The sequence below is a fragment of the Pleurodeles waltl genome, chromosome 7 (assembly GCF_031143425.1).
Source record: "Pleurodeles waltl isolate 20211129_DDA chromosome 7, aPleWal1.hap1.20221129, whole genome shotgun sequence".
NCBI lineage: Eukaryota > Metazoa > Chordata > Amphibia > Caudata > Salamandridae > Pleurodeles > Pleurodeles waltl.
Window position 1 is genome coordinate 135328187 of NC_090446.1, and position 144179 is coordinate 135472365.

Consider the following 144179-nt stretch of genomic DNA (forward strand, 5'->3'; position numbering starts at 1 on the left):
AGGAGCAAGGTCGAGTTATTTTTAAAATCGTTCCATTTACACAAGTAATCCCACTTCAAGTGGTTAACATCTGAAAATGCTCAAAACTTTCCTTAATAAAGAATCTGGACCAAGGAAGGAGTAAGGACATGCTATTTTTAATAATGCTCTTTGCACAAGTCACTGGCACTTTACAACCTGGTTTAAGGGGTACAAGAGGTTCAAAAGGTTAACATCTGAAAATGTACAAAACTGTTTTTAATAAAGAATCTGAGCCAATGAAGGAGCAAGGACATGCTACTTTTTCTTATGCTCTTTTGCACATGTCATTGGCACTTTACAACACGGTTTAAAGGGGTACGTACACATTGCACTAGCTAATCGCACTCTGCGTGAATTCCTTGGTTCATGCTATAAAGATAAAACTGTACAGCACATGGAAAGCGGCAAAGGAGTAAACGGGGTCTAAGGGCATTTACATTTCTATATACAAGTTGTCTGAACGGGGGAACTTTTAAACTACCGATTTTATTGCCACAAAAAATGTTTTCTGTTTTCTATTACCATCGTCGAGCAGTGTATTAGGAAGTGTGTGTAATTGTGTTTATTAACTATGAAAATAAACTTGACTATGACTATGCATGCTGAACAACGGCCACACTGGTTTAGAACATAGCTAAAACACAATCTCATTGACGAGACCTATTGGCTTTGCCAATGCTTGTTTAAACCAGTTATTTAAGGGACGATTGTTGTAAAAAGTGATGTGTGAATAGTTTGAAATAAGGGTGTATATTTTAGGAACGTTTGCTAAACCTGTAACGTTCGAAAACAATTCGATACTCGTTATTTGGGCAGATGGTAAGAAGTAGTGATTACATAAAAAAAACTGTCAATCCATTTCTCAAGCCAATGTCAAGCTCGGACGCTTGTAACCCAATCAGGAACGCTCCCTGAAGTTCATTGGAACGCAGTCTACACAACACCCATCTTCTAAGAACTTTCCCTGAAAGAAACAGAAGAGGGGCGAAAATGACATCAACTTGCCTGTCCTCTTGGACAAATGGCGGTGACCATTTTGAAGTAGAGGTATTCACATCATTAACACTGTAGACGACTGCCTGCCCATAAAACACAGTGTTAAAGATTAGTTTTTGTAAAGAAATCAACAATCCATAAAAAAAATATACAGGATTCATCGAGTGCCTTTCTTTTCCTTAATTGGACACTTCTATTTGAAAAGGCCGCCGTGTAGCTTACATCGAAATAAAACGGGTATCTCAACGGTACGTAAAATAAAAATGCATTCTCTTAATTCCGCAGACTTTGGTTTGTGCTCAACCGGTAAACATTAACATCGCTTCAAGATGGCCGGTTTATTTACTGAGTCAAGAACTGTGTATTCGTCCTTCTTTTGTGTCTTTGCTTTTAAGTTTACTTTTCGATCTGTTATTATTCCCCAACATCGGCGTTCGAAGTGCGGGAACGTGGCGATTGCGCGGTTACGTCATTCCCAGGATGCCTCGCGATATGGCTCACTCTTCCCAGCCGCCGGGGGCAATGGAGCCGCCTGGGGCCTAAAATTCGCGGGAAGCTTCGGCAGAGGTAAGGATATCGGGAGTTGCGAGCAGTAGCACTGCCTACATATAGAGGAGCCAGGTCAGGACTCTACTATACGGTCCTCCAGTTAAAGGATAGGAATTGACACTGCCCCCTCCCTTCAGGAGCCAGAGGGAGCCCCGCCCTCAACTCCGCAAACAAGTTTCCAACAGACCACACACACTGTAAAATAAAACCCAACTTGTAGATGTTAACTTTATCTGTCACCCAGCACACCTTTTTCGGAACGGATAATTTCTTGCAAATTGGGAAGCTAGACTCTCCTCAGTCGCTACAGAAACAGATCGCTCTACTCACTGAAGTGTGCTAGCCTACGTTAGAAACTAGTGTTTCAATAACATCCGTGTACATAAGGGGAACAGCTCACTTAGATCCGAAGACCCTTGTGATAACGTTTCCAGCGCAGACGAGACCCCACAGTAGAGACTTGCCCCTTCCGCATGAGAGACTCCTCAGGCAAAATGTTGAGAATTCCCACCAGGTGCAGCAACCCTTTTTGCAAAGAGGAGAAAGATTACCGTACCGAGGATGGGTAGCCAAACGAACATTGGCACAGATAATAAGTCTGGCCTTAGCAATCCAGTGCAGTAGATATATTTTTTTCTTTTTTATTGCAAACATATGTAACAAAAACCAATAAAAAAAAGTCTAAATGTAGTGGCTATATGTTTGCATTAAAACCTACAAAAAACGAATGATTTTGAAATCCTTTTTAGTTTGAATGTTTACCACTTGAAAAAGAGTTTATTGACGCAAAAAATATGCAACGTTGCCTTTGCTATACTGTTACCTGAAAGCATAAACTACACGTACAATGATAAACAATAATAAAAAAGGATAAAGAGTGGGAAGAAAAGTATTGACAAAGTAACGTATTTGTCCACCAGCCTTCGTACCTAAGAGCTTTTATAATCATACAAATGTTCACAGGTGCTCACTCAAAATGCCTTCACTCCCACTGCTTGGGAGTCAGTGGCTGATGTGGTTGGCCCACGTTGTAGGCCATGGTGGCCGTAAGCAAAATCAGAATGATAGTTGAAAAGTACAAGGGATGAAGAGGGCTCATCCAACGGGACCTGGAGGCTGGTGAGCCAGCCATAGCTGTTCTAGGTAGGACGACCCACCAAAGACACCACAGGGGCTATTCATTCTACTCCCCACCACATGTGACATTCTCCAAGATAGACTACATGTTAATACACCCAGAGCAGGTGGCACAATTTGGGGATATACAATACCTAGATCGTATCCTATCGGACCATTCCCCACTTGCTATGGAATTGCAGGGCCACGCCTACGTAATCCAAACACTGCTATGGGGCTTCCAATCCCGGGCATGACCAATTAGGCCTATCGGGAAGATATCTGAGAGGGAATACTTTCGCTTTAACACTGGTACAGTTCAATCCGCTGGCACACTCTGGGAGTCCTTTTAAGGTGACTATTAGGGGGAAGTATATGGCAGCGATGTATGGAGCGTGACAGTCTCTTGACTGGTAAAATATATAGGCAGGAACCACACACAGACGTCTGGGAAGTGGGACACAAACTCAGGTCTGAACGAGAGAAGGCCCACGACACTAGGGAAACATGATTATCGCACATACCTGGAAAGACCAAATGAACAAAGTGACACCGCTGGTCGGTTGCTGGCATGGCTTGTCATTTCTGAATTAAATGAAGATCCTTAAAGTATTTGTGCAAGTAGAAAACAATTGGTGTCGTTCTTTGACTATACAGTTTTATTAGGAATGTGTTGACCATTTTGCTGACAAAAAAGGTGACAGTGCTTCATCCAAGATGATTAAGAGAGAATTCTTTTAATTCTATGATTTTGGATTCTTTTGAAGTTTGATTGGTGTCTTCTATTTCTGCTGATGCCAGTGGATACAGAATATAACATTTCTTAACTTTTGAAGTCCGTCAATTGCGTCAGAGAACTTGGATATGTAAAGTTTATGAAACACAAGTTCATCTCTGAATTGTATTGCTTTCTTTTAAATTGCATCCTTACATATGTGGGAACTGAATCATTGATAAACTTATCATTTAGCATGGACATATTACCTATAGTGAAGACAGACGTTTGCTGAAGACTAGTGTGGTAATCTGTACTGTATCCTTAAACAGAATGGACTGCAGTTCAATTTGAAAACCAGCATTGGCAAGGTCAGTAGGTTTCAGGGTTGGCGGCAAGCTACATCAGGGAGGTGCAGGGGAGGAGGGAGGGAGAATCACCACAGACAGTGGGGAGAGAGACCGTACAGTGCCATGCGGTCTAAAAGAGCACATGGCAAAAGTTATAAAGTACCTGGAGGAGTGCACAGCCATTGGCATGACCAATAAGAAGCAAGGAATCGAGATTGATCAACGGTACTAAATGGGCGGGTTCTAAGTCTGTCTTGAGATTTTTTTTGTTTTTTTTGACCAATTCAACAGACAGCGCCTGTGTGTTGTCTCAGGCAAAACCTAACTGCCTCATACAGTTGTATATAAAGAAATGGGAGGTGGTGGTTTTATTGAAAAAGAAAATAAAACGCCCGTGTAGACATATATTTTGTTCAGCATGCCCACAGAAGGGGCAGTCTAGTAAGGCTTGATTGCCCCTATTGCAGGCATGCTCATGGAATATTTTATCTGCTTTGGTGATGCATACCCAGTGAAGTGCTCACTTTTTACGAGTAGCTAGACAATTGAAGGCTCTGAATCTGAAACTCCACATTTGTTTAAATATATATATATTATACATTTCTCTGCTACTTGATTTTGGTAAGTGACAGCTAGTTAATTTTAAATTCCTTGTCTGGAGGGCATTATCCCGTCACAACTAACAACGCCTTTTCTGAAATTGATTTGAAATAAAACTGTTTAAAAGTAGATTATGCTCCCCGGACCGCAGCCTTAACAGTGTCTTTTCAGCCTTGGCGTTTGTGGTCTTTGAATGGAATGAGCACCATATCTGTCAATATTAATACTAAACACTTTCATAATTCATCACATCCTGCTGACTGAACCTTGAAAAAAACAAAGATTAAATGTTTTCCTGAAAATATTAACTGTCTATCTCCCCCCCTCGGTATAACATTTTTTTTGTACATTGTTAATTACTCTTCTAGCACTTAACCACTCACGAGAAGCTTCCCTGCGAGGGTAGGATACACTTAAAAAACAGTTGTCCCTCTTTAACACAGTACAGCATTTTAAGTAAGCCACAAGGAGCTCCAGGCCGTTGATGTGGAACTATAATTCTTTATTTGACCATTTCTCTTAAGAGCAATGCGTTTGAATACAAAAGATCCATGCAAAAATAGTATATTTTCAACTGTGATGAGTCTGCAAAATTAGCAACTTAGAAGAATATTCTGGATAGAAAACGCAAAAAATCCTACAATTCTTGCAGAGTATCAGAGGATGCTCTGTTTTGCTTTCACATATTCAACAATGCCTTTTTTGTTATTTTTGATCTTAGACAGAGGTAGCTAAAGTATAACCTTTAAAGATTGTACTGAACCACATGTGATCTACTTGTCTTTTCAGGGTGAGTTATGATTTCAGAGCATTTGTTATGGGACCTGAGTGAGATTGACTGTGAATGCTTACTGAATCCACAATACTTATGGGTCTAAAAATAAGTGTCTTATTGGCCAGATAGATTGAGTTGCATCTCATCGCTCTATGGTACTGTAGTAATAGACTTATGTATTTTGATGAAGTACAGGTGGCAGAGAGAAAACCAAATGGCGCTGACCCTTTAGTTGGATATGGCTGGCGATATGTCCCCTATCACAGTCTTCTTTCTTAAAAGTGCTTTTTGATGGACCTTTGTCCTGTATCCAGTAAGGTGTAAGTGCTCTTAAACGTTCCCAGTTCTTTGACATAAGGGTCTCCAAAAAATGACCTTCTGCCTCATCTCAGTGGAAGGCAAGTCACCTAGTTTACAATACATACATATTAGTATTGTCCAACTCCTCCGTTATAGTTTATTAGCATTGCATAGGAGTTGCATTGTCCTCCACACCCTTTTCTCTTTGGTTGTTACATTGTTAATAATCCTTGTGATGTCTCTAATCCCAGCAGTTAATCCTGATGGGTTGGTCCGAAACTGTCAACCCCCATCTTTAAAACAGTGTGCATAGTTATCCATGTTATTTATTTATAGGGAATGATGTTTGGAGTTTAAAATAGCAGCCACTCGACCTTCCAGAAATTTCTGCAGTACTATACCCGAAGACCATAAAACATCTGTTGTCTATGGCCTTGCAAGGACATTAGTGCACTTGTCTTCTACGTCGGGGCAATTGTACTGTCAGTGGACCTTTGATGCCACGTGTTGCCCAGGTCAAACATTGTCTCTGGAATGGGGTGAACATATTCCTCCGGTCACCAGTCAAGCCCTCTCTCCCCACCCTTTCCCCAGTGGAGACACTGAAACCATTGTCAGTATCCAATCCTGAAACACTCCCTCTCTTCTGATTTGGGTGGCCAAAAGTAGTGGTTATATTCCCAGGTTAATATCTGGCAGATTTGGTAAGACTCATTTTGCTACTGCTCATGCTACAGGTTATGAAGCTTAAGGACCCTTCTTTGACTCTTTAACAACAAATAAAAAAACTGACACTAATATGGTGTAGCAGAAAGTTGTTTAAGAACGTTATACCATCGCTTTCAAGCAGGTGTTGTTCCACATCCTTGGGAGGGACGAAACATTTTCTAGCTTTTGCGCCAAGAATTTTCAATTTTATTAAGGACACGGAGGTGAGGATTATGCTTCTCTTTCAATGCTTTGTTACAGCAGCCAATACACTTTTATTCCCAAAAACTACATTTCCCAGAAAAAAACATATTGATCACATGACTGACCATAGAGTATCTCCCCTATAAAATCTGATGACAGGAACACACGTACTCTTTCTTTGCAACTGAATACGTAACAAAGTCCCAACCTGGAACATGCAGGAATAGTCCCATCAACTGAACATCTTTAAAACACAAAGTCCAGAGCCAGACTCATCCATATTCTCTCGAAGTCCATGAACCATTGACTCAGAGTACAAGGATTTTGAGGGGGGGAAAAAACTCCCAAACAGATAACCATCAAACTTCAAGTTTGCTTCTGTTCATTTCCTAAAAATAAAAAAAACGTAAAAACTATTTCCCAAAAGAATTCACATACGTAAATGCCATAACAGGAGGGGATAAACTTAATACTTGAAATCTTCAAAGAACCTGAATTGTAATACTTAGACCTTACGATGTAAGCACACACCTCCTTTGGGTGGGATAATCCTCGCCTCCGTGTCCTTAATAGAATTGAAGATTCTTGACGTGAAAGCTAGAAAATTTTATATTCTATGTCCGGACCAGAGGCTCCGATTATGCTTGTTCAAAGCTGTGCAACCACCACTGACGCTATATCCACAATTGGTTTGTAATAAAAAGCCTTAAATGTAGATTCAGAAGACCAATCTGAAGCCTTCATGATTTATTTCAAACTAGAACCCAATGAAAAGGATTTTGAAGCCATAGTACCTCTTGCCGAATGAGCAGCAAACACCGAAACATCAATATCTGCTTCAGAAAGTAACCAACGCATCCATCTCGCCAGCGTGGCAGAGGAAACAGGTTTAAAAGGTTTTTGCAAAGCGATAAGTAATTGGCCCTGAGGTCTAACCGAAACTCGCAGGTGGCTGATTCATAAGCCTTAAAACACTGTACCACACAGAGCTTATAATCCTGTGGAAAACACGGATAAGAAAACAACTTCGTATTGGTTTTTGTTCTCCTTGACACAGAAAAAGATACTCCCTCCGGAGAAAAAGATCGACCCTTGAGATCCAAGGCTCTCATATGATACCAGTTTACATGAAATCAAACATAATAACATGGTCAACTTGGCTGACACCTGGTTGCGGGACAAATACTTATTGTCAGGCCAAGATCTCAAAAATCTAAGCACCACATTAACATCCCATAGGGAAGTATATTGTGGTTGAGGATGTCTGGCAAAACTGATGCCTGTGAGCAATTTGCACACTAAAGGATCCTCACCCACCTGCTTACCATTAAATCGTATATGACCTGCCGAAATAGCAGATCTGTAATTATTAACTGATCTATAGGCTAGCCCAGACTCTGCTAACAAAGATAAAAAATTTATTATGAAACATACATCCGCCTGAGAGAGATACAAATCCCTTTCGCTACACCAGCTAACCCGTCTCCGCCATGCCGAAGCATATTGGTTGTGCGTACTGTCGAACCAAGACTGGTCGATGAACACGGAAGCTGCTGGCGAAATGCCGGGCATTTTCCATCTACCCCCTGAAACCCTCAATGCCACTAACCACAATTGTTCTGAGAGAATCGGAGGATGAGGAAGGCCTACTGGGTCCAGCAACAGGTTCTGACTGTGATGGATAAGAAGAGGAGAATCAAATGACATCTCCAAAATCAAAGCTAACCAACGCTGAGCCCTCCATAGAGGAGTCACCAACATTAGGTCCACCTTCTGACGCCGTATTTGGGCGAGAACCCTGGGGATCATGCTGAAAGGAGGGAACGCATACCCTTGGAGGGAAGACCAATCTTGCAAGAACACATCTGTCGCTAACGCTTCCAGATCCGGACGCCAACTGAAAAATACTGGGATCTGACGATTGAGCCGGGAGTCAAACGGATGCACTGAGCATGGACCCCACAGACGATTGATTAGTGCAAAGGCCCGAGGATGTAACCTCTGATCGCTGAAATCCTGAAGATGACAAGGGTACCAGTCCACCACCGAATTCGTGGACCCTGGCAGATATTCTGCAATGAGCGCGATCTGACGCTGAAGAGCATAATGCCAAAGATCCGTGGATATCTCTGCTAACATCTGAGACCTCGTTTCCCCCTCTTCCCCCAACCTGTTGACATAACATACTGCTGAGACGTCGTCCATTCTCAACAGAATGCAACATTCGCTCTTGAGAGGGGACAGGTTCCTGATCACAAATGAACTGTCCAGCAGCTCCACGCAGTTGATATGGAATTGAAGTTCCAACTCCGACCAATGACCCCCAGTGGAGAGGGAACCGCACCTGGCACCCCAGCCCGACCTGCTGGCATCCGATTCTAGAATGACATCTGGGGCGCTGCCAAAAATCTCCCTGCCATTCCAGGCTTCCATGTGATTCAACCACGAGTTCATCTCCAACCGGGCCTCCCAAGAAAGCTGAATCTGGTCTGCATATGCTAATCCCTTTTGCAGGTGCTGTATCTTCAGGCGCTGAAGAACACTGTAATGAAGGGGACCCGGGAAAATTGCTTGGATCGAGGCGGCCAAAAGACCTACAATCCGAGCCACTGATCTCAACGATATTGTCTGGGCTTGTAAAGCAGACTTCAACTCCTTCTTGATGTTCTGAATCATTTGGTGAAGGAGAATCAATTGGGACAAGGCAGTGTCTATCTGGAACCCCAAGAATTCCATCCATTGTGAAGGGACTAGACAGGACTTCGGTTGATTGATTACAAATCCCAGACACTGCAACAGCTGAACTGTCCAGGACAGGTGCTGCGTAACCGTGAGAGGATCCTGGGCCATCAGAATAAGATCGTCGAGGTAAACAATCAACCAAACGCCTCTGTCACCAAGTACTTCCTCTACCGGCCTCATCAGTTTGGTGAAACACCACAGGGCTGACGAGAGACCGAAGGGGAGGACCCCGTACTCGTAACATTGCCCCTGCCAAAAGAACTGCAGGAAGCGCCTGTGGGGGTGAAAATAGTAATCGCCTTTTAATAGTAAATCCCTGAGAAGATGGATACCCTCTATCTAGTGTCTGTAAACTATCCAAGAGTTGACGTTCTTGAGATTTAGTACTAAGCGGGAACCTCCTCCTCGTTTGCTGACCAAGAAAATGGAACTCACGAAACCCTTGGGAGGAGGACTTGGCCGGCAGGTTGCTTCTTTCCGGAGTAGTTTGGCAATCTCCTCTGTTATGAGATTTTGATCTTGTAGGGAAAAATACAGACCATAGGGAAGAGAATCTTGAACTGGGAAACTTTAAAATTCCAGTTTATATCCTCTGTCGGATTCTAGAACCCAGGTATCCTGTGTCAGTTGTATCCAATTGCTCACAAAATACTGAATCCTTCCCACCCAATATCACTTCTGAACAAGGTAAAATGCCCACCTGAGTAACCTGACTCCTGGGAGCTTCATTGTTTGCCTCTGACATAGCCCCTGCTGAATCTCTGGCGACCTCCACGTGGACGGGAGGGATAGAAGGTTTGGTCAGCTGACTGGTCCTGCCAATTGCCGTGTGGGTGGTTGAAATTTTCTTGTGGGGAGCCCTGGTAAAATCCTCGGCCTGACGAACGGGCCCTGAATCGTCTGGCCCTTCCAAAAAGGGTATTGCGAAAGACCTTTTTTGATGACAAATGTGATCTATCTAAGGTATTATAGGTGGCTGCAAACTTTGCCAAATCCTTCACAAAGGGACCTCCAAAGAGGAGACCTTGAGCTATAGGACCACCTTTGGAGGACGCTCGCTCATTAAGTTTCGGATCAATGTGCATTCGGATAGTTCTCAGTCTATCCGTTGACATTGCCTGTTGGGTAATACCAATGTGGCAGACTGCGCGTTGCGCCCAACTGATCAAAATGTCTGGGTCGACCGCTATACCAGAATCTTTAGCCTGAAAGCCAAGTCCAAGGTTCTTGGTGGTAAGTCCTGACATATCCAGTAACTTGTCCTGGCATGATCGCCAAGCTCTGTCGAGACCCTTCTTCAGGTCCTTGGCACACTTCTTCATGAAGGTACCATAATCGGGTCCACTTCCGGAGTATTAAACTTTCCCAGCGAGATCTGGACGAGGGCATTTAGAACAAAGCCTCGCCTTGACTTCTTGTCAAAGCCCTGCCGAAGACGGGATTGGACATAATTGGCAACCTCTGGTAACGGAACCCAGTTGGTAGACCTGGGATGCACAATCTCTGTGGAATCAAAAGTGAGCACCTTAGGGGTCTGGGACCAGGATCCGATCCACCATCCTGGCGCTTCCTCTTACTAGGGCACGGAGCGTCACCTTGATTGGTGTCTGATGAATCATGAGAAGCAGAGTCTGATCCCAAAGCGTCTGGATATTTGAAAGCATTACCTGAGGTTGAAGCCTGTGGCTGTGAATGGCTATAGCTATGGTCTGCCAAGACAGAAGCTGAAAATTGTTTAAAGGCATCAGAGTGCCAATGTTTCCCCTGGGACTTCCCTTTATCCTTACCACCAGATGAGGTGGCATTTTGTGGAGCGGACTCTGAGGCAGAAAGAGGGGGAAAGCCAGCCTTGCTGGCGTGCGGAACCTTTTAAGGTGAAAAATCAGAGGGCCTAAAGCCTTAGCCAAGGCCTTATTGACTGAATATTGTACGTTAGAATCAAGCGCCTCGACTAGGCTGTCTTCAAATGAAAGACCCAGCTCTTCCTCCATTGTCCTTGTAAGGATCATATTAGCATATTAAGCCATAGTGATTTATTCAAGGTGGAGTCACTCAGCAGTTTAAGCCAAAATATATATATATATATATTTATATATATATATATATATTGCCAAAAGCTATGAACAAGGTGGAAGTGTGGCCCCTGCAGGCAAGAAATGCAGTAAAGAGTGGAGGGAGATGCCTGCCAAACACTTTCGGCAGAGCCTATGCCAATTTACTATCCTGGACACACTGATGCCCCAGGGCGCCAGGAGCCAACAAAACAGCCAAAAGGAGAGGAAAAAACAGAACTCTTGGGTAAATGGCAATAAAGAGCGATGGAGCGGTGCCTGACGCTCTCCCAAGCCTCCTCGCCGCTGTAATAATACACGTGGCCTTAACACGCATGCATGTGGCAGTTCAAAGTCCCAGGGACTAGAATGAATGGATTGCGGCCATCCAAAATCGTGGCCTCGATCGGCTCCACTCCTGTGCCACAAATGACAGGCCCGCGAGAGCCTCATGCCCTAGGGAGGCCATAGTGCTCCCAACAAATATCGTAAAAAACAAAATGAAAACAAAGTGAATAAATATAGCCACGCGCAAAAAAGCACAGCGTGCTTTAAAAAAAACACATTCACATAAGTCATGTGTTCTTAAGTGTTATGATTAATCTTAACTGGCTGCAGAGCAGCAAAGAAAGAGGACGTTTGCATGTCATCAGGTTTTATTTGTAATTGGCATCTGTATAAATAAAGCATGGAAAGAGAAGCATAATCGGAGCTTCCATCTACATCCACCACAATCGCTAGCATCAACACTAGTTAACATAGTCACCATCATTAGCGCTAGTAACATTAGCTTAATCACTTCCAGCTGTATATATTAACTACCACTACCAGAGTCCATTTGTAGATAACACTTGTGTATACACACACAAACTTCATGTGACAAAACTTGCTATACATAGACAAGAAAGAAAATAAACTAAAAACAGGACCCCTTCTAACCCTCCAGCCCCTGATACACTTGCACTACTGAAGGCCACCAGACAGCTCATAATATCCGCTGAAGCCAAGCGTTAATCAACAACATTAATTAAGCTGCTAGCCGAAACAGAATCTCCTTCAAGACAATCAAGCATTGTATACATCCTCTACAATGACCCTCCTATCACGCACTCAATTGACAGGTGCAGTTCCATTATACTATTTTTCCATTAAAAATAATGCAGTATTGGTAAGGGCACCGAATTAGAAATCTATGCACAACTCTAAGATCATAGCCACACCAATCATTTCCTGTATGACTATTTATGTTTCCGGATCTGCTGTGGCGCTAAGGCAGCTATTTTACTCATTCAAAGATGGCTGCCAGTGCATGCTCATATGCCTACAAAGGTGAACATCTTGGAATAGGTTGAACCCTTTTCCACACAAAGCAGTTGTAAGCATGACTTGCGTAGTATGCTGTGCACTACAAGCGGCTGCAAGGACCCAGTCACAATGTCACATGTTATAAAAACACTAGCCCACAGGTATTTTGACACTGAAAGGGGCTTGCCAGGGGTGCTGAGCAATTGCCCTGTACTGTATGCAGTGGTTGGTGAAAGCAAAGCTTTAATGATTGTCGAACATCCCAGTGGTTGAAGAGAGGTTTGTGAAAGCCCCTTGTATGTAAGTATATTTATATAAAATTAAAAGTCTTGGCAAACACCAGATGTAGGAAATCCACATTTTCTGCTTAGTACCCCAGATTTTCAGCATTTGCTGGACCACATATTTTTGATGGCTTTAGCTCTGCGTTTTGCCCCTCCTAACCAACCGAATTTAAATGTGGCTCGGTTGGCTTCTATCTAATTGGCACACTTGCCTATAAATCCTTAGTATGTGGAGTTGAAAGTGCATCTGAGGCCTGGAAGTCAAATGACACTAGTGGACTGCACCACATATTGTGCCGTCTACTACAGGGGCAGGATAAACATGACTTCAGGCTTACCCTGGCTAGCCTGACTGTACCCTGGGTAGCCGGACTGCTGCAGTACGACCTTTCAAATCATCACTTTTTGACAGGAGAAAATCTTCCTTTTAAATATGAATGTCACTCCTATGTAGGCTTATCAGCCCACAAGGTGGAGTACATGGTATTTAACCTCTTGACTGTTATGGCTTACCCCTTACCCTGTACTAAGTCATGTTTCTTTGTTGTTAGTGGGTAGCTTGCATTTAAACCTTCACAACTTTATTCCCACAAAAGATATCCACACCAAATTTGTGCCATTTTTTTTTTCAACATCCTGGGGAATCTAATGGTACCCAGGGATTGTAAATTCACCTGGAGGGGAACAGAGAAAATCAGCAGGATATAGCCCCTTTTTTTGTCTTCTTGGAAAAAATGGAGGTAAAAGGTGCAGTGCAAGAACATTTTTCACCCTAAAAATGACATGATTGAAAGGTGTGCTGTACTAGAATCATCATCTTCCCGGCTTTCAGAACCGTGCAGCGTTGTATCCAAAAAACGATATATCTATATCTGTATATAATTTATTTTTTATTTTTTCACCTCCGGTTTTGCCTTTTTCCAAGAGCGCATAGATTTTTTTTTCTTAATTTTTATTTTTTCACCTGCTTGCAATTTGTGGTGGAAACAGTTGTGAAACGCATAGGAGATCCCAGAAAGCCATATTTTTTTAAAAATTGAATAATCTACTCAACCTAACTGTAAGCTACTTGACCCAGAAATGGGTGTCCAATTGTGTGATCTTAGGCAATATGGTATTTTACAGTCTCCTTTTTCATCACTTTCACATAAGAGTGCACCTTCAAATACGTGAGTTCAGCATTTCTGCTGTTAGAAATAAATCTTCTTTTGTTTAATTAAACTCACTAAACGTTTGCTCCATGTATAATAAATCTAGCCCTCCTATAGGGTACACATGATCCATGCATGACTTGCCTCTTATTTACGAATAGCTTTGCCATTGGGGCAAGAGTGTTTCTCAGTTTGCTTAAAAACTCACTTTTCATAAATATATTACTAAAGCATGATGTGATAGTGCACTGTCATTTACAGACAGTAAATTTCCAAGAAATATCCATAAACCTCCCCACTAACTTGCAGCTTTACTGCTAAAACTATGTAGTGTATTAACAACAATAATCTGTCAAAATTGGGTTTCAGAAAACATTTATCATTTGAGCCTCACCAATAAAATGTTCTGACTTTTTTCATCCTATAAAATATTTTTTTCATCACACAGAAGTACAAAAAATGGTCTTTCACAGCTGCTGAAATATATTTTGAAATGTTTGTAAAGTTGACTTTGTTATATAAATGCTGCGTGTTAGGGAAAACCTGATACCAGAAGCATTTCATTTTACAGTTCGGACCCTTCACCTTCTGGAGCTCTGCAGTCACAAGGAAAAGTGTTTGTATTGCAAGAAGACAAACTGACTTTTGACCTCTGTCTCTGAACACAGAGCAAATATGCCAAGAATAAGATTTAAAGGCATCTTAATTGCAAATTCAGTTTCTGACTGAACAGCACACATTTTTTTTGTCCACTGGTCAGAGGTGTCCAGTGGAATCTAAAAATAGCTTGAACTCATATAATAAAACTTGTGTAGATTTTTTTGAGCCATGCTAGAGCCAACACCTGAGCTGCACCTTACATTGATTTTTTTTCTCCATTGTGTGACAACTATACAGCAATTCATAGTCCCTAATATAAAGAATGAAAAAAAGAGTATGAAGGAAACCCATGGATTTCTGGAATGTGCACAAGGTGTACTGAGTTTAGGAACAGTGGTTATTTGTATACCTTTGAATTTGTGGTTACCTATACTATCACGTGATTCAAAGGGTAGTTTGCAAAATTTCCTCTTTCTTGTACACTGGCTTCGATTTGGAAGCCACAAATACAGGGAAATCAGTTGGCCATAACACATGTTCTAATGTTGTGTTTGAAAGTGCCTCTAGATTAAAACCAGTACTTCCGTTTATGTGACTGGGCCAAATGCCTGTGGCACAAAAACCCCAAAACGTGACCTGTAGAACACGTTTTAGATTTTACCCAACAAAAATCATTGTTGTTGGTATATTTGTTGTTGTTTAAAAAAAAAAAAGTGTTTGGTTGTGGGTTTTGGTTCCAGTTCAGCTGACATCTAAGGAAACCCATAATCATACCAAACCCAGAGATTTCCAAAAACTAGACACCCAGAGGAATCCAGTATGGTATGACCGGCATGGCTCTCAAGTTTTTCTTACCCAAAAGCCTTTGCAGACCTCAAACTTTGGCTGAAAATACTCATTTACATCAGACGTCTGAGGGGAAATTCCTGAACCCAGCGTTATCACACATCTGCAGATATAAATGACCCCATGGAGGACTAAAAGACTGTTGTCCCCTTTTTTGGGAATGCGGGGGGCCTTGGCCTTACCCATGGCTTCAGCTGGAATCTTGTACTCTGACTCTGGGAATTGTGACATGGTAGGGGCACTGGAGCAGCACACAGTAGCAACTGCTGCGGTGGTGAGCACATGAAAATGATCTCCACATCCATAGCGCTTTGCTGGAAGCGCTGTTGACGTGGAAGTCCCGTCCATAGCATCCAGGGTAAAAGTGGTATATTTAGAAAATGAATATCACCATGTCTCTACAGCGACAAGTCTATAAAAGCTGTTTTCACTGTGGCAGGCCTAGCTGTTCTATGTTGAAAACTAGAGTACTGATTAATATACTAATATTGTATCTAGGAAATGAAATCAGCTAGAACAATAATTGATGCACTATTTTTAATAGCTATTAAAAATCCAATTCATTGGTGACATCTATTTTTAATACATATTAAGGAAAAGTTACTTTTTACCTGCCTGAGTTGTTGGGAGGCTAATGAGCATGGACTCTGCCAGCTCTCAGCTGATCGGTCTTGAATGGGTGCGAGGGGGTGTGAAATGCCTCCCAAGAGCGATTAATAGCCTTACCTGAATAGGGAGAGAGAACTTCACAGAATATGCAGGATGGGGCTGTAGACATTCAGTGACAGCACACTGACCGGTCTGGATTGATGGGCCCGTTGAACCACATGTAACACTTGGGCACTCTAGGAAAGGAGAGGGAAGGATGCCAAGACCATTCTTGTAGATCTCCTGTTTGAATGAAAAAGGACCTTTCTTTTGTCCTACAAGGCTTCTTTTTCTGGGTTTGTTTTGGCTATGGGTGCTTGCTTTAAACTGGATTTTAGTGTTGGATGTCGAAGGACACTGGTCATTTCACTGTGACACTCCCACACACCTCCAGCCCTCAGAGGCTAAGTTTATGGTGGCTGAAGACTTTTGCCGTCATGAAAACCCCCTGACACATGGTATTTTGAACCCAATTGCAGTAGGGCTCACAGGAACTCCTGAAGAAGTGCTTAGGATGAGGCTTGATACTTTTACTGTATTAGTTACTTAGTGTCCAGGGGTCACCCCACCCAGTAGCTGGTGCCATGCATTAATGCGGCACTGCCAGGCACCCCTCTTAAGAACACTTTCTGGATGTGTGGAAGATAAGAAGAGGACTGGACCGGATGCCTTTGTTATAAGAGGAGCTCTGAAGGACTCAACCGGCTCCCTCTTCAATCCAGGACAAAGAAGTGAACTACAAGCCTCAGTTGACTGCCTCTTGTGTGGCTACAGGAACACAACAATCTCAAAGGCCTTTTCTGGGAAGTACCCAGCTGAGCAATGCAACTGAGCTAGGACTAGACTCTGCTGTTGGCCTCTGCCTAACACAATGTGAGTCTCAAGTGCCTCCCCCAATGTCCCCAGGGGTGCTTTAGAATTATACTCCTGTGGTTGTTTGGGCACCGAAAGAAAGTTTGGGAACTTCTGAAGACTTTTCTTCCCTTCCGGTGGGACTCAAAACACCAAGGCCATAATTATGGTGGCGGTTGGACTGCTGCTAATGTGGCAGTCGGGCCTCCACATTACTGCTGTGGCGAACGTGCCACGGTTGGACTGCCGGCACAGCCACGTTTCCGCCATGTAAATGCTGGCGGAGATGGGGCCCCAGGGGGACCCCTGCACTGCCCATACACTTGACTTGGGCAGTGCAGGGGCCCCCATGGCCATCCCTGTTGTGCTTTTCACTGTCTGCTTTGCACTCACCTATGAATACCACTCACACATGCATACCACTCATCTTGTGCTCCACACAAAGAAACCACAATCACACTACACTCACAACAAACACATTGCTCAGTCATTGAGCTCATCCTAAACTCGCATGCCACGCACTGTACACACAAAAAAAAAAAAATGCGCACACCACAAACACATTGCACACTCTTCGCTGTCTCCCGCTCGTAGCAGACATGTTGCTCACACAACACCAAATCATAGAGCTCCTCCTAAACTCACACTGCACTCACCATACCCTCACAAAGATGATCACATGGGGTCTGATGACAGGGGCTCTATCAAGCGGGATCTAAAAGGCTGGAACAAAAATGTAAAACATTAAACCAATGGATTGACAGTAATAGGGCCTAAGGCTTCGTTTCTATAACTACTACTAACTCGAACAGCCAGGTGGACTTTAATGTGACTAGAAGAGCAGAGCGAGCGAGCATCAGTTAAACTCCGACAATGTAAATAACGTTTGATACTTTTTTTATGGCCATACTGATGTAGGAAGTGCCGGTTGACAGTCAGGCAGGATGATTGCATACCTTTTGTAAAGGATGGTAACTGTGTTAGACAATTGTCCCACTGATATGCTTGCATAGTTCCTTTATGTGCAGCCCTTTGCATCCCACTTTTTTAAGGCAATAGTAAATGTTGTTTATACTCAACTTGCAACCCACATCACGGTTAAAGCCTTCCCATAAAAAAAGTTCTGAATAATGAAATATATTAAAGAATGACGTTTATGCAGTTTGGCCATTATCTTAACTATTGCACTGCATTTATGTGAGACCCAACCACATATTTACGGATAAATGCAAAGCATGTTACAAGATGGTGGCCAACGTAATATTCATTTTCAAGCTCAAAAAAAGGCTGTGCCGTTATTTCTCACAAGTTCCTGTTCCCAAGATGGCCGTCCTGTATAAGCTGTGCTTCTAACCGCTTTGCCTCTGCTATGCAACACGTGGCCGAGCACCTGTAGGCCTGAGGCTGCTTCCAGGCAGATCACTTCAAGGAGGCGTTCCTTTCTACTCTACTCATCGTGCACTGGTGCAGTTTACCTCCCCAGCAAACTGTTGTGTTTTGTGGGACCGGCCACTCATAAGGCAAGTACGGATCCCAGGAAATTTGGGCTTGAGTCACCTTACATAGAGGCTGATGACTCATAGAAATATGTTTGTCCACAGGATTAGCTGTCATGAAATTTACAGACATCTCTGGTCACCTCCGGATCATCCTGCTGCTGCGTCATTACGCTTTGATTCAGTGGCCATCTTGGGGAACACATAGGAGTGCAATAAACACTCTTGTCAAGCAAATTCACAAATTCTGCAATTAAATACTTTGCTCACATCCAACAAGTGGTTAAAGCCAAAATCCCTTCCTCCTTTTTCTGGAGTACTCCTGAAAGGTGTGCTTTTTTATTTTTATTTTGTTTTGGTTGCTCTTGTAATACGGCGACAGCTGTGCTGTCAAGCCTGAACTAAAACCGGTAGCAAAATGTTGTACATTAGATAATTTAGATAGGGAGGCAATGTTTTAATTGCATCTGTAAGAAAGCCCACATTCAAACACATCGTTATGACCAGAAACATGTAAATCCCAAATTGTTATCCTGACCGCAGTTTTAAACAAATCAATGTGCAGGAGTGATTAGGAAGTAGCACAGACTATTTATAACCGTCTAGGACAAGTAGTTCTAAACAAAAAAAAAGCTTTAAACCAACAAATAAAATATTACTGAATCATCAAATTGTATATCTCTAAGAGCATACAGTGGCTTGATTCTAAGAAAAGGATTACTTGAGCCCCTTAACCAAAACCTGAATAGAGTTAAAATAGGACAATGTAACCATCCAGCAAATGCTGTAAGCTTGCAATGGAATACCATGAAAGCAAATGAAAACCAGTGGCTGCAAGTAACTGATTCATAGACTCCTCTCTGTACCCCTTCTACGTTTTTGAAGAATTGATACTATGGGGTCTTCCGGACAGTGATAAACATCTGTAGCCAGACCTAAACAAGCAGCCAAGGGTGCCAGTGGAAATGTCTTTGTGTCCCTATATACAAAAGGATATTTTGTGTATTTGATCCATGGTCAAGACCTTTTTTCTTGAATTTAGAGCACATACAATGCTGGGGCTGTACCATTTGTCTTGCTGCCTATTTTGAGCCTGCTCCTTGGAGAGTGCTGTATCATGTTGCACGTACAACTCACACTTGCAGACTTTTCCATCCTGGAACATCAAGAAACTGCAACAAATTCTTTAAAAGCAGCAGTGACGGGTGGCAAACATGCGCCTGCCTAAAATAGGCAAACCATGTCTGACATTTGTCCTCAGTCTTGCAATACACAGCAAGTGTGAGGGGATAAGAACAATATTTACTGGCATATTTATAGACGAGTCCGCAGAGACTGAAAACCGGGCCAGCTGTATCAGTTTCTTTTCAAGAAAGAAGAATGTAGTCCCTGAAAAATGCTAAAATGGTGACCAGTGTATTGATTGTAGTACTTAGTCCCTGCTGTTGGAGGGCTAAATGCAGCAAGAGCATGACAAATGCATGCCTTGAACAAATGGAGAGAAACAGTGAAGCCAGCAAATGGGAAGCCTATGTCTGGGCTATAAGCCCATAAAGTATATACAACATGTCTTGCAAGCACTGTCTAGCCAAGACCTAAAAATGTCCAGGCCTATTGGATTTGCCAATGCTGGTTTACTTAGATTGAGTCTAATACAATTGTCAGCCTATTTTGATGTGTACAGTATCAGATTCTTCACCAATTCTGTGTGGAGCTGCAGTGCACGTGGTGACATGTTTCTTGGGTTCTCTTTTGGTCAGTGTGGAAAAACAATAGTCTTTTAGGTTATGAGAGACCTTAAATAATCCAACAAAGTTGTTGAATTGGCAGTAAATCAAATCTCTGGAAAAGCTGTAATTTAAATTTTTCCCTCTTTTGAATAGCCAGCGGGTTTGATACAAAGTATCAAAAGGAAGCATATCACGTTCCATATTTTAAGTATGTAACTTTATTTTAAGGAGTCGGGTTGCATATGTTGTTACATTTTCAAATCTGGCTTGAACGAGTTTTAGCTGTTACCAGGAGACCTGTAATGAAAAAAAATAGCAATATAGAGAAGTGGTTTTGGCTACATTTCTTTGGTGATCCCCCAATCATTTGAATAGGGGACAGTCCCTCTATTAGGTAGGTCTATTGCTGATTAATAAATAGGCATTTGGTCACACATACCCCCATGTCAAATATAACAGGAGTAATCTTTGAGTGGTGTAATCCCTTTACAAATACTGTATGAATATGTTCTCTCTTTAACCATTTGGACAAAAAATATAGGAAAAGGTTTGACTGTGTGAACTCTGTGACAATCGTTCCACTGAAAGATCTACAGGTTCCTTATTGAAGAGCAGCTAGCAACATCTATTTTTCAAATGCATAATTTGCATTTATATTTAGTTGTGAGTCAAAGTAAATTTCCGTGTTAAAAATATGAGCAGTGGCTTTGAAATGGATTTATTAAGCGTTCTTTTGCATCTGTTGGAGTTCTGAATTTCTGATCCTTACAACCTCCCTAAGTAAACTTTTCTGCCTTGGTATCCAGAAGGTCAAGTGATAAAGGGGTGTATTTGATGGTTAAATAGTAAGGTGTCACCAAAGGTAAAATACACTGTCGCAATTGGAGCCAAGTAACCCCGATTGCTTCATGGTTCTTTCTCTTCTCCCACTACCACCCCAAAACAAACCAAAAAACGTAACTCATGGCCACATGGGCTGCACTGAATGTGTATTGTATTTGACCTCTGCCCAAAAACAAATAAGCCAGCTACTTTTCATCTCCTCCAGCAACACCTGCTGTCGAAGCCCATTCTTCAATCACTGCAATGCTAGTTGGTGTTGAAACACAGTGATGTGGAGGGTTACTGGTGCTTAGTACATGTTGCAGCAAACAAATACCCAAGTCATTGTTGTGTGCCCCCTGCTTCTCCCCTAGCTGGGATGGTTTTGTGTTGCTTTGGCTGTTTCCAGGCTTTCCCTAGGGCTTTCTCCTTCACCATCCCAGTGGAGAAATACTGCAGTGATTTATATGTATTCCATGCTGGTTAATGACTGCAGCACATCCACAAGTGCATGATTTTTAAGTATACACACTGTATAAGTGATTCTGCCTATCAGCCTCTCAAGTTCACTGTACTGCACATGTTTCCTCTGGGTGAAGGACAGTTTGCTGCGCGTAAGCACTTTATTGGCACATACACAGAGCATGTGGGGGATTGCTTCAGCATTAGTGCACTGGGACTGGCATCAGTCAGGAAGAGCCGATGCTAAAAACTTCTTTGGTGCTGTTCATGTGAGGCCAGAGGCAGCATCAGGGCAGATGGTTGAGAGTCTGAGATGAAAGTGGGGTGGGAAATAGGACTGAGGCACTAGCCTCTGGTTTAACTGGTGCTTGGTGACTCCAATAAATGCACCTTACTCTGCCTATGATGTGGTGATCCGTGAGCCATGCAGGAAGTTCAGAGGTGGGGATTGTCTGCTGGTGGCACCTTGACGATGCTTATCAAAAATAAACAAACAGCCTGGGTCACTAATATCCATAGCTTGCCCACTCGTATCCCATCCCAATAGTTTGGGTAACCTTGTTAGGGAAAGCAGACTAAAAAAGGTGCAGAGGAACAGGAAGAAAACTGCTTCTGATAGTTTCAACATTTACAGAGCAAGATTTTGGATTGGTAAATGCACAGTGTACAGTATAGTCTAAACTGACTTAAGAGGCTAGCACTACTGATTTAAATGGTTGAGTGTAATGGGCTGTACTGGGAATAACAGTTTTGCCTGGTTAAGGGAATAAATTAGGTTTTAAGAAAACTTACTTACTTGCTCCTTCATTACATTGTCTGTAAAATAGTTGTGCTCCAATTTGAAGTAGATGTTTTTGTTATGTTGTGTAGGTTTTGTAGAGTGCATAATTACCAATAATGGTGTTCTGGTTTTAAGTATAGTGAGGAGAATGTGCTGTGTAGAGCAGGGTGATTATCTTGGAGGGTACAGTCAGTTTTTCAGGAGTTTACAAAAAATTGGAGAAGCTGGCTTTGAGTGCACGAATGAAGAGGAAAATTGTTCAAAAGTTTGGCTGCAGATACTGAGAAGGGCCAGCCTCTCAATCTTGTATGGTAGATCCTAGGTATGATCTGCTGTCTGGCCATTGATAAGCTAAGAGTTTAAGAGCGATCGTGTGATACAAACCTATAGAAAGATAGGTGGGACTCTGACCGTGGATATCCTTGAAGACTGAGAATAGTTATAAACATAAATCACATCTTGAAGGACAAGCCAGTGCAAAGAGTTCAAAGTCATTGTTGCTGATGAAAGCTTAGGAAGGAATAGAGCAAGTCTGGCATCTGACACCGACAAAGAGTGAGTTGCAGTAGCCCAGTCTACTGAGTAAGATCGATTGAACTACCACTGAGTAACAAAAGAGATGGGGGAGAATTTTTCCCAGCATTCTGAGCAATAAGAAGGTGGAGCACAATTGTTTTCATCCAGGTAGTTTTAAAGAGTACAGTATGTAGGAAGATATTAGTCATCCCCTATGGTGAAATCAATCAGATATTTAAGCTGTTGTTATTCAAGCAAGCCATGTTTCTGTTTATTAGACTGTTATGCCCTTTCATATCAGTAGAAAATAAAACGATATCTTGCCAAAATTACGATATGCTGAGTCGTATGTTCTTTTGTTTGGCCCGAGTTGGCTCACTCATAGAAAACCATAATGAGCCTGATACATGAGGGAGCAAACCTTTGCCCATATCAATACCATGTAGTTGCTATTTTATGTAGGATGTTTACTTTGTCATATAGTATGACAGTGATAGTGTGACTTGACTTCTCTCAAACCTACTTCTTGTTGTGCAGAGGTGTACCAACTAATCCTATCCGTGTAGGGTACTAAGTGTTGCTCTTGCCATAGTATTTGGTCCAGCTTGCGAGTTTCCAAGGACCCCTCACATGATATGGGTTGCGGACCATGGCTCTATGTTGATCTGTATTTCATCATTATTTCTGTTTATTTTCTAGTGCTTATTTGCCACCGGACAGTGATATGCTTCTTGGCATAGCGTTTTTTTTTCCAGTAGTGTATTCATGTTGGTTTTTGTTTTGAGACTGCTGTAAAAATAAAGGCGTCCTTGTTCGTGCTTCGTGTCTCAGTGCTTCTTTAAATAGTCTTTGGTAGTGAGGAGGTTTATGGCAGCTTATGTGCTTCGGTTCTGTCCTAGGTTTGTAACTATTTATTTTTCGTTTTGGATTTGTTGGAGGTTTAGATTTTTTCCCCAAAAAAAGTTTAGAATTGAAAAGGTATGCTTCAAATAAAAAAAATAAAAAAAAATGTGGCCAAGAAGGAGGGAGACAGCCAATAAATAGGGACCAGATGCAGGATATTACTTCCAGTGCTTCATTTCAAGCACATGAGACGAATTGTTCATGCACTGCTCCCAAGTGCTGAGTATTTTGGGGGGGGTGAGGGAGTGCGGTGTTGAGAGTGGGATGGGAAGAGACTGCCTTATCAATAGGGAAACTAAATCGTACCATGATGGTAAAGGAGAGGACCTATTACACACACGTCGAGGTAAGACATAGGAGGCAAGATGAGCTGAAGTAGTGAAAGGTAATCAAGTGCCCAAAGGGGTGAAGAGGATGAAAAGTTGTGTGACGAAGACTGTTAAAGGCTATGGACAGTCACTCACCTCTTGAACCCCACTGATGAACGCTAAAGTGTTTTAAAAAGAATCAAAATAAAGCAAGTTACACAGGAATTTGAGAATAATGCAAGCACCCATAATTACAACATTAATATGTAATTGGGGAAGAACAGCTTAATGTTGCTGAGTCCCTGTTTGCTTTCATACAGAAGCATGTGTGTTATATTGTTTTGTAGGTGGAAATGTTCATTGGGGTTGTTCCTGGCACACAGATTCTTGGAGAGCTTATTAATTAAGGCCTGCAACAGCATTCTGAGTTTGTCAAGTAGATTACAGTATGAGTTACAACCTGCACAAATCAGCAACAGAATACTGCTTTAATGCAGTATTATGTAAGCTGCTTGTCATTGTATTATGGTTACTTCGAAAGAAAAAAAAACTATTGTCTCTATTAAATTAAAAGATTTGGGGACAAAACTCAACTGCAACAAACTGCATTCTGAAAGTCACTGGCTCAAACCACAGTGACATGCTTATCCATTAATCGTTCTGATGCCTCTAAAATGAGCGTTGTTGAATTGAATAAAATAAGACCTATTAGAAACCACAGGTTTGTGGCAGCTGCAAACTTAAACAAGCATTTGCAATGTAATGCATCCCACATGCGCTCAAGGTAGCGCTATTACCTTCCTAACGGGACTTTTCTTGCCACACAAACTGAAAATAAAAAGTAAAACAGTTGACATAAGCAAGCCAATTCAAAGCGCCGCTGTGAGCGCGAAGAGAGAGACAAAAAGAAGTTCGCTTGCAGTGAAAGTTATTGACAAAAATGCAATTATCCTTGTAACAGGGTTGATGGCCAAGGCGGTAACAAAACCGTCCTAAGGAGGGACAAACATAAAGCAGTTACCAACAAAAACAATGGATTTTTGAAAGGCAAGCCCATGAATGAGTGATAGTGATGGGTGTGGTTAAAAGCCCAGATACATACGAACACGTTGGAAAAGCAGCGCTCCCGCGCCGCTATGTTCAACCTAAAAACACTTTAGCTCTGCGTATTAATCATGCCATTGATGGAAAATCCCCTTTCCCATATGACAGATCAGTTGCCAGTGTGTTGTGCCTTGAGTATATTGATTCATATATTGCAGCTAATTATTTTTCAGTATCTGCCTTTGTCTTCTTAACTTGAGATTAGCAGAGTTGTACCTTGCTCTCAGAATTAGTTAGCTGTTTGGGTCTTCATGTTGCCCTTTCAAACTTGTTCCTTGCACATCTTTTGTTTTGCAGAAATAGCTATCTAAAGAACTGTCTGCAGATGCAACCTGACTAGTCGATGCTGAAGTTATGCTGAAGTTATGAGTCCGGTCGGAACATTAGGTGAAGGTAGCTAAAGATCTGCTGTATGTTGTTGCTTACACAGATAAGCCCATACTCTGCATTCCTACGTGAAGCAAACATAGTAGAGCTGATCACGATATAGACACCGTTGTCTTCACTGAGATAAGGCTAGGCCCTTTCTCTTGCATTTCTCCCCCTGCACTCCCCTCTGAGTACAGAATCAAGCTCCTCAAACCATCCAAAATAACAAGTGGTGATATTGCTCTCATCTACAGACCAACATGCCCCTTGCATGCTCAAGCAATAGCGAGTGAGCTGCTTCTTCAAGCTTGCCTTCTTTCACTCCCACAGCTGAAACCCGTAAGCCCCGTTCTGTTCCCACCTGGTCTGCAGCTCCGACACCACTTTCACCATTAAACCGGAGTACTTATACATACAACTGAGAAATTTCCTAGCTAATGTGAAGGAAAGTTTCAATTCCATTAAGGACACTGAGGCGAGGATTATACTAGTAAAGTTTGTCAGCCTCTCAACAAGGAGGTACAGGCTTGCCTGAAGGCAGAATGCCCGCACCCTAACTTGCCTGATAAAGTAGCAGCTACGCCAGATATAGATCTTTCTTCACTTTTTATTTAACAGCAAGTTCAAAGTTCATAAGAAAAACACTAGGAACTACAACTCCCTTGAGGTTGTTCCCATAGCAACCAATGTCCAATTAGCCGTCATTCCGACCAAGTGTATACATGTCTTCGTCTGCGTCATTCTTCCTCGACTTCACTGCAGAAGGGGTCCCTGAATTCTCAAGTTGCCGATGCCTCTGATCCTATGGAGAAACATCAATGATTAAATCTGTGCAAGATCATAGTCAAACACCAATCCATACCTGAAATAGCATGCTTTAAAAATGCACTGTATACGAACCATATTAGACCATGAATTAGAGAAAAACGCAGGAAGCGAAACTATCCAAAATACTCTCACGTGTAACATAAGCAGTTATATAAATATATAATACCACCTCTGCACAAGCTCTATAAGGCCTCCGGGTGGGAAACACATATCCAGTGTAGGGTGGGTTAATCCTCGCTTCCGTGTCCTTAATAGAATTGAAACTTTCCTTCACATTAGCTAGGAAATTTCTCATTCTATGTCCGGACCGGAGGCGAGGATTATGCATGTTTAAAGCTTATTTACCACCAAAGAGGCTGCTACGTGTATAGGTTTAAAATAGACCTCTAAAGGTAGACTCTGAAGACCAATCATAATGCCTAAGCATAAGCATTGATAACCTGTCACCCACCTGGATGGCTTTGGAGGCCATGGCACCCCAAGTGGAATGTGCCCCAAAAACCCATATATTGATACCTGCTTCCGCCAAGATCCAGCTGATCCACCTGGCTATCGAAGGGGAGGAAACAGCCTTAAAAGGTTTCTTCAACAAAATTAACAGTTCACGTTCTCCAGGAGGCCTAAGCCCAGCTGTCACCTCCTCGTAAACCTTTAAGCATCTTACCACACATAATTTTGGAGCATGAGGAAAAGTGGGATAGGATACCGACCAGGTATTACATTTGGTCCTCCTGGAAACAGTGAAAGTTACCCTTTCTGGGGAGAACACTATCTGAAACATCCAGGGCCCTAACATATGCCACTCTTTTGCACGATATAAGACACCATAACATAGGCAGCTTAGCTGACAGAGCTCCTTCCTTGAAAGATATTGATTATCCTGCCACGAGGATAACAGACGAAGAACAAGATTGACGTCCCATAACTCCGAATACCTGGGTTCCGGAGGTTTGGAGAGTCTGATGCCTTTTAAGAAGTTTGCATACCCAAGGGTGCTCCCAGACTGGGCGATTATATCGAGAGGGAGATGGCCCACCGAGATGGCCGATCTAAAGGAGTTTACGGTACAATAAGACAAGCCAGCTCCGCAAGAAAATTCAGGATATCCGTAATTTGGGCCCCCATGGGATCGGTATGCCTGTCCACACATCAGCGAGCCCATCTATTCCATGCGGACCATTACCACTTACCTGTCCCTGGAGCCCATCCCTGTGCAATGATTTTTCTTAGCATTCTGTGAAAGCTGGCGTCCTATGATCGCCTGAAAAATCACCTGATCCAGCTGCCAATCGCTGGAGTCCGCCAAAAATCTGGAATTTCAGTCTGCCAGAGTGTTCAGGGAACTGGGGAGATACTCCGCCGTAATGGAGATCTGATGTTGGAGGCTTCAGTGCCAAAAATCCTTCGCCAACTCCACCAGGGCTTTCGAGTGTGTGCCCTCTAAGAGATTTGTATACTGTACTACTGATACGTTGTCCATCTGAAGAAGAACGACACAGGAGACCATGTCCTGAGTCAGTGACCTGATCGCCAAGGAACCTGCAAGGAGCTCCAGTCAAATGATGTGCATATTGAGTTCCTGAGGGGTCCAACGTCCCCAGAACAAAACGTCCCCAGAACAAGACGTCCCCGCATCAGGCTCCCCATCCCTGGCGAATGGCATCCGACTCTGACATGGTCTGGAGAGGCTCTGAAAATGGCCCTGCCATTCTGTGCCTCCATGTGGTCTAGCCAACATTTTTCCTCCTGGGAAAGAGAGATGAGTTTGGAATACATTAAACCGCGTCGAAGGTGATGGGCCTTGAGGTGCTGGAGAGCCCTGTAGTGAAGGGGTCCTGGAAAAATGGCCTGAATCAATGAGAGCAGACCCACTACTCTGGCTAATTGCCTTAGAGAGATTCTGTTGCATCTCAGAACCTTCCTTAACTCATTCTTGATCTTGGAAATCTTTGGGCTCAGGAGACTGAGGGATGCCGATTGGGAATCTATGCGAAACCCCCGAAAAATCATCAACTACGTGGGCAGAAGCTCTGATTTCTGTTGGTTGATCATAAACCCCAACTCCTGTAGAAGTACAATAGTCGTGCTCGCATTGGATATAAGTTGGGACCTGTATTGATCCATCAGAAGGATATCTTCCAGGTAAATGATGAGGCGGATCCCTCGAGATCAAAGGAATTCCACCAGTGGCTTGAGTAGTTTGGTAAAGCACCACGGTGCTGACGAAAGTCTGAAAGGGAGAGAGGTGAACTCAAACACCTCACCCCTCCACAGAAATTGCATAAACCTGCGATGAGGGTGAAAAATCGGAACCGTCAGGTAAGCGTCCTTGTGGTCCAAATGGACCATCCAACCTCCCCGTAACAGGAGATCCCGGAGCATGTGAATACCCTCCATTTTGAAGTGTCTGTAGATCACCAACTCATTAAATGATCGGAGATTGATGACCGGGCGAAACCCCTTGCCCTTCTTCTCTACAAGGAAAAGGTTGCTCACAAACCCCCTTTGATGGAGGGTAGACTTGCATATGGCACATTTCCGAAGATATTCTTAGACCTCCAAGTCTATAAGAGCGGAATCCGCTGTTGAAAAAACTAATGGTGTTGGAAGACTCTCCTGGATAAGCAAAGATCAGCGCCTCTCGGCCAAAATGACGCAATTAGCATTGCCCAGGAGATAAACTGCCCTCTCGCCCCACCTGGCTATGACTTCCGTTGGTTAGGGGGTGTTAGATTGTTTGGCACGTTCAGCCAGTTGAATGATCTGTGTCAGGGGACCTGACACATCAAGGAGTTTGTCCTGGCAAGCCCTCCAGGACCGGTCAATAACCTTCTTGGTTCTTTGGTGTACTTCGCGAAGAAGGTACACGTCATCGGATCTGTATCTGGCGTAGCTGCTACTTTATCAGGCAAGGTAGGGCGCGGACATTCTGCCTGCGGGTGAGCCTGTTCCTCCTTGTTGAGAGGCTGATGAATTTTACTAGTATAATTCTCGCCTCTTGTCCTGACGTAGAATTCACACTCCCAGGTCACACAGCAACCAGAACCATTAACTGCATCTGCCAGCTGCTAGAACCGCTGACCTCATGCACTTGGTCATCTGAAATCACATTAGGGTCATCATTTGGCCTTCATTTACACTACCAGCATCAACTTTACTTGCCATACTCCACAGATCCTTAGCTCTTTTAACCAAATAGATGCTCCCTTTCACATTCTCTACTTCATATCAGAGCAAATTGAATTAATCAAAAGACTTATACAATGTTTGTCTTTGATGCACTGTTCCCCTCAGGCTACCCCGAAAACCTAATCACCCTTGCTAACATATCTAACCTGGGTGCTGATACCAAATTCCTGCTCTAAGACCTAGGCCATGCTTTCCAGACCACTTTTGACACCCCTACTCTGTTTTACGTTTTTTATGTTGGTTCATTATAAGGCGGCCAGCTGCAGAGTAATAGAACCACTCAAAACTCAAACATTCCAGGAGGAAGTAGAAGACTCTCTTCCTCCCATTGTCTCATAACCATTTGAAATTATTTTTGTGCACAATAATTTGGGAGTATATTGTAAATGTGACCACACCTTGGCTCTAGGTAACCTAATAGGGCACACCAGAGGAAAGGAAATGCCGCATCACTTGAAAAAAAGTAAGAAAACTGCAGGGAAAATAGGGTGCATAATTTGAAAATCTTTTGACTTTGGTCTAGAACCAAAGTCTGTAAGGTTTAGTGATAATTTCTGCGTTTCAATCACCCTTTTAAAAATGACAGATGTCATACGGTGGGAAAAAAAATATTAAGTGAGATTTGAAACCATGTAAGAACAAAACTCTCTAAAAACATTGGATAAGCCTGCTTTAACGCTATGGTTATGTTCCATTACCAAAAAAAACAAAAAACTCACCATTGGCCAGTAATGGGTAATGGCGACCACAAAAAAACCAAAGTGCATCCTTGAGCATTTAATACGGATGAGGCATAAGTTTGTGGTGTATTCGTTTGAGAGTGGTGACCCTAACCTGCAATTTTCATAGGTTGTCAGATTTTAGGTCAGGGCCTTCTAGATGGTGCAAGCTGTCTGGTTTTAAAATACCTATAATGGGCTTACCAAGAATTTAAAATGTCTCACAGCCCATCATTTTTTGACATTGGTTGGCTTTATTGGCCCTTTTATTTGCATGCTTCTTGTTTGATAGCTTTCCATATCACAGCTTGTCCAATCTTTTGTTTCTATGTTCCGTGGAGCATCGCCTCGTTGCAAACATTTTAACTGGATGGTTTCCATCATGCAACTGTTCACTTTTAGGAAGTTTTTCTTTCTTTTTTTCCTTAAGCACCCCTTGCAAGTAAACCTATTTTCCAGCTCTCTTCCTTATGTCCTTCCCTCCCCTTGCCAAATAACCACTCTGCTCTGTGTTGGAAGCTTCTCCCTGCCAAACTCCCTCCCTCCTCCACGCTCCTTGTTGCTTTAATACTTGATTTTTCATCCCTAGCATTGATCTCCCTCGTGTGCTGCTTTTTTTTCCCCCTTCCTCCTGAGCACTCCCTGTTGCGTTGCCTTCTTACTTCTCCATTGCCCCCAGCCTATTTTTAATTAAAAAAGACTTTAAAGACTAAGGAGGTTGCTGAAACGCTTCAAACCTCAGCTGCATTATCTAAATACATTTTGCACTTTAAAGCAACCTTAAATGAGTGCCAGCACCTCGTTTCGCATGGTGTTCGGTACGTAACTGGGAAATGTATATTTTTTTTGTGTAACAGGTAACTATGTAACATGGTCCTAGTTTGTCACTGTAGGCTTTAGGTGGCATCATAATCCACCAGGCCTAAGGTTTATAAACATCACCTGAACTGCGAGATGTTAATATAGGAACAGAATACACCTATTACTGGTAATTGATTATTATTATTTTTTTTTATTGCATGATTTACTGAGTGTAGTACTCTAAAGAAAGATATAGAGTATTTGACCATTCTCAGGTTCATTTTTAGGACCTGTTGTTTTCATGAGACTGCAGATGTGTACCAATGGGCTGAGGAAAAGTAATGTGCTACATTTTAAATTTACTTGCAACATCATTTATTATTACGGGTCACATTTTAAATGTAAAACAGTATTATAAGGAAATTAAAAATGTGTATTCTAAAATGTCTTTTTTCTCATATATTGCCATTATACATTAGGATTAACAGACTCAAAATTGGAAAATAAAGTGGAATGTAAGACCATGTATTTAACTTTTTGCTGAGTTTTGTGTTAGTAATGCTTACTTTTCACACTTTAAAGAATTCTTTGGTTGATGCTTGACTCAAGGATCAGCCTGGTGTGCTGATAAGTTCTCTAAGAGCATCACGGTCTTTGTGAGAACGTTTTTTCATCAGCTCTGGGGAAAAAAAGAAGTACTATTATTAAACCACCTAAATGAATTTGTTTCTAGAAGCTAAATTGCCTGCACCTTAAGTCAACCCTAAGAATTACTGAAAATTCTTAGTACTAAGGACCTTGTTTCTGGGAAGCATAAGTTTTGAAACCTCTGGCAAACAATGAATAAAAAGTCGTCCTATTGAGATTTTCAAATTGTAATTCAATGTGAGTGGCTGGATTAGGGCTATATATTTTCTTTTTAGGCAGAGGGTGCAAGCGCTTAAATATTGTGGGCTTTTAACCATGCCCACCTTACACCCATCACATTCACTCGTTCGTGGGCTTGCGTTTTCAAACATTCTTGATGTCATTGGTAATTGCTTTACGCCAGTCCTGTCTTGAGGCTATTTTAGTCATGCCTTGCAGACTGCCACTGTTACATAAATTGCACAATTGCCGATCTACTTCAGCGTGGGAGAATTGCTTCTTTTGTCACTCCACTTCGTGCTGCTTGGTGGCCATGGCGCTCACCGCACGAACAGGCACAACCCCTGGAACTGGATCATCGGTATTGCAGCGCTGGTCATAATGTTCACAGCAACCTAATCTGAGTTTGCTTGTGGCTCTCCTCTTAAAACACTTGAAATTAGTAAATGCTTTTACATAAAACAGAATCTTAAAAGCGAAAGTGGCTCTCCCAGCACAGCGGGAGCGGATATACTACAATATTCACTGCACTCTGGAAACGCAACCCATAATGCTTTGCAAGCATTCATTTTCACCCATATCTCCACCTGTGGAGGTCCTAGGACAATGAGACTACTACCAAAATGTTCAGCTCAACATGCTCTTTCTGCCTACATTATCTCTGTGTCCCCTTACTGAGTTAGTGGGGACCCCAAAATAACCCCTCCCACCATTCCACGTCTTAAGATTTCTCATGGCTATAACTTCTGTATCTGATAGACTTCTAGCTTCAGATTCCTTACCTTAGAATTTCCAGGCATCAGCTTGGAATCCAGAAGTTTTGCTGAGGAATACCCTTGCGCGTGCTATTGGGTGGGGTCGTTCGGATCCACGTGCCGTCGACGTTGTTGGAGCCGTCTGTGACTTCCCAGTCGCCCATAAAGGACCACCCAGGCACACATACGTCCGTTCTTTTCCTGCGTGCCTGTTAAAGCGCAGTTCTGGAAGCGAGCTACCCTTTCTTTTTAGACAGGCCTGTTCTGGAATCGAGCTACCCTTTCTTTTTTGACAGGCCTTTTGTTGACTTTTTGTGTAAGATTTTTGTTGTCTGTGCGAAGGATGACATTTAGGAAGACTTGGGTCCAAGCCGTGGGGCACCTGCCATTGCACCATTCTGGTGACTGACCACCATACGATATGTCACTGGTATTTAGACTGAGACTGCAACTCGAAGTCATGTTCAGACTGCCAGGCCACGGCTATGAAAGCTTTGAGGGAGCTGTCCCTGAAGCTCATGGCAGCCTGGCAGTCGACATCAGCTGGCACGATTCTTCGGAGGTCACAGTCCCGGTCAAGGAGGAGGTCGCGAGAGCACTCAAGAAGCCTCAAGTCCTCTTTGTCCCACTCGGGAAAGAGGCACAAGAAGGAGAAGTCCAAGCTGAGTTCGACTTCGCCCATTGGCCAATGAGGCAAGTCGGGACCGTCGACGTTACAGGCACGCGTCCTCGGAGCCGCTGCCAGGGCTTATTTAGAGCCCCCCTTTTTTGGGAGCCAGAGCGACCCCCGCTCAACTCAAAGTTTTATGAGGCCATGCGTCTTATTTGAGCAGGCTGACCCTGCCAGTGCTCCTTAGGGGGATCAGCAGAGGCCCCATCAGGTTCCACTCCTGTGGCTTCAACCTCGCCAACGTGGTCTCTTGGATCTGATATCTGATCCGGAATGATGCAGAGTCGACACAGTCGGCCTCCTCCAGCGCCGACACTCCCGACACCACCGGCATCCACCAGTGGTGCGAGACCCATTCTAATACCCCGATGAGGCGGAACGGTGCCAACAGGTGCCAGATCCTTGCCTGAGCCTTTCTATGATTAGCCAGGCATTGGTGAGGAATGCGAGGGGTCTCAGAACCCTCTGGAGTCTCAGTTGGAGCAAATGGACCGGTAGGAGGAGTTGGGAGGGGCCACTGGACTGGACACTTCTCCAGGTACTGGCATGCTCTCACCTCCTACGGTGACTACGGAGTAGGTAACATTATATGCTATGGTGGTGTGTAGGGCAGCTGAGGTCCTGAATCTAGATCTGCCTACAGTCCTGGTCAGGACTAACCTCCTGGCTGAGGTACTTCAGCTGGGGGTTTCCACATCAGAAACAATGTTACCCTTTAATGAAGTCCTCACGGATGTCCTGCTGGGGAATGGGGTCCAAACCCAGCACAAGGGCACCTGTAAATAGGACAGTGGCTGCCACCATGATCCTAGCTTCTTCACAAAGCACACCAGTCCGGAGAGCTTGGTGGTCCAAGCCTCCACTTTCCATGGAGCCTTCCCTTCCGCTCCCCCGGATAGGGAATCCAAGAGGCTCGACCAGCTTCAGAAGATGTTTTCCAGCCTGGCACTGAGGCCAGTAAACACCTCATGCCTATTGGGCCATTTTGCGCATACTTTATAGGATATGGTGGCGCAGGTACTGCCTCCGGTCCCAGAGGGCGTGCGCGACACACTCTTACAAGCAGTCAAAGATAGAAGAGATGCAGCCAAGTTTGCTATCCGGTGTCAGAGTGGACACGACTGACTCGCTGGGTTGAACCCTTCGTCACCACGATTGGCCTCATACATCTGGCTTTTTGGGAGATGTCCAGGCAAACCTAATGGACATGCCCTTTGATGGGTACCACCATTTTGGTGAAAAGGCAGACTCTGCCCTGGATCACTTCATGGATTCCTGGGCTACGGCAAAGTCCTTGGGCCTGTCAGTGACCCCTCACCAACAGTCTATCTGTCGCCCCTTCGAGGCTTCAGAACGGGTGTGGTTACCATGCCATCCACAGACCAGCCACTGTCCTCCGTCAGGTCAGCATCCTGTGCTGGGTTGAAGTTGTGGTACCTACAGACCTAGAGGGTCTGGTCAGAAGTCGTTCACCACCTGGCCCCCCCCCTCCTCCACAGCGCCCAAGTCCTCCTAGTGTGATTCTGCAAGCCCATTTGCGTCCAATTGGAAGAAGTATTAAAATTCCTCTCCCTCACTGGTGGTCTGTAACATCGGACAAATGGGTCTCGCAGATCTTGCATAAACGCTATTCCCTTCCCTTCCAGTCTTTCCTCACTCTATGCCTTTGTTAAAAGAACGGCTGATGGAGGATCACATAGTCTTGCTTCACGAGGAACTTACAGCTCTCTTGCCCAAGGGAGCAATAGAAAGGATCCTGATGTCAGAAGTAGGCAGTGGTTGTTATTGCTGCTACTTTCTGATACCCAAAAATAACAAGGGTCCTCGGCCTAGTCTAGATTTTGAGGGATGTCATTGTCTTCCTCAAAAAGGAAGAATTCAGAATACTCACTCAGGCCTTGTCTGCCCTAGACCAAAGAGACTGGATGGTAGCGTTCTACTTGCCGGATGCGTATTTTTACCCCCCAACCTGCCTGCCCACAGGCGTTAATTGCTGTTCAAGGTGGCCAGGAGCACTTTCAGTTTACTGTGCCCCTCTTTTGGGCCTATGGCCTCCTGCATCCTGTTAGTCAAAATGCCATATGAGGGCTCTGCAGTGGGACCTGAACTTGAAGTTGGAACAGCATCAGGGAAATCTCACTGACCCGGTTCAGATCTTGGAGGGAGCTGCAAAAGATCTTCAGCGATGGTTAGTGAACTGTGATTGGGTCAGAGGCAGACTCCTCTTCCTTTGCCAACCAAATCTCACAGTAGTGACAGATGCGTCACTTCTGGGATGAGGTCGCCATCTGGGAGAGGTGGAGATCAGAGGCCTCTGGTCTCCAGCGGAATCTGGACTCCATATCAACTTACTGGCTCTCCATGCGATCCAGCTGACATTGAAAGCATTTCTTCTGGCCCAAGTAATTCTGGTGGCTCCGGACTGGGCACAGAGTCTGGTATCCTGAGCTACTGAAAAATGAGTATCGATTCTCCATTCGGGCTGCCCCTTCAGAAAGATCCTCGGTCACAGCAGCAGGGGAAGGTTCTTCACCCAAACCTGTCAACACTGCACCTTAATGCGCAGAGATTGAGCGTCGACAGTCAACAGCCTTCGACCTTCCTCTCAAAGTCTGTAAAGTTATTGTAGCAGCCAGGCGTCCCTCCACTAAGAAAGTATATGCCTGCTGTTAGAATCATTTTGTAAATTACTGTACAGAAAGATCTATTGATCCTCTTTCTGCTTCTCTCTCTCCGACATTCTTCTCTTTATCTTATCTTATCCCTTGCCCAGCAGGATTCTGCCTTGGGCACTCTCAAAGGCTATATTTCCACCTTATCTCTGTTCCTTCGGCTGCCTTATCAGCCTTCATTTTTCAAATCGCCTATTGTTCATGGATTTCTCAAATGGCTTGTACATATGTTTCCCCCTATGCCCTTTTTTATGCCTCAGTGGGACTTAAATCTTGTTTTCACATTTCTCATGTGTGCTCCTTTTGAGCCCTGACATAACTGTGCCCTCCGGCTGCTCACCAATAAGGCAGCCTTCTCAGTGGCAAATTACATCTACCAAGAGGGGTTAGTGAGATGCAGGCTCTCTCATCTGGCGTATCTCACAATGGTTCTGGACAAGGTGTTACTCAGAACTCGTGGCTCTTTCCTCCCCAAGGTGGTGACCCCATTTCACCTGGGCCAAAACATCACCCTGCCCACCTTCTTTGTGCCACTGAAGTGGTATTCTGTAGGAATTCGCATGGCGGATTTAAATTAGGATGCTAAATGGCAACATTTTAAGGTGTTTTTTTTTTTTTTTTTTTTTGCTGGAGATAGAGGAAGAAGGTAAATGGAAGTGCTTTAGTTATATGCATGGCCACTGGAACTGTATGCCAGGAAAATACGAAATTAAAAGGCAGGATTGACCAGTTTATGTGGCAAGAAAAGTCCAGTTATGAATTTACAATGTCACTAGCTCTAACTCAAGTAAATGGGAGACCTATTTAATTGCAAATGCTTGTTTTCCTTTTGGCCATCTTGAAACTTGTGACTCTGGTATGTGTTCCATGACTTGAGCCCAAGGCAGTGCTGAGGGAGAGACAGACACATCAAAAATCCAAAGCAATCATGCAAAAAGTACTATTTTGAGAAGTTGAATCATGAGTCTGAGCTGACTCGTGTAGTTTCAGGGAAACTGGGTGAGGTGGGGGGTGGGGGCTCACAAGCAAAGCCAAACACTACAATTAGGCTTTGACCAACCCTAGCTAAAGGCCATGACTAGTAGAGTTAAAAAAGAAAGTAAATCACAAATATGGAATTCCCATTAAAAAAAACAAAAAAAAAAATCCAGTTAAAAAGGGCCTCAACTGAGGCTTAAAAGCGCAAAAACATAGAAATGTGCCACTTACGTTTTGCAACGAGCACGACACATCTCAAGGGGAAACGCCATGCAAAGACACATCGCTTTGGCAAGACCAGACATACACAAAAGATTAACTTGAGGACAGCAGGGTGAATTACCTCCTATAAATTCTAGCATAATCGTCAAAATCCATACTGAGACTTCAGTGAGGATGAGGAAAAGTGAGAAATGTTATGCTTCCAATTGGTTTTATGGTTTAAATCTTTTTATTCAGTTTAGACGGAGGAATCTGGGTTCCCTATAATAGGTGTCTGTGGTGAAAATGGGGTAGACAGTTTCCGTTGGACTTGAACCTTGTCCCAAACTCCCATTGTGGCTCAGAGTATTGGCGTCATATATACACCTACTGGCTGGTGGTGTTTTGAAAGCGAGGGCAACTTCCAGATATGGAGTCTGAGTATGAGGCATGGCACACAGGTGTGATGGGAGAATGGTCATAGAGGGTGGCCATTCAGATATCACCACCAAGGTTGCTGTAAGTGGTATGAGGGGACATTAGGAAGAGGTCTATTGTGGTGCAAGTCTGATGGATAGCAGAGGGTATAGTCCTTCATAGTCGGTGTTGCCACATGTCCACTAATCGTAGATCCACTAACCACTGTGTTGGAAATGGCCCTTTCTGCAAAGCTATTCCATTTTTATTTTTTTTGCCTTTCTCCTCCTATTTGTCTGACCTTTATTTTGTTGGCTTTAGGATTCTGGGCACTTTACCACTGTTAATCAATGAAAAATTGGATGTGCTCTCTCTCCTAAATTTCGGTATGTGTGGCTTACACTTATTTGGTATATTTAATTTATCTGTATGTCCCTTGTAAAGTGGTACACCACATACCCAGGGCCTGTAAATTAAATGCTACTAGTGGGCATGCAGCACTGATTGTGCCACCCCCAGAAGTAGCCTTCCATACTTGTCTCAGGCCTCCTACTGCAGTGTCTGCATGCTCAGGTTACTGCAATATTAACTTGGCATTCAAACAATTTGCCATGGCCTGAACTCCCCTTTTTACAACACCTAAGTCACCCATAAGGTAGACCCTAGACAGGGTGCTGTGCATGTAAAAGGTAGGAGATTTACTTTTATGTGTTACATGTCAGCGTAGTGTGATGAGTAGCCTGGGCATGTTTGGGATGTTTGGAATGGTATTGAGAAATCCTGCTTACTGGTGTAGTTGGATTTTACATTACTATTTTAGAAATGCCACTTTTAGAAAAGGGGCATTTCTCTGTGCTTATAACTCTAGTGCTTTGCAACCTGACTCCAATCCACTTCTAGGGCAGCAGAGAGACAGCTACACTTTGTGTATACTTTCCAGACAGCCATAGGACAGCAGGGGTTGGCTACGACAGAAGAAGAATTTGCATACTGATAGTCATCCTGGGCGGAAGAGAGGGAGTGTTGTTCACACCTTACATGTCAATTTGGTATGTCCCGGCTTCCCACAATGGGCTGAATTACCCCCCTACTGATGTCTGGAGCCAGGGCTGGGCTGAAAGGGCATTGTTTCACTTGAAATGGTTCCTTTGAAGTTACCCCTTTTTTTCAAAGAGATTTTTGAGTATAAGTACAGGGGCTCTGACACTTTGGTTTAGGAGCACTTTGGAACTGCGGCTGAACCTCTGTCAGAAGGACAGCGGAGCTGCACAAGGACTCATCTGGACTGTTTTTCTGTTGTTGCCCTGTGGTTTCTTGGCATAAAGGACTCGCTGGATTGCTTTTCTGCTAGTAGCCCTGCTGCTCCCTGACTCTGGACGACCTAGGCACTGTTGGACTTCCAGGAGGAACCACTGATAAGTGTCTTATTGTGATGGTATTCCTGTCTACTGCTGCCTGCTTTGTGATTCCCAGGGGCCCAACATGTGGAGAGCCATGGTTGTGACCTCTGCACTCATAGCGCATAGGGAGCACTTTATTGGCCTCATTTCCTATATACAGATTTAGTGCCTGGTAAGCGCTGTAAGTTTCCACATCCATTCTGTTACTAAGTGCAGGAGGAGCGCTTTCACCTTTATTACTGGAGCGCATGGTGATCGTCCCATGCTCCTCACTCTTATCTAGAAAACAAGCACTAAATTCCTTGGTTTGACACAGGTTGTCATGGTTCAAGCTGGCCACAACGCTAAGGGAGCCCCCACAGGTCGTGGCCCCAAATGGTTTCCAATAAGAGGCTGCAGTGCGGCTCATCCCACTTAGCAAGCGATGTATAGGTCTGTGGAAATTGGTGCCATCTTGAGGCATCATCCCTTGGGACCCAGTACTGCTCACAGCTGTTAAAATCCCTCCAAGCAAGGCCCTGCCATCAGGAATGACTAGACAAGCGAAGCCCGTGAGTGAGGGAAACACTGCCTGGGAGACTTGCTGGTGCTGCTGGGAGGCACTATGCTGTACGGCAGTAAGATACTGTCTCCCTCCCCATGCTCCAACCCCAGTCACCTGACCCGCAAGCAAGATATTGTGCCTCTCCTAAGGACCCTACTGTCCTTACCCAGCCCCGCTGTTCCTAGCAGAGTCTCATGGAGCTGGGGCTGTGTTGGCACTCCAGTCGCAGAGGGGGCCCTGTGATGTCATTGTACTTGAACAAGCCTTCGTCTGCGTGTTACAAGGTTTGTACCTGCTGGGCTCCCCACAAGGGCCATATTATTTATGAAGGTGTTTTTGGCCAGCCAACCTCTATCATGAAATGGAACTTGGGAGGGGGGGGGGACGACATTAGTGGAAGTCAAAGCCCAGGCCCTAAGTACAAGGGAAAGACTCTGAGTTTTAGAACTCGATGAATCAGGAAAATGTGAAGAAGAAAACATTGTCCAGGAAAATCTGTCAAGAGAACCCTTCAATGCATCTTCCCCACAGGCCACGATACAAATAAAGTCCGGAAACTCACTTAGCAGTACACATGAAAGGGTCCACCATACAGGGAGTCATTGCAAGAATCTATGTACTATCAGAGAAAATGAGGTGAATGCCTCCCATAGTGCCTCACAAAGCCCAGTACATTTAAGGTCAAAAAGGGAAAAGAAGAAGCAAAGGAAATCAGGGAAAAAAGCAAGATCATTTAAACAGAAAAGCATAAGTCAATTATTTTTGCGCCATAAGCAGCCAGCCGTACTGAACGTCAGTAATACTAATGCCTTTTCACCATCTGATACCAAACTATCCGTAACGGTTGAGGAATGTCCTAGTTCTGGCCCACATTTTCAAAGTGCTTCTGTACCCTTAGTAACAGAGGCCCAAAGACACAAGAAACAAAGCTCTCTCTTAGACAATCAACGGTGGGGAAAAATAATGTAGCAAAAGTATTCTATGAGTAAGGAACACTTTTTCCCATAGACACATAATGGGTAAAAACCTTTGCTACATCTGGCCCATAGTCTTATGGCATTGTAGAACATCAGCATTCAACAACAGAGGATATCAATCTGGAATATGAGAAGGTGGGAAAGGCCCAAAGATGGAATGAAAGGAGTTCATCTAGCCCTAGCACTCAGCCAATCTGCCACAGCATCAACCGGATATAGGTTATAAGCGCTCGACCCAGAGCAATGAAGCATGTTCGAAAGTTTCAATGGCAGTGACACACACAGAGGCGCATAAACTACTTCTCATTCAGCACCTTAAATCAGAGAGAAATTTTGCCATCCTGAATATAGCAAACATTCTTAAATTGATTGGGGAAATAAGAGGCCTATCCCAGATCTCATCGGTGGATCTGCTCTCTATTGAATTTAAACCCCATCCACTTGGGAGCGATCGAGAGGCCACACTCGCCACTTGTTTCACAGTAGACCATGTGATTCAGCTAACAACATATTCTTTTTTTTTTTTTTTTTTTTTGCATGGGGCATTGAGCTACGGCAAATAGCCCGTCCTTGCTACCGAGGTCCACTGCGGGCCCCCAGGAACTGTAATAAATCAGTGTTAAAAGGGGGAACAGGGGCAGATACAACTTCTTTGGCAAGGGGAAAGTGACCAGTTGTGAAACACAATGGTGAAACAGGAATAGGCCACATATTTTGGGCCTTAAAAGAATATCTCCCTTCCATTTTGCAAAAATGTCCCTGACAGCAGTCAAAAGGTCAGGAACCAGGGTGCTGTTAGTTCATATATCAAAATGTGTTCATGGAATGTCCATGGTATTCAAACGGTTTTACATGATCAAGAAGTACAGTCCTTTTTTTAGGAATACGATATTATCCTACTCCAAGAAACCTGGAGCACAGAGCTGATTGCGGTGTCCGGGTATGACGCCTCATACATTCCAGCAAGGTCCAATAGTAAATACAGTCTTACAAAGGGAGGCCTGGCGACCTTGATTTCCACTGCCCTCATATGCCATAAAACTTCAATTGATAAAGATTCAAACTGGTTCCAGGCAACTAAGATCACATTAGGTAGACCACAGTGCAGCCAACTAGATTTAATCCTCCATAAATGTGTACTTTCAACCAAAAAAAGCCCATATGGGGGGGAAATTGGAAACTTTGGGTGAATTTATAAAAACTATACTGAGACAATAACAGGAATCCATACTCCTCATTAGTGGCGATTTCAATCTTAATCTATTGACCCCAAAAGGAGGAAACGCAACAAACCAAGTTGCCAGCGTCCGCAGACATCAGCTAGAGAAACTAGATCTATCATTTCTAAATGGAAACAGCAAAAAGGACTTTCCGGCATCTATTACATTTTGTAAGTTGGAAAAAAAGTTCAACCATCGATTACACCCTTATAAATTCCTCTGCTAGGGCCCTAGTAAGAAATTTTTTAATTTAAATGCAGAGTGGAGAGAGATCATCAGAACTAGCATATAAACCTGAGTTGTTACAATCCTCGAATGATCTAATCAGTCCTCCAGAGTTGTTTAATCTCAAGAGATTGAAATGGAGTGAGAAAGGGATAGCAACAGTGATGGATGAGGTGTACCAGATGGCTGGCGCCCTGGGAGAAAGAAAAACACTTGCGAATATGCAACAAAAGGAGCCTACCCTCAACATGGATTGGAACAAAGACTGGACTGTGCTATGTCTCAGCTTGTTGGCAAAATTCCCGGCCACCTCTAACTCAACCTTCCAGGGATCGTCCTATGTTTCCCACAGGGACCGTGTTAGTCAACCTTGGTTCAACAAAGTTTTGCGCAACCAGAAATTACAAATTGCGCGTCAAACCAGGAAAATGGTAAGCGTGATCCAATAGGGAAAAGGTGCGAAAAATCACATTTTATGGACATTGGAAAAATATTGTTTCGATTGTTGGTCCGCAAAAAGAAGCTATCAGGAACATGCATGGTCCAAATTATTATGGGCAAGCCAAATAGCAAGCTCTTTTGGGGGTTAGTGAACGACCTGGCGGTGGGGGAAAAGCAGACATCACAATTGTGGGATAACCGAAGCAGCCTGGGTGAGCCATGTCAGTAGTCTGTATGGCTGACAAACAAGCTGTCAAAAGGCGGAGCCAAGCTTCCTCCCTTAGTGATGGGGTCCAAACCATTGACAAGTAATAATCAATTACTAAATCTCCAAGCCAAGGGCAGGATCTTAGACATCGCTGACAAGGATGATCAAAAGCAAGTTTGGGAGCTAGCACAACTCGTCGGTCTTATCAAGCAACTGAAGTCCAAAGGGGCAGCTGGACTAAATGAACTTCCGAATGGAGTCTTCAAAGCCGACCCAGTATATTGGATGCAATATTTTCTGCCACTTTTCAACTCTTTCCTCCACATCAACCGAATCCCAGAATCTTGGAGAGGCAGTATAATACATACCATCTATAAAAGCAGAAATCCCACTCTGCCTTAAAAGTATAGGCTGATAGCCCTCACTGACGTGGAAGCCAAGCTATATTGGCTCATGTTTGCTGCAGCATCTTCAAGCCTGGGCTGATGAAAACAAGCTACTCCTGACGTTTCAAACAGGCATCAGGGCAGACGTGGGGACATCATCAAATTTAATCGGACTTTACCTTATAGTGGAAAAAGCCAGTCACAACAAGCTGGGCCTCTGCAGATGTTTTATTGACCTCAAATCGGCCTTTGACCGGGTCCCCAGGGAAAGGTTGTGGGCTAAGCTGGTTAAATGGGTTATCCCCAACAACCTACTGAGAGCCACTAGATTTCTACACCAATACCTGGGTCCAGAATAAAATTGGAGACGGTTCAAGATTAACAAATAGAATACCTACAAAATCTGGCCTAAAGCAAGGTTGTGTTTTGGCACCAATTCTCTTTAATCTGTGCCTGGCAGACTTTGCTGGCAAGTTAGCACAAGTGAATAGTCTTCCCCCAGCATTGGTTTCAGAGAACATTGGGTGCTTGCAATATGCAGATGACATTGCCCTGCTGAGCCATACCCCCCAAGGTTTGCAACTAATTTTATCAGCACTTAACATCTTTATGGCTGGGCAAGGCATAGAGATAAAACTACACTGATAAGGTTCCTTGGCAAAAATTCTAAAGAATATAATTGGCACGTGGGAGAGAAAAAAATGGAGATGGTTCAGTCGTACAAATATCTAGGAGTCCATCTTGAACCATGCCTGAAATGGAAGAGCAAATTACAGGCGATCAAGGCAAAGGCCAACTCACTAACCTATAGCTTTAACCTGCTCAAAAAGAAGCTGAATTGTCCAAACTGGTCCCATTTATTAAAAATCATGTCTGCACAGCTGATTCCAGCCATCTCTTATGGGTCCGAAATATTGAAGGGCTGAGTGATCGGTGCGATTTGAATAACAGTCAGGTTAAAACATACAAGGCTATTTTTAACATCCCGGAAAGTGTCTCCGCAGCGCAGTTTAGACTGGAGGTGGGCTTAAAAAAAAAAATCAAAGTTTCCAGTGTCTGGGCGCCTTTATTAAAGCATCGTAGAAGTTACGTGCGGCAGAGGATTCCTCCATACTCTACTCCTGCTGGTAAGAAGTGCAGGCGCAGCAACTTGGTAATATGAAAGGAACATGGGGAAGCCACCTAAACCAGATTATTAGTAGCCTGGGAATGGAAGAAGTCTGGAAATGTGACATTGGGATGGCTGAATTGAACAGATTAGTTAACATTACTGGTCGTCCACTCTCGCTCATCACAGACAAAGCCATTCTGGCCAAAAGACGGCATGCCTGGGCAGCCTTGGGGTCCTACTTGACATTGTCCCCACAGGGGTATTTGGCTGAGTACTTCTCTGTTCACACCAAACATCAATTCCTGTTATATAGTATGGGGTTTTTTGACACCAAAGAAGATCGTCCTTCCTTTAAAGGCCAGTATATTGATCAAAACTGCTGCCTATGCGACTGTAATTTAGAATCTTTGCTGCATGCCTTTTGCATTTGTCCCGCTGTAGGTCTGGAAAGAAGGAAATTGTTAAAATATGATTTTATATCTATTAACATCCGCTCATGTAGACCAGCTGTAATAATCTGGGCTAAAGGGTAAGTCAATTTCATTTTGCTGTAGGAGGGTAAAAATGTTTACAATTGCTGTGTAAGAAACTGAACAAGGTGGACTTGTGAAAATTGCTGCAGGTTAGTTCTTAAAGATTCAACTTAAACGTTTATTTTGGTTGGAAAGGTTTTTAATCTGTTTAGCTTTTTTTAACTTGTTTTATTGTCAAGTATTAATTTTATTATTTGTTACGCGTTTGTTTTATATTGCAATAGTTTTCATTAATCGAGCAATAAAGTTTTACTACTACGACAAATGTCTTTGAGAGGGCCAGGCTTCTGAGCCCACTCCAGGCGCTTGTTGAATATCTGATGGAGCAAATCAAGCATTACCGGTGGAGGGGAGGGTGCAGGCCACTTCATCAGCACCCCTACTGGATGGGACCACCCTGGTGGCAGCAACACAGGCCTGCAGGGAGCCCCCCGGGTCGCTCTGCTACAGCGAAATACCTTCAGCCTTGTAGGCCCACCATCAAAGGCCTGTTTGGTGCTGAAATGCAGCCTCTTGCGCTGGTTTGGCCATCCTTCAGCGGAGGAGCAGTGAAGAACAGCGGGGGCTCCACTTAGCAGGCTGACCTGGGCCTCACAAAGCAATGAGAATTATTATGCCTAGACAGGAGCACAGCCATCCTTCTGGACCCAGTCCACTGCTGGTGCGGGGTTGGGGTGCAGTTCAAAAGCCCTGCCGTCTGGGTAGCGGCAAGCAGGTCAGGCTCCCTCCCACGGTGCCAAACTCCACGGGCCGGGGAAGCAGTCGCAGGCCGGGGAGTCCCTTATGTGCGGTGCAGCGTGGAGCTTAAGCTCAGAACTTTGCTTGGGCTGCAATCTTAACCTCGTAGCCGATCAGCTGTGTTGCCTCCAACTAGGTTTTAGGATGTACTTTCTGGGCATAGTAGGGTCGAACCTTGCCCCTGATAAAGAGGGGCACCTCCGAGCACGATGCACACCATGTAGGGCTCGGGAGAGTCCGGAAACCGCATCCTTACGGTATTCATGCTGTGGAGCTCCGAGGAATGTGTCTAATAAATATAGTGTGTGTGTGTGTATATATATATATATATATATATATATAATATACACACCGACAGTTGAGACAAAAGGGAAAATGTATGTTTACAAAGGATGGACGAGATGTTACATTTATATTCTAGGGCAGTAGAGACATTAAGGTCAAAAAGAGGTTGGTATCTAAATACGTAACTGCCAATTGAATAAATGCGGTGTGTAGGTCACTCTTTACATTCCTTCACTGACCCTTTACCACCATCCCTTATAAATGCTTAATGTTTTGTTGGTGATTCGTGCTCTCTCTCTTGATTGGCATTCTTCATTGCCTGCCTCTCACTTTCCATATCTTATGTTTCAGATTGAAAAGAATTGTCCATTGCATGTCAAGATGCCTGCTGCCTGTTTGTTCTCATATGACCTCTTATCTACGGGCTGTGTGCTGGGAGCCCACTCCTCGGAGAAGGTAAGTGTCTGTTCCATGTAGGGTAATCTTAAATTTTCATTATTGAGCATGTTTCAGCAATTAGCAGATTTCTTCCACTGGGTATCCAAAACGGGATCGCTTATACCTCACTAGTAATTCATATGTGAGTGCCAATAGTTTGCTGTGTTTGTCCGTAAAAAGAGGGCCTATTGAGGCTCAGAGTGCCCCCTAAAATACTGGGAGAATCACCAGTGGATAAATGCATGATTTAGTAAGCCATTTATTTAGTGCCCGAGCGGTTGAGCTTTTTGTAGCAGGAAAAGGAGCTCCATTGATGCACTTCCTACACATGAACAGATGTCCTATCACAATCATTCCAGTTTTCCTAGATTTTGTAAGCCCCAGATAAAACTAGTGATAACTTTGCCAGCTTTTAGTGTGTCTTGTATTTCTCATTTATTACTGTAGCCTGACATGCGGTCATGATCTCCTTTCTGAGTTACTTCTTGGTACTTATTAATCAACGTGAATGAGGTTCAATGAGATTGTTGGTCATTGTCTTTGCTGACAAAACGCTATACCTCACCTTGTTAAGTATTGTTCGCTACATGTCACTGTCTCCTAATACAGTGGTTCCCAACCTTTTGACTCCTGAGTATCCCCATTGAATCACTACTGGAAGCCGGGGACCCCCCAACAATTTGTACAATTTAAATTTCAAACATTAAAACAGTAATTCACAAAAAATTCACGAACAAGTACACACCAAACAAATACTCTAATTACTAATGATATAATTCTTTTATATTGAAAACTTATGCAGAAATCAAAACAATTAAATGAGAAGTTTGCTGCTGCACCTTGGTGACTAACTTTTCATTATTTGGTTTTATTTAGGAAAGCTAGGTATATAATATCTGAGAAAGCTTTTTCACATAAACCATAAGGACCTCTCAAGTTTCCATACCCTATCTGTCACATGTAATTCATTTGTTTCATAGCACCTCGTATACCAGTGTAGGATTTTGGAGCACTTTTCCAGTGACTACAAGGTGTAGAATTCACATGTCATTCTCAGTGGTAGGCCTTTTCTAAGAGTGATGGTCTGGAGAAGCACAAACTGAGGATTCAGAACATAACACAGTGGTTAACGTTGACTTTATTAAGAATGTATTTCTATGCAAACAAACCTTTTATTTTTAGCAGCATAACGATAATGAAAGGCAGAGAGAAAAAAACTTTCTAATTTATGCCATGCAGTTTTCATACATCTCTTTGATGGCAATTCATAGCTGACTGTTCTAGAATACGAGTGTAACTTATGAACTGCACAGTAACAAAATAATCTCTGTGACAGAAGCAGTAACCCACTGTGCTATGCACATAAAATAATTTTCTTTACATGATACACATTCTCTCCATCAGGCACATTAAACATCCGCCTTATAAACTGCCACTAGACAAAACTCTCATCTCTCTCCAGCATGTACATTAATAACCAAAGCTGTCTTGACGCTTTTATTTTCACCCAAAAATTGCTTGTTGTACAAGGAACTTTGAAGTGCTTTAACAACTGCTGCACAAATAAAAACACAAAGGTGTTTCTGTCAAGCCTCAGCTGGAGAAGTATCTTTCTGTCGTCCCAGGCCTGCGGACCCCCCTGGGAATGTCTCACAGACCCCTGGGGGTCTGCGGACCACAGTTTGGAAAACACTGTCCTAATACATTGGAAAAATTCTAACTTGTTCATGTATTCTTCAGTTTGTTTGTGTTAGTGGATGCAAATCTTTACTGCAAGGAATAAGTCTTTGGGCTCCTAATATAATTTTTAATGCTCAGCAGAGGTGTACGCTACAGGCAGGTCCACATGTATGATAAGACTGAAAAGTGAGCCTCTTAGCCAAGATGTGCAGGCATATTTGGGCTTTCACCAGACATAGATGCTGAATGTAGACGTGCATGCTCATTATATTAGAGAAGGTGATAGTCCTGCATTTGCACCTAGCATGAGAGCAGTGAGCATGCGCAGATGGGGAACACGCACATTTGATTATTAATATTATGTAGACTTCTAGGTGTAAGAAACATGAGGGGAGTTGTTGGAACAGAAGTGTCTGCTCTCTCCTAAGGTGGATTAATGTTTGTTTCTATTCTAGATAAAGACCACTCGAGAACGGAGTGCTATGAAACTATCCCATTAGACATCACCTGCCATGAATGCATTTCCAGTCGAAGCCCCAAACTGGTTTCAAGATGCGAAACAGGAAACACCAGAAGATACGTTGTGGAGATTAATCCCCAGGCAGCGATGTGGGGAGGTTGGTGGTTCAGGGACATGCCATTTAGAATTCCCTGGAACCCCTGTTCATCATGTCGATAAGTTACGGACTTCTGTGCTAACAACTGCAGAAGAGAAACCATACACCTGTCCTCAGCTGCACTGTGTTAAGGCATTTACATCCAAATACAAGCTGTACAGGTAAGGGGTTCTCAAAAGCTTGCATTTGGCTGGCTTTTTAACTGGGTGATGGTGCGGAAAATGGGATAATTGGTTTAACAAGGCAAGTTGGGTTTGGGAGAGTGCTTGAATGTCTGATTGTACCTCCTGTTCGTAAATATTCTTTTTTCTTTTTTTCCCTTCCAAAGGCACATGGCCACACACTCTGCCCAGAAGCCGCATCAGTGTATGTATTGTGAGAAAATGTTTCACCGAAAAGACCATCTTCGAAACCATCTGCAAACACATGACCCCAACAAGGAGTCCCTCCAGTGCCTGGAATGTGGCAAGAACTACAATACCAAGCTTGGCTATAGACGTCACCTCGCAATGCATGCTGCGGCCAGTGGAGACCTCAGTTGCAAAGTGTGTTTGCAAGTCTTTGAAAACACACCAGTTCTACTGGAGCATCTGAAGGCCCATTCACGCAGGGCTTCAGGTGGAACAAAAGAGAAAAAGCACCCATGTGACCACTGTGACCGACGATTCTATACCCGCAAAGATGTCCGCAGGCACCTAGTGGTGCACACGGGGCGCAAGGACTTCCAGTGCCAGTACTGTGCCCAGAGGTTTGGGAGGAAGGATCATCTGACCAGACATGTGAAGAAAAGCCACTTTCAGGATCAAATAAGGATCAAAGTGGAGCCTGCTGACATGCTGGGCTATATGAGCTGTAACTCATCTGTAGCTGTGAAAGAGGAGTTGAGTCCAGTTATGTGCATGCAGCCAAGAGAGATGATGGGTAAACCATTTCCGAGCATGCTCCCAATGGGCATGTACAGCTCACATCTTCAAACCATGCCAAGCTCGGGCCTCTCACACTCCTTGGTTCCTGGCTCTCTGTCGATGGGGTTGAGCTACCCCTTGGAGTGTTCATCTGCTGTCTCCAATATGACACACACTTCAAAATACCAGCTCGCATCTACCTCATACCTTCCTGAGCGGCTGTCAAAAAGTGACCTTGACAGTTTCCTAGCAGAGCTTCCCTGCTCTCTGTCCTCCAGCGAACTGCAGAGTTCGCATCCTCAGGCCATTGGAATGGACGAGTCGTTGCTGTCCAAAAGCCCGGCCAACCTGTCAGAATCTTACTGTGCTGCTAACATGGACTTTGGACATCTTCTGGGCTTCCTACCTCTGAACCTACCTCCGTGCAACCCACCTGTGTCCACTGCCGGTCTCATCATGGGCTATTCACAGGGGGAAGCTCAGTCACTTCTTACCACTTTACAACCTCAACCTCAAGAGTCCACAGGACCAGGGGGGACCCTGAACTTTGGACCTCTTCACTCATTTCCCCCAGTTTTCACCTCCAGCTTGAGTACTACTACCCTGCCACGGTTTCACCAAGCATTCCAGTAGGTGTAACAGGACAGTGGGCAGAAGCTGCCGTGGGTACTTGAAGAGCCTTACTGCACAATGATCACATTATATATACACATGCCTTATTGAGACAGGATGTTTCCGGTCTTAAAAAGGAAACCCACAGTGTTCCTTAACGAAGATTTTATATATATTTTTTTAAACCAGAAAATACCTTTGCTCCCCACGTCTCCCATTAATGTCATACAAACGTTGTCACTTCACCTACTCACTGGCATATGTTTGCAAAGCATTCTGGGAATGCAGATTTTCATAGAGAAATGTTTATTTTTTGCTTCTACAAATCTACAAGTCTCATTTGTGAGCTATACCATTCTACCAGTCTTGTATAACCAGAAATGGGAGCTTCAAAGGCGCATGTACTGACCACAGATGCTTGGATTGACCTCCCGAGGCATCTTGTCTGGGAGGGATGCCTGGTTGGGAATTGATAGAAGAGATTGGCTGTCAGTGGGAAATGAATAGGGTAAAGTAATAGGAATTGATTGCAGAGATTGGCTGCCAATGGGTAATGAAAAGGGTAATAGTAAATCCAGTAAGGCACGCCACTACCTTCTAGGATTAAGATGGAGTATACAGTTGAATCTGTTTTTTCCCCCATGGTCACTTCTTCTGTCAAAGGGTCTCTTGCTCCTTTTGCTAGCTTTGTATGACGTGGTGGAGCAGAGATTCTTGTTCTTCTCTTTACTTGTGCCAAATTTTCATTGAACTGGCAAGACTAAGTTTCACCTTGTATCTATGACAAGAGATGCAGTTCCAGCTGCCTTAAAATGTTTGTTTGTTGCCATAGTGGCTTGTGTGACCCAAAAAACAGTTGGGGCAGGGGATCATGGTAAGTGACTGTCAAAGAAATGGCTGAATTCCAGCTCAGTGGAATAGAGGGTAAAGTATGAAAAGATGTCTAGCTCTCAAAATCCACCTTATTAGAAGAAACACTGCACCGCTACTTTCTGAGTGCTTTATTATATAGCTCTACTCCAAGCTGAGGCATAGGTCATTCAGCAAACTCAAGCTTAAGGGCTGTTGTATATTACCATGTTACATTTTGAGTACTTCCCATGGTCCCATTTCCTCTTTCAATACATTTTTTAAGCTGTCAAAGTATTCCATAATGTGAGCTGTGTGAAAATGAGAAAGTGTGCTTTTCTGAAGAAGCCCCACTTTCCTTTATTCTTTCTTGAAACAGGTACAGGAGGTTTTGGAGCTGTATTAGCACATTTATTTGGCCTTTTGTCTAGATCCGACTATATCCAATCTCAGTCTTTCACGTATACACAACCCAATTGATGAACTGCAATCAAAAAACAAGTACAGGCAATAAAAAGTACATCAACAGCTCAGGGGAAAGGGTTGACAGATTTTCAGAATCACACTACTATTGGTGATTGCCCTAGGTACCGCATATAAATAAATGCCTGATTCCCTCTGCACTGCTTTCCTTTGACCCTCAAACATAGAAGGTGAACCTGTTTCAACTCATGAACATATATCGAAGCCATTCACTGTATGCTTTGTGTCTCTCTGGTATTACAACCTTTTTTATACGTTTTGTCCTTCTACATTACTGCCAGACGTCTGCAGACCTATATTTTCTAATTACCCAAATGTAATTACGGAGTTAGAATTGTTTGCCCCTTAAAGGCGGATTCAGCTGACAGGCGAGCAGGCAGTCATCGGAGAAGCTCTGTCTTCTGGCTCACCTCTTCATTTGTAATTTTATCCAATGATCCAATGGAATGCCATTTCAGGTATTGACAGCACTTTTTCCCTGAGCGTCTTTTCACCTCTTCTCGCAATCATACGTTTCAAAGTAATGTATACTTGCTCCTCCTTCTCTTGGGCTAGCATTCTGACGTTTAAACGCCTCACTTGTCTTGCCAACGTTTCAATGCAAACAAAAGTTGTTGGATCTTTCATATGATTTCCCATGCCAATCTTGAACCCGCTTGTAAGCTCTCCTCAGTAGCGTTTTGGAAATTCCCTAGAAACGGGGTTTGAGAAGTGGATGCAAATAGTGCATGTAATGCTTCAGTAATATATTGTTTATTTTCACAATAGTGACAGATCCACTGTTCTATCGTCATTCGATTGGAAAAATCTTGAATGTGCCTTTAATTTAGTACCATTGCCTAGATTTGCTCATCTGTATGGCTTTGCAGTCGGCTCCATCAAATTATAATTGCCAGTGACTGATACAAATATTTAGCTTTCTGTATAGTCTTGTTCATTTTTCTATGGAATTGATTTTGCTGGAAGTTTGCTCTCATATACCAGAGCTACACCGTCTCGCTCTGCAGCGCCACAGTTCTGCACGTAGATGTAAGCCGCTGAACTGTGGCAGCAGAGCACCATTGAGCCTTGCTGTCTACAAAAGATATGGAATTGCAGTTATCTCACTTTGATATGGGATCCATGTTGGATTCCTTGGCCCAGGGTACTCTATGATAAGCAAGGCCTACACCAACAGGAGGGAAGATGGTGACCATTCATTCATTCTTTTGAGGAATGCAGATAAATCTGCTGTTTTCAATTGAGCACTTGATAACCTAACCAACACTGGTGCCCTTTTAGACTTTACTTAGTGTGCACCTACACCGTTGCTGTAATTTCAGCATTGAAATTACTAATTATGTGCTTCTGTATTTCTTACACTTATGCACATCATAAACATTTCTTTGGGGAAGGGTATTCTGCCTCATGGCATCACTCAAATGGTAGAATTGGCAAATTCCCTCTGTGTTGGAGAACTGCTATCGCCAACTCTAACTCTTCTATGTCAGGCAATCTCCTTTCTCTCTCTCATCCATCATTTCTTCGTAACTACAGATAAATGTGTGGGTGAGTAAGAGGAATGGGGAATGTTTGCGTGTAGGCAAATGTTTTAGTTTGTGGTAGGCAGATGCAGTGCTTTCCTGTGTCCAGCTTGTGTTGAGTAAAATTCTATGAGCTCAACAGCTTCAGGACAAGGTATAAACTGTCACCCACTCTGAGACAAGAGCAAGAAGCCAGATGTCCAAATGCCACTAACAGCAAATCGATCCTTTCATATGCTCCATTCTTAGGGCAAACAGCATAGCTATTGCGTCTCTCAAAGCAGAACACGCTCCTCCTTCCTAATTAGAGCTATCCCTCACTTTCAACAAGGCTAACTCACGCTTACCTCGGAGCAATCTCTTCCTCAGATGGCTAATCTCTTGTGTAGTGCAGAGCAGATTGCTATCCATCACGTGTAACAGACAGCAGAGGTTCTAGAAGAGCTGAACAACATTGCCTACAAACAGCAGAGCTATGCCTTGTGCTGTACGGTTCCATTCCGGATATGTGCATACCACTCTGTCTAATTATGTTTTAGTCTTTTGACTTTACCTGTCTGTCTATCTCTATCAATCAGTTTACTCCATAGTTCCATTAGGTGACTCCCCTCCTACACAACACTACCTAAAGTAACACCCTGCACAGAAAGAATACTTTGCTGTATCAAACCCTAATAACCTAGATTAAGTATATGTAATTAGAATATTATAAACATATTGATGAGGTTGTGCTTTGCAAGAAAATGTTTTCAGAAACTCAAGAAATCCAAGACAGCTTTTCAAACAATATATTAATTACAATGGCATGAGTTATTTAATAATACTTCAAGTCTGCATCAAATGTCACACAGAGCTGGGGGCAAAAGAATAGTGCCCTTCTTAAATGCTCACAGCTGACTTGTGTTCCCGGTCTTGAAAGCTCTTTGGTCTTCAAGAGGTGAGTTGACTTATCTCTTTGGAGATTACTAGTTCACAATGCACAAACTGTCAACAACCGAGCTACACACAATGGAGCTACCTCTCCTATCACTTTTTTATTCTATGCTTGTCTTTAACATTGCATAGTATTTTGTTGCATTTTGGCAAGGTTCCAAATATAGAAACACTAAACATACATATATACATTCAAAGGCCATTTCCCTTCAGAGTCCATTAGAGCAGTCCTTGGATGTGAAGAGACCCGAACAGTATCCTCAAGTTCATCTTTTCTAGGCCCTCATTTTGCCCACCTCCCCCCAAAAGCTTGTCCCGCCTGGTGACGGGTGTTTAACCTGCCCTTTCTCCAATAAAATTCAAAGTTGGCAGGTAGCTACCAACCCTAAGGGGGAGTTTCGGGGAGGAGCCCAAACACCCCTTACAAATGTGCCACCCCGTTCCTAAAGGTTCTGCACCAGTCCTCTCAGTCTCACCAGAAGTGGCCAACGAATACCTGAAAAAAATATCCTTAACCTTAAAGGAGGATCCTCTAAGCCAAGGCCAATTGGTGGTAGCGGGGGCATGTCATGCCACAGGGAACTACAGATCTAGTTGTTGCCAGGTCGAGAGTGTAGCATATATTTGGCCATGGTTTGGGCACTATAAGGTGGAAGTGGTAACAGCTGTATCAAAGGAGCATAGTTGGGGTCAGTCAGAGTATTGTCATTGAGTGGCACAGAACTGCATATTATGTTATGAGAAGAAAAATGGCATAGTCTCACAGGGACTTCTGATGACTTATAAGGTTTGTCCATCTCGCAAGTGGTCTAATAATTTTTAATTTTCGTAGTAGGTGACCAGTTCCAATTTGGCTTTAAAAACCTATATTTCAAAATAAAAGGTATAAAAATGTATTGACTAGAAAATGATTACAATGAAAAACGTGTTTTGGGGGGGGGAGGGGGGAGGATCGAGGAAAGTAAAAGAATTGGTGTAGGGGAATAGACGGAGGAATGAGAGCTGAGCAGTGGGCATAGAGAAGAGTAGGGAATGGGTTAATGATTGACATAAATTTATGGTGTAGCACATTCCCTTTTAAGAGAAGGTAAGAATGCACAGGAGGCAGGAGATAGAAACTGGAGAATTGTTGAAGCCAAAGAGGAAGATGAGCAAACAAGGGTAACTAGTAATTGTGGAGAAAACCAAAGTCGTCATACTGTACTTTTGAATGTAAAAGGTAATTTTCAGAACCATGTCCTTCAAACAGTTTTATTTAAATCTGATTAACTTCGAAGTAAAAAAAAAAAAATTCTAATTAATCAAATAGTCATTTAATGAAGTCGGTAGCGTGGAAATGTAAAAAACGAATTTCAGAATATACTCACGCAGAACACATTTATGAATAAAGTCAGCTGTTCTGTAGGAGTTTTGTTTTTATGAAAAGGAAGAAATATCTTCTGGCTCATATCTTTTTTTCTATATTACAATATTGTTATAGAGTATCTCCCAGAGGCCATACATTGAAGTCTCCTACATTTGCTAATGCAGATTGTTTCATACATTGTCATCTAGAGCATCATATCTGTAGCTCCCACCTTGAAACTTGAACTCTTGATGATGGCCTCCTAGAATAAACGAGCAGTACCTTAGAGGGGATTGGAAGGATCATTTTGGATGGGTTTGTCATACCTGGGTGAGAACCCTCCATATGCACTGAGTCCGGTATCCCTAAAAGCCCCTATGAAATGCACGCAAGCAGTGGTTCCATATGTTTTCAGTTAGAGTTATTTTTATGGCAACATGGTGACATAATCTCAAGCCACCCACTTTTTCACAAGTTGCTTTTGAAGCACAGACCCTTGTTATACTAGGGAGTTTTATGCTTATCTGTGGGTCAAGAGATTTATGCTGAAGAATCCTATTTAATAACTAGAGATTCAGACCAATTGATGTTTTAGTGACTTACATTACACATACAACTAGCAGAAATAAAAAACAGTATTTTCCCTTCTTTCTAAACCCTTGTGTTTTCATCTATTTTCTTCATTGATCTCATTAATTATAGTATATTTTATGCATCAGATCACTTTCTATTTGGGAACTAATGAGTGTTGCATTTTTTCTTTTTTCATCTCCTCAGTTGCAGATTTCATTATCCAACTTGAGGTTGAACTCTATTAGATATCATTGTGATTTTGATAAATCTTTGTCAGGTGCTCAGATCAAGAAGTGTAGTGCTCCATTGCATTTATAGGACACTTTAATACCCCTTTGTCTCATGGTTCTGTTACAGTTCTGCTGAAGACTTTACCCATCACAACTCTTGACTAAAGGCACCAAAATTGGATAACATGCAAATTTGATCATAGACCTGTTTCTTGTAGATTAGTCCTTCTGTTAATTCCATCCCTTTAGATGAGTTATGTTTTCTGTGAGACGATATCCATTAACCACAAAACCAAATGTGAGGAAAAAACTTTCAGTCTACAAATGATTTGGAATGATGAGCTAATGAAGAAAAAAAATATATGGCTTCAACAGCATTTAGAAATCAGCAATGTTTCTCACATAAGCAGACCCCATGTTTAGTAGTAGTTACACGTTAAAGGAGAGTAAGCATAAATTAAGCCTAAAAGTAATATTGTTTGTCTGCCTTCGTTACATATACTTGATTCCTAGTACATTGGTATGAGCTTTCTTTGACCTGGGAAATTACAGAGTATGTTGAAAGTTATGGTGACTCTCCAACCGTTTTAGGGGACTATATAAAGAGTTAGTGTTTCTTGTCTCATCTCTGCCTGGTTCCCCCATTGGTAGAGAATTGCCTTGAACGTTTTGTGCTTTAATTTATTTAAAGGTCCAGTAAGTATTAGGTTATGGCACTTAAATCTTTTTCATTGGACTAACTCATGCCTTATCCACTATTTTCCCAGCCATTGGCTGCTGTGTTGCAAGCTCACTGTGATGTTCATATCACTGAAATCACTTTTTAAACAGAAGTTTGTGCCTTTGCAAATTTGTAAGTTGTCTAAAACTCAGTGCCCATAGAAAGTCTATACCCCTTGAATGTTTTTCACATTTTGTTGTCCATGCTTCCCGTTTTGTTAATTAAATGAGTATTTTGTTTGCCCACCTATAGACATGCAATAGCCCCTTATTTAAAGAAGACATTATTTAGAGTGTAAAACCCATATAAGAAAACAAAACTAAAATATGTTTATTGGCTTAGGCTTCTACCTGAGTTAATTTTGTTGAAGGTACTTTTGGCAGCAGTTGCAGCTGTCTGTTAGCATAAGTGCCTACCAACTTGCTGATATGAAGTTTGGGCATATTTAAATGCTCTTTACAGAACTGCTCATTTTCTCCTATCCCTTGGGGAGCACTGATGAACATCCATTTTCAAACCATGCCACAAATGTATGATACATTTATATCATTGTTCCTTAGCTATTCTCATGTAATTTTGGCCCTCTGCTTTGAGTTGTCCAGCTGAAAGGCAGACTCCAGTCCGAGTATCTGCTTTCTTGCAGAGTGCAGCATATTTTTGCACTTTTAGTTATGTTGTACCTTTTTGTCCTGACAAGTGCCTTAGTCCCTGCGGAGAAGCAACATCTCGATGCCATGATAGTGCCATCACAATGCGTCCAGTGCGAGGTACTTTGGGTAATGTTATGTTTGTTCAAACGGACCAGTTTTTGTTAAGATTGAAAAGTGTAGTTTTAATTTCATATGGCCATACAACATTTGTCACCTGACTAAAGAATTTCAGGAGTCTTTATGCACACTAAGTGCCCTTTCTTTATTAATGGCTGCCTTGAGTAATCTTGCCACCTTATCATAGGGGCCAGATTTGTTGTGCATGGCATATTGTCACATGCAATCTTTGACCATTATTGATAAAAGCTAGTAGTTCCCTCAATTTTGCCATAAAATTTCTGATAGCCTCTTTGATCAGTCTCCTTTATTGTTCACCCTGTTTGATCTAGGCAGGTCTTTGTAGTGCCATACCACTTCCCGACTTAATGCTCCTAGGAATGTTTACTGGCATTTTTTTGCCCCTGTGCCACCCTACCTGGTATGTGCCTTTCCAGAGCTTTGTGTATGGGTTTAAAAGTGATTGGTTACCTGAAAGCTACGACAAACTGAGTTTTAGCCAGCCAAGATATTTCAGTTTTTATGTTTTTAATTCTGCTTTTACAATCTTAGGATAACATAATGTGAAATGGGTATGTAACTTTAGTTTAAGTTTGCAGTTGCAGGCTAACTAGCTGTTAATCATGGGCAGTGAATATGCTAATTTCTTTCTACTTCATTGCATCTCTGTCAATCAATCAGTCAAGGATTTGTAAAGCACTGCTAATCACCCAGTAGGATAGCCAGACACCAGCAGATCCCAAAAGAAGGCTCAATCGAACAGCCAGGTCTTTACTGCGATGAAGGAGCACCCTCCACTTCTGTTGCAGTAGGTTTGGGGAGCGTTGGCAAGTGATAGTGATAGAGAGGCAGTGTGTAGTTTTCACGATGGTTTGTGGAAGTTTAAGTGGTGATTAATGTAGGCAGGTCCTTGATTGTGTAGAACCTTGTGTGCATGGGTCAGTAGCTAGAATTGACATCTCTTCTGTACGAGAAACCAGTGGAGTTGCCTGAGGTGGGGTGAGATGTGGGTTTGCCGGTGGAAGTAGAGGATGAGTCTAGCCGCAGCGTTTTGTATGGGTTAATCTGTGGGTCAGAATATTAGTTTATTGATTTTACCCTTATGTAGGACCGAATTCAACTCCCTCTCACTGTTAGTTCTGGTTCTCAAATGTATCCTTATATAGTTGTGGCAACAATTTCTTGATCCTTCTATTTAGATCCCCTGCAAAGCCTTCTTTTTTTTAATTCATTTGAACACCTGTGAAATTCTTCATCTTCAACTATTTGTTTTCTTTACTTGCTCCATCATTTAGTTGGCAGCCCTAAACATCTGAGACTCCAACCCCCTTACCTCCCCCCCCCCCCCCCACCACCCCACCCCCTCTCCACATTCCATTCCATGTGATCTGATTCCTACAGCAGTTTGTATTTTCCATTAGGGTCCAAAACTTGTATATAATTTATTGCTGAGCCTGAGCTTTTTGTTTACTTTGCCTTGGGCTTATGCATTTCTTTCCTCCTTGTATGTCCCCACCCCCACCAGAATTTCATACATTTGAGTACCTCTTGAATTTGGCACTTGCCTTTCTACCGCTGTAGATCTGTGGTACATAGTTATTGAAAATTAATAAGTTCCATTTGATTAATACACTTGTTTCATCATGGCCTTATCAAGGATCGATCTTGTTTTGAAATTATCTGATCCTCTGGGGGGGACTGGATGTATATCCAATCTGCGTTAGGACCCCATTGAGGGTTGACTCTGTTATTTGTTCATTGATAAGACTTAATTTTGCTCCCTATACGTTGAGCACCCCACTGTTAGCTATTTCTTCCTTGCTCAATTCTTTGTTCACTTTTGCGTCTTTTCATTTAACCTCCTTTGTGGCTGGATATTTACCATTACTGCTTTGAACGTCTGCATGAACAAGCTTGCGCCTTTGCCTATAGTGTTCTTTCTTATTTTTTGTTGAATAGTCTAAAGCTTTCTCATCTTTCAAGATCTGTTATGTCACAAAGAATGTTGTTGGAATACATGAGCTTTATGCTTATGCACCCTATGGTCTCCTTACCACTGCTGCAGTTCCTTCTTTTGAAGGAAGCATGCTTCTTTTTTTTTTTTTTCTTTTTTTTTTATACTTACCCAATAGTTTGTATATGTTCACAAGACATAGTGTTTACAAATTGGAAAAAGATCTTCCCTCTTCAAGTTCTTGGCACTTCACATGCCCTTTGATCTTCAGTTCTAGGTTCCTTCATAATCAGTTGCTATCAATTCCATCTCCTCAAATTTCCTTTTTCCTTTTTTCAACCCATTCATTTAGCAGCAGAAATTCATGAGCAATTTCTTCCTGCCAGCTGTTTACACTATCCAACCGGACCTCATCTCTACAACATGCTACAGGAATCTTCAACGTGTTACCAAAATGTTCAACGGGTTACAAAATTCTTTAGTGCTTAACATAACTATCACTTTCTGGTGCAAATGCATGCCCTTCCCTTACATGCTGAGGTTCAAGGTTTTCACCTAAGTAGAGCTATCCAAGAAAAATTAACAAAGACATGCATGCCTCTCCGTAGGCAAAAAGAGCATTTACATGCACTTTGGTCATGGTCTGATTTCCTCGAAGCACTGGATCCTAGCTCTTGGAGTTGTACACATTGCACCTTTTTGTTTCCGAGTTAGGTTTTTACATGCAGTGATAAGAATAATCCTCATTCCATAGTCTGAATATGCCAGGATCAACTGCTCCGCTTAACCACCTTTTTTTTTCATTTTTTCAGTGAGGCTCTGTCTACAGTCCTTAAAATGTTTAGCGTGATGCTGTGAAGTTTGATAGAGCCTGCAGGTGCTGAGGAACTCTCCCATTTACCCAATTGCCTCTGGCCCCCCCTTGCTGGAATTTTCTTTTATTGCCAGATCCAATGTCTTACCCGCAACGGGATTACTTTGTTTTTCTGATTCTATGTATGTAACTTCAGCTTTGTGTTAATTTTGATTCTGGGAGTTCCCAGTTGCCTTTTGCTGAGAAGTGTTTTCTACATATGGGGACGTAGAATGTGCCTTAATCCTATTTCATTTCTCATGTTTGGAGATTATGGATTGGGTACTATTCCTCGTATCCTTGTATTTTTGTTGTTTTAGTTTCTCCTAATAAGTAGGAGTTGTGTAGTATAAACATGTTTTAACATTTTATATTGTACAGTATCAATCTAACAAATGTACTTCAGATTTTTTGTACATGATAAATGTTCTGCCTAGGACTGGGATTACCAGTCTAGGACATGCCAGTGCAGCTCTGGAAAAAAAAATGCAACACATCACCTCATGACGACAATGAAGCTATGAGTCTAACCTTGCAAGGAGGAGGGGACCCAGAGAGCGACTAGTAATAAGTTTACACCTTTCCTGATTGTTGCAAACCATTCTTCCCTGCTCCTCCCTTTTGGCAAGTGCCATGGTTGATGGGAAATGGGCAAGTTCTAATTGGTTGATGAGGTGCCTCTTAGACAATGGGTTCACAAAAGCAAATGCATTTCCACCTGCCAAACACATTCCCATTGCCAACTCCTCATAATATTGGCTAATTCTAATCCTTGATTGGAAAATAAATATTCCCAGTACTCCAGCGAGCTATTTTGCCCTTTGGGTCACCTCCTTCATGCTGGACTTTTGGACTATTTCGTAACTTTTATAGCACTTTTATAAACACAGTGAGTAACCTCTTTATATTTGAGTATTTGCTTTATATGAGAATGTTTTTACTGTAAAATAGGAAAAGTAATCCAATAATGACATGTACAGCTCGAAATGTAAATTTAGTTGTTCATGTTCTTCTGAATTAAGTTTGCAAGAGTGGCAAAAAAAAGTTTTATCTGTCTTTTTTTACATGTAGTGAGTGTCAGTAGGCGAGAGAACCACTTACAAGAGCTTTACTTGTTATATTTGTTTTGCAATATGAGCTGAATGACTAGACATGCATGTACTTTAGAATTTAAATCTGGTGAGAAAAGATATCAATTTAGTAAAACTGCAAATTTCCTTGGAACTAGTTTGAAACTCACGGATGTTGTGCAGAATGTTATCAGCTTTATGGTAAGAATTTTTGTAGATCATTGCAAATGGCGTTGGTGGTAAGGAACCTATGATTTGTGAACCCCGTGGTCACTTGAGAAGCAAGAAGCATAGAAGATTGTTAATGTTGATAGACACCATATCTCTACTTTGGGAAACACTTGTACAAAAATTAATTTTCCACTCATTTGTGAGGCAAAAGTTAAACTTCTAATAGCCTTTCACCCTGACTTTTAATCCTTTAGATTGTGGTTGGTATAATCCCCAGTAAAATACAATATGAACCTAAAAAATATTTTTCCTAAAATCTTTTGGAAAAAATATTTACAAGTATCTGTGTTTACAGGCTCTTCTCAAACCCACAACGGTCCAAACTGTAATCCCTCCAGTGCCTACAGAAACATTCCTCATCAAAATATTTTGCTTAATGGAATTTACCACAGAGTGGGTCACGTCAGTTACACTAGACTTCGCTTACTGTAGTTGGTTCAACTTCCATTATTCCCATACCTTGATAGTCTGTGATTATACTTAGTTCCACCAGTGGAGTACTGCTTGTTCTATACGCATATGATCCATTGAATATAATCACTGTAAAAGAGCGTTAAGTGCATTCACAAAGTCTGTCAACAACAGTACTGTGCTCTCTTGATTCATTTCTGCTTCCATATATTCTGCAGTCTACTGAGCTCTGGTTACTCTCATGCAAAAATTAATACTTTGGAAAACAGTATCCGTAATAACAAGCGTAGTTTGTTGAATATGCAGCTCTCTCAAAAGCAATCTAAACTAATTTCAGTCTTAGTGTACGAAGCCACCCTTTTCGTTATCAACTGGTGTACAGTTGTCTACAAAGCCTGCTGAGTGAATAACCTTTTTTTATACAGTTACGTAACGTATCCATGCTTAATCTTTGATCTTCCCACGTACTGCATGGCTTCAAAGTACTTTGGCTCAGGTACCTCCGTAAGAGTTTACTCTGAATGTTGATTAGCTAGTGTCCTTGCTGTCACTTTACCAGGCCTATAAATCGTGCCTGTGGAATACAATTATGCATATTCAGTATCTTTTAAAGGACCTTATATTTAATGTTAATGGCATTTAGTTTAGCAGCATCTAATTGTTGATTAAAGAAAACTTTTAATGCAATTCTCAAACAATGCTCTGTTGAGGAGCGAGTGCCATGGTAAAATCTACTTACAATTTCATGCAACAAGCTTCATAGAAAATTCTTGAATTAATCTGAACCACAATGAGCAGAAAATTATTGCACTGAATGTGACCAGAGTAAATGCCCATGGCTGCAATTCAAGTACTTCACTCTGTCAACTTTTGTTTTCCCTCAGTGCGATACATTAAGTGGAATGGGTATGCATAGACGTGGTTCACATTGCCCATAGAACTCTGACGCTCTTAAGCCTACCAAGGCTGACACACAGTGTTCTCCCATGCAGTATATGTAGGTAGGTGTGGGCTGGCAGTTTGATGTAATGTCCCTTTTGGTGCGTAATGCAGATTTGCACATGGTAGATTCCTGTGTCCGTGGCATAGAAAACAAAAAAAAGACAATAAAACTGAATTTTGGCCCAGGGTAAGTACTAGTGACTCTGTTTACGTCAAGTATTCTATCCATTCTCCTGCTTTGGTTTTATTTATAAAATGTATTAGTTTACTAAATCCATTTAGTCTAATTATAAATACAAAAAATAGTACCAATCCAATATGAAATGCTTGAACAGTGGAATTACCAGGTTCACATATAATATATATTATGGCATATCATAAAAAAAACACTAGTCCTCTTTTACCACTTAGTCACATTTTTTCCAGAATTCGTCATTACTACTAACTTTTCATATGCCGGATATTTAGTGATAGCATTGTCATGAATAGCAGCAAACGTACTCAATCCAGTAGAGGTACATTTGATTCAATAATTAATTGCTTATGGTACGCACAGGCCCTTTGACTAATCTGAAAATCTCTATGCACCCAGATTTTCAATCTCCTGATCTGAGAGAATTGTCAAACAAAGGTTCTAAACCTTTGCTTTTTAACTAACGTCAGATAACTTTTTGACCACATATAAGATAGTTTATTCTCAGTTAAGTGACCAGTCTCCCTGTCCGGATAATGCATAGCTATTTTGAGCACTTTATATATCGCCCTCCTTTTACCGAAAAGTTAATTAAAGAAAAATGTTAACATAAGCATTCAGGCCTTGACTAGCTTTTTTCCCTCAGGTCGTTTCTACATTATCACACAAGGCTGTTTTTATTATTTTTCCAAAAAGCTTGAGCACTGTAAAATCCCAAAATAGTGGTGAAAGACACCCACATTGGTGTGCTCAAGTAATGTCACGTTATTTCCACTTCACACCTTTAGGGCAAGATACTTTATAGGTTCACTATGCAACTAGCTTATTTAAAGTTCAGTTAGAGCTACCATATTTATTGTTGACCTAGTCTGCTCCACTTCCCTCAGACCGTGTTTATGACTGACTACCGACCTGGCGTTCAACCCCTCCAAAACCTGTGTTGGCTCATGTTATAGAGCCTCAGATTTCAATGCTAGTACAGTAGGCCAAGAAGCTTCACTTTGAGCCAGCTCTAAAAATCTTTGGACAACAAATACTGAGCACCAAAAGACTGCTCCCTTTTTTGTCTTTGATGATCCTCATCTGACTGTTGTGTTGATAGCTTATCTGTAGGGCAATGCTTTGTCCGACATAAAGAAGGGGCAAAATGGTCTGGAGTCCTCTGTTGGAGATGCATCAGTCCGTGGCTATTTTACTCACCAGTTAATACAGACAATATCACTTGCTATGGGCTATTCAGTTGGCAAAATTTTAACCGGTAAACTTCTTACCTACCAGACTGCCTAGAAAGCGTATAATTCTATGCTTGACACGGGGCAAAGTAGCAGCAAAGCAGAAACATCTGAATTCCAGATCCTGCTTTGAGATTGCCTCCAGGACCTATAAACGTTGGCATTTCAGAAGCAGCCCAGTTTGGCTAAAGCCTTCAAACCTTGAGACCCAGGAGCAAATAATTTACATACCTTTTGATGATTGCTTCTTCAAGATAGTACATTGTTCAAGAAGAAGATGGTCACAACCTAATCGCTGCTTGCCATCTCGTGGTATAGGCAAGAAAATTATATTATCCCAACCCTTTTCTTCCTCCCAAAAAACACCCCAGCACACGTCAGCAAAGGCGTTTTCACTTTATGCCAGACGTGTCTTTTGTCCCAGGCTTGAAGCAGCTGTCTGCTGTAGCTCTGGCATCAAAAGCCAAGAGAAGGTTGTTTAAGGAAACACAGCGTAAAAACCTCCTGCTGGCTCAAACGGGGGTTAGCAAGGTCCCAGTGATGAGATTTGACTGTCTTAAGTACCAGTACAGCATGCTTTGTTCCAGTATGCAGGTGGCGCATCACTTTCTAAGATCAGTAGTGCTGGTCCTGCTCAGAAAGCAGCCTGGCATCATACTCTTTGGAAGGTAAAAGGGTAGTTTATTCTACCCCATTACTAAAATGTATGATCCCGACCAGTACCTTCCCTTGCAGAAGTTAAAAATGATGAATAGATCAAGCAGATGTGCTAAACAGCATGTTCGGTGGACCTGCTAGACTTTACGTGGCTACATATCATGTATTATATTATAGGAATAAATAACTTATTGATTGATACTTATAACCGCAGATTCCTCAATTGTAGAATATACTCCGGCACAGACGGTCTGGATGATTTTTCAGCATAGCCCCTGTGCACTAGTGTTTGGCATCATGAAACACTGCGTCTTCTAAGCCCCGCCTCTGAAGTGACTGAACTGTTTGTAGGGGGCAGGTGCAGATGAATATATCCATTCCTAAAACTACGGGGTGTAAGCCTTGTAAAGACTGTTACAAACAACTGTTAACGGTCCCTATGAGGTCTGTCTCTGGTGTTTGGTGGTCAGGTTGCCTTTAGAATAGATACTAAAGCTGTACCTCCCCAGTGATGGGTCAGTGGAATGAATAAGACCAAAATGTCCTGCAGGACTGAACGGACAAACTATCCATCCTGTTGAACTTATCTGGGTATTAGTGCTTTATGAACATATGCACTAATGCCCACGTTGAAGCCTGACCGATATTCAGGACTTGCCCCTCCGTGTGCTAACGCAGTGATGGCAGTCCTTATGAAATGTGCTCTCAGCCCATATGGAAGGTCTTCTTTGGTGAGAAGGTTGCTGTGTGTAGGAGATATTAATATAGAGGAACATCCGTTTTGACATTGACTGTTTCTGCACTGCTTTGCCTTTCTTAGCCTCGTAGAACCCTACAAATAAGTGATCGTCTACCCAGTGGTCTTTGGTATGATTTTCCTAAGTTGAAATTTATAAAACCGTAACATCTTGAGCATTGCCGCTGGCCATAAGATACAGAACCACATAATACACAAAATTGTACTGCATATTATCCTACATATCGAAGCCTCCCACGACACACCAATCATTTCCCTAAACTTTCTCATGCTTTTTGGGGAATCTTCTGGTTACATATAAACCTTTCTCATGGGTGGCATCCCCTGCTTTCAATGCGCCTGGGAAGGGGAGCAATGTCTCCTTGCCACTGCCACCCCAAACCTCCACCAAAGTCTGAACCCTAATTGGTGTTGCTGACCACACCTCCAAAGCGCCCAGAAATATGACCACCTGGGAGCTTTCTTTGTCTCCCAATTACCCCTGGGAGCGTATCAATGATCTCACACCAAAACTCTGCAATCACTGGATGTTCCCACACCATGTAGTAGAAGTGGGCAGACTGCTCTGAATAGTGCCAGCACTCTGGCATCTCGCCAAAGCTGCTTTCCTGTTGGTCTTTAGTATGGTAAATGTAAAAGCTGTCTGTACAAGACTGTCTTTTAACCTTGACACGTCTTTCTTTGACTTCGCTAAACTTTCTGTGGATGCAAAAGGTACGCTGGTTCCCGTGCCAAAATGATCACTGTTTCACAGCTTTGTCACGGTTGTTTGCAAAGTGTGGTCTGCCGTGATCCTCCAGCCCCTGTTCAGCATTTGATTCTCAGTGAAGTATCCAAAATACTTCTACTTTAAAGCAAGATTAATTTAATTGATTCTGATCTATATTTGGGGTATGGAAATGCCTTTGCTCTCTTCAACCGTCCTTTAACCATTGCTCAGCCTGTGAACCACTTCCTAGAAAAAAAAGCAAATATGCAGAATACTTCTGAAGTTGCAAGCATCGTGCATGTAGTGGTTCCCAGAGCCAAACACCATATGTGCTCTCTGCAGCTCTGCTTGGCTGAGCACTGGCATCAGTTGCTGGACAATATTTCTAAACCTCAGTCATGCCTAGTTACAAATCTGCAGTGCTGGGCTCGTGCAGCAAGTGTATTAGTGGATTTCCCATTCTGTGGCCTTAAATCTCACAACCAGTGCAGTGGGACTAAGGCTCCCTGCAGGGATCTGTCCATCAAGAGGATATGGGACTGGCCTGATTTGCCCCTGCACATAAATGTTTTCCAGCTAAAAATAACTTTATGGCTTTCATCCTGGTGATCGTATCCATAGGGGTGATGCTTGCCTTGGAAAGCACCACTGTCTTCAGAATTGGAAAGAAAGGGGGAACTTGCACCCCACAGCTTTGCTGATAGGCATTTGAGCTACGGGTCTTGAACAGTCTTTCAAGATATGTTCCTGATGGTCTTTTACATTGTTCTAGTTTGCAACCAGCAGATGAACACACTGAACATCTATCACCCATCTCAATATGTGTGAAAATCTCAAGAAAGGTCTTATGTGCACTTTTGATTCCTGGGAGCATCCAGACATTGATATTGTAGCCACCCACTAGAGCTCTGGCAGGCATCTTGGTGGCTGCTAGGGAGTCCTCAACCAGAGCATATGGCTGATGTTCAGCGACCGTGCCTTGTCACAAAAATATATCTGCTTTCTTGTTTGGTAGCTGGTCTCTCTTTCCAAAAGGTAAGTGGTTATTTGCAAGTCCTTCAAGGAGGCAAACACGGGGTTAGGGCAGAATTGTAGTCCACCAGCATTGAGGTCATTGCATGAAATGTGAGGTTTGAGACACATTGGTTCGTCAGAGGGGGCACACTGATCTCTTGGGTCCACAGTTAGGTCTTGACCAAATTGAAGCAAAACATATTATGTGATCTTGAGCTCATCTCCTTGAAAACTGCCTTCCTGACCACAGCTTGAAATTACATTTGCACTTCTAATTCCTTTGTATTTTATCCCCATACATCCTTTTTAATGGGACAAGCTGGTCTTAAGCTCACGCTCCGCCTCTGTATGCAAGATGCAACCAAAATGTCTTACCAGGTTTCTTCTCTAACATTTTATCTGAGATTATTCATGTTTGTGGTAACCCCCGGGCTCATTTTCTTTCACATTGATAGAGCTAGATTGTGTTCTACTGATAAGCTTTGCATTACTTTTGTAGTCCTGATTTTCTCCTGTAGATTAATCACGGGTGAGTAATGTTGGAGTGATTAATCTTAGGCTCCTAATTCTTACTTTGTGTACAGAAAAGTTACCATTTGTTTAGTATCTGGGGTGAAAGACAGAGGTAATATCAGAACTACTGGGAAAACTGCAGCAGGATATTTTCACTTTGTGTAGGCTTGTACTGAATTTTAATGACCACTAAATAACTGGGTATCACTGTCGTTCTTGTGGTTATATTAGACTTTATTGATTATACCTGAAGAGGAATTAGTAGGTTCTTGAGGGTTATTTCAGATTTTTGTAGGTGGGCCTCGGCAGCTATTGAGATTAGATTTGCTATCCCTACTTCACTCCTGGGTGACGTGCAACTAGTAGGGACAAATCCAGGTAATTTCCCACTCGTAAAGATATGAAATAATAGTTTAAGTGCACTAATTGAATCTACAAGATCAGCAGTGGGAAACCAGTGCAGGTTTCACTCCTTCAGTCTACCTCCCTTGAAGTCTTTAAGAAAACAAACCTGTTTCAGAGGATCAAGCAATTCTGGGAGAACTATACTTCCAATAGGTCACTAAATTATTATTTCTTTCTTACCAGTTCAGATTGTACACCAAAAATTTAGATGTAGGCCAGTAATGTTGTAGCCCATCTGTTCAATTTTTTATTTTGTTTTATATTACATTTTCAGTCAGTCGGTGAAGAATTGAATGTCTTTCGGACAGGAATGGCCAACAGATAATGATTGATTTTTTTTTAATTATTATTTTTTTTAATATTGGTTGGCTATTCATGTTGACCATTGTATGCTTTCTTTCCTCCTGTTGAACAGGTAGTTTGTCTGATCTATGACATCACAGTGTTTTGTCAGGGGCAGTATATTTGTGATGAACTAATTATTATCAAAGTATTGACTTTGTTTAGGGAAATTAATCGGGCAGACGTTTCACGAACTATCCACTTGACAATAGGAAAAATAGCATTTTCATTTGAAATTCATTGGGCACAGCCTTAGTTGATGGGTTCTTCCTTGATAATGTTTGTTAAACTGTCAATACTGGTATAGTAACTGGTCCCTCTCCATGCTGGCTAGCACATCTAAGACGTCGTCTGGTGGTTTTGAAGAGGCATAGAGGTTTCCTCCCCATTTCCTTTTCTCGGGATTCTTGGAAGACGATTGGCATCTCCCTAGTGCATTTCCTGGACCTCTCTCTCCATCCTCTGCCCTAATGTGCATGTCTGTATGGTGGCTCCCTTTTGATTACAGCCCTTTCAATCCTTTCTGTGTCTGTGTAGATGTCTCATACAACCTTATGTTTCATGTAGTATGTCGGCTAAATCACTGGCAGTGTGGTTGCCTTCGCTTTCTCATCCCTCTTGCTACACCTGACCCTTACCTGCACAACTTGTCAAGGCTGGTAATGGGGAAAGGCTTAATCACTGTGCCCAAGCACCAGAATATTGGTTAGTGATTCCTTTGAAGTTTGTATCAAACATATGATTTTACAAAATATTTTCCTTGTGTGTGTTTTTTTTTGTTTTTTTTTTTTAAACAGTGTGGATGACCTGAATTGCTGAACCTCCACCTATAGCAGGTATCCACTCCAACCCACGCATCCAAGACTTTAGAGAAGGCTGAAGTCTCCATGTAGGTCCCTGACATTTTGCCACATTCCTAGCTTAAGGACAAAGGCAGATTGTTGTCAAATGCAGTCATGTGCTGTTCTTCACAGATTAGCCTAATTTGATAACAGCTGTGTTAAATGAGAGGAAGACCCTTTAGCGATAGAAGAGGTCCTGAGTACCATATAAAAGCACATCTATAAACTAGTACTCCATAATAGACCAGGGCTGATATCACCATGACTGGTTGTAAAAGTAAGATTTAGAAATACCTCTGCTTCCTTTACTGACTGCAATGGACAGTGAGGTATTTTTCAAGCTACTACCACCGAGAAATGCAAAAAAACAAGTGAAGGAGGAAATGCCCCCCACGTAAAGAGATCAGGGCTGTAATCCATAGTTCTTTTTTTATACCCATGCCGTTTCCAGTTTGGACCCAGCCATATTCAAATCAGTCTTGACCCTGTTCCCCATGGGAACAGTCGAGCCCGAACTGCCAGACCAGGTCTTCCCTGGACTGGAAACAAGCATCCTGGGACTGGTTTTGAAGTATCACTCCCCTCCTCAGCCATACTAGCTTGAATCCAGTGGCATGGGGAGCACAGGACCCATGGGACCCATGTCTGGGCATTCCCTTCCCACTTAGGGCGACAAATGCAAAAATAACAAAGTGATGGACGGAATGCTGAACAATTTCAAACATTCACCCTCCCAGTACAGAGATCTGGGCTTAAATCCATAGTTTGTTTTTGCTACCCATGCCATTCCAGTTTGGACCCAGCCATATGCAAATCAGTCTTGAAACTGGTCCCAAAGATGCTTGCTTCCAGTCCAGGAAGGACCTCACTGGCATTTCGGGCTGGACTGTTCCCATGGGGAACAGGGTCAAGACTGATTTGCATATGGCTGGGTCCAAACTGAGGTGGCATGGGGAGCAAAATAATTAATGCATTAAACCCAGATCTGTGACTGGGGTGGTGAATGTTTGATTGGTTCCACATTCTGTCCATCATTTTTGTTTGCTTTTGTCACCACCACTTGGAAGGCAACCATGCATGCTGCTTGCTGTTGAGCCTCTCATTAGACCATGCTTATGCAGTAGTGTGGAAAGAAGATAAAAAAGGGGTGCAAGCATCACTAGGCGGTAACTTTTACTGTTGACAAAGAGGTGTTCACATACCCACTGTTAGATGGAAAACTGCAGTCAACTTCTTCATCGCACTAACAGTGCACAACATTGAATCCTGGATCCGCAACTGTAAAATTGTTGGCAGCTATCATCATCATTATTATTATTACTAAATCAACTGCCTGGACCTTTCAAGGGTTTCTTTATTTTCTATTCCAGAGACTGGAACAGATTCATCATGGGATTGTGCAGTTTCTTCAGTCACTACAACAAAAAGGCTGTGTTGAATAATGGAATAAGCTGAATGCATCAGAAGTCTTTGAAAGCTCTTTTGTCTTTCTTCATTACTAGTTAACACCCTTCTGCATCGAATAACTCGGTTCCGATCTCTGAAGAGGTTATGGAACATTATGCTCCAGTGGGAAGACCCTGAGATCTGTTAGCCTGGGCCTGTAGGCTCTTGTTACAGATTAAGGGTCACCTGCCTCCTACTTCATAGGTCTCCAAGATACCAGGAGAAAATTTCTGTTTTTCAGAAGCTGGTGTGGTTAAACAAGTTTACTACTTGAACTAATGCCATTCTTTTTCAGTGGACCAAAGAAATGGGATTCTGTAGCAGGGTCTCCTCCACTTGATCTTTTCTTCTACTTGTGAGTTAGGATAATTGCATAGAAAATGTGAGCCTTCCAATAAAGAGATTGACTGTACACACTTGGCATTCGGGAGTCCCATTATATGTAGGCTCCTCTCATGAAATTCCTGTGATTTGTCATGGGAGGTGTGAACTATTACAGGCAAACGCTCTTTGGGTTGACCATTGGCATCTGTGCCTTCATGAAGGGAGGAGTGCTCATTTTATGCCAATGGTGGAGCCCCTTGAACTCCTATTTAGCCAACTCGTTAGGCAAGTCCTCTTCCCAGTAGTATACTCTTGGTGCCCTCTGTAAATATGTTTCTCAGCTCGTACCTCTTTGTGTTACCTCATTTGCTCTCTATTTTATGCCTTCAAACACACCTGGTTTTATGTTTTTCTGACATACCACTGTGTGGTGCCCATATGTTTGCAACTAACCTGTTATCTTCAGGTGGTCCCCCCTCTAAATTCCAGGATGCTCAAGGCATGGATATTGTAGACCATTTATTTTGCCATTTGATTCAGGAACCAGTAGGAGAGGAAACTCAGAAAAGATCAGAGTGGACAGGCTTAATTAAGGGCAATGTATACAGTAGTTATGCAGTGCTAAAATAGTAATATAATCAAAACACCAAGGAGTAAGCCAAAATCAAGTCTGAAAAACACACATAAAAAGACAATTTCACTGTTAGCTTGTTAGTGGAATCTTAGACATTGCTATGGAACTGCTCTGCCCTGTGGCGTTAGAAGAAAACAGAATCCTTGTGGCACCCAGAAACTTGTTCCCTGTCATGAGGGAAAGTGTGTGTGTAGGTGGCTGGGCTGGGGAGGGGGGGAGGGGAGGGGAGGGGGGGGGGGACCCACACATATACCTGCATGTTTTCATTTTTGTATGTGTTCTACAAAAAAAAGCAATCACGTTTCTTCATAAAAAAATAATTCCAGTAATAGGAACTGCAGATGTAAATGTTTAAAGATTTAGGTGAGAATAGCACTGAAAAGGGTAGTGCGCCAATGTTATTCAGTGGTTGCAATTTACTGGGTCCTAGGTGGAATTTGAGACTGACTGCGATGGATCCTCTGGTCAGTTAAAGTGGACTGGTCTGCTGAACCCTGGAAGTCAACAACTTTTGAAAAACTCATTATTTGGGGTAAAAAAAAAAAAAAGCTGTCTCCTCACAGGACAGACCTGAAATTGTAGTTGCTGCTGCTTTGGCGCTGTGTGTATATGTGTATATATATATATATAATGTTTTTTTTTTTTTTTTTTTTTTTAGGTTTTCAACAAAAGAGGTAGTTGTTTTTTTTCAGAGAGCAGATCAGGGAGTGGAATCATAAATTTAGTCTGATTTGGTGGAACCACTGACTCAGTACTTTTCACAGTAAATCCCTCTTGGCTCTGGTTCTTTAAAGCAAAGGTTTCCTAACTTTTTCTTGGTCCCCAAGCAACAACAGGAGTACACTTCTAAGCCTCCCAGACTAGGTGGTGGGGATGGAGGGGTTGGTTACTTTGAAACCAATGGAATGAAAATTCACAGGGGCAAACCTACCCGTTTTAATATTTTTTTTTTAAATTAAATTAATTTATTTTTTCCTTTAAATTAAAACTACCCCAAAATGCCATGTGTCTGTGTGTTTTCAAGATGGTGAAAGTGTTCAGCCATACTGAACCAGAGCTCCGAGGATTGTGGATGCGCAGGGGAGAGCACTATGGTAATCGCTGGTGTAATAAGTATTATTAGTAGTTGTTCAGTTATTTTTCTTGTTGGTCCCATTCCCGAGATATAGCATTAGTATTTTAATCTCTACTCATCCTGATTATCCACATAGGACAGCCACAGTGAAAACGACTTTTAGAGCCTCATCATTGTATGGACAAAGTAATGTTAATTTTCTACCGGTTCCACTTTTAAATGCCATGCACCCTAACTTACGGGATACAAGGCCTACATATGGGTGACTTAATATTTAAAATGCATATCTTTTCCTATCAAAAGGGTTATTTTGACTGGTGGCACGGGAGGTGTTACACTGCAACAGTCAGGCTGCACAGGGTAGGCCTTGAGCCAAGTTTGCACTTCTCCTGCAGTGAATGGTTCAATAGTTGCTGCAGTCCAAAAGTGGTGGTTAATTTCCAAGCCCTGTGTATACTTTCTACAGTTTACACCATATTTTGGGGACCCACAGGCAAGTTAGATGTGCCAGTTGGCAATAAGCCAGTTCAACCAGATTTAAACAGGCAGCATAGGCACCTTGCTCCTTGTTAGCAGTGCAGAGTTCTAGAGCCTGCAAAAATTTGGGGCGTCGAAGCAGAAAGGATTCTCTACAGTATGTATTTAAGCATGGGGAGTAACCTTTTCTGTGCTGCATTTTCACGAAGGAGAATACAGCCGCACAACACTTCTAACACAGCATGAGCTAAAAGCATTTCACAGCTCTTCACATATATGTCAGGAGGGGCAGAACATAAAGGGAATCAACCTGATTGCTCAAAGAACTGTACCTCTAGACTTCTAAGGATGCAAGTCAAAGGTCTGTGCTCTCACTAAAGTACCAAATGCACCAAATATTCTTTCTTCCATAACTTGATACGGCTTTAGTAGAGTTTCTCTACTTAGGTGGGTTCGAAGGTATCCTTTGGATCCACCCATTTTTTTATTTATTTCATTTTTTTTATTTCATTTTTTATTTTTTATTTTTATTTTAGGAATGCCTTGTGCAACACAAGGCACATGGAGCATCATCAGGTTTGGTGGAGTCATGACATTTACTGAATTGGAGATGAGATAAACAGTATCATTTTGATTTTGTCTGTAGTTTTTATCTGATTAAGAGAAGACCTTTGTTTTAAGTCAACCAAAACTCCCATTAACCTGTCAGCTTTTTTTTTTTTATTTAACTGAATTGCAATTTACCTTCATCAGTTTTATGTGGATACTCTGTAGGCATTTCAAAGAGGCCTTAGACCAGCTATCAAGCTGAATCCCTAGCATGGGGGACCTCTTTTAGTTTGTCCTCTCCAGTGGTAAATAGATGAGGCAAAAACTTAGTGGGCGTCCATTAGAGAAAAAAAACAGTATTGGATTGTTCCTGACCTTTTCGTGCCACCCACTCCTCCTAACCTCTATCTCCTGTTTCAAAGAGAAGACAGACAGCCGGTCTAAATGTGTTTGTGGGATTTGTATAGCACTGATGTAACCAAGAAGCTGACTCCTCTCAAACTATTATATTCAAATATTAATTACATCAAAATCAGAAAAAGCAAAGAGTTAAGTTAAAGGTCCAAGTCTGGTAGCCTTGAAGGTGGATTCTATAGAAACGGGCATCAAACATTTTCTGAACAGTATCAAATTTGATTTGAGCCAGATGTGTTCCAGGAGGCAATTTCAGAGTTTGTGGGCCTCCTTTATAATCCTGGCCCCTTGATATACCGCTGTTGTCAAGAGATTTTGATTTTTGATTTGTTTTTTATAATTAGAGAAGGAATTTTGCTTGGGTAGACATTGCTAATCCGGGTCTATTTTGTTTTTCTTTCCTTTGAGGGCCATTTTTAAAAAATGGCAGATGTGTTGCAGTGATGATGTAACATTTCAGGATCGATGAGACCTCAGTACTTCATTTTAGTTTCAAAGCATAGGCTTAGGGGGGTCAAGTCCTAAAGAGACAGAAAATAACTCCTCACAGCAACCCCTCCGCCATTTTCCGAATTGGTGACTCTATAATGATGTGTTTAAGCCATGCTAGTAAAAATGTATTTTTATATTGTTTTGTTTCAGGTTTTCTGTTGATTCAAATTCGTAAACACGAGCGAAGCAGGTGGTAGCAGAGGATCTTTACCTCCTGACAAGGTGTTGCTAACTACAAAATCTTAGGACTTATTCTACAAAGGAAAAAAATTGGCATGTGCCAATCTAATCTGAAAGATAAGCCAACATCAATTGTGGCTGGACAAAAGAGTTTAAGATGATGTAGAAATACGGCAAGACTAAGTTCACAAAAGATTTAAACTGATGGGTGAAGAGGATCAAATATTTTATCATTGAAACAAGTGCTGCAAGTCGTATGCAATGGAAAGAACATCAGAAAATAGCAGGAACCAGTGAATCACAAGAAGAATCTGAGTCTTCTAAGAAAGCCATAACACTTAAATCAAGTGTCCATCCACTTAAAATATCAATGGCTATCCCTCACTCACTTCCAACAACTGATCAGAAAGCAGAGGATCTTCAATGTGTTATCTGTGGTGTAGCCAGAACACTGGCCAAAGGGATTGATGAAAGAACAAAGTACAGCGTATGCAAGTCTCAAAGATCAAACATGTTATTACCTGCTGCTAGTGTATTCCAAGATTAGGTTTCAACCCTAGTAGCTGATCTAAACAGCGAGGGGAATGTATTTGCAACAGATTTGTATGCCCACCTGAACTGGATGTGTTCATATATCCGAAAATATTGATGTACAAAGGGCTCTGAGCACCAGCAAAAAGAAAACTCTGCTACACATGATGACTGCCCACACAGCCTATGCCAAGTGCAAAAGTAGAGAGCTAATCACTTCAATGAATAGGATTGGTGTATCAACAAGTTATAATGACATAGTGCGGAACAGGAACTTGTTAGCAGCTCTTACTGTAAAATCTTGTGAGTCCGACTGCACACAACTTCCAAGTCACTTTACCAGGAAAGGATTTATAATTGCTGCTCTTGATAATTTTGATTTCGAAGACAGCTCTTCTTTGTCTGAGCATCCAGCACTCATACTGCCATGGCGCTTTTTCAAGACTGTCCCAGTGACGTAGCTGCTGGAAAACAATCTGTTTCAGATGTAGGCATAAGCAAACAAAGCTACAAATTTAAAACCAAACTGCCTTGCAAATATGTGCAAAATCACTACAAGGCATCAACATGTCGCTGTCTACCAGAAAGTTTCAAAGTTGCTGAAGACATAGATCTTCTACCTGATATGGAAGTCCGAAAAAGCCTGTTCCTCTGGGCTGGAATTCATGCTCTGATCTTCCAGAATACCGTCCCACTGAAGAAGGTTGGGCTTTTACCAGTAATACCATCTCCAGTCCCAAACTACGCAACAGTATACACAGCTCTAAAAAGTTTCCAAAATGCACGTGCTCAGCCTGTCCTGCTAATTTTCTGCAGTAGTGTTTTCCTTATTGTAGCTGAAATGTTTATGAGCAATCCAGTAAAATTTCCTGATCTTTATCTAATTATGGGTGTTTTCCACATGACAAAAGTTGACTGGCGGGGTGCAAGAAGTTATCTCAATGAATGTGGCATAGACGATGCACTTGCTGAGGTTAAAATCTTTGGAAGACAACACTGCCCAGTCAATATTGATCGGAAATAGTTATGTATTTTTTTTTTTTTTTTTGTCACAAGGTATGCTCATCATCTGAGGCTAAAAAAACATTGCATTGGAATGCTTTCTTGAACAAAAATGACATTAGGTTTTACATATCTCATCTCCGAAGTGAACAAGGCACAGGATGGACTTCATTCAAAAGACAATGCAAGGCCAGGCAATGTTCAGTTCACTCAGTTCAAAATAAAAAGAACCTGAAAAAGAAGCTTGTAGAGTTTGTAAAAAAATGTGAAGAAAATTCAGATGTTTGCAAGAACTAGGAAAAAGTTTCACACATTATAGCTATAGTGAAAAACTGGGGACATGCTGTTCAGGAAGGTGATCGGGAGCAGCACATGAACACTGCGGAGGCATTGATTAGTGTGTTTTTGTGAATTTGATTACATAAGTTACCTGACATATGGGTCCTGGTATTTGGAAAGAGTGAAGAAGCAAGAGATAGAAAAAACATACCTGTACAGAAAATTAATCTAAAGACATTTTGTGGTTCAAGACAGAGGGAAGGTTTAATGCTATGGCTCCACATGTGAAACTGGTAGAGACGATCCAGAAATCACAGAAAAGCTCAAAGAGAATTGTTGATCAGACACCTAAAAGTGAATATGTTGCTGAATGATGGCTAGTTCACTATGAAGTCCTTTCTATTTGCAGTGTTTTCAGAGAGATGACAATTTCAAAATTAATGTACCATTCATGCAGCAGCAAGAAAACTCCTTTGAAATTACTGAGCCTCTGCAACTACACAACTTTGTGACCAAACAATATGTGGAGAACGATACACATCTACTAGATGTACTGGAACATGGATCGAAACTGTATGCAGAACTGAAACGAGAGATTTGTATTGAAAGAGAAAAAGCTGTTTGACATGCTCACTAAAGCTAAACCTCCACACTTTAATTGCAGTAGTAAGAATTTCATCCAACAAGCCACTACAAAACAGTGTTTGCAAGCACATAGAGAGATGGTTGTAGCAAAAGAAAGGGGTGAATTTATCAAGGACGTTCTGTAGCTTGGTCTTCTTCCAACAAATACATTATTTGATGGAGATGCTCCAACCAAACCAGTGAAACACACGTTCGTGTAAGAGCTTGGAAAAAAGAAATCAAAACATGTATATGTGTCACATGATAAATTCTGGTCATCAACATCGAACAAGATGAACTCCCCAAAACATTGCTGATCCTTCAGTGAACAAGTGAACACTGAATTTCCAATAATTGCAAGTGGAATGATTGTCAGTGAGGGATTGGTTCCTTCAGAGATATATTCAAAAGGTATGGGCCATATTTTTCAAGCACTTAACAGCAAATTGGACGAAGCTGACCTTCATGTTTTGCCACATGTTGAGTGGGTTATACGAAATGGTTCCAATCGAGACATTGTACTGTTGAATGAGACAGATGTTATTATTGTGCTACTTGGATTTGTTTCAATGTTCACAAGTCAAGGATTGTGAGATTTATGGATGCGTTGTGTAACAGGGGACAAAAAGCCACTTAATCCTGCTTCATATTCTGTACACGGAACTTGACCCAGAAATACCAGTGTTCTTATCAAGGCACATATTCTTACCGGTGATGAAACTATGAACAAAATTGGAAAAAATCTTGCAGTTCTGTAGCTGAACCTGTGAAGTTTCTAAAAGGATTTGCTGAGTCTGAAGAAGAATGCGACTTTAAAGACAGAGAAAAATGACTTGTGTGCGTGTGGAAAATGAGTTCTGATTCTCGCACATTCTTCGGTACAGTGAGTTCAAGAGATCAGTCCCACTAAGTGACCTTCCACCGACATCCTATTCAGTGCATGGACACATTATAAGAGCGTTCTACTTGATCAGAAGATGTGTAAATGTTTTGGATCATGCATATGTAGAGAAGGATCTGTGTGACTTGGGTTGGGAAGATATTGATGGAGTGCTAGGTCCTACAAAATTTCTAAAGCCTCGCACCACAGAACTTAACACATACATGTACTTGCAAAACCTGTACTACAAAAGGATGTCCCTGTCAATATGCTCTTTTCAAATGTTCAACATTCTGCAAATTTACCATGAGTGAGTAAAAAAGGAATGACAAACATGTTTTTCATATTCAGAGCATAACTATTGTTTGGTGTATACGTAAAAGGATTAAAAACCATTATCATTTGTTTCATTTCTAGATATCTCTTTTTCCTCTTTCTTAGCCGCTATTTTGAAAACTGGCCGAAGGGTTGCTCTGAGGAATTATTTTCTGACTCTGTAAGACTACTTGACCCCTAAAACCTATGTTTTGACATTTAAATGAAGTATTTAGGTCTCATGGTTCCTGAAATATTACATCATCACTGCAACACATCTGCCATTTTTTAAAATGTCATCCAGAAAAATTCATCCCGGATCTGCAATGTCCACCCAAGCTAACTTACTTCTCTAATGATCCAAAAACACAAATCAAATATGGAAATTTATCGGGGGCATTAGTCTTGCGTTTTTGAGTTTACATATTGCCAGGAGTAAGCAAGTAGTTGGGTAAACTAGAGTGTGTGGATCATTTGGAATGTGGCTTGAGATATGACTTATTTTCGTCTTTTGCATGTTGAGCTGCTGATTGCAAAATGACACTTGGTAGAGTAAAGAACAGTGAGAGGCAAGCTAGTAGTGAATTGTTTCTGTTAAGATGCAAGTACCAAATGTCTTATTGCTGTCCTGACATTTGAGGATGGAACAGAGGAACTGTTTTCTGTTCAGATGGAGTTCAAATGATACAATACTTTTGAGTTTTGTGATCTGCTGTGTTGTTAAGTTTTTGGGTGAAAAAATTTGAATTTAGTGCAGTTTCGTAATGGACTTCTGGCTTTATTTGAGTAGGATAAGAATTATTTATTGGGTTTTAACAAGAATTGACTCATCTTGTTTTCTAGGAAAGCTTTCAAGTTTGTAGTCCTTGACGGTCGGATCCTCTGAGGTATGGCTTACATATCCGTGAATGAATAAAGATGTTCATTTCTTGGACTATAGTGCTTAGTGGCTCAATACATTAGTTAAATAGGTAAGTTAAAGATGGCCATTGTGGGACACCACAATTTAGGGGGCATGCTGGTAATCTAGTGGGATCCATTTGGACCTATATCAAACATTGCTTTCTAGTGCCATAATGGAGGAGAGAATGTTAAGTAGAGAGTTGTGGTCAGTGTTGTGGAAGACTGCAGAGAGACTGAGTAAAACTAACCATCCTTGAAAAGTTTCACAGCCATTGAACTGCTTTAAGGTCTATACTGCACTCCATCACATATCCATGGCTTACTATGGATACGCTTATCAAATATATTCATAAAGTAGTTTTAGAAAGGATGACCTTTTCCCAACAACCAGGGATACTTAGTTTGTTTACTTAATGATGCCCAACTGCCTCCCAAGGGTTGTTATCTACATACTGTCACCTGGCTCTCATGATGCAAAGGGATGAGGTACTCTGCCTTGGCAAGCTTATGAGGGAGCAACTGTACCATGATACTCCCATCTGCCAGAAAGGTTTTCTTAATTCTCTCCTATAGCCAGTGGGCCTTGATATACTTCACTTCATTGGTTGCCAACTTCGCTGTGAATTAGAAATTACACTCTTAGGCCTATCTCACCATTTTGCATCTATCTTCCATTTCTGTATGACCTATTTAATTCTTCGAGCAGTGTGATAATGCCCTGCTGAGGGACACCTAAACTTCCCAGTCCATCTGGCCCATTACTGTAATACATCAGAACATAATTGTGAAAATCACTGCCCCCCCCCCCCCCCCCTCCCCTCTCCAGTTCTGTTCTCATTTAGTTGACTGCTATCCATCTCAGCATTCCTGTTTCCATTTGCTTTTTCTCACCCAAAAAGTTCAGGACCGCTCCCAAAGACTTGCCTCACCCCACTTGGATGGAAGAGTATTGAGTCTGCAGTCCTTAGTGTGTCTTCAACAATCTCTTGCACATGCAGTTTAGTACATACCAAATAATTTCTGAACAGTCACACCAAATATGCCAAGTGCCTCTTTCTGGGCTCTGTACCAGTGCAACTATCACGTAAATGGCTTTTCTGATTAATGCTGCTACCTGCAGATTCCTCATCTTGAATGTCTCTTGGTGAAGACTGGATCTGGAAACCTCATAGCTTTCCTACTTCAGTAGGTGGCCCCCTGTTGCACATTGGCAATGGAAGCAACATCATGATGACCTCAGTGGAGCCACAAAGCACAATCCCTCCACCTGTTCCACCCCCTAACCAGGCTGTCTGACGTCTGTTCTCTTTTATCTGCACCATCACAGAACTGAAGATTTTCTCTGAGTATCCTCTGGCAAAGAATGTTTTCTCCCCCCGGTGCAGTGCTTTGCCATATCACCTCCCACCCCCAAAAAATAATCAGACTGTAAGACCTGTAAGAAAACTTCCATCACAGATCGCCTCTAGTGGCTGTGTCTTGACTGACCACCCACAACAGTGTGTCCTGCAGTTCTTGTCATAGCGTATACGCTAAGTCCTTGAAAGTACTGAAGGCCAAGCTCTGCATGGTCGGGCTGAGAAGACTGCTGGGCCCTAACCTCAGTTGTGGGAACCTCTTCAAGGTTGAAGAGGAAGAAGAAAAAAAAACTTGGGTAGACCTTCAGATATCACTCTAAAGCATGGGTACTCGCAAACTTTTTCTCGGGGGCCAAAATTGCAGTATGGTTTGCGGCCGAGGGCCGCACTGAAGTGACAGCGGGGGGCGGGGCTTAGAGGGGAACAACCACCCCACCCCCTTTTTCAAAACAATGCCCCTACCCCAGTAACACACAGCGCGCACACACAGCGCCATCTGCTCTCACCCCTACCCCAGTAACACACAGCGCGCACACATACAGCGCCATCTGTTCTCACCCCTACCCCAGTAACACACACAGCGCGCACACACAGCGCCATCTGCTCTCACCCCTACCCCAGTAACACACACAGTGCCATCTGCTCTCACCCCTACCCCAGTAACACACACTGCGCCATCTGCACACAGCGCCATCTGCTCCCACCCCTACCCCAGTAACACACACAGGGCCATCTGCTCTCACCCCTACCCCAGTAACACACACTGCGCCATCTGCACACAGCGCCATCTGCTCCCACCCCTACCCCAGTAACACACACAGCGCCATCTGCACACAGCGCCATCTGCTCTCACCCCTACCCCAGTAACACACACAGCGCCATCTGCTCTCACCCCTACCCCAGTAACACACACAGCGCCATCTGCTCTCACCCCTACCCCAGTAACACACACTGCGCCATCTGCACACAGCGCCATCTGCTCTCACCCCACCCCAGTAACACACACACACACAGCGCCATCTGCTCTCACCCCTACCCCAGTAACACACACAGCGCGCACACACACAGCGCCATCTGCTCTCACCCCTACCCCAGTAACACACACAGCGCGCACACATACAGCGCCATCTGCTCTCACCCCTACCCCAGTAACACACACAGCACGCACACACACAGCGCCATCTGCTCTCACCCCTGCCCCAGTAACACACACACACAGCGCACACACACAGCGCAATCTGCTCTCACGCCTACCCCAGTAACACACACTACATTAAAAACAAATAAATAAATAACCAAAGAGCCTTACCTGACTCAAAGCACTGTAAAGATGCCACAAATGTGGAACAGCAGGCAGGCAGGCAGGCAGGCGGGCAGCAGACGACCAAAGCCCCATAAAAGTTACCTGCAAGCGCTGACTTTTATGGGGCTTTGGCTTCCAGGATCGTCAGGGCAACGCCATAAACAATGGCCGCCGTATGTAAACATAGAAGAGGGCCGCGGGAGCATGCTCCCGCGGCCCTCTTCTATGTTTACATACTGCTGCCATTATGATGTGGCGTTTGGTGTGCGTCTCGCGGGCCGCCAAGCTAGGTCCGTGGGGCCGCTGGCGGCCCGCGGGCCGTACTTTGAGTACCGTTGCTCTAAAGGGAAGTCCATGAGGTAGACCACCTATCCCCCAACCCTGGAGGATTTCCCTTCTGATTTAGAATTGGTGGAGTTTTTCAAATGCAGTAGGAGAGGTGCCTTGGGCCAATATCACGCCAGGGATCTTCACTCAGCTGGAACCAGTAATGAGGCCTTGAGCTCCCTTAGAGTTCCCTACTCCAGGGTTAGACCCTGCATCATTTTCGAACACCATGTTCAACCTCTTTAGGTGGGCCTTAAACTTCAGGCCCTGTAGGAAGTTGGCTCTTTATGTACTATTTCCAAGTAAGAAATAGCATGCACAGAGTCCAAGGGTCCCCCTTAGAGGTAAGATAGTGGCAAAAAGAGATAATTCGAATGCTCTATTTTGTAGTAGTGTAGTCGAGCAGAGGGTAGTGTTAAGCATTTGTTGTACACACACAGGCAATAAATGAGGTACACACACACACAGACAATTCCAGGTCAATAGGTTTTTATATAGAAAAATATATTTTCTTAGTTTATTTTAAGAACCACAGGTTCAAGATTTTCAAACAATACTTTAAATGAAAGGTATTTCACTCAGGTATCTTAGGAACTTTGAATCAACACAATATCATGTACAGTTTTGGCAAAAATGGCAATAAGCTATTTTAAAATTGGACACAGTGCAAAATTCAACAGTTCCTCGGGGAGGTAAGTATTTGTTAGTTTTGCAGGTAAGTAAAGCACTTACAGGGTTCAAAGTTGGGTCCAAACTAGCCCACCGTTGGGGGTTCAGGGCAACCCCAAAGTTACCACACCAGCAGCTCAGGGCTGGTCAGGTGCAGAGGTCAAAGTGGTGCCCAAAACGCATATACGTCAATCGAAATAGAGGTGCCCCGGTTCCAGTCTGCCAGCAGGTAAGTACCCGTGACTTTGGAGGGCAGACCTGAGGGGTTTTGTAGGGCACCGGGGGGACACAAGTCAGCACAGAAAGTACACCCTCACCGGCACAGGGGCGGCCGGGTGCAGAGTGCAAACAGGCATCGGGTTCGCAATAGGTTTCAATGGGAGACCCAGGGGTCTCTTCAGTGAAGTAGGCAGGCAAGGGGGGGGCTCCTCGGGGTAGCCACCACCTTGGCAAGGGAGAGGGCCACCTGCGGCGGTCGCTTCTGCACTGAAGTTCGGATCCTTCAGGTCCTGGGGGCTGCGGGTGCAGTGTCTTTACCAGGCGTCGGGTTCTTTGAAGCAGGCAGTCGCGGTCAGGGGGAGCCTCTGGATTCCCTTTGCAGGTGTCGCTGGGGTGGGGGTGGGGGGGTCAGGGGGGTCAACTCTGGCTACTCACAGGGTCGCAGTCGCCGGAGAGTCCTCCCTGTAGTGTTGGTTCTCCGCAGGTCGAGCCGGGGGTGTCGGGTGCAGAGTGGAAAGTCTCATGCTTCCGGCGGGAAACGTGTGGTCTTTAAAAGTTGCTTCTTTGTTGCAAAGTTGCAGTTTCTTTGGAACAGGGCCGCTGTTCTCGGGAGTTCTTGGTCCTTTTTAGATGCAGGGTAGTCCTCTGAGGCTTCAGAGGTCGCTGGACCCTGTGGAACGCGTTGCTGTTGCAGTTTTTCTTGAAGTGGGGAGACAGGCCGGTAGGGCTGGGGCCAAAGCAGTTGGTGTCCCCGTCTTCTCTGCAGGGCTTCAGGTCAGCAGTCTTTCTTCGTCTTCAGGTTGCAGGAATTTCCTTTCCTAGGTTCTGGGAAGCCCCTAAATGCTGAATTCAGGGGTGTGTTTAGGTCTGGGAGGGCAGTAGCCAATGGCTACTGTCCTTGAGGGTGGCTACACCCTCTTTGTGCCTCCTCCCTGAGGGGAGGGGGGCGCATCCCTATTCCTATTGGGGGAATCCTCCAAAATCAAGATGGAGGATTTCTAAAGGCAGGGGTCACCTCAGCTCAGGACACCTTAGGGGCTGTCCTGACTGGTGGGTGACTCCTCCTTGTTTTTCTCATTATCTCCCCTGGACTTGCCGCCAAAAAGTGGGGGTTGTGTCCAGGGGGCGGGCATCTCCACTAGATGGAGTGCCCTGGGGCATTGTAACACGAAGCCTGAGCCTTTGAGGCTCACTGCTAGGTGTTACAGTTCCTGCAGGGGCCCGTGTGAAGGACCTCCACCCAGAGCAGGCTTTTGTTTCTGTCCTCAGAGAGCACAATGGCCCTCACCACATGGGGTCAGAAACTCGTCACTCAGCAGCAGGCTGGCACAGACCAGTCAGTCCTGCACTGAACAATTGGGTAAAATACAGGGGGTATCTCTAAGATGCCCTCTGTGTGCAGTTTTTAATAAATCCAACACTGGCATCAGTGTGGGTGTATTATTCTGAGAAGTTTGATACCAAACATCCCAGTATTCAGTGTAGCCATTATGGAGCTGTGGAGTTCATTTTTGACAAACTCCCAGACCATATACTTAATATGGCTACAACTGTACTTACAATGTCTAAGAATAGACTTAGACAATGTAGGGGCATATTGCTCATGCAGCTATGCCCTCACCTGTGGTATAGTGCACCCTGCCTTAGGGCTGTTAGGCCTGCTAGGGGGGTGACTTACCTATGTCACAGGCAGTATTTTGTGTGCATGGCATCCTGAGGGGGATGCCATGTCGACTTTGCCTTTTTCTCCCCACCAACACACACAATCTGCAATGGCAGTGTGCATGTGTTAGGGGAGGGGTCCCTTAGGGTGGCACAACATATCCTGCAGCCCTTAGGGACATTCCCTGGTCACAGGGCCCTTGGTACCACTGGTACCTTTTACAAGGGACTTATCTGTGTGCCAGGGGTGTGCCAATTGTGGGTACAATGGTACATTTTAGGTGAAAGAACACTGGTGCTGGGGGCCTGGTTAGCTGGGTCCCAGCACACTTCTCAGTCAAGTCAGTATCAGGCCAAAAGTGGGGGGTAATTGCAACAGGGAGCCATTTCCTTACAGGCCCCATGACACTTTGAGGGATACCTTGTTCCTTTCTGTTGGCAGACTTGCCCTCTGCACCGTTTGTTCCCTTTTTGCCCATCCCTTCCACACTGGTCCAGCCATTGGCACCTAAACTGACCCCATCTTTGACACTGGTTCCAGCTTTATCGTGCCCAGCACCTGCTTCGACTTATCCCTTGACACTGGCTTGAGGCTGCCAGCACTGACCCTGGCACGCACCTTGGGGCCAAAGGCTAACCCCTACTTCTCCAGGGCTGTTAGACCTATGGGCCTTGGGTCTTTCATTAATTTAACCCACAGGGAGGCTCAAAAGATGGTGGCAGAAGAACAGTATAGATGACTATCTTCCTCTAATGGATGAAACAGCGATGCAGTCCAATTTATCTCAGCCATGGACTCTGATTTCCAACCACTAGCAGGGGCTAGTGGCATTTATACTTCATCAGAGTTGGAATTAAACACTGCCAAGGACTCGTTGTCACCTTAGGTCATCTTGTATCAGTCCATGAAAGAAGAGAATTAGCTTTCACTCTCCTTGCCCTCAGTTGAGACAGTCAAACATCTTTACAGAGGTGCTTCAGCCATCCATTCAGGCTTTGGATCCTTTGCTCCCAGTAAGCAATGCTATCCGTAATCCTATTTTAGCAGCCTCAGAAAATCCCATCTCTTACAGTGATCAACAGAGTTGTAGCCAGACAATATTGACTGATATATTGATTTGCCGAGATGTTGAAGCTATATACACACCAGTATAACCCAGGATGCTACTCTATCTGGTGGAAGATGTGCTTCTCCTAGACCCACAGAATTATAATACCCCAAACATTTTGTGGTGGGCTGTGCAACACTAGCCCCTAAAGTGAACTTCTTTGAATTTGAGAACCAATTTTACCACCAAATACGAGGGGCATCGATGGGCAGTACTTTTGCTCAAGTTTGGCCTGTTTGTATGTGTATGCCTTCGAGAAACGTCCCATTCTAGACCCTGGTAGTCCATTTGCCACTAACATCAAGTTGTAACGTAGATATATTGACAATATACTGATAATCTGAAGAGGCAATGAAGAGAAAGTACCTGATTTCATTACTTCGATTAATGGTCTAGCTCAACATCTTCACTTTACTGCCACTGTGTCCAACAGAGAGGTCTCCTTTTTGGACCCCCGGATCACCTTAAGAGAAGAAACTCTATTCCTCTGTCTTTCAGAAGACTACAGACAGGAATAGTTTACGCCTGTTTGATAGCCACCATCCTCATGCCCTCAGGATGAATCTACCTTATGGGCAGTTTTTGAGGTTCAGATGCAATTGCAGTGAGACCACTGATTTTAACACACATGCAAGCCAAGCTACAAAACTGGTATTATCCGCCACATGAGATGAGTTCAGATGGAAAAAGAGCAAGGAATTCCCAGAGAGTATCATTATTGTTGACCTTCCCAAAACCTGAACAAATTAGATTAACATGCGTTACTTCTTACACACCCCTCTCGAACCAAGTAATGAAGCTCAAACAAGAGGTGGCCTATTTTGACCAATACGGGCGAGACCCTAGACTTGCCTTTATTTGCTTTCAAAAGAACCAAGAACATTAAAGACTTGTTGGTCCATACACCTCCAAGGAACACCGCATCCAACAATAACCCTACGAAGGTAGCTAGTGGTAATCACCATCCTTGTGTGCATTGCAATATATGCCTCTTATCCTTTACCACAACATCAGTAGAATTAGGAGAAACGGGGACCTGGCATCTCTTTAAACACACAAACTGCCACACAGTAAATTGCGTATATTTGATAAAGTGTCCGTGTAATCTCATGTATGTAGAAATGACCACAAGAATGATTAAAGCATGCATCAATGAGCATCGCAGTACAATCAGATGTCATCACACTACCACCAACTCTGTGCCCTCTTTGTAGAACAGCTGCATTCTCCTACTGATCTCAGATGGGTGATCCCAGAAATGGTGAAGGACTCCCATATGGTATCAAAGACACTGTTTGAGAAAGAACGGAGGTGGGTAATTAGGTTACGGACCCATATCCATGAGTTAAATGATGAGATGCTGTGGTCGGAATTCTAGAACGGAGTAGGAACGACAACTTCTTGCCCTAAAGTTTAGCACAGTAGAGAGGACAAACTGAATTACCTTAACCAGATACTATGACCATAATTGCATCCTGTGAACTGATTAGGACGCAAGCGATTGAGTTAACTTCCTTGTTTGTGTTACGCCACTATTTACAACAATTATATCACAAGATATGTAGATGCATTCCCTTATCCTAGATACATATTTTGTCATACCAATAGGGTGAGGGAAGCTATATTCTAAGATGACTGCCACATTCCTCTTGAAAATCTACCTATTTTAAGTCCTTTTTCAGTTCCCTCCCCAATGGGAACACTCTAAGAAGGCCTCCACCTTTTAGTTCACCTTTCTTTTTTGGTCTTTTTCTTTTGTGGTTATCGATTTCCTAGTCCCTGCCTACATGGGGGGTGGGGGGGGGGCTAAATGCTGGCACTGCCCAACTCTGAATCATTCTGGGGAGCTTGGGCAATGGTGTGGGTCAGACTGACTATGGCGCTCTTCAGTTAAGTGAGTACCATATTTTGGTTTTCTTGCATACGTCATTGTTTAGATGATGGGAGTATAGCCCTGCCCAGGGCAGCAGCCAACCAATATGATTTACACTTCGGTACTCTGTAATGAATTAGCACTTGGGGATTTAATGTAGTGTATACATTTTTAGATGTTATAAATACAGTACAACTTAAGCATACGTATCAGAGGACACCTAAATAATTATTTCTCATGTATTTTACAACCATGGTTATCAGATTGTCTTGATAGAGTGGCTAGCATCCATGTGATCCCCAAGGGGCCCATGTACCTGACCTAGGAGGGTAAGAATAAATAATGCTATTTGGGATGTACAAAGCCCAAACTGCGATTCGGTATTAGGAAGGGGCGTGACAAGGGCGTCCCTTCCTAATACCGAATCCAGATGGTATCTATGATTGTTTTGTGACCGCGAATGCGGTCGCAAAACAATCGCAGTTAGCACTAGTTTCAAACTGGTGCTAACCCATTTGCAAACGGGAATTGGTCCCTATTGGTCCCTATTGTTTTCAGAGCAGGCAGGGGTCCCACAGACCACTTCCTTCTCTGAAAAAATGAAAAGAAAACTTTTCATTTTTTATTTTGAAATGCATCTCGTTTTCCTCTAAGGAAAACAGGCTGCATTTAAAAAAAAAAAAAGTGCTTTATTTAAAAGCAGTCACAGACATGGTGGTCTGCTGTCTTCAGCAGGCCACCATCCTGTGAGGTTGGCCATTCCCAATGGGGTCACAAATTGCGACCTACGCCATTAATATTCATGAGGTGGTCATTTGCGACCCCATTGGGAATTGCAAACGGTGTCATTGACACTGTTGTACATCCGGTTTTGCGACTCGCGAATTGTGACTCGCAAAACCTGATTTTTGTACATGTGGCCCTAAAGGAGGGTTAGGCACAACAACAGGTCCTGAAGAATCGCCACCTGATCTGTGTGACTTTATTAGGCGAGAAACATGTTGACCATGAAGAGCAGTTCTGTAGTGTAGGTAATACCCACACACACCGGTATATATCTAGATCTCTAATTAGAGTGGACATATATTTATTTGTTGGTAGGGAACCAGATCATTTTTTTCTGTACTTCCTCCTTTTTTTGTTTTAACCTTGGCAGGGGTGCCGGGTCGTGTTAAAGATAGTTTTCTTGGGCACCTTTAGCCAGTTTTAGCAGGTTTCCCAGACCCTCTCACATCCACTCATTACAGGCATTCTTTCTTAAAAAGATCTTCAGTGAAGAGCCCTCTAGTAGGGCCCATCAGGCTTTGCAGTGCTGGCCTGAGTAAAAGCATGGCCCAATGATGAAGCATGTCACCCAGTGGTGAGTAAGGGCTACTGTTCCTGTAAGACTAATGCATGTGATGACAGTAGGGAACCCTACCCTAATTGGTAGAATGGAGTCTGTTATTTTGGAACCGTGCATCTTAATACAGTTATTGGGCCACGATATTGACCTGCATCTGATGATATATCTTTTCTCAGTTCTCACACTTCACCTGAGAAGTTTAGTAAATCGGGCCTCATGCTCTTCAAAATAGACACTGGAGCATTTTCCACAGTTCCTGCGGATAGGTAATCAGAAATTAGAGGCTTTTTGTAAGAAACTACTCTCTGATAGCAGTCTGGCATCAAATGCGTGCAATACAACCTTCTTTTTTGGGTGTTACTACCACACCCCATGGGACATGGCCACCATGGTGGTACCAAACTGACAGACACATTTGTAGCCTCACTTCACAGAACTCCTCAAAGATAGTCAAGCTACAACATGGCAAAAAAATCCACTCTGAGTTGGATACTGCACTAGAGGCATGGGCACCTCTGTTGCCATCCGCCACCATGCGTGGCTCTGAATGTCTGGATTCCCGTCAGACTAATCCTCCCTGATGGACTTACAATGTGATAGATCCAGCTTTTTGCCTTAAAGGGATTCATCTCTTGAGAAATTCAAAGAGCAGAGCAACATTGAGGTCCCTCAGTTTGTCGCCTCATCAGCAAGACTCCAGGCAGTTCAGCAGATTTTGGGTATTTGCAAATGGCTTTAATTTTCAGTTGTGATCGGCTTTGCAGCAGGCTCAGAATCCTCTCTATAGGTAGTCCTGATGCCACTGGAAAGTGAGAGCACGTCTGCTCTCACTTCACCCTATCCCACCCTTCCCATCAGGAGGCAACTCTAGTTCCAACTTATTGAGCTACAGGTTACCTAGACATAGAGGAGGCCAGCAATCCTTTCCACACGTCTGGAAGGCCCTTATTTTGTACCATTTTGTAATTCAAATTGTGGAAAGGGGATATGCTTAACCTTCCAACAGACCTAGCCAAATATCTTCCTCCTCCTTCAAGTCAGACCAAAGAACACTTGAATGTTGCAACAAAAGTTGGAGTTCCTCCTTCAGAAAAGGACAGTGGAGGTGGTGCCATAGCATAAAATTGGGCAGTGGTGCTACTCTGTAATTCCTGGCTCCCAAGAAAGAAGGTGGTCAGTGACTGATCCTGGATCTCTTGATCTTCTTACTTCACCAGCAGAAATTAAATATCAAGTGGATTTTGTCCTGGAAACATGAGAGTGGAAGAAGTCTCTAGATTTGAAGAACACATTTCCATATTCCGATCCTACAGTTACACAGGCAAGCATAAATAATTCCAAAAGGCCCAACATGCCAATGATAGTCCATAGAAGCAGGAGACAGGACTCTGGTGTGATTTGTGACCAACCGCAATGGAGCACTGGTTAGATACAACAATGTATTTTCTGAGTTGCTGGGAGCTTTGACAGAGACAAAACTAAAATTCAGTCCAGTATTGTGGACTTGGACGATCACATACCTTGTTTTCCTGCTGTTCGCGCATAAGCACTGGAGGAAATGTTTTCAGACTTTATTCTGGTACCAAAAACAATCACAGGCGTATACTTCCAAGGCCTACTGGACCTCAGTTTAAGGCAGGGTATCAGCGAGAGGCCAACATCAAAATCCAGTCAAGGTCCACTTGCCAGTAGTGTGGTACTTCAGGGAAATGTCTTCTTGCAACTTGTTATGCCCACTGTAGCCACATAGGAGGTCACCCAACTGGCACTTGGAGTCTACTTGTTTATCCTGGGTACAAGAGGGAGCAGGTACAGTGCGTCAGGGCTCCTTGTAGGTCACAGACAGCAGGTCCAGTCTTCTGTTCTTCCACAGGCCCAGAAAGTGTTTGTCAAGAAGGTTCCTGGGGATCCCACATTTATGTCTGACAAGTTAGTGGATGGGGATGGCTCCTGGGCACTCCTTAACAAATGGGGTTAAAGGTTTTGGGGGCAACTGTAATGCTATGTGTATTTGACCACTGACTCCATCTTGACCATTGACTCTGTTTTGGGCTTACCTTCAGGTGCCGTCACAGCGGCGGCGCATGGTTTTTCCACACACAGCTTGTTTTCTACACTAAACTTGTTTTCGCTCTGCTCACCAGAGCAGGGTCACACCTTGCTACAATATAATATGGAGAATGTGGGAGGTACGACAACAAAGAGGGAGGAGATGGTTGCATGGCTGGGTCTTTTCTCCTTGTTGTCTGTCTGTCTAACATTTAAAAAAAAGTCCCAGCCAAAAGAACTACCACAGGACGGACAAAGAAAAAGGATTTTCCTTTTAGAAAAACCCTCACCCACGAGGGTTACCCCTTTTGTGGCATGCTTCTGCAATGGATTTCTTCCTGTTACGCTGCGTAGTGGGTCGTGCTACGACCGACTGGATACGTGGGAGCACTGATGTAGTCTTGTCAATGTGAATCAATTTGGGTCAAAGAGCTACATTTCAGCGGCAGCTGTGAGGGTGGGTCAGCGGAAGACACCCCCCAGTGAAGTTGTCCCCAGCCACCAAGGTGGTTCATTTGAAACAGTACCGAATTCTGGGAGGGCCTGAGTAGATAAGACCATGCAGGATTTGGTAGAGGCAGGTGTGGTGGCTCCAGTCACCACTGAATTGAACAATGCTCTGTGGCCCGTGCGCCAACGGGATGGGAGCTATAGAATGACGGTTGAGAATTGAACAAATATACACCCTCTTTGACTGCTGCAGAAGATACAAAAACATAAAGGGAGCTCGTATGCCATCATTGATATTACTAATGCTTTCCTCTCCATACTGTTGGCCCCTGAGAGCCAGGAGCAATTTTCTTTTTCGCACTATGGAAGACAATTTAAAATGTTACATTTTGCCTAGGGAGTATGTACACAGACCCACTATCTGTCACCAGCTGGTGAAAGAACACCTGGATGAAGTACATGTCTTTCCAGTTGGAACAAAAGAACAGGTGCAGACTCAGTTGGACAGGGTTGTGGAACTGTTACAAAGGTGAGATGGATGATCAATCCAGATAAGACCCAAAGACCTTCTCAAAATGTGAAGTTTCTAGGAATTCAGGGGAATTGGGGACACAGGGAAGTGTTGCTGCAGGTAAGACAAAAGATACTAGAATTTGTCACACCCCTTAATAAGCAGGAGACTCAGTGATTCATTGGATTGTTTGGTGTTTGGAGACCACTATCCCTCACTTGAGTCAGATTTTGGCCCCTTTGTACAACATGACTCGAAAGAAACATAAGTTTGAATGGGAAGAGCAGCAGCAGTGTGCGTTAGAATTGGCAAAGTAGGCAATTCAACATGTGTTAGACTTATGGCCAGTACTGGAAGGAGACATTCAGTTATGTATAACGGTTCACGGGCAATATGCTATTTGGAGTATGTGACAAAAACAGGGAAGAAAGGATTCCCCTGGCTTTCTAATAATAATAATAATGTGATTCTGAGACCCGGGATCCCGATAATGCAGTGGGCGATGAGTTCACCCTAAACTCACCGAATAAGACATGCGCAGGAAGCAAGTGTCATTAGGTGGAAATGGTATATACAGGACAGGTCCTGAGTGGGGCCAGCAGGAACTGCGGCCCTGCATGGATAGGTGGCACATGCCCCGACGCAGGATGATGAGAGAGTGTAGGTGGTGCCAGAGGTAAAAGAGGATCCATGAAGATCAGTGAGCCATTTGAATCCTTGTCCCCTGAGGATAGGAAGCATGTATGGTTCAGCCAAGTATGCGGGGGCCAAAACACATTGGAAGGCAGTGTCATATAATCCTATAATTAAGAAGCAGCTTTCCACTTCAGGAGAAGGGAAGAATAGTCAATATGCAGAATTGTATACTGTATATCAGGCTTTAAAACAAGAACTACCTGGAAAATGTCACACTTATAATGATACTTGGTCTACTGCCAATGGGTTGGCCACCCGGCTCCCCACATGCCATGGACATAACTAGCAAATGCATTCCAAGGAGGTGTGGGGCAAAGAATTGTGACTGGAAATTTGGGAAATGCTAGGGCAAAGTACTGTTACTGTGTAGTAAGTAGATGCCCACTTTCCTACTGATTAACTAGAATGATGGTTCAGTTATTTTTCAGATGATAAAGCCAAAATCTCAGAGGCAGAAGTGGCGACACAGGATTCTGACTTTGTGGGGACACCTGCGAGAGGAGGCCACTAACATGTGGGTAGAGATTAGCGAGATGCACATTCCACTAGATCTGATCAAAACAGTTGTAATTCAATGTCCTGTTTGTCAACACATGCAATAGAGGTTTGTTCCACAAACTGTCAGAGGTCAGGGAGAGGAAAGCTGCAGGGGCAGATGTGGCACATTGATTACATTGGGCCACTACCAAATAGTCACCGGTGTCAATACGCGTGCATAGTGATGGATATTTATTCTGGATATCTGATTGCGTTCCCCATGTAAACGTGATACTCAATTCAACACTAAAAACGCTGGACTTGTTAATGTTGTAATATGGAGTCCCACAACAGGTCCAGAGCGACAGTTGGTCACATTTTTAAGGTAAATTGGTGCAAGACTATTGTTCACAACACAATATACAGTTGATTTATCTTATTCCATATTACCCACAAGCTGCAGGATTGATTGAGTGAACGAATAGCTTGCTAAAAGCCCAGTTAAAGAAGTTAGGTAATGGAACGTTGACAAATTGGAGAGATGATTTAAATGAGGCCCTTCAAATTTTAATTAATAGACATGACAAATGCAGAGACTCCTTTAATGCGAATGTTGACCCCAGCTTTACAGATACAACCTCATACAGCAACCAATACTGGCGGCAGGCGGGGAAGTGGAGGTAGCTCCACCTTCACCGCCACGCCAACAGAACACCGCCCAGCGAATCACGACCTGTGATTCGCTGTGGCGGTGTTCTGTTGGCCTGGTGGTGTCGGCGGAGCTGCCCCCATGGGTCCCGTTCCCTCCCGGAGGATCACCGGAACAGGTAAGGTGATCGTCCGCTAGGGAAAGGGGGTGGGGGGTGTTGTGAGTTGTGTGCGTGCATGGGGGTGTGCGTGTGTGTATGTTGAGGGGGGCGTGTATGTGCATGAATGCGGGGGTGTATGTGTGTGTATATGTTGGGGTTCGGGGTGGGGATGGGGGTCCTGCAACCTTTTGGGGGTGGCAGGGGTGGTGTGGGGGGTAGAGGAGGGAGTCGGGTTGGGGGTGGGGGAGACCCCTATCAGTGCCAGAGAACGGATTCCCTGGCACTGATAGTGCTTACCGCCATGGATTTCATGGCGGTCCCAAACCGCATGAAATCCAAGGCGGTAAGCCGGGGTCAGGCGGGTTGGAATACCGCCGGCGGTATGTGACGACCGCTGGGCTGGAGACCCAGGTCTCCAGCCCGGCGGTCGTTACCGCTGTGGCGGTCGGAACGGTGAAGCGGAGGCTGGCCATGGCGGTAACCGCCATGGTCAGAATTCATGAAAAAAGACTTCCAGCCTGTTGGCGGTCTTACCGCCGCTTCACCGCCGACCGCCACGGTCGGAATGACCAGCAAAGACCGGAGCTGAAGCTCCATACTGAGCAACACCGTAATCTGCAGGTCTTGATTTGCATGCTTTGAACCTATACAGACTGAAACCAAGAGACATTGTTTTAACTGAAACAGATGTTGGGATACAAATTCCCCCAGAGCATTTCGGATTGATTGCTCCTCGATCTGGGTTGGCACTCAAGGGTATTCAGGTCTTGGGGGGAGTGATCGATGCAGATTACCAAGGAGGAATCAAAACCATTTTACTGAACAGTGGAGACACTGGTTTGGTAATACAACCTGGAGACAGAATTGCTCAAATTGTAATCATTCCAGTGTATGGAGGAATAGTTAAAAATTGGACTGCCCCAACACTTCTTACAGTGCATGGGGAGGGAGGCTTTGGCTCAACTGACAAAAAGCCAGGTGCTAAGGTGCGAGTAGAATACCCAAATCCTCCTCCTGAACCAGCAGAAACCGTAGCAAAATGCAAAGACAATGTTTTGTTGGTCATGAAACCAGGACACGAAAAGTGGGAACACGTACCAACTGATAAATGTTATTTGCGAGAATTATCGTAATTATCTCTTTTATAGATCATACTACAAGGTGTCTTTGTGCTAGCTGTTCTGAGTAGTCTCCCTTTGTACGTGTCTGTGTGGGGTCAGGAGGGACCAGAAGCCCCCAGCTCCGAAGTGACTGACCAACAGCATCAATCGACACCTCTTTCTTCCTGCATCAGCCGGATAGTGTATGGATTTGTCACAAACCGTGCTGAACAGGTCAGATTTCTGCATGACAAAGATGAAACGTACTGTTGATGTCATTGCCACCTGCCTGGTGGCGATCCCAACTCCCACCAGTGTTCTGCTGCAAATATTCAATGTCACCAACAGAGTTTGAAAACCTTTTTTTTTTTTTTTTAAAGATCTCTCTTGTGCTCTGCACAAGAGGAGCTTTTATTTGCCTTCCCAACTCCCCAAAGGCAGACAAACGTTCTGGGAAGGTAGGACGGGTGTCGTCTATTGGCCAACATCTACACTTAAGAGGTTAACAACCTCAATCTGTAGGACCCTGCAATTTGGCCAATCTGAAGAATATCCAACTCCATTTCCAGTGATCATAAACTTTGGTGTGTTGACTGCCCAGAAACTGAGCCTTGATCATCAAATTTTGATAAGCATCGAATCTTGCATGCTCCATCTCTGAATACTTAGCTGAATCTTTCCTTTCTACTAAAAGTAGAGGTAACCAATGCATATGTTCATTGATGGCTTGTCTTTTACAAAGCCACTTACCTTTGACTGACGCAGAGAAATAGCCTGAAACTACAGAATATCCTAAATGTGGTTGCAAATCCATCTTTAATCTAAATTTCAACTCTGTATCCAACCACATGCACCAACTTCATCCAATTCAAACAACTTGCCTGGGATTTAAGATCATTAGTAGGATGAAACCCACATTTGTGAGAGGAAAAATGGAAATAGCTCCCTAAAGGATACCTCGGGTCACAACATCAGCACCTCTGATGCCTAATGCCTAGTACATAAAATGGTGAGAGCACGTATTCTGAATTTTTCGGGGCCAAGACCTGGAAAACATCCCCCTAAATATTCACTATGAGAACAGTCATCTGAAGTTCTGCTGAAAAATGTAAAACCTTACTATTAAACCACAGTGTTTAATCTGCCTTAGTGAGTCACTTCACAAAATCTGCAATGAGAAATTATATTACAATGTAGGGGGCACTATATAAATATTGTAAAAATAAATATTCATTTATGAGTATTACTTCTGGTTTAAGATAGACCACATACCTCTAATATCACTTTTTCAGAGCTCTGTTCTTCATCCAACTTCCTGAATGTAAGGGTGGACTCTGCAGCTAATTGCTACATGCCAGGGAACAAGTGGCAGCATACACTGAGCACCTCTGCTCTTTTGATTACAGAGCCTACTTGAAACGCTCCCATGCAGAGAACTGGACGGTTGTTGGTGTGGCTAGCCAACCCGGCTAAGCAGAGAACGCCCATAGTGGAATTGAACACTGCAGGAGGAGACCCTCTGCACACACAAACTGACATTAACAACTTTTTTCTAACCTACTATCAAACTCTCTATACAGGCTGCAAGCTGTTAGACAAACAAGTGGTTTGGTGATTCCTTGACTCGCTTACTCCTCCCCGCCTCACACCAGAGTAGGCTACCTGGCTGGGCTCAGATATTACTGTAACAGAGATCCTGGGCACAATTAAAGGACTGGTAAGGGGCAAAACCCTGGGATTGGATGGTCTCCTGGCAGAGTTCTATATGACTTATGCCACAGAACTTACCCCCAAGCTAGTGGAGCTGTATAAGGCTGCCTGAGAAGAAGGAGCCCTGCCGAGGTCTACCAGAGAAGCAATAGTAGGACCACTCTTGAAACCGGGGAAGCCGGCAACTGATGTTAAGGCATATCAGTCACTCTCAATGCTGAATGTTGACTCTAAAATATTGATTAAAATTCTGGCTACTCGCCTGCTACCCTTTATGCAACCACTGGTCCACCCTGACCAGAAAGGGTTTAATCCATGTCGCAACACCGCCAATAACGTCCACCATTTACTGTTGATTGGAAGGTTCCTTCTGTGATGGGGAGGACGACAGTACTATCTGTCGACATTGAGAAGGCCTTCGACAGCCTGGAGTGGGTCAACACTGTTAATCTCCATTCCATGGGAATTAACTTGTAATTGGTGGATTTGGTGCAGGGATGTGTTCTCTCCAACCATATGATTTTCCTGTGTGACTTATCATCTGTGCCTATCAGAATTTCTGTGGGTGTATCACACCATTCCTCGCTGCACAACCAGCTGCACCCCTGCTTCCGTTCTGTTTGACAGGCCAATCTGAGGAACAGCGCCTCATAGACCCTTATGGGACTTGTGATGGAATCACTAGTTGAAAGTGATAATTTATAATTGAACAAGTCACATGCAGCTAGTGAGGCCCATACTGATCAAAAGTGGTCATTAGCACTCATCTATGAGCACTTCCTTCGAGGAAAGTACCAGATGTTCTTCAATTGTAGTTCTTAGACCGTGCATGCCATTATCTGATTCATGGAAGAATGACAAAAAAATATATCCATGTTTAGACACCTCCAAAGTCACATCTGCAAGAACTCCCAACCAGCCCTGTGTCCACGCTTCTCTAGTACAAAAAGGCTGACTGGCCCGGAACACTACATGTTCAAGTCCACACTAGAGGGAACAAGCTATGTATGAAGGGAAAGAGTCAAACATCATGCAAACAACCAACAGCCAGCTATCTAATAACTAGTGAGAATGCGGAAGATGCAATGTGCAGCAGCAGCCATTGTCCATGCAGTGCTTCAAATACTAAATGTCAGTTGGCCACCGGACACCTTAAAAGGTGTGATGCCGGTCATTTTTTCCAAGTTATGTTATAATTTTGCGACTCATTATTCGTTAGGGGTAAGGGCTGTATTACCTGACTTGTTCATGAGGTGTCAGGCTTTTCCACATCATGTGGCTGGGCCCCGCCAAAGGAGTTAATAAGTGGGAACCTGGGTGCACAAGCCCAGTTTTTGATGTTATCACTCTGGGCTTCTCTTGCCATTACCACGGACACCCTCATCGGAATGTCCCCAGTGGAAGTATGATACGTAGGTAGTGCCAGGCTAATTGTGAGCTGCATCAGTGCTGCCGAACTGGAGTAAAGCAGTGTGCAGGATTGAAATTGCCCATTGAAGCTGTATTGGGAGTGCAGTAGTGCCGGGAAGTTTGGCTTGTTGGTACTAGATGAATCTTGACTGAGTGGTATACATGCTGCTTCTGGAGCGTTTGCGCCAAGGGTATTGAGTGTTGTAGGCATCAAGCATCGGGTCGATTGGTGATTTTTGGCCCAAACTGTGGGATCCAAGCGGGAATGAAGCAGATGCTGAGGTGCAAGGTGGAAGAGTGCAGCAAGCTTTTGTTTGCCCAGTGCAGGAAATATTAATACTCTATATGTGTTCCTTTTAAAGGTTGATGGAGGCAGAGGGACTAAAATCAGTACTTCAAGATACTGCTAAGGAAATGAGCATCCATATCGTAGAACTTTGATCACTTCCACATAAGTGGGATAAAACCATGGAGAATTTAGAGCGGAGGGCTGGCTGTAATGTCAGAGTGGTCGGTGTGGTAGATTTGTGGAGGAGTAGCTCCAAAAAGAGCTGACAGATGGAACCTGGTCAAAATACTTAATTGTAATGTGTGTGTAACGTGAGTGGATTTGTAGAGCGAAGCTTGCCACCCATAAGGAAACTAGGTGCTGAGTAGGTGAGTGTAGCTGTGTCATTAGTCTGGGCATGAATGCAGGCTGTCTCCATGGTCCCACAAGAAGTCTAATTGAACCTTTGTTGTAAGGAGGAATTGTTTTTGTGCAAGAAGGGACACCTTCCTGCACAAAAACAATCCCCTGAGGCATTTTCCTCTTTCTATATGTGCTGCAGAATAAAGATATTTCTCCTCGTTACGCCTCACCTAAGAAGGCGTAGCATTTTAGTGGATTCCCAGGTCTACTACTTCTTTTAAAACTGTGAATGCGTCAAACACCATGGATGTTGCGTGGGAACACCCATGCACCACCCATTGAACACCTCCCTGGGGTAGAGTAATCCAGTTATTTGCACTGTGTTGCTTTTATCCAAATTTATGAAGCAACTCTGAGCCACGCAAGGTGGCCTTGCGTGGCTTCGTAAATCATATTTTGAGCTTCCACCTTGTTGTGTAGTGCAAGACCAACATAACTCCCTTGTACATATACCTTTGGAGATCTAGAATTTTAGAGTAGCACTTGAAGCAAACGTAGGGAGGTCAACTTTCTTTAAAGTAATATTCCTACATCGTTTCCTGTACTTAATCCAGAATACCACATTTAGGCACCACAGATTATTTTAAATCATAGAGAAAAATTTAAGAGAGTATCTGTGGGTCAACAAAATACCTAGAATTGCTAATGATCCCCTACACTGGGGAGTATTTGACAGTGGGTCTTGGCTCGTAAAACATTAGGAATTATTACCGTACTTCAGAGCTAGCACCTTACTGTAGGCGAATCCACCAGTACATGGTTAGAGGAAGTTTCTGGGAAACAAGACATGTCTGGGACAACAAAAACAGTGAGTAAAATGTGGAAGATGGGTATTGCAGTGCACAGATGGCACAGCAGACTAACAGAAGAAACCCTGCATTGAATGGACTATGCTTTTCTGGAGGTGAGGGGGCAACGCATAATTATGTTAAGAAGTTGGATTTTCTAAGGATAGTCAAGGAGAGGATATCTGTCAGCAGGGGTCCCAAATATTATATGAAATATTAGAAAGCACTCATCAATAAAACTGATGAATTAGGGTAACTAAAAGGAAAGCTTGAAGTTTTAGGGCATTTTCATTACAGCAAATAGGGAACATCTTAGCATGCCCATGAAACTGCAATAAAATCAACTTTTGACTTGTGCAACTGACATAGCTCCATAGGGCATCTTAATTGAGAGGGGCTTTTTTAAAATAGGGAGGAGTGTTTCGCCCTTGTGCTAAAAGGGTAGGGGGAGGAACATTGCTGATCTCTATTGCATTTGCCAAGTGGTAGTGTTATTTTGGTTGGAGGATGAGGAAGTGCTGCCAGAAGTGTTTGGAAGAGGACTAATTTAGGCACATGCTAGTGTCACTGGGGAGCTTTGGTTACATTGTGGTACCACAAAGAATCTAGTCTATTACTGTTGATGACGATATTGTGCAAATGAGACACTGCTGCTCCGTCTGGGCCACTTTATGTCAACAGTAGAGAGACTTGAATTGTTGTAAGTCACAAGATTAATAGGTCTTTACAATGTATTTTAGGTTCCATTTTGCGTTATTTAAAATGACCTTGCAGAAGGGACAAAGGCCTGCTGGCCTGCACTAAATTACCAAGCTCTGCAAAGTGAAATGTGGAAGTCATAACGTTATGTGAAAAACGGCTGCTTCACTTAGCATTTTACATTTCATAACTGTTTATCCATACATAAGTCAACATTTAAGGCTGATAAACAATTAGAGAAGTATTAAGAAATATGTTATGCGGGGTAATGCCCTAATTGGCATGTATATCTTAAGAAAACTTTATTGAAATGTATAAAAACCCATCTAAAATGTTATTTGGGGATTAAGATCTAAAGTGTATCTGGATTCCATGAAGCTCTAGGAAAAGATTCCCCTTGACTCTTAACGGCTTGTTTGTCACCTTTGACAGCCTTAGTTGAGAAGGCGGGCAGGACAATGGAACACTGACCACTGCCACTTGAAGTGGTCTTTGCTTTGAGGGAAGAACGACAGGCACTTCAGACACAGAAAGGAGCCACAAAAACGAACTCCCTTTTCCGTATCTGTCAGCCACTCGCTGCTCTCCGGATAACCCCCCCCCCCCCCCCCCCCGCCCCTCCCACACACACACACACACACACACACACGTCAGCGTCCTGCGTTTGATCCTATTTTGCCTCTGTGTTTCCAGTACTGTTCAAAAGGTTTTTTGGTTTCCTAGAATAACTATAGCTTTGATGTATACACAGATAAGGTAACAGAACCGCCTAGGCAAGGATAAAAGTTATGTTTATTGTACAGACATACTGCAAGGTTATCAGGAGACTATGCTTCGGTAGAGAAGTACAAACATAAGGGATTTCTGATAGATTGTTTAAACCGTGTGTGATAGGAGTGAAAGTAGTTGGTTAAGACACCCTGTCACATCTACGAGCCTCACCCAGACATGACTAGGTTGTGGGTGAACGCAAGGGACTGCATGGCAGTGTTTGTCAATAGCAGGCATTTGTTTCTCTTTTTAGTGTTTTTCTTACCTAACACTCTTAGGGCCAGATGTTACGAAAATGTTTCCGTGTTCGCAAATGGCCATATTTGCAGAATAGGCCCCTTTGCGAATACAAAAAGGCATTTTTGCGTGTACCGGGCTCAAAGTGCAATTTCGTAGCCTGTCACGGAATCGCAGTTTGGGATTGCAAATCGTCGTTTTGGAGGGGGGGTGTTTAGAGAGGCCCTTCCTGATACTGATTTGTATTGATATGTACATGTACAAATGTTTTGTGGCTGAAATGTGGTTACAAAACATTTGTATTTTACCACCAACCCCCAGTTAGTAGTTACCCATTCGCAAGTGGGAAGGGGTCCCCAAGGGACCGCTTCCCCTTTGAGAATGGTTAAAAAAATATTTTTTAGGGGCAGGCAGAGTTCCCACCGACCACAGCCTACTTTAAAAAAATTAGAAGAAAGCTTTTAAAACAGGCTGCGTTTAAAAAAAAAAAAATGATTGCTTTATTTAAAAACAATCACAGGCGAGGTGGTCTGTTGAACACAGCAGGCTACCACACCTGTGGTTTTTGTGATTCCAAATGAGTCGAAAACCGAGACCTACCTCACTAATTATCATGAGGTAGGTCTAATTGCGACCCACTAGGAAGCGCAAAAAGTGTCTACATTTGTAATTTGGTAATCACGAACAGTAATGCTAGTACATCTGGCCCTTAGTGCTCTTTTTCTTTTAGCAGTTTGCCCCTGTTGGTTCTCTGACCCTCGCTGAGTTTGAGCCGTGGGAATCAGTTTCACAGACTTCAACTTTGAATACTTAGACTGATGCAAATGTAATTGCCTGATAAAGACACAGGGGCATTAAGAGCAGACTGAGTAAAGATGGGCCCTCAAAATACTAAACGGATGAACAAGAGCAGACCTGCACCTCCTAAATGGTTGCTGTCTTATCAGGAGATCTTCAAAGTAGGAATGCGCCTGTTTTTGTAGTTGAATAATGGCTAGAAATAAAAACCTGCAGGTCCCTTTAACAGGGTACATTTGAATTATCATGGTTGAATTATTTAATATAAACATTGTTGAAAGGGAAGTAAAAATGTCCAACTCAGTGGGAGATGTTAAATTAGTGGCTAAGGTTCAGAGGCACAAAGAACCTTGGATGAAAGCAGCTGCTATGGAAATCTATCATTCTTTTCCAGTTCCGCAAGCATCAAGAGCAGAGGAGTTGATATTTTCAATATCGGTAGTACCTAACCCACTACAATATTATCCAATGTTCCAATTGGTGCCAAGTATTTTGAGGGTCTTGTTTTGAGTTCTGCCCTATTCATGATGCTTTTGCTTCCAAATTATCTGTATCTTTTTTTTTATTTCAACAAGAAGATAAAGATTATACTTGGGCTCATGTGCCTCAGAGGTATATAGACTTTCAGTTTTTTTCCCAAGCATTTAAAACTGATTTAGACACACTCACATTGCCAGGTGCTGCATCAATAATACAATACATGGATGAATTTTATCATAAATCATCTGTTTTTTTGGGGGACCTGTAAAAGGGACATAAAACATTTCTTTCTCATCTAGCAGAAAAGGTGTATAAAGTTTCCCTTAAAATATTGCAATATTGTACATCTAGTGTACCATATCTGGGCCATGCATGAGCTGAAGATAGGTTGCTAGGGCTAGGGTTTCTGTTGGGCTAAGGGCTTAGGGTTTGTGTTTCAATTGTCTGTTAGGGCTAGGGCTGTGTGATTGGTTAATAGGGCATGGTCTCCCATTGTCTCTAGGGTTTAGGGTTCCCACTGGCCAAAAGGGCTATTTAAGCGTAGAGTTAAGGGCGTCTCAGCCTGGCCGTCAAGGCTAAATGTGGAGAGGACAAGGGCACTTGCCAGTTTTGGCCAGTCAGGCCTAGGACCAGAGGCGCTGCCCCTTTTTACATTTACCAGCAGCCACCTTAAGCCATCCACATCTACAAATATACAAACACAATCTCTTCAAATGCAAACTACTCATGTACCACAAACAAACCTCATACAAATTTAATTGTACCAGCAACCACTACAAAATGCCACAGACCATACACATACACTCTTCTACCCTTGCTACAACATTTTGGCACCTTCATCCTCATACAAGACACCACTCTGTCCTATACCACTAACAAATTCAAACATCACCAAATCAACACAAAGCCACATTATTATTATATATATATATATATTTAATGCATCCAGATACACACTTCCTATTCATACAATACTCCAGCTCTATTCTCTACTTCCTCCTAACAGACCCACTTTATCAACACAAAACCTATGCTCACCCTTCCATCATATCCTCTGCCAACACCCTCCACCTTTTTTTACCAAAAACACACAACCGAACAATCTTTACACTCCACTCTACCACACATTAACTCTTCCGGTGATCAAATCTAACACATCACTCTTAGCTCTTGTCCATCCCCTCTTAAACTCCACCTACAAAATTATCTAAAATACATCACCATCACCTGTACAATCTTAATACCACTCACTAGCAGTACTTTACATACAACTCCTTCTCAGGAAACCACTACATCAATATCTCCTCTCACTGTGCCACAAAAACAAAACATAACACAACACACACACACACCAGCACATCCACATCACACACACACACACTTTCATAATACTTTGTCACAAATTGGAAACATATACCCACTCTGAGCCTTATGACTACATGCATAACACACATCATAAACCATCTTTACTCCCAAATCTTCTATTTACACCAACACCAACAACAAATACACCAACACAACCACTCTCATTCACCCGCCTCTCATCCATTGTACAATTTAGAGCCTTAAAATATGACCCACATGCTCCACCACCACCCCTAACCCATACACCTTCCACCTATTACTCAACAAGGCTACTAAAAAAAAACAAAAAAAACCACAACTCACCATCTCACTCTCCGCAACCATCGCCACCACTGACACACAGAAACTCAACAAAATGCCTTCTAAGCCTGTTGGACAAGGAACATGATATAGAAAAACAAGACTATTGTCACCCTTATACAGTTAATACCAGCACTAATGACGTGCTACAAGTTCAAAATATATTGCTCACTCTTTTACAAAACAGTCACACCACCACCAAAACACAATCTCTAAAATGCCTACTAATAATTGCTCGAACACTCTCTAGAAACAAGCACATCTTTGACCTACTCACTGACAAACAACCTGACTTACTCTTCTGTAATGCTATGTGTATTTACCCACGGACCCCATCTTGACCATTGACTTCATTTTGTGCTCTGCTTCAGTTGCCATCACGGCAGTGCAGGGTTTTTCCACACAAAATTTGTTTTCCACCTCTAATGGCGCTAAGACAGGAACTCACCTGTGGAGCGGATGCGCTGCCTGGGATATTTTGATCTCATATGGAGGGTCTCCTGCCTTGGCTGTTTGAGGGTTTCCCAGTCAGTGGTGCTGGAGAGGATGGTGGATTTAACCCCCATTGTGATACATTCACACATTTGATTATGTAGTATATATATATATATATATATATATATATATATATGTTCAGTGGCATGTGTAGCTGCAGATACACATGCTGTGCATTATCCTGCCGTCTAGTGTTGGGCTCAGGAGTGTTACAAGTTGTTTTTCTTCAAAGAAGTATTTTCGAGTCACAAGACCGAGGGACTCCTCCCTTTCGGCTCCATTGCGCATGGGCGTCGACTCCATCTTAGATTGTTTTCTTTCCGCCATCGGGTTCGGACGTGTTACTCTTCGCTCTGTATTTCGAATCGGGAAAGTTAGCTAAATATCGAAAATTAGACTGTATTGTTCTCGCTCGGTACCGGTTTAGTGTTAGCGTATCGGCACCGATTGCAGAAGCGCTCCGGCGGCCCTTCGGGGCTTCCGCTCTTCAGCGTGCCTGGTCGGCCTGACTGCATCCATCGACGAAGACTAATGGACCGGACCCCCTTCCGCTTCTGTCCGAAGTGCCACTCGAAGTGTCCTTATACAGACCAACACCTGGTCTGTAATCTGTGTTTATCACCAGAACACAGGGAGGATACTTGTGAGGCCTGTCGAGCGTTTCGATCAAAAAAGACCCTACATGATCGAAGAGCGAGAAGACTACAAATGGCGTCGACACCGAGAGAACAACTCGACGTCGAGGAGGAAGAAAGAATTTCCATCCAGGGGACGGACTCTGACGAATCCGAAAGTGAGCGACCCACGACGATGCAGAAAACAGTGAGTAAAACTGCCCCGTCCAAGACTCACACAAAGATCGTTAAGGCCAAGGGGACGCCACCGCCAGCAGGCCATGGCTTAACCCATCGAAAAGAGGGTGACCAAACATCGTCACCGAAAAAGGCCAAAGATTTGCCGAAGACATCCGACTCCGGTCGAGATTCCGGCACCGAACGATCTCGACACCAAGAGTTTGACTCACCAAAGGTGAGAAAAGTAACGTCAGAACCGAAAAGGACTTTATCGGAAGCATTGGTACCGAAAAAAGCGGGTTCGGAGCCAAAAAGAAGCTCTTACACAGAAGAGCAAGGACTTTCCAGCCAAATGCATGAAAAACACAGATTTGAGCAGGAAATAAGTATGGTGGAACCAGACCATACGCAAAGTAGGTTGCATATCCAGAATGAGACTGGAAAAATACAAACTCTCCCTCCAATTAAAACCAAAAGAAAACTGGCATTTCATGAGTCAGAAATGCAGACGAAGGCAAAGGTGGCCAGAGATAAAACCCCACCACCAAGGTTTTCTCCACAACCTTCCTACCAGAGTCTGCCAATGCTCCTGGGCATGCTCAAACATGGAGGTGGTCCTGGATAGGTTTCATTGGGTTGGGCATGCTGGGGGCCCTGGAGACCGCCCTCCGGACATCCTAGCCTGTCTCCATTATTTTGTTCTTAAAGAAAAGATCCTACTGCGGGCCTGCAATCTTCAGCATGTACTCTTTCGAGGGCATGAACTCCAACTATTTCACAACCTATCTGTGCGGACCTTGCAGAGGCGGAGAGAATTCAGACCGATCACGGATCACTTGAGAGCGCACAATGTGTCCTATTCTTGGGGCCACCCGTTCCGCTTGGTCTTCCGCTGGGAGGAGCAGCTCCGGCAGGTGAAATCCGTCTTGGAGGCCAGCCGTGTCCTGGGTCTGGAGGATATAGGCCGGGAGGCGAGCGAGGGGGTGACCCTGCCGGCGGGGGGTCCTCCTCGTTGGCAGAGAAAAGAGAAGGAAGCTGCAACGCCCGACGGTCTCAGAGCTGAGGTCGGAGAGAGAATCCGCTTTGAACAGTGTGGCCGCCAGAACTTCAGCCTAGGGAGGACACCCGGGGGAGCCCGGGATTGCTTTTGGCAGCGTTGCTAACAGCATGCTCATCGTTGAAGAGGGTGGGGGCGGCGGGGGCGAGGGACCTGGTTACCTGGCGTGGTTGGATATATTGCCCCGTGGAGGCTTCACCTCGCGAAGATGGACGACCGAGGACTTCTGTGTTTTATGCACCTGTTGTGCTTATTAGTTGTCTGGTGTTGGGTTTCCCTGCGATACTGGCTTTTTGTAGAGACACCCTTAGGCTTGGGTGTTCTAGGTGGTCTAGATCTTTATGTGGGGGGTGGTCCTCTGTCGTGCTCCTGTCTCTTTTGCTTGTTCCCCTCAGTATAGGATATGACCATTAAATGTATAAGCTTAAATGTTAGGGGGCTCAATAACCCTACCAAGAGGCTAGCCATCCTGTCTGCCTTAGGGAGATCAGGGAGTCATATATGTCTCCTGCAGGAGACGCACCTTGTCTTCAAGGATACTTACCGTATGCACTCTAAGTGGTTCCCCAGGCAGTTCTGGTCTTCGCTACCATCAAAGCAGGCAGGGGTGGCGATACTTCTATCACGCTCATTCCCTGGGGAAGTGATATCAAAATTGCACGAGGTTCCAAGGATGCTTTTAGCCATGAGGCTTAGATTGTTTTTTTTTCCTTCACGATCGCTTCCCTATATGCGCCTAACTCCCAACAGGAAACCTTCCTAAGACAGGCTTTGACTCCGCTGCTCCAATCCCCTGATGGTGCTGTACTGCTGGGGGGCGATTTTAATCTGGTGATGGACGGGGACCTGGATCGTTCAGGCCATCGGTATGGGCAGACAGGGTCTTTGTCGGATGCTGGTCGGCAGTGGCTGCGTGAGTGTGGCATGGTGGATGTGTGGAGGAGTGCGCACCCCTCGTTGAGGGACTATTCCTTTTAGTCATCAGCAACGCTAGGTTGGACCTCTTTCTGGCAACCCAGGAGCTTCTCCCCCGGGTTAGAGATTCAGCGATTGAGCCGCGGGCCCTGTCAGATCATGCCCCGGTTACAGTTGAGATTCACATGGACATGGAGCGGATAGGCGCATCGGGGTGGCGATTTAGGGACTCAATACTTCAGAACGGTGCAACATTAGAGGCGATCCGAAGGGCAATAACAGATTATCTCATTCTTAACGATGATGGGACAATAAGCATTGCAACGCTGTGGGAGGCACTGAAGGCCGTGTTGAGGGGCGAGGTGATGTCGCTTTCTTCTAGGGACAATAAGGCAAGGAGTCGACTCAGGGAGGATCTAGAGCAGCGAGTGAGGGTGTTGAAGCGTTCACATAAGCATACTGGCGCTCCTAGAATATGGCGAGAGCTCGAGAATTTGAGGAAGCAACTGAGGAGGTTGGACTGGGACAGAGCGGAGTATGCAGTAGTCCGCCTTAAACAAAAGTATTATTCAGGAAGTAACAAGTGCGGGAAGCTACTGGCACATAGGTTGAGAGCACAGCATCAATGATAAAAATGGTTTGCTCCCCCTCGGGAGCAGAAGCGTGCACGAGCAACCAAATAGCGGAGGCCTTTGTGGAATTTTATCGAGGTCTATACAGGGCCAAGGAGCCCGGCACCTTAACTCCAGAATCCTTCTTAGAGGGTATAGCAATTACTCCCTTGACTGTAAAAGATGCAACCTCGTTAGATCAACCTATAAGGGCAGAGGAGGTCATATCAGCAATCGCACGACTGCAGACCGGGAAGTCACCCGGCACGATGGTTTTTTCGCGCTTTTTTATAAATCCTTCTGTGTGGAACTTGTACCCGTTCTAGTGCGAATCTTTAACTCCTTTCGTCAAACGGGCGCCCTCACGCCTAGCATGTTAGATGCTACTATTGTGGTTATCCCGAAACCGGGGAAGGACCCCGAAGAATGTGCCTCGTACAGGCCGATCTCCCTCCTGAATATTGATGCCAAACTATTTACTGGCATTTTGGCACACCGTCTCAACTATTATATGCCGGGGCGTGTGGATCCCGATCAAGCGGGATTTATACCGCACAGGCAGTGTAGCGATAATATCAAGCGACTGCTCCATCTATTGGATAAAACCGAACGCTCTTGTAGAGAAGCGCTCTTCCTATCTATTGATGCTGAAAAGGTGTTCAATAGGGTTTACTGACCATACCTGTTCAAGGTGCTTGAGCACTTCGGGCTGGGTCCGAGCTACATGGCATGGATTCGCTGCATTTATCAGGCGCCTCGGGCGGCGGTTCGAGTTAATGGGACGCTCTCTTTACCATTCGCGGTCCAAAAAGGGACCAGGCAGGGGTGTCCGCTTTCACCCCTCCTGTTCACGTTTTACATGGAGCCTATGGATTGGATTTTTAAATTGTGAGTTCGGACACCCCAAACTCCATATCTCTATCTGCTCCCAATGGGAAACTACACTTAGAAGATATTTAAAGGCAATCTCCAGGTTACTCTATGGGAGAGATAGTCCTTGCAATAGTGAACACTGAATTTAGCAGTATTTCACTATCAGGACATATAAAAAACACCAGTAAGTGTCCTAACATTTAAATACACTGCACCCTGCCCCTGGGGCTGCCTTGGACATACTTTAGGGGTGGCTGTAGTAAAAGGGAAGGTGGGTGCACATGCCAGGTCTAAGTGGCAGTTTAAAACCGCCCACACAGACACTGCAGGCCCTTTAATAGCATTTGACTTATAGGCACTGGGCACACATAGTACACTTTACTAGGGATTTACAAGTCAAACATGTCAACCATGGATAAATCAATGACCAATACAATTTAGATAGGGAGCACTTGCACTTTATGGATCAAATCTGTTTATTGATTTTTCAATTATAAAACATCGCATATGCACCACATCACAGTATTGCCAATAGGCTCATAGTTAGCTTAGTCCATGCGAAACAGTAGGAAAAAAAAATACAACTATGTTTCCCCACAGCTGGCTGGCAATACAAGAGTCAAACAATCTCAGCCTCCTTTACAAAATAGTCCTGGCCCTATATATACATCTCCTTAAAGGTTTGCTCCCCTCCACTCAATTCAAATTCAGAACCCTCAAATAAGTTGGACATGTCAGTTCTGAAAACTCCCCGGATAGAATACGTAAGTATGGTTGCCAAAGTTCTTTAAAGTCCCCGCTCCGCTGCTGAGAAGTCAGGGTGAGCTTTTCCATAGCAAGGATAAACCAGATCTTGTGTAGCCATGAAACTGTTGTCGGGATCTGTTCAGTCCCCCATATGGATAGCAACAGCTGTATTGCAGCATTTAAAGCTAATGCCATCTGCTGTCCCTTCAATGATCTCAGGGGAAAAGTGAGAGGATTGGGAAGGCCCAACAAGATATACGCAGGGAATCTAGGGATCTGAGTGTCAAAAGCCATGTCAACAGTGTCTATTATGTTCTTCCATTACCGATGTAGTTTGGGACAGTGCCATAGTAAATGCACAAGCGACCCCCCTCCCCTACAGCCCTCCAGCAAAGACTAGATTTATTGTGATCCCAAGCATGGATCCTTGTTGGGGTGTAATACCAGGAGGAGGCCACTTTATAGGCTGTCTCTGCACCTGCTGCATTGTAAGCTGTGTGGTGCGCCCTATAAAAAACACTCTCCCACTCATCTTCCGATAGCTCTCTCTCTAGTTCCTTCTCCCATCTCAGTTGACCCTTAGTCTTGGATGGGCGGGCCTCCCCCCGCAAGAGGGCATAGAGCTCAGAAACCACGCGCTTATTGCCCTTTTTCATTAGAATCCATTTTTCAAACTGTGTTAATGGCCTGTGTATTAATATCCTATTGGCTGGAAGCAGGGCCCAGTGTCGTATTTGATAGTACATCATCCTATCAGCCTCGGTTAGGCCATATGTCTCTCTCAGCTGGTCAAAGGGGATAACCCCCTGCTCATTGAATAAATATCCCACCCTTTTACAGCCCCCCTCATACAATCGACGCAATGCTTCAGACTGTAGGCCCGGACTAAAATCAGGGTTCGCACCCAGGGCCGTCATTGGGGACGGAAAGGTCGTCATACCCACCCTGCCGGCCACCCGATCCCACACCCTCATCGAAACCTCTGTGACGGGGGATATATACAACCCCCGCGCTCTGTGACGGCGCCTAAGCCAGGGTTCATTCCATATGTGAGAGCCAGCCACTGCCTGATCCATGAAGCTTCTCAGAAGACGGTCGGCTCCATTCCAGGAGGAAATGCAATTGTGCTGCTTGGAAGTATCGAAGGAGGCAGGGGACCGCCAGCCCACCCTCCCGCTTAGGGCGATACAGCACCTGTCACGGTAACCACGCCGCCTTCCCCTCCCATATAAATCTTAGAACCGCCGTTTGGAGGGTCGCTATCGTTCGCAATGGAGGTTCCAACGGAAGCGCCTGAAACAGATACAGTATACGTGGTAGGATGGTCATCTTCACTGCCGACACCCTGCCCAACCAAGACAGTTTGAGTCTCCCCCATGTCTCTAGGTCGCGCTGCACCTCCCGGGTCAGTTTCGCAGAGTTCGACGACGCCGTGCGGGCGACTGTAGAGCCAAGCTCGATCCCCAAGTACAGAAGCCCCGAGGAAGACCATATAAAATGGAATCGGGCCCTCAGGTCCCTTTCATGCTCAGCACTGATAAACTTGCCCATAGCCTGCGATTTTAGCATGTTCATTCGGAACCCCGAGACCCGTCCAAATTCCTCTAAAACACCCATTAGCGCCGGCAATGAGATCATAGGCTCCGCCAAAGTAAGAATGACGTTGTCCGCATATAATGATATGAGATGCTCATCCCCCCCAAACTTCATGCCCATGATCTGAGGGTTGTCCCAGAGTTTCTGCGCCGGAGTTATGGAGTTTGGGGTGTCTGAACTCACAATTTAAAAATCCAACTTTTGGTGAGGTTGGTTTTTGAATTGTAAGTTTGAAAATGTCACTTTTAGAAAGTGAGCTTTTTTTTGCATAAACATTATGTACCTCTGCCTGTCTATGGAATACATGTCTGGGTCAGGTGGACAGTTGGGCTATTTGTGAATTCACTCTAGACAGTCACAGAAAGGGAGCTGAGGGGTGCCCTGCATTTCCTGATGGGCCTTCCTGAGCTAGAGTGGTGGGAGGAGCTGACACTTGCACCTGAATAGGGCTGTGCCTGTCCTCACACAAAGCAGTCTGAAACCCCCTGGAGTGTGCTTGGGGCCAGGGCAGGGAACGACAGGGTCTTGTGCACTACAAAGATTTCTGTTTGAAGTTTTGTCTACTTCAAAGACAGAAATGGATATAAGTACTGGACCTATGACACCACAGGGTTAGAATACTTCTGGACTGAGGACATTCTTCCAGGAAGAAGAGTTGGATGCTGTAGGAGGGACTGCCACTCTGCCTGTTGCTTTGCTGGCCTGCTACTTGCTGCTTCTGTCCTGGGAGTGAAAGGACTGGACTTTGCTTTCTACATCCTGCTTTCGAAGGTTCTCCAAGTTCTTGAACTGAGCCTGCCTTGTGTTAATAAGTCTCAGGGACATCAAAGGCTTCATCTGTCAGTGCCTGGGTTCTTCTGTTGAGTCCTGACTTGCCAAGTGGTACCACCTCCAGTCCCTTGGCCCTTGGAAGTGTAAGATGGTGACCTGAATGAGAAGATCCACGCACTGATGCACCACAGCTGAAAAATGTACTCAACAGCTGCAGAACTGACGCAGTGCTTGTCTCACAGTTGAAAAATTGACGTAGCACCTACAGAATCAATGCAGTGCTTGTTTCACTGTGGCTCCATCATCACAGTGCGTCTTGATTTCCCACACATCGTCCCTGGGTGTCAATTTCTTATCGACGCCTCACCGCAGTAAGGAACCGAAGCTGCATATCCAGAAATCAATGCATTGCCTTTCCTGCGAGGAAAGAATCAACGCATTACCCCCCTGCCAGTAAGGAACTGATGCTACGCCTCACCTGTGAGGAAAGAATCAACACATCACCTCCCCTGCGCAGTAAGGAACCAACGCATTGCTTTGCTTTTTCTGTGCCTCACCTCTCCAGCGACCCTCATCGTCTTTGTTTTTGTTGCACCCCAAGTACTTTGTCCTAAAAAGATACAACCATTGATTCCTACCGAGTATGACTCATTTAGTCCTTTAAAAAGTGATATCTTTCCGTGTGTATTCTGGAATTTTGTTGTTTTGGTCTTGTTTTATTCAAATAAATAGTGGCTGTTTTTCTAAACTGGTGTGGAGTCCTTTTGTGGTGTTTTCACTGTGTTACTGTGTGCGTGTAAAAATACTTTACACATTGCCTCTGAGGTAAGCCTTACTGCTCATGCCAAGCTACCATGGGGTGAGCAGAGGTTATCTTAGCTGTGTGATTCCCTTACACTGACTAGAGTGAGGGTCCTTACATGGACAGGGTGCAAACCACTGCCAACTAGAGACCCCTTTTCTAACAATAGTGTATTAGGAAGTATTTTTTATATGTGGCAAACAAGCCTGTTTTTATCTTTCTGAGGGATGGAATGTGATGTCTCACACTGATTCCCTCTATGAGGAAAGGAATGGCAGGGTTGGTAAGGAAAGCTGTTTATATTTTTTGAGTAATGATCTTTACATTAGAGGTATCAAAGAACACAGAATAAATAAGTTGGCACTGTTAGTCAAACAGTTGGCGACACACACCTCCTCTGCCCTAGCAAGTATAGCAGATAATATGATTGCCATCAGGAGTATAGCTATACAAAACAAAAAGGTACTAGATATAATATTGGCCAAAGTCATTAAACAAGTTTTGTACCTATATACTACAGATAATAGAGCTAACATACAAGTATCAATAAAGACGATCCATGCAGAAAAAGCAAGAGGTGGATGACTGTACCTTCAGGAAACTTTATTGACATGGTATAGAAACATGTAAAATGTTGTTCAGGGGTTCAAATCAAATTTCTATCTAGACTCCAGCTGTGGATTACTCTTCCCTATGAACTTAACACTGTATTTGTCTTATTCATTTTAGACTTCAACAGTGGTACACGACTGTACAAATGTGAGAAAACTCTGTGGTCCCTGGATGAAAAAACGTGAATTGGCAGGTATATGCTACTGTTTTTGGGGTTGCAGAGTGGGACAATATGTGGCGATATTTCAGTAGTCTATAGAAATGGGAATATTATGGTTTGTAATTATGGCGTTTATGAATACAATAAGTGGGTAAAAGGTGCTCCTTCTGTTTTATTTCTTACTTCATTTGTTGCTTTTTTTTAAATGCCACTAGAAGGGCATTTTAAAATAAGGAGAAATAAAAAAAGGAAAGAGTATGGTAAAGGTAAGGCACACAGATGAGACGGTCTCCGCAAAGGATTCTTCAAGGCCTTTGAGGAGACACTGATTGTGAAGGTGCATGATTTATTACTAAGAACCAAAACACCAGAAGCAACACAGAACCCAGTGTCAGAAGCTTCATGCCCCTAATTCCCAAAACTGACAGGCCCAATCCAGAGTTCAAAATCATAATATTTACATGAATAAATGTTGATAGAAATATCTTGGCTAAAATTATTGGTACTATATGTGAGTACCTGGTCCATTCATTAGCAAATATTGAATAAACTAGATTTGTTAAAGGCCGGTGAACATCATCCAATACCACATTATTCATTAACATTATTACAGGTGCTGAAAGGTAAAAGAAGCATGTTTTGCCTAAGACATAGAAAAGGGCTTTACTGTATTAGCATGGTCATTTGCTTCCCAAGCTTATGCTATGTCAAGGTCCCACCAAAGCTGCTAAGTATTTTACAGAGTTTGTACATAATCCATAAAACGTGCACCCTTTTAAATAGATATTTTTACTTATTACTATTTAGTCTATAGTATGACCACCCAGATGTGTCTACTTTGCTCAATACTCTTATTAGCCTTGAACCCTTTGCTTTAAAAAAAAAATCAGACAGAACAGAATCATACATGGCAATAAAGTGCATGACTGTGATATGAAACTGACCGTATATGCAGATCACATTTTCCATCTTCTCTCGAATCCCATGGTCATGATACAGCAACCTCTGAATGAGTTCCCAACTTTGCAAAAGTCTATGTACAAACTCAATGAGGAGAAAATGCAATAATACTACTCATCTTCCAACGTGACATTTACCATTTCACCCTGAGCTGCATCATCATACCAATGTAATAGCTAAGATTTAATTTAAAAAAGCAACTCCATAAAAACTTAGATAACAACATCCAATTAAAGTTACAAGATTATGGTAAGTGCCGTAGACACACAATGGCCACTTAAAATGGTGGAATTGCTTCAACACCATAATGCAAGTCCACAGTCGCAAAAATGTTATAAGGACCTCCTGCAGATGTCCAGATATCCATCTTCAGAAAAAAACTCCCATCTTGATACAGAAAATACAAAACTCCAGGGATAAAGGGGAATCATCTTCCATATCTTTCAGAGATATTGTGTGCAGTGGCACTGGATTTGTGCGATAGGGAGGAACAGATTATGCAGCAGGGTTGACTAAATTATGCAGCAAGAAAAGGGAAATTATGCTGTGTAATGCAACATGTTTTATGATACTATTACTTCACTATTTGCAATTTTGACACATGTAAACAATGCCTGGACATAAGTTGCATCTCAGTACCGGTTGAACTACAGCAATAAGTCTACCTTTGCAAAGGGCCTTCCACTACACAGCAACACATGTGGCTTTGTTTTTAGTAACTGTTAAACCGTTTGAGCTAGAAACAATATTTGTTTATTAAAATCTGCAGATTATGCATCAGATCATGGATTATGTGGCAAATCCATCATTATTGGAAAAATGCTGCAGCAGCACAATCCTATAATTCCAGTGGCCTTGATCAAAGGGCATGGAGACTGCAACAAGTCAAGTTATGATCAGGTGCAGCAGTCAAATGTAAAGTTCCAGCATGGGTGATTTCAGAATAATCAGTGATCCAATTCCTGTCACATCCTATTTTCTTGAATAACTGGTTCAAAATTAACATGCATAGCAAATACTGGTATGGATGGATTATAATATTGTTGAGAAGATTTAGGGGGTTATTCTAACTTTGGAGGAGGTGTTAATCCGTCCCAAAAGTGACGGAAAAGTGACGGATTTACCACCAGCCGTATTACGAGTCCATTATATCCTATGGAACTCGTAATACGGCTGGTGGTATATCCGTCACTTTACCGTCACTTTTGGGACGGATTAACACTCCTCCAAAGTTAGAATAACCCCCTTAAATTCTTCACAAGGGCGGGAATGATCGCTCTTCCACAACATTTCGACTTTATATTGAGTTTAAACAATATTGCATTCCTAATGAGGCTATTTCTAGCTAATATAAAAAAAATAGTGTTTAGCAATAGGGCATATCTACACTTAAGTATAACAGCTCTGAAGGCTCCCCACAGTGAGAAGCAAAGGAAATTATTGCCTACAGATCCAGTGCTTCAAGAAAAGATTACTTAACGAATGATGACTCTAACACATATTCGTTAGACTAAATCACTCCTGAACTGACTGACACTGAGATTCATAACTGTAAATCAGTTTACTAATCCTAAAAATTGTAATCATTCTCATGAACTTTGATTTGGTTTACAAAAACCATGTACACATTTAAAGTCATATAAATTGATTAAAATGTTACAAGAAATGACAAGATAAAATTATATATTATCTAAGAGACTACATTTAATATCACCAGATTTCAGTGTCACATATCATTCTAACATTCTTCAAACATTTAAGAGGTAGTAATAACTTCTGCTTGGGGTTTCCAGACTTTTTAATCATAAAAAATCAAAATATAGCTAAAGATACTGTTGGGTAATGGAATAAAGATTTTCAAAAATATTCAGTATTACATTTTCACAATGGACGAGTGGAGGCCTCATCTAGCAATTCTTTAAATGACCTCACTATTTAAAAAAACTTGAAGATTATTAAATCGGATGACACTCAACAGATGAGCTTTACACAATTGTTGTGGTCACTTTCATATTCCCTTAGATGATTGTTGCTCTCATAATAAGTAAGACAGTGATAATAAACCCAAAACTTATTTAGTGCCCATAGTTGTAACCCCCAGTTGTGACTGTTACCAAGTATTTAGCCAATTCATGCAGACACCATAATAGTGAATGTTCTGACACTTATATGTAAACTTGTCCAATGTTGTTAGATCAGAGACATCCTAAGAGTTTGGGGAGGGGTCCAAGATATAAGCATATTTTGGGGCTCAATTTGGAGCATTTTGGCATAGGTTTGAAATGACTTAATTCCATGACATTCTAGTTGTCCTCACTAGGAAACTGTTACCATTAACTTGATGTAACTACTCCTCTCCAATGTCCCCTTTTAGCGTCTGACATCCCACCTGATCTGGAGATGCAATCCAAGTAAAACCCTCATGGATGAAATCACACACCTTTTCAGCGTCTCATCCATCATTGAATCCAATAATATCTTACTCTTGGACTTCAACTTTCTAGGCAATACCGTCACCAAAACTTTTGATACACCAAACAACCCAATTATACAACCCAGCCTAAAGTCAACATGGTCAATATAGTCTTCGCAACATTAACACTTCCAAATAACACTGGATTGATCAGACGTCATTTAGATCATAATCTCCCTGATATCAACCATCACTGTCAGTCAGAACCCACCAAACCACAGAACTGCTTTTTGAAAGACTTGCAGTTGAAAAGTCTCAAGAACTCATCACACTCCAAAGTCAATATACACTCCCTTCTGAATTTAGTGGCCTCATCTCCAAAGCAAAAATCAACTCTTTTACCCCTAGAAGATATGCTTTACAGAATGAAAGTTTTTTGTCATCATGCGGCAACCAAGCACTTACAACAAATGAAATTTAAGCAAGACAAAATACAAAACTCAAACCATAGATCAAATCTCTCGGCTATTCAAACAGAATCCTCCTATATACAGCCAAAGCCACTTAAGTAATTGATTATGCTAAATCTTTAAAACCATGAAGGCCATTGTCAAAAACATTAGGCATTGGCAATCTTTGATCCCACATCTACATAAGATTGTACTCAATTGGCAGTTGCAATACCGTCAGTCAATTGCTCACCAAAACTAGACCAGATCTAGCACCACCTCAATAGCTTACTCCATCCCTCTGGCAATATACTTCATTGTAGACAACCTCAAGAAAATATCCTCAAATTCATGCTAAAAACAACCTCAAATCCACTACATATAGAAATAGCATCACATTCACCATCATTAACCTGCTATCTAGAGAAGCACTCTCACCAAATACTGTATTAAAAGCATCTTTTCTATAACGCGCCTTTCCCAATGCAACCAAAACTGAACCCCAACTACAGAAAACAAACCTGAACCATAAAGCTACTGCCTGCTTCCAGTCCTACATAAACATACTGTTCTTCAAACCCGAAGTAAACAGACACTGTTCAACCAAAAGACTATTTTAACATCCAGTTCATCCTAGCAATCTGGTTTTAGGCTATACTGCAGAACAGCACTGAAAAAACAAGCATCCAAATCCTAGATAGCAGCCTTTTAATCAAAAGGCATGGCTGTTAACTGCTGCCTTTGCTGCTGCATGATATCTCAACCACCTTAGCTACCATTAACCATCAAATCCAGGTTGATATCCTGTTACTATACATGACATTCACTGACAGGGCACTTCAATGGTTCTCTTTCTTTGGGTTCAAATTATTTCACTGATTTATAATGCTTAACATGACATACACTAGTATATGTATGCAATATACAGAAAAAAAACATGTTTTAAAGTATTATGAAAGCAGTAGAGAAAACCAAAAAGAAGGGCAAGGGTGGAGAGCAAGATCTTTAAGTAAACTGAATTATAGTTGAGACAACAATGTGTTTTTGAAAAAATCATCCATAGCGACCACCAAGGCAGAAAGGTTACCGTTAAAAATAGAGAAGAAGCTGTAATATTCATCCCTCTATTTGTAAAGTAATCCCTTTCCACCAAGTAAAGTCCAATAATTGTTTTTGAACTTGATGAGATGAATTTGACTCACAATGACAGGGTATCAAACAGTTTACATTCATCATTGTTTAGATGAAATGTTAAACACCTGGATTTATAAATAAATTGAGAATATGCCAAGTCTTAATTTACAGATAGAATTTTACAAAACGTGTCCCATAATTTATTCCAAAAATGAGCAACAGTTTTACATCAAAATAACATCTCAATAAATCTAGCATCTTCTTTGTTACATTTCCAGCACTCAGGAGGAAGTATTTATTTTCAGTAAAACGTACTAGGAAAAATGTTAAGCTGTAAAATTCTTATTTTTAGTGAACATACCTCTACAAGTGTATTTCCATATAGAACACCAAGCTTCAACGTTAATGATGGTATCTTCCCTCTTCGAGTCTCTTACCAGGATAGTCTTTTATGGTACAGGACAGTGAAACTGTATATACCTTAGATCATGGATACTCAAAGTACGGCGCGGGGACCGCAAGCAGCCCTCTTGACTTTTACATGCGGCCCCTGGGCCAAGAGCAGCACTGGGCTGCTGTTTACAAGACTCAACACACAAGACACAGGCAAGCATGTATTTAAAAGATTAATTGGTGTTAAATAAAGGAAGTAACTAGGGAGTTCTGCACATGTAACATTAGAAGCACCTTCACTTTTAAAGACATCATGCAGCAAACATGTAAAAATAAAGGGGGTTATTCTAACTTTGGAGGAGGTGTTAATCCGTCCCAAAAGTGCCGGAAAAGTGACGGATTTACCACTAGCCGTATTACGAGTCCATTATATCCTATGGAACTCGTAATACGGCTGGTGGTATATCCGTCACTTTACCGTCACTTTTGGGACGGATTAACACTCCTCCAAAGTTAGAATAACCCCCAAAGTCTAACAGTCAAAACCTTTACACCTTAGTACATTAGATTATATCAGTGCATTAAACCGTATTATTTTAGAAGTGATAGTTTTCAAACATAAATTAAGAAACATACATTCTTCCCCCAGCAAGACAACAATACCAATAGTGAGCTAAAGAGGCAAGTCAGTTGTTATGTGCACTCTTTGGGTGACCTTGATTCCTTTTATACATAAACATTATGGTGGTCATTACAACCCTGGTGGACGGTGTTAAAGCAGCGTTAAAATTTTTGCAATTACGGCGGAAACCGCCAACAAAGACAGCCACTTTAACACTCCGACTGCTACGGCGGTACAAACAAACAGCGTGGCGGTCACCGCCAACAGACAGGCGGGAGACAAAGTACCGCCCACAGTATCACAACCTACCAATCCGCCACCTTTTCCGGGGTGGATTCACTGCGGATAAAAACACGGCGGAAACAGGATTCCGAAGGGAAAACGCTCACCTCTACACACCCCACGAGGAACGAGGACACCATGGATCCGGAACTCCAAATTCTCCCTGCGATAGTCTTCCTGCTCCTCTACTAGGAGCACGAAAGCCGGCGGCGAAGACCACGTGAGTACTGCACCTATGACACAGGGAAGGGGGGAGGCAAAAAACAGGGACACACACACGCAACACCCCCACCCCTACCCTCACCCACTACAACACACACACTAATACATATTGATACATCACAGTTACACCCCCAACCCCCCTGGAAGAATGCAAAGACCAAAGGAAATGAGTGTAACCATTGTAATATATTAAAAGCAAGTACGCAAAAATATATATATATACACCATTAACAAAATATACACCAAGCATAGTAGTCCAGGTAGTGCTCCAATTAAGTCAGTGGAACACTGGGACCACACGGTATGGACGAGGCCCACACAAGATCCCCGACCATGATGGAGAGAACACTGCAGGGGCATCAGAGAGCAAGAAAACAGGCACCTCAGGGGGAGGGATAGGGGGGGCACCTCAGCCGGTTGAGTGCACGACCCCAAATCCACGAGGGGGCCACATGCCCACTGTTCCATCCTGGGGAGTGCAAAGCCACAGTCTCTCAAGTCTCTACAGTGGGTGGGTTGCCCACTGTTCCATCCTGGGGAGTGCAAAGCCACAGTCTCTCAAGTGGATAACAGTCTCCACTGGTTCTGGAGGGTGCATGGTGCCCAGAGTGCTTCATCCCGCTAAGGACAGAGATAGTGGATGGATCTCTCCACTGCTTCTGGAGGGGGCATGGTGCCCAGAGTGCTTCATCCTGCTAAGGACAGAGGTAGTGGATGGATCTCTCCACTGGTTCTGGAGGGGGCATGGTGCCCAGAGTGCTTCATCCTGCCCGTGACGGACTCAGTAGCGTCAGTGCCCTTGGCGCTCATGGGCCAGCGGTGCTTGAGACGGCGGTGCCCAGTTCAGCGGTGCTTGAGACAGCGGTGCCCAGTTCAGTGGTGCTTGAGACGGCGGTGCCCTGTTCAGCGGTGCTTGAGATGGCGGTGCCCTGTTCAGCGGTGCTTGAGACGGCGGTGCCCAGTTCAGCGGTGCTTGAGACGGCGGTTCCCTGTTCAGCGGTGCTTGAGACGGTGGTGCCCTGTTCAGCGGTGCTTGAGACGGCGGTGCCCAGTTCAGTGGTGCTTGAGACGGCGGGCTCCTATGCAGTGACTCAGTCCTTCATGGCCCAGCGGGGCTTGTGCTGGCGGTCCTTCATGGCCCAGCGGGGCTTGTGCTGGCGGTCCTTCATGGCCCAACAGGCATGATGGCGGTGGCCTCCTGGGCAGCTGGGCTCGTGCTGGCGGTGGCCTCCTGGGCAGCTGGGCTGGTGCTGGCAGTGGCCTCCTGGGCAGCAGGGCTGGTACTGGCGGTGGCCTCCTGGGCAGCTGGGCCGGTGCTGTTGGTGGCCTCCTGGGCAGTTGGGCTGGTGCTGGCGGTGGCCTCCTGGGCAGCTGGGCTGGTGGCGGTGTCCTCCTGGGCAGCAGGGCTGGTGGCGGTGTCCTCCTGGGCAGCAGGGCTGGTGCTGGCGGTGGCCTCCTGGGCAGCAGGGCTGGTGGCGGTGGCCTCCTGGGCAGCAGGGATGATGGCGGTCTTCTCCGCTGTGCTTCTCTTCCCAGACTTGCTGAGTTTCTTGTGCCCCTTTCCCACCTTGGAAGGTGTCGCAGCTGACTCCACACTCCCACCTGGACCCCTGGGAGCGGCTTTGGTGGCTGGAGTCTTCCCCCTCTCCTGCCGGGCACTGGCCAACTTCTGATGCTTCACAGGTGGGGGACTGTCTGTGCTGTGGCTCCGTGCCACACTGGCTGCCCTGGTGGCCGGTGCACTCCAGATTCCGGTGACTACAGGCACCACTGGTCCCGGAGATGTTGTGGCTGAGGTGCTAGTTCAGGACCTAGGAGACAGACGGGGTGGGGGAGGTGTGGAAAAGAGGTCAAGGTTGGACAGGAAAAGTTTTTGGGAGACACTGGGACTGGTAGCTGGAGGGGGTTTGGGAGTGGAGGAAGAGGTTGTGGTTGGAGGAGGTGCTCGGTTGCTGACATTGGATGAAGGTGCATACGCTGGAGGCTGTCGTGAGGTGGATGGCTGTTGGGCGGGTGTGTGCCTGCATTTGGGAGGGGGCGTCACAGACACTGGGAGAGGACACAGGGGACGTGTGAATGGTAGTGGGGGTGGTGACTGCACGTGAGTGGGGTGTGGTGGTGGGGGTGCTGGTGATGGACGTAGTGGCTGTAGGGGTAGTGCATGCAGGTGTGAGTGTAGACGAGACTGGGAGGGAGGAGGGAGACGAGGAGGAGGGGGACACAGTGGAGGCAGTGGATGTTGGTGTGTCTGCATGTGTGTGATGCTTGCGTGAGTGCCTGTGGGATGTGTGGTGCTTATGTTTGCCTGAGCTTCCCTTGTGTGTTGACGTGTGTGCATGCTGGTCTAGAGGTGTGCTTGGGATAGGCTGGGGTACAGGGGATTGGGTCTGGGTGGAGGAAGTTGGAGGGGGGAGGCTAGACACAGGGACAATGGCTGCCATCAGTGCTGAGGACAGAGTCTGAAAAGCTCGCTGAAGGGCCGCCTGACCAGAATGAATGCCCTCCAGGAATGCATTGGTTTGTTGCAACTGCCTTTCGACACCCTGGATGGCATTCAAAATGGTAGACTGCCCAACAGTGAGGGACCTGAGGAGGTCAATGGCCTCCTCACTGAGGGCAGCAGGGGTGACTGGGGCAGGGCCTGAGGTGCCTGGGGCGAAGGTGATGCCCACCCTCCCGGGTGAGCGGGCACGGGGCAAAGGCTGAGGGGCTGCTGGGAGGGCGGTGCTGAAAGGGGGGGTGGCGGCTGTACCTGTAGATGGGGGGGGGCACAGATGTTGCCTCCACCACAAGTGAGCTCCCATCAGAGAACGAGTCCGTGTCACTGGTCTCAGCTCCTGTCCCTGCCGTAGAGCTCCCCTCGCCCTCCGTCCCACTGGTGAAGTCCGATTCCGTAGTGTGGCCCTCCATGGCCATGTGGGATGCAGCCCCCTGGTGCTCCGGTGCCACTGCTCCTCCGCCTGATGATGCTAATGCACATAGGAACAGGGAGACCACAAAAAGGGGGGGGGACGACAGAAAATAGACATGTTCAGTGCATGCATTACTGCTACCGTTGGTGGACACGACAGACACAGAAGCCCCCTGCACTACGCCGCGCACTTGCAGTACACTGTTCAATCCCTGGGACATGGCCTACAAGGCTATGGCCGACGTCTGCACACATGGATGTCACAGGAGCCTGACTAGGTGTAGTTGGCACTGTACACAGGTGGGGTGGGGTGGCTCAGGGTCTGCCAGAAGAAGGGGACCTAACTAGCACACCCGCCCTGGCCTAGGGAAACCCACAGCCCACCTCCCCCACCCAGACACCTCCACTGCGTGCTGAATCAGCTGAATGAGAGTGTACTCACCCCCTTGTGGCTGCTGTGATGCCCTCAAGCGCCCATCCAACTCCAGGTACGCCACCGCCAGGATCCTGAACATCAGGGGGGTCATGGTGCGACGGGCACCCCTCCCACGTTGGGAGGGCATCCCCAACTGAGCCTCCGCCGTCTTCTTGCTCCAGCGGCGAATGTCCTCCCATCTTTTCCGGCAGTGGGTGCTCTGTCTGTGGTAGACCCCCAGGGTCCGGACGTCCTTGGCGATGGCACGCCAAATATCTTTTTTCTGGTGGGCGCTGACCTACATGAGTTGTACAGGGGGAAGAGAAACTTATTACCAACTGCACCGTCAAAGTGATTGGCCCCCATTCCGACCCTTGCCATGTGGCACATGCACTCACTGTCGTTTCATGCATGCCGCACTCTCTCCCCTTCCTTCTTTCATCCACCCCTCTCCACACAGGCATAGCCCATACAGCAAGCTCCCAGTGTACTTACCTGTTTGTCTGGAGGACCGTAGAGTAGCGTGTACTGGGGGAGGACCCCATCCACGAGTTTCTCCAACTCCTCCGATGTGAAGGCAGGGGCCCTTTCCCCAGTCGCACGAGCCATTGTCTCTTCCAGACCGAGGTCACAGCAGCACTTGCAGTGTAGGTCCTCTCCTGTCGAAGATCAGGTATCGAGTGATTGAACAGATAGAAAATGGCGGACACGTCCGTGGCGGTGCGTACCTTCACCGCCGGCGTACATCGTCATTGGCTCCTGGGACCCATAGGGTCCAATGTTAACCAATGCAGCCTTGCATCGCGGTCTTCGACCGCCTACTGCGACGGTGTACGCCGCCAGCACAGTTACCCCATTCCCAAATCCCATTGTCCCACTTTACAGGTCAGGCAGCCGCCCACATGGCTTCATTTTCAACTGCGTCACACATACCTAGGCCTAGACTCAACACACATACAGGCCACTTTTTAGATTATGATTGCTGTTCTGTGTAAGCTGTGTGTACGTACCACTGAGTTGTTTGACTCTGTGCTCGCTGTTGTCCTTCATAGGCACCGTCCGCTGGGACATGTGAGGAGATGGCAGCATCCTCCGGTGTACCGACCGTTGGTGGACCTGTCGACAATGGAGGAAAGACATGTGATAATCACATACAGGCTTGACCGTGCCACAATCCAGGAACTGTGTACCCAGCTAGAGCCAGATCTGATGTCAACTATCCGCCATCCCACAGGAATCCCCCCTCAAGTGCAGGTGCTGTCAGTACTCCATTTCCTTGCAAGTGGGTCATTTCAAACAACAGTGGCCATAGCATCAGGGATGTCCCAGCCCATGTTTTCAAACGTGTTGTCCAGAGTGTTGCCTGCCCTGCTGAAACACATGCAGAGCTACATCGTTTTCCCTCAGGTGGAGGATTTGCTTACAGTGAAAGGTGATTTCTATGCCTGGGACATATCCCCAACATCATAGGTGCCGTTGATGGGACAAATGTGGCTTTGGTCCCCCCCCCCACAGGAGTGAACAGGTGTACAGAAACCGGAAGAGTTATCATTCGATGAATGCACAGATGGTACGTTTGGCCGACCAGTACATCTCCTATGTGAATGCCAAGTTCCCTGGCTCAGTGCATGACACCTACATCCTGCGGAATAGCAGCATCCCTTATGTAATGGGTCAACTCCAGAGGCACCGTGTGTTGCTATTAGGTGAGCACATGGAAGCTAGTCAGTGGGAATGGTTGTCTGGGTCTGGGGATATCCCTCCAGGTTAGTGTGTGTCTAACAGTTGTCTCTCGCCATTTGCAGGTGACTCTGGTTACCCCAACCTGTCATGGCTATTGACCCCAGTGAGGAATACCAGGACAAGGGCAGAGGAACGCTACAATGAGGCCCGTGGGCGAACTAGGAGGGTGATTGAGCGGACCTTCGGCCTCCTGAAGGCCAGGTTCAGGTGTCTCCATATGACAGGTGGATCCCTATTCTACTCACCAAAGAAGGTGTGCCAGATCATCGTGGCCTGCTGTATGCTTCACAACTTAGCTTTGCGACAACAGGTGCCTTTTCTGCAGGAGGATGGTCCAGATGGCGGTGTTGTTGCAGCTGTGGAGCCTGTGGGCAGTGAAGACGAGGAAGCAGAAGAAGAAGACATGGACAACAGGGACTCAGTGATCCAGCAATATTTCCAGTGAGACACAGGTAAGAATACAAACCTGCCTACTACATGTACTTAAACACTACTACCTCTCTACTGTCTTTCGTTTTCATCCAGTGTATGGTCACTGAGTTGTCACTTTCCGTTACGATTTCACAGATCTGGGTCCCACAGTGTGACATCTGCTTTGATTCCTCATGGACTAGAGCTGTGTGACATAGGTATGTTGACATTACAAGTGAAAGAGCTTTTTGCCACAGTAATTGCTAATACAGTATTCCGAAATCGCAGACTGACTCCAGATTGTTTTGTGCTTTAAGGGTGTTTATTTTAGTGCTCAAAATTGGAGGGGGTAGCAAAATGGTGAGGGGTGATGGTGGAGGAATGTCCATGGCAGAGTCCAGTCTATTAGTCTCACAGGTGCATTGCCCAAATGGGCATAGGAAGTGGAGCTTGGGAAGTTTAAGTATGGACAGGGTGACAAAGTAGGGCAGTAGGAAGACAATCAGGGTGGTCTCATTTCTTGGCGGGGTCTTGGCATCGTTCTCTGTCTTGTTCCTGGATCTCAGGGACTGTTTGCGAGGTGGTTCTCCCTCTGCAGGGGGTGGGGTGCTGGTGTGGTGGTCCTGTGGCGGTGCCTCCTGTCCACTAGCGCCGGCGGAGGTGGTGGCCAGTTCATCGTCCAGGCTAGTGTCAGGGGCCCCTTGTAGTGCCACAGTGTCCCTCCTGGTGTTCACGAGTTCCTTCAGCACCCCTACGATGGTGCCCAGGGTGGAGTTGATGGTTCTGAGTTCCTCCCTGAAGCCCATATACTGGTCCTCCTGCAGGCGCTGGGTCTCCTGAAACTTGGCCAGTATCGTTGCCATCGTCTCCTGGGAGTGGTGGTAGGCTCCTATGATGGAGGAGAGGGCCTCGTGGAGAGTGGGTTCCCTTGGCCTGTCCTCCCACTGTCGCACAGCAGCCCTCCCAGTTCCCCTGTGTTCCTGGGCCTCCGTCCCCTGGACCGTGTGCCCACTACCACTGCCCCCAGGTCCCTGTTGTTGTTGGGGTGGTGGGTTAGCCTGGGTTTCCTGTAGTGGTGGACACACAGCTGATTGACGTGTCCTGGGGACGGAGGTATGGGCCTGCTGGGTGGGTGCTGTGCTGGTGTTTCCAGAGGGGAGAAGCTCTGTGGTGGCCTGTGACTGGGTGTAGGGAACCGACTGTCCAGAGGTCCCCAATGGGCCGGGCTGGTCATCTAGATCCAGTTGGACAGAGGTGCTGTCATCACTGTGGGCCTCTTCTGTTGGTGGTGTGGACACGTGTGGACCCTCCTGTCCGGTGACGTTGGGTAGGGGTCCTGCAGGGGTATAAACGGATGTTTATTGCATCTGTGTGTGGCATGGTGTGCAATGGGTGGGTGACCGTGTACCCCAGTGCTTGCATTCCTGTGTGGGACCTTGTGTGATGATGGTTTAGGGGGTATATGGGTATGTGCAGTGGCCATGCTTTAGTGCTGTGTGTACATGCGTTGTTGTTCCATGCAGGGCTTGGTGTTTGGATGTGTGGTTTGTGATACTGGGACATTTGTGAGGAGAAGGAGTGATGGGGGTGAGGGTGGCGGTATGTGCTGGCATGCAGGTAGGGTGGGGAATGTAATAGTTAAGATTTGACTTACCAGAGTCCATTCCTCCAGCTACTCCTGCGAGGCCCTCAGGATGCAGAATCGCCAAGAGGCCACGGAACGCACCTTCCCCCGTAGGTCGTTCCACGTCTTCCTGATGCCCTCCCGATTTCTTGGGTGGTGTCCCACTGCGTTGACCCTGTCCACTATTCTTCGCCATAGCTCCATCTTCCTTGCAATGGAGGTGTGCTGCACCTGTGATCCGAATAGCTGTGGCTCTACCCGGACGATTTCCTCCACCATGACCTTGAGCTCCTCCTCCGAGAACCTGGGGTGTCTTTGTCGTGCCATGGGGTGGTGTAGGTGATGTGTGGGGTGGTGTGTGGGGTGATAAGTGTGCTGATATGTAGTGGTGTGTAGTGTGAGGTGGTTGGAAGTTATGTGGATGATGGTGTTGTGTGCCTGTGGATGCTTGTTAGTTGTTTGTGGTGTCTCTCTCTGGCCTTCGTTCGTGAATTTTGGTCGTAGGGGTTTGTGGGTGATGTGGGTGTGTGTTTTATATTGTATTGGGTGTGTGGGAGTTGTGTGTGTATGTGTATTTTGAATTGTCCAATGTGGCTGTGTTTTGTAGATGTATGTGTATTTTGAGCGCGGCGGTGTGTACTGTCAATGGAATACCGCGGTTGAAAGACCGCCGCGTGGATTTGTGAATCGTGATAGTGTGGGCGTATTTCTGTTGGCGTGACGGTGGAGGTTTTGTTTTCGCCAGTTTATCACTGACCTTTGGTCTGGCGGACTTGTGTGGGCGTCTGAATTTTGGCGGTTTCCGTGCTGTGGGTCATAATAGCTGTGGCCGTTTTCCGCGGGCGCGGCGGTGTATTGGCGGTCTTCTGCACGGCGGTAAGCGGCTTTTACTGCCAATGTTGTAATGACCGCCTATATTTCTTAATTCAAACCCTAGAGAAGGTTCTGCACAGCACACCTCATGAAGTTATGTATTTCGAGGTGTTCATATATGTGATAATGAAAAAGGAGAGAAAGTGAAATAAAACAATTGGAAAAGATCATGCTATTTGGTAAAGTGGGGAAGCTGAGATTAATTCCAGATTTTCCAAGGACATATTGCGCAGTTCAGTCACTAGATGTATATGCTTTGCTTTCCTAACATCTGTTTTACTGCCTATCCGCACCCCACCGGACCAACACCCCACTAACACCAATGCGGCTGTCAGTTACATCACAGACAATTATTTTTGGCCCCTCTGAAAATGTTTGCGAGTACCCATGCCTTAGATGATATGTGACCATGGGTATTAAATGAATTCAAGTTGAGCAACAGAGAAGGTGGGCATGATATTTTTGAGAGGAATGTATAGGTTTTTAAAAGTGCACTTTATAATTGCAAATATTGTGGAAATTAATTTGGAAAAAATTAAACAATCACACTAAAGGTGAAACTATTCTAACCACTGGCAATCGCTTGTGATAGCATTCGAGCCCATCGTTTTTCGCCCACTGAGCCACTCCAGAGAATTGCCCGCCTTATGTGGATCTGTAATGACCCTAATCCTCATAGGAACAGTCCATTCCAAACTGTCAGTTGAGTCCACACCCAAAAGAGAGCACAAGCTTCCCCAAAACAGTTTCAACCTTGTTAGGCCTTGTCAATTAAGTTAGCTTGGCAGTTCAGACTAGACTGTTCCTATCAGAGCAGGACCAAAACTTGCATATAGCAGGGTCAGTAGTGAAGTGGCATAGTCGGGAAAAGAATGATGGGTTGGAATATTATACAGAGTGATTGGTAGTACTTAGACAAATTGCAGGCATTCCTCCCATCACTTTTTGTGTGTCTGATATAACAGCATATGTGGCTAGGGGTAAACCCAGACGTGGATCTGTAGCTCACTGTACCACTGAAACAAAGTTACACCCGTCTGATGAGTCCAGTCAGACCGAAACCGGTCTTGGGCTGCTTTTATTCCAGTTCAGAGATTACCTCCCCTGGCAGTTTGTCAAGGATGGTTTGTATTGTAGCAGGACCAAGAGTGATTCACATATGGTTGGTCTAATCTGCGGTACCCTGGTGTGCAAAAGAACGACCCCTGACCAATTGCAAATGGCTAGCAAGTATTCCTCCCATCACCTTTCACGTGTGAATGGAACAACTCCACAATTTGGGCAAACAGTCTCATAGAGTTATTGTTGATGAGATCCTTTACATATCTAATTCCTCCTAAATGCCAGGCGTGGCAATGTATAGGTTTATTGAACAGTTACCTAAAGTACATTTGCTGACTGAGACTAAGTTGTAATCTTTAATAAACCTGGAAAAACAATTATTAAGCTTCAATACTGCATTTAGCAGTCGATAAAATGATTACATTTTTTGGTTAAGGAGCTGCAAATATTATTAGTCAATAATTTCTTTCTTGTTTTTTCAAAAACAAGGTGACCTAATATACTATCCGGTTTAATGATTAACCCTTCTGATGGGTATTTTTAACCACAGATTCTTCACATTTAGAATATCCCCAGGCCGAATCCAGACGACTGATCAGCATACCTCCTGCGCGGCTGTAGATGGTGTCATGCGGCTCCACATTGACTCTACTCCAACCTGGAAGTGACAACTGGAGTCGTAAATAGGCACCACCCCTGGTTGTCATTTCCTTTCTCTTTGTGCCTTCATTCACGGATCCAGAGGTAGCTAATTTTTTTTTCTTGTCGGTGGATGAGCTTTTTTTCTGTCAATTCTTTACCAGTGTGCAAATGAATATATCCACTCAAACTATAAGGTTTAAGCCTTGATGGGCTGTCGCAATCTAATGTCTGTGACAGATCTCCACAAGGTATGTCTCTGGTGTTAGGGGTCAGGGCACGACTCCTAGGTACGGCAGGAGTGCGTGCTGTTGCACCCGAAGGTGAAGCAGGGTCACAAAGCCAAGGTTTACATCTCCCCAAAAACACCAAAGTTGTGTAAAGGCTACTCCAGCTCAAAGTCAAAGAAACTGACCCATTCCTACTCTTGTGGCCAGGCCTGCAGCAGGTTGTCATCATGTTTCAAGTCTTCTGGCAAGTCCAGTCAAAAATGAAGCACAAGAAGTCCTAGTGGGTCTTGTCCCAGCTTTGTAACTCTTCATCTAAGAAGTTGGAATGTTAGGGTACCCCACTGAGCAACTGATTCAAATGCACCCCAAATGTCTGGGTCTGTTGGGAATGCCACAACAGGTCAAGGTGTATAAGGAGGCCATGGTCCCCATCTTCCGCTCCCTCCTGGCTCCCTCTGGTGCACTATTGGATCCCATGAATCAGTGGATGCTCACAACAGAACTTGCTTCAGGTTCAGCTCTGATTCTAGTGCCGACTCCACACCTTTCACCATGATTCATGCTGGCCCCAGCCACGTCGATGCTGGCACAGATGCCACCAACTACTGAGGAAGGCATCAACCCTATAGTTCTGTCCGACTCGCAGCCAAATCTATCTTGACCTTGGCCAAAGCTGTGCAAAGTGCACTTGCCCCCTGCACATACTGCCTCTGGTACACAGCACCTTTGCCTAGGATCCTCCCTCCAGTGCTCCAACAGCTATTCAAATTGGACTCTAAGAGGATCCAAACACTTTTGGTGATGGGGAAAAATTTCCCCCCCAAGATGATTACAATTTTGTATGGACTTACAAGAGGCCTATGCGATGAATACCTCCCTGACATGGGGTTGGTCTCTGCTTGGTCCTCCACTAAAGAGTCTGCTTCATTTGCCATGGTCATCAGACGGGCAGCTGAGGTCTTGGATCGACAATTGCCTTTTCTTGAGGCACATACAAATGTCCTCATGGAAGTATTCAAACCCAGACATTCCTCATCTGAACCACTGCTACCATTTAATGAGGCCCAGGGCACTCTGGCCAAACCCTTCTCTTCCCCACAGTCCCCCCCTCAAGTAAACAGTCAGGTGACCCTGCCTTTATGATGTAGCAAGCTATTCCTGAGTGCCTGATATGACAGGTCTCCACTAGCAGAGTCAACTTCAATTCTTTTCCCACTCCCCCCACTACAGACAGGTCTCAAAAAGGTGTTTGGGAAGAAGGTGTTTTCCTCTACTTACCTCACTCTCAGGTCAGTCAACACCAGCGGTTTGCTGAGAAAGTACTCTCAAGCCTCATGGGAATCGATTACTGAGATTCTGCCAGCAGTGCCAGAGGAATTTTGCACCAATTTGGCACAGACCATTCAAGATGGCCAGGATGTAGCAAAGTACATCATCCACTCAGGCCTTGATATGATGGACTGCTTATGCAGAGCACTTGGCACTAGCACGGTGCTTCAGCACCATGCGTTGGTGAGAGCCACAGGCTTCTTGGGCAACGTTCAGGCATCACTCATGGATATGTGCTTTGATGGGTCTCAACTCTTTGGAAAAAAGGTCAACTCAGCTCTCAAGCTCTTCAAAGAGAGTAGAGCTACTGCGACTCTCACAGTGTTTCCCCACCAGGAAGGCAGAATCCTCAAAAATGTCAACCCTTTTGAGGGATCTCTAGGGGCTTCACATTTGAACAGTGTCAAGGCCTACCACCCCAACAACAGGCACCCCAGAGTTTTCAAGGTCAGGGTAGGGGATTCGACAGATAGGCCCTCATTCTGACCTTGGCGGTCGGCGGAGAGGCGGCGGTCGGACCGCGAACAGACCGGCGGTCAGAAAAATGGCATTCTGACCGCGGCGGTCACCGCCGCGATCGACCGCCACTTCCCCACTCCGGCCGCCACGGTGGTCATGACCGCCGGGCTGGAGTTTGCGCACTCCGGCCCGGCGGTCGTCCCAAGACCGCCAACGGTATCATGACCCTGCCTACCGCCGCGGTTTCTGGCGGTCGGGAACCGCCATGCGAACCATGGCGGTAAGCACTATCGGGGCCAGGGAATTCCTTCCCTGGCACTGATAGGGGTCTCCCCCACCCCCCACTACCCACCCGAGTCCTCCCCCCACACCCTCCACCCCCCTGCCACCCCCAGAGGTGGTACTAACCCCCTCCCCACCCCCACCCCGACATGCACATACATGCACCCCGACATGCACACACCCCCAACATGCACATATACACACCCCCTGCACACACATACACAACGGGGACACATACCCGCACACATACATGCAGACATGCGCACCTGCCGAACAGCACACATTACCCATAGACACAGCAGCACCCCACGCCCGCATACACGCACTCACACACCCCCTCTACACACTCACACGCACACCCCCATGCACGCCCACATCACACAACACCCCCCCTCCGCCTCCCCTCACGGACGGTCAACTTACCTTGTGTGTTGGTCCTCCGGGAGGCGACGGGAGCCATGGGGAGGTGACCGCCAACAGAACACCGCCAACAGAAGACCGCCACACAGATATGTGGGTCGTAATTCTGTGGGCGGTGTTCTGCTGGCGTGGCGGTGGAGGTTAACCAGTCTCCACTTTTCCGCCGACCGCCAGTGTGGCTGCTGGCGGTTTCCCGGCGGAACGCTCCCAGCGGTCGGAATGCGCACAGCGGCATACCGCCGCGGTCGGCGGTCTTCACCGCGGCGGTAACTCGGCGGTCTCGCGAAAAGACCGCCAAGGTCAGAATGAGGGCCATAATGTCCAAGCCACCAAAGGTAACAAACTTTCAGCAGAGCCTCCAAGCCACTTTAGTTTGTCCTTAGCAGCACACCTACCCCATGAGAGACAGGATCACTCATTTTCTCCATGGGTGGCAAGCCATAATATCTGACAGGTGGATCCTGCACATACTCCAAAGTGGCTACTCGGTGTCATTCCTTTCAGTTCTGTTGTCTATTCCACTGACATCAGAGCAGCTTTCAGAAACCATTTCTTCATTCTGCGGCAGGAAGATCTGTCTCTTTAAGAATAAGGAACCATAGTGAAGGATTCTGCCTCGGAGATTGGAACTAGGTGTTACTACTGTTATTTCCTAGTGCTAATAAAGGGTGGAGGCCTTTGCTCTATTCTAGATCTTCAACACATCAATTTCGTCCTGCAGAAGGACAAATTTAAGATGTTCATACTGAACCAGGTTCTGTCTGCCTTGGGTCCAGGAGACTGTATAGTGGCATTGTATCTACAGGCCGCCTATTTCCATATCCCATCCTGCAGGCCCACAGTTGCTACCTGTGGTTCAGCATAGACAACAAGCATTTTCAGTGTGCTGTGCTTCATTATGGCCTTACCAGTGCCGTTCGGATGTTCAAGAAGGTTATGCCGGTGGTCGCAACATACCTTCAAGATTGGGGTAGCAGTTTTTTTCTACTGCGAAGACTTGTGGTTGATGGTGGGCTCGCCACAGACAGTCACGGATCACCTCCAGATGATGGTGAGCATCCTTAAATCATTGTGGTTCACTATCACCATCCCAATGTCACATATGACTTCTTCGCAGAGGCTCCCTTTCACCTGAGCTATCCTGGATATGGTGCACTTTCAGGCCTTCCCACAGTAGAAATTGGTCTAGGACTTTCAGGCTATGGTCTCATTGTTTCAGTCTCCGTCCTGGCTCTCACTGAGAATGGCTATGAGGCTTCTTGACATACTGGTCTCCTGTATCCTCCTTGCTGACCATGTTAGGTGGCATATGCGGGCTCTGGAATGGGATTTGAAGTCTCAATGGGCCCTGTGGGATTCCATCCAGGTTTCAGAGGAGACAGCAAAAGAACTGCAGTAGTGACTGATCAACTACAATTGGACCAGTGGCAGACAAATCTCCTTACCCCACTCAGAGCTGATAGTGGTGACAGATGCATCACGGCTGGGTTGGGCAGGTCATCTTGGGAGAGGTGGATATCAGAGTGCTGTGGTTTCCAGGAGAGACATGCCCCCAAATCAACCTGTTGTAAATGCTGGCAATTCACTTGGCATTGAAAGACTTTCTGCTGTCTATCAAGGGGAGGCTGGTTGAGGTTCATATTAATAACACCACCACCATATGGTATAACAATAAGCAGGGTGGGGTGGGGTCCTATACTCTGTGCCAGGAGGTCCTGCGACTCTTGCCCTGGCTGAATCATCAGGCCATCTTCCTGACTGTACACCACCGTGCAGGATCTTTAAACACCAGGGCAGACTAACTCAGCTGGTGATGTCTAGCAGATTACAAATGTCATCTACATCTTGAGATAGTGCAAGGTGTCTTCCAGAATGGGAGGTACCCCCAGCTTAATCTCTTCACTACTTCCAAGAACGCAGTGTCAATACTTTTACATGTTGGTGTTCCCTAGAAGGTTGCATTTTGAAGGCTCATTTTGGCAAGAGTGGAGCACAGGACTCCTGTATGCCTTCCTGTCGCTACCTCTCCTGCACCAAGTTGTGAAGAAGATCAAGAATGACTGGGTCAAAATTTTCCTCTGTGCCATAAAAATGTGGCACCCAGAACCTCTGGGCATAAGCATCTGGCCTCCAATCAGGCTACTGTTTTGGGAGAATCTTCTGTTGCAGCAGCAGGGCAGTCTTGCACCTAGGTCTGCAGAGTCTACACCTTCTTGCATGGAAGTTGAGCAGCAGCAGTTGCCCTCATTTGATTTACCTTCTCAAGTAGTGGGTGCCACCCTGGCAGCCAGGGGAGCTTTCTACAACAAAATCTACTTTACTCCAGATGTTGCAACAATATTCTGGCTGGATTTTTCACATGAAACACAGACCCGTTGCAAGCTAAACTGTCAGATATGTTACTGTTCGTTCTGCCTTTGGCACATCAGGGACTTCTAGTGGGCCCTGATAAAGGTTATTTGTTGCCTTTTTGCATTTACAGGGCCAACCATCTTTCTTCAGATCACCTGGTGTAGATCAAACTGGTACTGAGATCTAAAGTGGCATTTCTTCCAGAGGTTTTTACTTCTTTCATGTTGGGCAAGCCATCACTTGTCGGACTTTCTTTCATCAACTCACCCCTCTAATGAAGAGGAGAGTTTTCATTGATTGAAGGCCAAAAGAATGCTCAGACTTGACATCAATCGGACCACAATTCATTAGGTAGATAATCAGCTCTTTGTAGGGTTCCCTGTGGCAAAGAGAGGCAAAGCGATGCAGAAAAGACTTTGGCTAGATAGCTTGTAATAGGTTATGCTAAGCGATGGCCAAAAAGCAGCCTCCAGAAGGGGTGAGGCCCCATTTCACCAGCGCCAAGGCCACTATCACTGCATTAGTACATAATGTGCCTGTCCTGAATGTTTGATAGACTGAAACGTGGGCATCATTGTACATGTTAAGGAAGCAGTACTACTTTCACAGGTAAGAGATACTGCTTTCGTATCTTTTCTAAAGGTGAGTAATCTGCTTTTAGAGTACCCATCAGAAGAACAGTTACTTACCTTCAGTAATGCTTTCTGGTGGATACTCTATCTAACCGCAGATTCCTCACTCCCCTTTTGCCTAATTGCTCTTGGGATTGGATTCTTACCAATCTAAAAAAGTTCCAAATTAAAGATCTGCACACTAGCACACACCATCAGTCTTTAGCCTCTGAGGGCAGAGACAATGTCTAGAAATAGACGAAGGCATGCTTGGATGGTGCCCGTTTGTGTCTTCCGTCGTCACTTCCAGGACAAAGGGGAGCTGATGCAGAGTAACATAACACTACCTACTAGCAGACAGGGGCTATGCTGAAAAATCTTAAGGATCCAGTCTGGTGCCTGGGATATTCTAAAAGTGAAGAATCTGTCCACCAAAAAGACTACCCTCCAGAAACAGCGTTAGCATAAAATTATATTAAACAAATGCCAAGAAACAGGGAGCGTGGTTTAAGTGCCACACTGGATGGTGGCACTCATGTGAGCTCTGTGGAGACAGCACCGCACGGGAGCCCTTAAACCCATGATGCAACTTCTTTAATGGCATTGTCAGGGGGGCTGGGGAACCGCTGGGGAGCCCGCTGAGTAAAGTTGAATGGTGCTGGGGGCCTAGGGAGCAGCATTTTCCTACGATACCCGCCCACTGTTTACAATAGAGTGATTTTCAAGATGGCGCTGACTAATCTTTTCCTTTCATCGATGTTTAATCACGGAGGTTGATCACAGGAGCAGCATGCTGCTAATTTTTGGAGCCAGTGAGTCGTGGAATGTCTGTATTCACCTCACAGCCTCTTCTATGTTTCAATGGATATCATGCTATATCTAAAACGTCTGCACAATATGGAGCTCATTTGATACTTTCATGGGTTTGATATGTTTTTTTCATAGACTCATATGAACTTTTAATACTTGATCTCTGCAGCATTATATATGATCATCGTGCCTGATGTTATTCCAGTGTGTATTCAAGTTGCCTCCTACCTCCTACCTATTTACCATATGCCTTTGGGGAGTTCACTTCTGATCCATATACTATCTGCTTCGCTAAATGGTATATGTACTTTTTGAAAGCTCCTCAAAAATATGGAAAATGTCATTTATAATATACAGCTGTGTCAGAATTTGACCCACAGCCATTTCAGTGTGTCTGATCCCCAGGATCAGTGATACAGTTTTCTCCCCGTCTCCCCTCTCACCCCCACTCCGTTGTGGGCCATGGCGGACTGCAAAGAGACTAGAGACAAAGACACTAAATGAAAACTAAAAACCGTCAAACAAGATCTGCCACTTCCAGTCTCCCCCATTAAGGTTACATTTGGAGTTTCCACCACAATAGAAGCCATTCTGTCTAAGTTGAATGATGAGTATGACATTGTGAAAACACTAACACTAATGCGGATCTCCTTCAAGTGGAGGTGGCGGCTATCAGGAAGGACATGAGGGATTTAAAGATCCGGCTAAATCTTGCAGAGGGTAGAATAAGCAATGTAGAGGACCTTTGATTGTTCCATGAGAAACAGCTTCAAAAGGTAGATAAGGTTGTATCCTCTCTCAAGAGATGTCACCGACATGGATGATCATAACAGGTGTGGCACTCTTAGGATCTTTGTCCTCCCTGAGGGAGCAAAGGAGAAAGCTACATCTATGGTTGAGGTTTTGGAATCCTGGGTCCCACCTACCCTTGAAATGTAATTTCATTTGAGAACTTGAAACAGAACGAGCTTACCGGATACTCCCTTTTCAACGTAAACATTCCACATCCCCATGTCTAGTCGTTCTTAAACCCCTTTACCTTCAGCACGCAGAGACTATACTTGCAAAAGTGAGGAAATCCAGAGGAGTCTCTTGGCAAGGAGCTAAGGGCCTCATTTACAAGCGGCTTGCGATGCCGGTGCGTCACTTTTTTTTGATGCACTGGTAGCATAGGCAGCAGGGCCATAACTACAAGGCCACGCAAAGCCCCTTGGCTTTACATGGCCTTGTAGATATGGCCTCCTTTCACGTATTACTCTGCGTGAAAGGGGCATTCCATGGATGTTTCTGTGGGTGTTCCCATGCAACACCCACTGAATCTGACGCATTCCAGATTTACAAAGTTTCGTAAACCTGAGAATGCGTCAGTTTCCTAGACACCCCAGGGGTGGCGTAAGGGGGGCACAACAAGGAGAAATAACATTATTTCTCCTCATTTTGTCCTCTTTCTATGTGTGCTGCAGCACACATAGACTGAGGAAAACGCCTCTTGTGATTGTTTTTGTGCAGGTAGGTGTCCCTTCCTGTACAAAAACAATCATCCCTGCAACACAGGCATCCTTGCACCATGGTGCAAGGATGCTTGCGTCGGCAAGGCAGCAATGTGTACGCCAGCGACAAAGACAGACATCTCATAAGGCAGTGGTCAATCTATGTTTCATTACATTCTTTTTTTGTGTTGGTGTAGCGCAAAATATCTGGATTCCACAACAGAACCTATTTTAGTTTCAGATCATGCTGCTGTCACTGTGTCTTTTGTGTTCTACCCCACACGCTCTGAATGAGGCATATGGAGAATGAACACTGAACCACGTGATTCAGAGGAGGACAGAACTTGGTTGAGTAAGGAAATCACCTGATTTCTGAAGGAAAACTCTGGGTCGGTTTCCTCCACAGTAGTTTTGTGGGATGCTTTGAAATGTGCAGTCAGAGGTTTATGAATTAGTCAGATAGCTAAAAGAAATAAATATATCAAGGCCTCTTTGGCCTCTCTTGATAAGCTAGTTAAAGATAAGACCTCTTTATAGACATTCTAGAGACTTATTGATATTAGTAGGAATTAAATGTCTGAAATATGAATATCTTTCCATCATCTGTAAGAGAGCTCAGCAGTACAGATTCAAAAAGGTAAAAAAAAACTCTCCTATTTAAATAAGACGGGCAAGTCTCTAGCTGCATATCTTAAATTTAAATATAATAGTGCTATTATTTTGGCACTCAGGGACTCTCAAGGGTACACTAAAACTAAGAAGACAGATATATTAAATATTTTAAGAACTATTACGAGGTACTTTATACTAAGAAAATTTGAAAAGTATGTGCTATCTTTCTAAACTGTGTTCCTATTAAATCTGTCTCGGATGCTGAAAACAGTCCTTTTATTAAACCGATTGAAATGAGGGAAATTATATAGGCTAGTCCTGGGGGCAAAACCCCTGGACCAGATGGTCTCCCAGTTGAATTCTATAAATCTATTTGAGACATAATTTTGCCTCCTTTGGAGTCCCTGTTACATCACTTCGCCATGCCCAGCGCAGTTACAGGTACTGCTGAGAAGCTACTATAGTTGTCATTCCTAAAGAGGGGAATGACCATCTCGAACCTAAGAATTATAGACCTATTTCCTTCTTGAATATGGATGCAAAGATAAATGCAAATATTCTGGCAAAACACATGGAGTCCTTTATTCCTAAATTAATTCATCAGTCACAGTCTGAATTTGTTAAGGGAAGACTAGTATGTGATAACACTTACCTCCTTTGTTGTATTATTGAGAAAGCAGCCCTTCCTGATTCTCCAGCCTCAGTTGCAATAGCCTCGGATGCTGAAAAGGCTGTTGATAAGGTACATTGGCCTTTCCCTAAGGCTGCTTTGGATCGCTATAATCTAGGTAATATTTTTTCTTCTATGAATATGTTCCTTTAAGCAAACCCCATTGCTAGAATAAGGATTAATAGAGCTCTTTGTTCCCCCTTTACTTTATGCCAAGAAACTCCACAGGGCTGTCATCTACCTCCTTTGCTATTTCTTTTAGCTATTGATCACCTGTTGGTGTTGATTATTGACTCCAGATATTTGTGGCATTGCTTTTGGCTCTTATACATTTAAAACAGCTGCCTAGATGTACTCATATTTTCTGAAAATCCTGATGATGGCGAAGCTTGGCAAAACCAGAGACAAGAACTCATCAAGAAAGATAAAAGAAAAATGTATTTAACATGACACGAGGACTGCTGGCTTGAAAGGCCAAGTCCAAAGAATCAGAATTGCGTAACTCCAGTGCAGTCTTTTATGCATGAAAACTACAAAGGTGTGAAACTACATCATACAATCAGAACAACAGAAAGGTTATTTCTTCATCAGGTACATGGTGTGATGTCGATCAGGAGATGCATGGTGTTACACGTATATTAGGCATCTAACTAATCACAGTAGAACAACATGTCATGATGGCAGCGTGATACAGGATGACCACAACTGTGACCTTCACATTGCTCAGATGGTTGGGACTTTCCAAGGCATCACCAAACCAGTTTCTTTATAACATCTCTTCAGACCTATGTGGACATCCAAATGTCTGTCTGTTGCTGGGTGAATGAAGCAATGCCCATCGCATGAGGTGTCACTTTTAAGAAAGCCTTGCACTACCAGCTATCTGTTGAGGTACATTAGTTTAATAAAGGTCATCCAACCTTTTGCAAATATGTTGCAGGCCTGTTCGTCATTGAGTATCACAGGATGAGGACAGGTCTGGGGAAATCCAAAATGGATTCTTTAGCCAGTTTCCTCAATATCACTGTTCCTAACATCCTTTCTATAATCCAGTGTTTTGCAGAATTGTCAGGATATTCACTGAACAAAGACAAGACGGAGCTTACAGCGTTAAATATTTATTGCCATGCCTCTTGTATTGGACTCTGAGGTCTTCACTGGGAGCCAAAATGATTAAATATCCTGCCATTTGGTTTTCTAGGGACTTGACATAATCAATAACTACAAATGAACAGAAAATGTTAGAGAAAATCAAAGATCAATTAACTTCATGGTCGCCTACATTTATTTCTTAGTGGAGTAGATTGGAAACTGTGAAGATGATGGTTACACCCCTTGTCACTTTTTTGCCCCTGAAGCATCCTGTCAGGCTGTCCTCCAATTTCTTCTCTTCTTTAGATAAATTAGTATCTACCTTCTTGTGATCTAATAAAACACCTAGGAGGAGTCTTAAGAAACTTCAACCTCCATACTATGTGGGTGGATGTGATTTGCCATATTGGTTAAATTATCAAACAGCTTTCCTTGTTGTCCGTGGTGTGAGATGACTTGATCCTTTGGTTGATTTGGTAGTTCCTTGGCTCTTAACTGAATGCCATCTCATGTCTCCGTACTCTCTCTTCAGCTTTGACTAGGAACTCATGAACGTTGTCTCACTCCTCTTGTATTTTCTATTATATGATCTGTGCCCTTACACTTTTGGATTAAACTATGTCTCCTAGCTTATCTACATTCTCACCTGTTTCCTAATGGAATAACTCAAATAAATCTACTATAATTTCATCTGATATAGGCCCGGTTTGGGCTGTGAAAGGTAATGTAGCATCTGATCAGATGGAAGATGACCACCCTCTCTCATTTTCCCTTTTACATGCCAAATACTCATTACCTAATGGGTACTGTTATAGCTTTTTAAAGTTTAAAACAAACATTTCTAAACTTGGTACATTAACCCCCTCAAATCTTTATTTTTCCAACAAGTTAGTTGAGAGGGTCATGTAGCATCAAAAATCTATAAAACACTACACAGGGCTCTAGTTAATCCCTCTTCGCCTCTTTTAAAAATGATGGTTGCCATACTTACCAAAGATACATTTTCCCTCAATTCCCATTGATGACTGGACAACTTTGTCGCTTAGGTTCTCGTTATCCTAATGAGGCTACTAGATTTGGGTGGCAGAATCACATAGATTGTGGGATACTGAGTACAAGTCCACACCATGGCCTAATCTGGGTTTTCCGGCTAACTAGCAGCGTCTCATCTCTGCCCAAGAACAGGGATGATTGTGGCAACCGGGTGCATGACAAGAAAGACTCCTCAGGGGAATCGTGGTCGTCCAGATCTCACCCCTTTCTCTCAGTTACGTTAGTCTCACACAGGCAACGACAACAGAGGCAGAATATAGTTCAATTAAGATTTATTGAAGTAACTGCATTTTAGATAAAATGGCATGTATTGCAACAACTAGGATGATAAAACACTAAAAGACAAAGGGTGACAAGGAGTGTGAAACATAGAAACAGTCCCACCATGCTGTCACTAGGAGTGATATATATATATATCTTTCCTACCTGAGCTATGTTAGAGCACAGCATAATAAGCCTAATCTGCCCTTCAGGTTTCCCCCCGAGGAAGACATCATCCCCCAAGGAAGCCTGAGGTCTAGAGACACACCATCCCCATATAGGCCAGGGATTCTGTAGTCTAAGCAGGCTGCAGTAGCAAAGGCAATCAACAATCAGCATGCAGCCGTGGTCGTCTGGCTGGAATCTCCCTCTAACATGTATGGGACAAAGGAGTGTTTTTGTTAAAACATTTGACATTCTAAGAAAGGGTCCCCACATAGGAGTATGTGTTTCTGTGACTGATGGGGACACAGCATACCGCTTTTTCCAGCAACCCTATCTGACTGCAGCCTTGAGGAAAGCACGAAGTGAAATGAATGTCCTGCTACGAACGTAATGCTTTCCTAGGCAAAAGAACAACTAGATAGAGAAAAATAAAAGAATACCGCAAATGTGGCTAATGATAGAGAAATAAAGCGATGCTGAATAAAATGTAACTGGGCTGAAGTACACAACAGAAGGCCTAGTTTTGCTAAAATAACGTGTTTAAAATATAACTAAAATAGCTATACAACAACTTTTTCTTCGAATCTTATTAGTAATAAATTAATCCCAACTCAGTCTCACACATGCTTCTACACTGTTCATCTCCTCTATTGAACTCCAGATAGAGGTGGTCATTACAACCCTGGCGGACGGTGTTAAAGCGGCGGTAAATGGAATTACGACCGTGGCGGAAACCGCCAACAAAGACAGCCACTTTAACACTCCGACTGCCACGGCTGTACAAACAAACAGCATGGCGGTCACCGCCAACAGACAGGCGGAGGACAATGTACCGCCCACAGTATCACAACCTACCAATCCGCCACCCTTTCCGGGGTGGATTCACTGTGAACACAAACACAGTGGAAACTGGACTTCAAAGGGAAATTGCTCACCTCTACACACCCCACGAGAAACCAGGACGCCATGGAACCAGTGCTGCACATTTTCCCTGCCCTTATCTTCTCGCTCCTCTACTAGGAGCACGAACGCCGGCGGCGAAGACCACGGTGAGTACTGCACCTACGACACAGGGGAGGGGGGAGGGAAAACACAGGGACACACACACGCAACACGCAACACCCCCACCCTCACCCACTACAACACACACACTAATACAGCAATATACATTACAGTTACACCCCCCAAACTCCCCGGAAGAATTCAAAGACAAAAGGAAATGAGTGTAACCATTGTAATATATTAAAATCCAGTACACAAAAATATATATACACTATTAACAAATATATACACCAAGAATAGTAGTCCAGGTATTGCTCCATTGAAGTCCGTGGAACACTGGGCACACACGACATGGGCGAGGCCCACACTCAATACCCGAACATGACGGACAGAACACTGCAGGGGCATCAGATAGCAATAAAACAGGCACCTCGGGGAAGGGAAAGGGGGGCACCTCAGCCGGTTGAGTGCACAACGCCAAATCCACGAGGGGGCCCCATGCCCACTGTTCAATCCTGGGGAGTGCAAAGCCACAGTCTCTCAAGTCTCTACAGTGGGTGGTTTGCCCACTGTTCAATCCTGGGGAGTGCAAAGCCACAGTCTCTCGAGTCTCTTCAGTGGGTGGTTTGCCCACTGTTCAATCCTGGGGAGTGCAAAGCCACAGTCTCTCAAGTCTCTACAGTGGGTGGGTGGCTCACTGTTCAATCCTGAGGAGGGAGACGAGGAGGAGGGGGACACAGTGGAGGCAGTGGATGTTGGTGTGTCTGCATGTGTGTGATGCTTGCGTGAGTGCCTCTGGGATGTGTGGTGCTTATGTTTGCCAGAGCTTCCCTTGTATGTTGACGTGTGTGCATGCTGGTCTGATGGTGTGCTTGGGGTAGGCTGAGGTACAGGGGTGTGGGTCTGGGTGGAGGAAGTTGGAGGGGGGAGGCTAGAGACAGGGATAATAGCTGCCATCAGTGCTGAGGCCAGAGCCTGAAAAGCTCGCTGAAGGGCTGCCCGACCAGAATGAATGCCCTCCAGGAATGCATTTGTTTGTTGCAACTGCCTCTCTACACCCTGGATGGCATTCAAAATGGTAGACTGCCCAACAGTGAGGGACCTGAGGAGGTCAATGGCCTCCTCACTGAGGGCAGCAGGGGTGACTGGGGCAG

The 144179-nt window shown here is 44.2% G+C and overlaps 1 protein-coding gene across 3 annotated transcripts; it reads left to right on the top strand.

Moving 5' to 3' along the window:
* Positions 1 to 1471: 1471 nt before the first annotated feature.
* Positions 1472 to 54787, top strand: PLAGL2 (PLAG1 like zinc finger 2). Of its 3 annotated transcripts, XM_069243382.1 has the most exons (5): positions 1484 to 1584; positions 25233 to 25328; positions 45821 to 45925; positions 48043 to 48365; positions 48533 to 51062. In XM_069243382.1, exons 4-5 carry the CDS (start codon positions 48100 to 48102, stop codon positions 49740 to 49742), a joined length of 1476 nt encoding a protein of 491 aa, XP_069099483.1. In that variant the 5' UTR covers positions 1484 to 1584; positions 25233 to 25328; positions 45821 to 45925; positions 48043 to 48099; the 3' UTR covers positions 49743 to 51062. The 3 variants fall into 3 exon arrangements, with proteins under 3 accessions (XP_069099482.1, XP_069099483.1, XP_069099484.1); XM_069243381.1 differs by lacking the exon at positions 25233 to 25328 and having other exon boundaries at positions 1472 to 1584; positions 48533 to 54787; XM_069243383.1 differs by lacking the exon at positions 1484 to 1584 and having other exon boundaries at positions 25238 to 25322; positions 48533 to 49875.
* Positions 54788 to 144179: the final 89392 nt, after the last annotated feature.

Excerpts from the sequence above, each read along its gene's own strand:
- PLAGL2 (XM_069243381.1), top strand. The coding sequence starts at position 48,100 with ATGAATGCATTTCCAGTCGAAGCCCCAAACTGGTTTCAAGATGCGAAA. Across the intron at positions 48,366-48,532 it reads TCCAAATACAAGCTGTACAG|GCACATGGCCACACACTCTG; the intron begins GTAAGGGGTTCT and ends TCCCTTCCAAAG.